The 144,179-nt window shown below is 38.8% G+C and overlaps 1 protein-coding gene across 1 annotated transcript; it reads right to left on the bottom strand.

The window, feature by feature from the left end:
* Positions 1-39,430: 39,430 nt before the first annotated feature.
* On the bottom strand, positions 39,431-138,178 carry LOC124798315 (elongation factor Ts, mitochondrial). The gene is made up of 4 exons (XM_047261653.1): positions 137,869-138,178; positions 109,466-109,714; positions 52,844-53,144; positions 39,431-39,804 (listed from the first exon to the last, which is right to left on the bottom strand). Exons 1-4 carry the CDS (start codon positions 138,043-138,045, stop codon positions 39,572-39,574), a joined length of 960 nt encoding a protein of 319 aa, XP_047117609.1. The 5' UTR covers positions 138,046-138,178; the 3' UTR covers positions 39,431-39,571.
* Positions 138,179-144,179: the final 6,001 nt, after the last annotated feature.

Genomic DNA, 144,179 nt, shown 5'->3' with positions numbered 1-144,179 from the left:
CACCGGTGTGAGTTTTATCAGTTGTGTTCAACCTGTACAGAGTAGGATAGAAAATATGGCTAGGTAGGATTCCTCTAGGCAGCACATTAGCCCTTTCCAGTCCTATTTTACTATTCACTTCATTCTCCCCAACTTTTATTTATTTTACACAGATAAGGATGTGAGAGATTATGGGTTATTAAACTAATCAACAACCTCATTACCTTTTACATTAGTTTTTGATTCTACATAGGGTGTTTGTTTATGGTTGTCTATAATTTTTTTATGGTACTTCTTAAAATATTCTCCCAGGTGAAGTCCAGGTCTCCTTGCATTTGCTGCAAGTCATATAATCCGTCGTTGATTTTTTTTTTTTTTTTCATTTTGCATTATAAAATGCATATCCCCATTTAGTCTCTCCTCGGTGTCAGATGATGGTGGTCTTGATCTCTTCTTTGAATCTGTATTTCTCACCTAGCTGACTAGCTTTCTTGTGCAGGTAAGATAACTCTGCAGTTCTCCTCCACATTCATTTTTGTCTGTTCAGTAAGTAATATAACTATCTAGCATAGCAACTTTAATAAGCCAGAACAATAATTTTTTCCACCACTTGTATGATCATCTTGTGAAGCCATAGTAACCACAGTACTGATCAGTCGTGTGCACTCTTTGTATAAACTTTTATATTCCATAATAAAAGTAGGTTTCAGGAACCACATCCTATAACCAGTGATCATCTGGGTTCAATGACCAAAAAACGCATGTAGTGTAGTCACTAACCTCTTCTTATGGAATGAAAGACACATAATTTTCATCTTGCTTTGATATGCACATAACTTACAACTATACCTGTTAAGTGAAATTTCATTTTGTGCAATTCCTGAGCAAGTTGAGGCCTTGTGTAGAAGCTGTCTATAGACTTGATAGCTGAGGCCACATGCACAAGCTAGAAAGTGCTGTGCCGACTGACCCACTATTGGGACCCACTACTGGGGTTGCAAAAGGTAAGTCAGGACAAATTAAGCTTTCTGTAGTTGTCTTTCCATAATATGTAATGTGAGAAAAATAATAACCATTTTCTGAATCACACAGACAGTTGTCAAGTTGTGCCACAAACTCCTCTTCTCCCCTATTCTATTCAATACCTCCTCATTAGTTACGTGATCTAGCCATCTAATCTTCAGCATTCTTCTGTAGCACCACATTTCGAAAGCTTCTATTCTCTTCTTGTCCAAACTATTTATCGTCCATGTTTCACTTCCATACATGGCTACACTCCAAACAAGTACTTTCAGAAACGACTTCCTGACACTAAAATCTATACTCGATGTTAACAAATTCCTCTTCTTCAGAAACGCTTTCCTTGCCATTGCCAGTCTACATTTTATATCCTCTCTACTTCGACCATCATCAGTTATTTTGCTCCCCAAATAGCAAAACTCCTTTACTACTTTAAGTGTCTCATTTCCTAATCTAATTCCCTCAGCATCACCTGACTTAATCCGACTACATTCCATGATCCTCGTTTTGCTTTTGTTGACGTTCATCTTATGTCCTCCTTTCAAGAAACTGTCCATTCCATTCAACTGCTCTTCCAAGTACTTTGCTGTCTCTGACAGAATTACAATGTTATCGGCGAACCTCCAAGTTTTTACTTCTTCTCCATGGATTTTAATACCTACTCCGAACTTTTCTTTTGTTTCCTTTACTGCTTGCTCAAGATACAGATTGAATAGCATTGGGGAGAGGCTACAACCATGTCTCTCTCCCTTCCCAACCACTGCTTCCCTTTCATGCCCCTCGACTCTTATAACTGCCATCTGGTTTCTGTACAAATTGTAAATAGCCTTTCGCTCCCTGTATTTTAGCCCTGTCACCTTCAGAATTTGAAAGAGAGTATTCCAGTCAACATTGTCAAAAGCTTTCTCTAAGTCTACAAATGCTAGAAACGTAGGTTTGCCTTTCCTTAATCTTTCTTCTAAGATGAGGCGTAAGGTCAGTACTGCCTCACGTGTTCCAACATTTCTACAGAATCCAAACTGATCTTCCCCGAGGTCGACTTCTACCAGTTTTTCCATTCGTCTGTAAAGAATTCACGTTAGTATTTTGCAGCTGTGACTTATTAAACTAATAGTTCGGTAATTTTTACATCTGCCAACACCTGCTTTCTTTGGTATTGTTATTATAATATTCTTCTTGAAGTCTGATGGTATTTCGCCTGCCTCATACATCTTGTTCACCAGATGGTAGAGTTTTGTCATGACTGGCTCTCCCAAGGCTGTCAGTAGTTCTAATGGAATGTTGTCTACTCCCGGGGCCATGTTTCGACTCAGGTCTTTCAGTGCTCTGTCAAACTCTTCATGCAGTATCATATCTCCCATTTCATCTTCATCTACATCCTCTTTCATTTCCATAATATTGTAATATTGTCCTCAAGTACATCGCCCTTGTATAGACCCTCTATATACTCCTTCCACCTTTCTGCTTTCCCTTCTTTGCTTAGAACTGGGTTTCCATCAAAGCTCTTGATATTCATACAAGTGGTTCTCTTTTCTCCAAAGGTCTCTTTAACTTTCCTGTAGGCAGTATCTATCTTACCCCTAGTGAGATAAGCCTCTACATCCTTACATGTGTCCTCTAGCCATCGCTGCTTAGCAGTTTTGCACTTCCTGTAGATCTCATTTTTGAGACGTTTGTATTCCTTTTTGCCTGCTTCATTTACTGCATTTTTATATTTTCTCCTTTCATCAATTAAATTCAATATTTCTTCTGTTACCCTAGGGTTTCTACTAGCCCTCATCTTTTTACCTACTTGATCTTCTGCTGCGTTCACTATTTCATCCCTCAAAGCTACCCATTCTTCTTCTACTGTATTTCTTTCCCCCATTCCTGTCAATTGTTCCCTTATGCTCTCCCTGAAACTCTCTACAACCTCTGGTTCTTTCAGTTTATCCAGGTCCCATCTCCTTAAATTCCCACATTTTTTCAGTTTCTTCAGTTTTAATCTACAGTTTATAACCAATAGTTGTGGTCAGAGTCCACATATGCCCCTGGAAATGTCTTACAATTTAAAACCTGGTTCGTAAATCTCTGTCTTACCATTATATAATCTTATCTGATACCTTTTAGTATCTGCAGGGTTCTTCCATGTATACAACCTTCTTTCATGATTCTTGAACCAAGTGTTAACTATGATTAATTTATGCTCTGTGCAAAATTCTATCAGACGGCTTCCTCTTTCATTTCTTACCCCCAATCCATATTCACCTACTATGTTTGCTTCTTTCCCTTTTTCCTACTCTGGAATTCCAGTCACCCATGACTACTAAATTTTCGTCTCCCTTCACTACCTGAATAATTTCTTTTATCTCATCATACATTTCATCAATTTCTTCATCATCTGCACAGCTAGATGGCATATAAACTTGTACTACTGTAGTAGACATGGGCTTCGTGTCTATCTTGGCCACAGTAATACGTTCACTATGCTGTTTTCAGTAGATTACCCACACTCCTATTTTTTTTATTCATTATTAAACCTACTTCTGCATTACCCTTATTTGATTTTGTATTTATAATCCTGTATTCACCTGACCAAAAGTCTTGTTCCTCTGCCACCAAACTTCACTAATTCCCACTATATCTAACTTTAAACTATCCATTTTCCTTTTTAATTTTCTAAGCTACCTGCCCGATTAAGGGATCTGACGTTCCACACTCCGATCCGTAGAACGCCAGTTTTCTTTCTCCTGATAACGACGTCCTCGTGAGTAGTCACCGCCTGGAGATCCGAATGGGGGACTATTTTACCTCCAGAATATTTTACCCAAGAGGACGCCATCATCATTTAACCATACAGTAAAGCTGAAAGCTGCATGCCCTCGGCAGATACCCCTCTGTTGTGGTTGCACCTACGGTACGGCCATCTGTATCACTGAGGCATGCAAGCCTCCCCACCAACGGCAAGGTCCATGGTTCATGGGGGGGGGGGGGGGGGAGGACTTTAGACCCTACAAATCTATTATAGTTTGGTTGGGGGTTTTGGAAGATTTGTCACGCCACAGAAAACTGCACTTGAAGTAGCACCTTTACCAACTGTACACAAGGCATAAACAAATCTTATGTTGTGTCCCTAGATTTTGCTATCATTTTCTTCATTTGGAGTTACTGCAACACTATTCCAAAAGGTGATCATGTATGAACACTTACCACACTTCAGTTCCATTTCACTGATAAGTCCTATGTAATTTTTTATAGAATGTTTCAGATCGACTTCACTACACTCAATACATCTTACACAGTTTGCAAAAATTCCATTGAGAACTGACATATCAAATATTTTATTCACATCCAATTTGCCCATAAAGTATTCAGACTTTTCATTAACTGAACTAAACTTACTCTGTGAAGCACTTTCTTTCTCACTTTCACTGCAATGGGCACGGTTACCAGCTACGTTAGGTTCACGTGGTTATCGTCTTTATTGTTTATGGTAATAACACCTATCTTTGGCTTCCCAACATTTCTCCTTTTCTTAAATGCCTTGAGAGGATTTCTAGTCACTTTATATTTACCCATGATTATCCTTTACTAGAGCAGAGACTTCAGTGAAGAGAATTCACTAAGAATATTTTCAAGATTACACAAGAGTAAATAAACATGAGAGACACAAAAATCATGCGACCGAAATATATCAAACTATCATAAGTTTGCCGGAACACTTATTTTGTAACATTTATTTTCTCTCACATCACTAAAATGTACATGATGTGTGTGTGTACTCATGAGTAGAACATTTGACAGCAGTGGGTCACATCCATGCAGAACGTATTTCAAAAATATTTTAAAAATAGTTGCAGTCTTCTGAACCGAATATATTATATATCAACTGAATGGGGAAAGTCTGTAGATTTTTAGAATGCAAAGAAGTAAAAATTGAACATTTCACGATTTTGAACCTTCCCAGAGCCCCTTAAGGTTCTTCCAGTTTCAATCGCATTTGAAGTGTGGGAAGAATGACTGCTTAAATGCCTCTGTGCATGCTGTAATTATTCTAATTTTATCTTGTGGGTTTTCTGGCTGTAGTGACTGACTGCGCACAGAAAACTCGAACCAGTTACGATCAGGCACTTTTATTAAGTTCACGTAATTACACAAAACACAAGAAAAACACTACAGAAATTCACAGCACGCACATTGCAACCAAAGTCCACAAGACCCCCAAAGAACCACGAGTCCCCAAAGACTATTTACTCTGTACTTTGTAGGTGGCAGTTACTCGCAGTTGATGGTCACCACAGAGCCCCCCATCCCCACCCCCAGGAGTGCGGAGCACTGGGGAAAGGACATGGGCGACTTCCTGTGTAGTGGTGTTGTGGGATGCTCGCTGGTTGATAGAGGCGTGTGCGAAGAGTCCATGCTGTCTGTGCAGGGTGGGCTAGTGCTGGTATGGTGTGCCATCCAATGGGGGGGACAGACTGGTCGACCTGCACACATGAACTGGACTGGCACGGAAAATGACAGTGTTGCAGTACAGGCGGAGAGGGGGATGCGACTCTTGAGCATCCCGTTGGTGCTGAACGTTGCAGCTATGCCAGCTGTATCCACCCCATTTGGGATGGGGACTGTGCGCAGGATGGTGAGATGTGTCATGGGGGTGGACTAGCGTGAAGTGCCCCCTATGTGGAGGACGAAGATGGATCCCTCGTGGAGCTGCAAAGAAAGCTCGTTGCGTGGGAACTCAGAGGCATTGATTGAGATGCAGATTTCATCAACAGTGGACAGAGGGGGCACTAGAGGAGGTGGTGGGGAAAAATATCGTAGTTCAGGAGAAACTCTGGAACACTCTGTGGAGGCATTGGCTGCCAACACTTGTGATGGGGTAATGTCACATGCAACATGTGGTTGGGCCTGGGGTTGTGGATTGTCACACGCAGTGCCAGACCAGAGTGAAACGAGGGTAGAGTATTGTCACATGCAACAACTGAGCTGCCCACAGGTGTAGGCTCTGTGGACGTATGATCATGGTGGGGCACAGGGGAGTGGGCGGTCTGTGTGAGATCAGAGTTGTCACCTGACGGAGGAACACTTGACTCCAGAGGGTATGGTACAGATTCCTCTATTGCCCAGGCTGGTTTCACACGCTGAAGGGAAACTGTCTGCCAATGGCCACTGACGAGAATTGTCCATGCGAGCCACTACTCGATGTGGGCCAGAGTAAGGTGGCTGTAATGCTGGTTTGGCTGTGTCATCCCGTAACGTAACGAACTCTCAAAACTCCAGTGTCAAATGCAGAAAGACCCGAGGATGGGTGTGTGATCATGGAGGGGGCATGCGGATCACAGCTGTGTGTGTCCGGACATGCTCAACTTGAGCAGTGAGGCTGGACAGGTCGACGATTGCTTCATCGTTGACGAACTGTGCAGGGAGAACTAGGGTCTTGCTATACAGGACCTCCGCAAGTGAAGCCTGGAGGTCTATCTTATAAGCCGTGCGTATTCCTAACATAACCCAGGGAAGGGTGTTGGACCACTCACCACCGTGGCACCTGAGGGCCGCTTTCAGAGTCCTGTGCCACCGCTCAACCAGTCCATTGCCTTGTGGGTGGTAAGCTGTAGTGCGGAATCTATTCACCCCACAGAGTACAGAGAGTTTGTTAAACAGCAGGGATTCAAACTGCCTTCCCTGGTTGGTGGTTACGGATGTATGGCAGCCGAATTGAGATATCCAGGAGGATACAAATGCGCGTACTATGGAGTCTGCTGTGATGTCCTGCATGGGTATTGCCACCACCCAACAAGTAATGCAGTCAATGACAGACAGGATATACCTGAAATTGTCAGACATGGGTAACGGTCCTATGAGGCCCAGATGTACATGTCGGAAGTGGCCTTTCAGGATGTTGAATTTACCTAGATGGGGTTGTGTGTACCTGCCGACTTTGCAGCACTGGCACTGTAAACAAGTACGAGCCCAAGCACGACAATCCCTCTTCACACCTGGCCACACAAAGCATCCTGTAACAAGGCACTTAGTAGCCTTAGCACCAGGATTTGAAAGATTATGTAATGTAGTGAATACTTGGTGATGCAGTGCAGGGGAAGCAATAGGCCAGGCGGTGCCCATGGACGTATTGCACCACAGTGGCCACACAGAACTCGGTAGGTTGCGGGAAACAATCTGGAGGGAAGTATCTGGGTCCTGTCGGAGGTTGTGCAATTCTGTATCATTGTCCTGTAAGTGGGCCAATTCATCAAAATTAATGGGGAACGAAACTGCAGTGATACGTGGTAGGTAATTGGCCACCACATTTTCTGAACCTCAGATGTAATGGATGTCTGTTGTGTATTGGCAAATTAAGTCCATCTGCCAAAACCTACGTGTGAGACAGTCAACAACGGGGTTATGGATAGCCTTTGTGAGGGGGCAATGGTCTGTGAAAATTTTTATGTTCCTTCCTTTGATGTCTGTGCAGAAATATTTTACAGCTTCATAAACCGGAAGCAATTCTCTGTCAAATGCTGACCGTTTACGTTGAGCTGTGGATAGTTTTTTGGAAAGGAAACGGAGTGGTTGTGTCATGTCACTGACATGCTGTTGGAGGACTGCACTGATTGCAAAATCACTTGCATCTGCTGTAATAGATGCAGGCATCTGGTAAAGGGTGGGCGAGAGTGACACCAAATGCTAATGCTGACTTAAGGTCTTCAAAAGCTCTCACCATGTTGCCAGACCACTGTACTTGGTGATTGCCCTAGGTTTGTTTCCTGGCCAATGCGTCAGTCAAAGGGGCTTAAATTGCTGCCGCCATATGCAGGTTACGATTGTAGGAATTGATAGTTCCTAAAAATCTGTGAAAAGACACTGGGAGAGGTAGATTGTGAATGTAGCCAACTCGCTCTTGAGGGGGGCATATACCTTGTGAGGAGACTGTGCCCAAGAAAAGTGACAGTGGTGCAGCAGAGTTGTGACTTGTCATTACTTATCTCGACTCTGTTATGTGTCAATAAGTTCTGTATCGTGGCCAGGTGGAGTTTGTGTTCTCTGTCAGAGGAGGAAAAAATGAGTAAGTTGTCGAGGTATGCATAACAATATGTGCAGTTAAACAAAAGTGAGTCTATAAAACGTTTCCAAGTTTGGGCCGCGATTTTGAGACCATAAGGCATGTAACAAAATTTGTAGAGGCCAAAAGGTGTGATCAAAGCTGTCTTTGGTATGTCACTCAGTTCCATGGGTATCTTTAAATATGCCAAGCGGCAGTCCAAAACACTGAAGATGTGTGCTCCGCTAAGTACTTGCTCAAAGTCTTGTATATGTGGTATCGGATAATTGTCTGATACGGTCCGCGTGTTGAGGTGGCAACAGTCGCCACAGAGGCACACTGTGCCGTCCTTTTTGGGAACTAAATGTATGGGCGAAGACCAGTTACTGTCCGACGGACAAACAATACCTGCCCACAGAAGTTCCTCCACTGTGGCCTTAGCGCAGCATAGTTTATGTGACCACAGTTGATGCGCTTTATGACACACTGGTGGCCTGTCTGTTGTGAAAATTTTGTGTGTCATGCCATTCGTGATATCATTCAGCTGGGCTGGCGAACTCGCTTGGGGACCTTCGCGAACGGGAATTGGTATCACGTGAGAGTCGTTAACCTGATATGCTGGGGAAGCTGTCCGTGTCAGCAGTGACAAAGTTCCATGAGGTGCATTAACGGTGTCGGGGGGCATTGTACGAGGCATTGTGCTTTGGCGAGGGCTTGCGTAGTCAATGACATTGTGCGGTTCAGTTTGGCATTGCGAGTGCAGAGATCATCGACTGCTGAGCGCTCGGACTGTAGCTGGATGATGGAAGTTGCGAGGCTGTCCATCACTGAAGAGCACTCAGTGAGAGCTGTGTCGAAATCGCTGGTAAGCTGAGGGGGAGGGGGCCCGAGGCGGCGACTGAACCCGCAAAATGAGTGGATGAGGTGTGGTGCAATAATGCAGCCGACAGGAGATCTGGAGACAGTCTGAAATGGAAACGGATTTCAGTGCCTAAAACTGGGTCTTCTACATCAGACACATAGAAGGAACAAGTGAACTGTTTGCCAGGTATGTGTTCAATAGGTAACTCGGCCAAACCATCGACATAAAGTGGCGATTTATTTGTTGCTCAAAGGAATAGTTTGGCTGGTGTTGTGTCCTTTATGGTAAATGTGGGAGGTATAACGCTAAAGTCTGCTTCAGCATCGATGAGAAAATACCGCTGCAAACCTTTATCCGGGGTGTACAGATGTCCTCGTGAGATGGGGGATCTGGCAGAATGCAATGTCTTTGGGCGCCCTTGCATGCATCCGCGAGCTGTGGTGCCTACTGCAGCCTGCATGCGGCATTTGGAAATGTGCAGGGCGGGCGGCAGTTTCTAGCAGCATTCCTGTAAGTGGAGTAGAACCAGCATCTGTGTGGGTCAGCTGTACTAGCCCTGCCAGCCGAAGCGTTAGGTGAGGGGAAGGCGGGGCCGGCAGATGCTAGCGTGGTTGCGGTGGGGAGAGGCTGCTGCCGGCCCGCTCGCATTTCCTGATCTTGGCCACTAGATGGCTGCTGCTCCGTGTGCTGTCTACAATACACATGTGCCCAGCCTCTACCACCCGATGGTGTAAGTATACTCACAGGATTACCAACCTCAGCACTATTAGGCACTGTGCTGTGCGGAGGGAGGTGGCGGTGCCGAATAATGGCGTATGCCTGGTCTGCCAGCCTTAGTTTATGCTCGAACGATGCTGCGTATGTGGAAGCAAATGTAATTGTAGTTCTTGTGGCAGTTTCACCAACCACAATGTTGCAGTTCTTGCGGCAGTTTCACCAACCACAATGCCCAGAGTGCTAAGTTTGGCAAGCTCTCAGTACTGACCTGTGCATGCAAGTGTCGCCACAGCTGTGAGGGGGTTCTGTCACCTAAAATCTCGTCATAAGTAATGTTGTGAATCGTGTTGGCTGGAGTATGATGAGTAGTGCACTGGCAGAGGCATATTTGTTGCTCTTGGGTGGATTCAGCAACAAGTCACTGATGACATCAGGGTGGTCATGCAAGTGGTTCACTAAACACACAAAATGAGTGCTGTTGTCCGCAATACTGTGTATGTCCAACATGTTGTCCACCAAGGTAAACCACCTCACTGGGTTGTCCGGTTGTAACGACGGCAGCTTCGGAAAACAACTGGGGGCCAGTGCTTGTGGGGGTGTAGGAAAGGCACGAATCATACGGGGATTCTGCACGGTGTTCACTGATGGGAACAGTGACGGGAGATGTGTTGCACTGAACGTCTGTTAGCTGTGCAGGTGAGACGTGATATCCAGTCCTCGCAGGCAGGAAATCTATATGGCCACACGACGAGAATGGCACGGCAGGCGCGGAAGGATCAACGGCCGATGCAGACGAAATTTCGAGCAGAGGCGTGAAATAGTGATTGAGTGCCGAATGATGGGGCAGAGCTATGGCAGGTGTGTCACCTGAGGTGTGCGTGGGGTAGCAGGATGGGTAGGCGTATACATGGCCTGGTGCAGTTGACGCGAGTGTCCCTTCGACCAGCATGGAGGGGGGGACATTAAGTGGTGGACCACTCTGAGGAGGGGGCGGTCGTACATGTGGACCCCGAAACTGGACAGCCGCATGGCCCATGTTATGCAGTATAAACTCGCGTGAGGGGTTTCTGAGATCTTGTGCTGTAGGAGCATTCTGTCGAGCATAGAATGCCATAGAAGGTGTCCGCACCGGTGAGTACAGCACCTGGAGTGGTGTGCCGGTGGAAGTTAGGGTCGTCTGGCTGGTCGAAGCAAACACCAGAGATATGAAAATTCCCAGTGTATTAGTAGCACATGGGGTAAAGTGTTGCGCTTCACAGTCGAATATCCATTCTCCGGTTGCAGAATCCTGCACTGCCGGAAAAACAGGAGGTTGCGACATTGTCTATAGGCACAAAACTAGTGGTACACAGCAAGTGAATGCAACGTATTTTCGTGACTCAGGGTCACCAATTGGGTTTTATGGCTGTAGCAACTGACCGTGCACAGAAAAATCCAACCAATTATGATCAGGAAATTTTTTTTAAGTTCGTGTAATTACACAAAACACAAGAAAAACACTACAGAAATTCACAGCATGCACATTGCAACCGAAGTCCACAAGACCGACCCAAAGAACAATGAGTCCCCAAAGACCGTTTACTCTGCACTTCATAGGTGGCAGTTACTCGCGGCCGATGGTCGCCACTCTCTTCATGGTCCGTGTGGGAGCAATACATAGGGTGATGAAGGATATCTCTATATTCTTCCATTAATACCAGTTCTTGAAGTTTTCTACATATCTTCAAGAGAGACCCAATTCAGGGTTTTCAACATTTTGATGATGCACTGTGAGTCAAACAAACCTGTGACAATTCATGCCACCCTTCTTTGTTTATGTTTAATATCCCCTCTTAGTCCTATGTAGTATGGGTCACACACTCTTGAAAAGTATCCTACGATAGGATGCACAAGTGATTTGTAAGCGATCTCCTTCATAGACGGAGTGCATTTTCCCAACATCTTGCCAGTGAACCAAAATCTGTCACTCGTCTTACCTACCACTGAGCCAATATGATCATTCCATTTTGTATCCCTATGAATTTTTATGCAGTTATCTGTATGCATTAACTGACTCTTATTGTGAATAATTGATATTGTGGTCATGGGACACTGCGTTTTTTTCGTTTTGTGAAGTGCATAATTTTATGTTTCTGTTCATTTAATGCAAGTTGACATTCTGTGCACCACTTTCACATCTTATCAATATCTGTTGGAATATTTCTGCAGCTTTTTCCGGCAGTACTTCATTGCAGATAACTGAATCATCTGCAAAAGTCTGAAATTACTCTTAATATCATCTGAAAAGTGATTAGTACACAAGATGAGCAACAGGCGTTCAAACACACTTCTGTAGGGTGCACTGTAAATTACTTCTTTTTCTGTCGATGATTCTCTGCCTGAGATAACATGCAGAGTCCTGCTTACCAAGAAATCCTCAACAGAGTCACAAATTTTATTTAATACCCCATATAATTATACTTTGATTAATAAATGCTGGTGTGATACTGTATCAAATGCTTTTTGGGAGTAAAGAAATATTGCATCCATGCGATTTCCTTGATCCATGGCTTTCAGGTGGAAAGTTCAAGCTAGGTTTCACATGATCAGTGTTTTCAGAATCCATGTTGGCTGCCATGGAGCAGGTAATTTTGTTCTAGATACACCATTATGTTTGAACTCAGGATATGTTCTAGGATTCTACAACAGATGGACATCAGTGAGACTGGATAGTTGTTTTGTGGCTCACTTATGTTGCCCTTGTTGCAAACAGGTGTGACCTGCACTTTTTCCCACCACTTTGCACAGTTTTTTGTTCAAGAGGGATATTGAATATTATAGTTAAACTGGGAGCTAACTCAGCTGCAAATTCTGTACACAATCTGACAAGGATCCCATCATGAACTGGAGCTTTGTTTGATTTCAGCAATTTTAGCTGTTTCTCAACACCATTGACTCATCTTTGTAGTGTGGCCACAAGTAAACTAGGGCAGTAAATCTGAAATTTCCTTTGCGAAGCATTTCTGATTTTGCTTTTCCAACATTAATTTCAGCTCGTGTCTCATCCACAAGTGTCTGGACATTGGCTTTGCTACCACTGAGAGCCTTTACATATGAACATAATTTGTTTGGATAAGTTTCTTTCAGTAAGTTTCTGTTAGGGTAGCTGTTGAAGCCTTCATGCATTGACAGCCAAATATGTTCCATTCTATTCAGTATCTCACTGTTATATACCTATTGTGCAAAAATAGCTGTTTCTTCACACTTTCTTTACACTGATTGTTCTCCCATTATGAACTGTTCTACTACTTACATATGTCTTCAGAGTATGATGGCCTGTTCTTTTAAATTTGAGCTACAGTTCTCCTAGATACTTTTTTGCAGATGTAAATACTTTGTGTTTCTCTGGGAGATGAGACACAATGAACTATCTATGTAACTTGTGACTTGTTTTAGCTGTACTTTGTATTTTTGTAATCAACTGCCTCATGTCACTGAAACCAGTTTGAATATGGACATTTTCAAAGAGGTTAGGTCAAACATACTTCCATCATTAGTGGGCTTCTAAACTCTGTGAACTATCTTGCCCGTAGAATTAGTGAAAGAAGGTATCTTATAATCACAGTGCCGTGGCGTGTCTGCTTTATGCGTTTATCTCAACAAACTACATAACATGGTTTTGTATAAATATCTATGACAATGCTTCAGCATTTTTGCAGCTCATTAGATGACTATTGTTTTCATTTGCAGTTGTCTGCATTGCACAGATGAAAGCTGGCAATAATGCTACCACCTGAAATCTTCTTTCACCAATTTTGTTAGAACTAGGTTTTAGAGAAGGCATCTAGTAGCATTTCACAGGATGTCTTGTCACACTCACCACCACAAAAGTGTAATTATCCCAGTTGATTGTTTCTAATGATGTACACATGATTGGGAAACATTCATACTAGTGAACTGAGATTTTCTTTGAGGTTTTTAGTTACATCTGGGTTTGAGTCTGGTGGTTGATAGATATATCCAATTACAAGTTTATAACCACCCTTGATATTGTGTCTTGTCCAAATAATTTCTCATTCAGACTCAGTTTCTGTCTCTATGGCTTTTGAGTTTCTTGTCTACTGTGACAAATACACAGCCCTCATTTCCCATTAGCCAATATTTTGATATACACTTAGACTTTCCCCAAAAATCTCACTGCTGTGAATCACAGGTTTTAGCCAACTTTTTGTACTTGGTGTTATGTGAACTCAACTGCTTTTTAGGTAAGCTCCAAACTAAGGTACTTTATTGTGAAAACTTCAGCAGCTGGTCACTAGAATTTTATTCGTCTCATCTGTGGGGCAATTTCTTTTAATCTTCCCCTAATACTTTGGGGTCTCCTACAGCTATCTACATCTTCATCTTTATTGTCTGGAATGTATGTTGAGTTGCCTAAACTAAAGAAACCCATTTGGCAGGACCTACTATGGTCTAAGTTGAGGAAGTCACATGCTAGCTTTTCACAGAAATTTTTGTCTCTGGTTCAAGCCTTTCACTTTACTCAGAATAAAAGGGCCCCAGTTACTAGGAATATGTTGTAGATTGTGAACTTTGTTGAAAATCCATGGCCAAGGCTGGTCTTCTCAATCCTCTATGACAGTCACTGGATTGATGATTCAATTTTAACCACAGACCCCAGAAGAAAGGCTTTGTTTGTTCCATTGTGCTCCATGATCTGCAGTTAGTTGCACCTCATTCACTCAGTGGTTGCTGGAATAGTCTCTTTACCATGTTGCAAACAACTAACAGATCCCTGCCCTTGTGTGTTTGCCTCTTTTTTGATACACAACACAACAGGTTTCTCAACAGGTAAAGTGTGATTCACTGGCTCAGGTTCTGTTGCAGTGGAAGACGAAGACAGCATGTTTAGTTCTCTTTGGTCCCCACCTCCTCTGCACAGGGCCTCTAGACCTGCCATTGACATGCCATTCACAGTCAAATGGATGAGCAGAGAGAGATCGTGTACTTTCTGTAGAGGAGACAGTATCCACAGGAGATGATAGTACTTGAGGTACCTGTGGTGTCTGTGGTACAAGCATCTCGGCATTTGGCCCAACACAACCATTCAAAGTAGCTTCTAATTGCTTGACAGCAGTCAGAGCAAGTTATGACTGTTTATGAGCAGCAACTACTCATTTTGTGTCTGATAACAACATTTACAGTGGGGTTTTAATCATACAAGTGTAATGTTATCTGAGCACTGAATAGTTAACTTTAAAGACCCTTGCTAATATCGTTTTAATTTCAGGATCTGTTCCTATACATGTATCTTAAGATCTGATGCTACAGTGTGCAAGAAAGTGGCTTGTGTAAATGATGAAAGAAAAGCCTGGGATAAAAGTCCAGAAATTGGCTTCAGTATATAAATAAAAGTCTGAAATGCATGGATGTTTTGCTTAGCTGAATATGTGACACATTCTACATTAGCACGCTAAAAATGGACACTGCAGCATCAGTTTATCACAGTTGAAATTGCAAAAATTGAATAGTACCAATAAAACAAGTATTCCAATTGGAGTGGTTAACAACACAACAGAAATTATACAATAACAGCATCTAGTGTAGGGAGTAAAAATGATTGAGGTATCTCTGTGCCATGAAATTTGTTTTGTGATATTAGGTTTGTGAAGGACAGGGATTGGCAGGTCTGACAAATTTGAGGTCATTGTCATAGGAGAGGTGGCACTTAAAGAATGGATTTTTCATGGTGAAGGGAAGGATGACACAGAACTGTGTTTTAGTTAGGGATAGGGAGCTATTGTGAATTGTTCTTAATGTATATCAATAACTTTCCATGTCAAAATAAAAGATGGCAAAAAATTCTCTTTGCTGATGAAGCAACATTACAGTCTCTGGTACAAAACCAGAACTCCTGGTTGAGAAGGCAAATGAAACCATCACGGATTTTTACTATTGGCTGATATCTACTAAAATAACTCTGAAAATAAAGAAAACTAATAGCATAAATTTCATCTTCAAGATTGACAACAAATCACATTAAACATAAATAATAAAGCTGCAGACTGTTTAGCAAGTGCAAAGTTTTCAAGGAAGAGTAGTGACTGTCAGTCATCAAGGAATAAGCCCATGTAGATACTAGCAGAGAGTATGTCATCAGTGTACTATGCCGTCAGAGTCTTCCCATCAGCGTGTCACAGGCGGCGCCTGTGGTGACATACTGATCCTGTGTGTACACTCAGTTCTTAGCTGTGAGATTCTATTCTGGCATACACTCAATTTTCAAACTGCAGAAAAGGGCCATAAGAATAGTAACTAAAAGGAGTAGTGAGGCTCATTGTAAGGAGATAGTTTAAAAATTGGGTACACTTACTCCATTAAGTGTCATCATCTACCAACAGCTTTAGCACAAAAAGAATTGGCAAGTACATCACAAATAATCATATATATGATCAAGGAAGAAGAGACAGTTTGGACTCACAATTACTAAGGGAAAATAAACAAAGGTCTCAAAACAAAACATCATTTTCTGTTGGGGATTAATGTTGTACAGTAACTTCTGGAAGGAGATGAAAGAGGTAACAAAAATAAGCTTATTTGATTCAAAATATGCCTTTTAAATAACGTGTGGTACATAATTAGAGATAAGTGACAAATAAAACAGTTCTGTTAGAATGTAATGTTTTATACAGGAAAATTAGTCATTTAAGATCTGTAATGCCTAACACTAATGCCTCATCATATACAAAAACACAGCATCTCACTCATCATGAGAGTGTTTTGATCCTTACTTCGGGCTACAATGTGCACTGAACATAAATAGCTTCTGTAACAACATAAATTGTTAGTTTTTCCGTGAACCAAACAGTAATAGTTCTTGGTGAAAAATTAAGCTGATCCACAAATATAAATTATTATAATATTGCTTCATAGTAGAAGAATAAGATTAAAGCACAACCTTGCAGGTATCACGTACCTTGTAATAAAAGTTCTGTTTATGCAAGAGATGGTGGAAACCACGAGTTCATGATTCATGACACTATGCACACCGTAAACAGACGTGGTCTTGCAGAGTCCACATGTAGAAGCAAGTTGGATAGCAGCAAGTGAGGCCAAGACTGCTGCCAGGCAGCTTAATATTTGGCTCACTATGGATGTTCACGTGACCAGCCTGTGATATCAGCCTTTTTGCCACCACAGCTGCCCTCATCAGACTCATATGACATTATACACATTGATAAGTCTGCCTCATCCATCTGCACATCCAGTGGGGTTACTAAGAGGAGGGTATGCTGCCTTAGTTTTTCAAAGAGCAGAAGGGAAGACACAGAGACGTGGCAGACTTGGCAACGTCTTTAGGGTCCTGAAGTTAAATACAAGTGTGTATGGCGTACGCGTAGATTCATTTTGAGAGACGCCAAGAACAGTGCATGATTATTTCCAATCATATCAACCTGAATTGTTTCAAATATGTCAGGGCAAATCAAAGTTTTTACCCCAGTTTTTTTAGCCGAGTTATGGCTGTAAATGCGAAGTCAACATATCCATTTCAAGCAGTGGACCTTTCTCGGACCGGCCCAGCCTTACAGTCTTATATGTTGGTAGCTCCGCGGTGTGATGCTGCTATCAATTGTTGAAGATTGCAGTTGTGCTTCACACATCCACAGTGTACAAGTAACAAAGTGTGATTCGTTTTCTGTGAAGCAAGGAATGAACGTGCATCGAAATCCAGAGAGAAATGCAGCCCACATACAGGTTTGTCACTGGTTGATGACAAAATTTCTCATGTGGATGCAGTGGTGAAAGCAGATCGGCGTGTTCACCTCAACAACACTTCCCGGGAGCATGGCATTTCATATGGGAGTATTTAAAACATCACTGATCCTTAGGGTACTGGCAGATTTCATTTTGGTGGGTGCCTAAGCATTTGGATGACATAATGAAAGGCGAGTGAATCATATAAAATGGTATGCTGAGGAAGATGACAGTTTGGTTCAAATGGCTCTGAGCACTATGCGAGTTAACTTCTGAGGTCATCAGTTGCCTAGAACTTAGAACTAATTAAACCTAACTAACCTAAGGACATCACACACATCCATGTCCGAGGCAGGATTCGAACCTGCGACCGTAGCGGTCACTCGGCTCTAGACTGTAGCGCCTAGAACTGCACGATGACAGTTTCCTGAACCACATTGTTACTAGTGAAGAATGTGGATAACGTATTTCACACAGTAATCAAAGGAGCAGAGCATGGTGTGGAAACATCTGGGTTTGTCTGTGACAAAAAAATTCCATTTGGTATGCTTTGGTGGGAAAGTGATGTTAGCGGTCATCTGGGATTGCTGTGCACTGCTCCTGCCAGATTTCATGTCACTAGGTGCAATCATCAACACTGACAGCTATTGTTTCACACTGTCACTTCTGCATACTGTCATCAGGATGAAGCACCAAGGGATTCTTGATATGGGTAATGTGGTTACCTTTCGCAATAGTGTGAGGCCGCAAGTGGCAATCAGAACCACCAACAAGTTCCGGTCATTCCAATGGGAGAGTATGAATTACTCACCTGGACCTCGCCCCTGGTAATTTCCACTTTTTTCTTTTTTTTGTCCTCTGAAGAAGTTCCTGGTGGAAAATTGATTCATGTGCAATGATTAAGCCAAGACAGCAGTCTGGCAGTTGTTCCATAATTAGCTGGATGAATTCTACCACAGAAGCATGTCAGATTTAGTGTTGCAATGGCACAAAAGTCTGAACCAGTGTAGGGTCCATGTGGAAAAATAGTGTAAGATACGTATATTTGTAATTATCTGTATGCACCACATGTGGAACAGTATGAAATGCATGTAAGTGGAGCAGAAACAAATGGGACAGCATTCGAGCAAAGATACAAGTGGCAACTTTAAAAAAGGGCTATTGTTATGGCCCAGTGGAAGGGCAAAAGTTGTCAACTTTGTGAGTTAACAGGCGAGTAGTGGCGCCTCGAAAAGATTCTAAGTTCAGAGTTCGCGGCCACTGCATGGATCGCTCGGCCAGCTGGGGCCCGGCAGCAAATACATGGTGCCGAACATTAGCCAGACATGAGGGGTAGCACAACGGCCGGTCCAGCCACATGGCTAGGAATTCCATGGTGACGCTGTGTCAGTGAAAGAGACTTGTATCCCGAGAGTTCTAAAGATGGCGGACTTTGTGAAACCATCATGGCAGACATTTCAGAGTCGTATAGAAATTAATAGTAGCCAGATGAATCATGATACCTCAAAAAGAAACATGTACATTACTATTATTTGCATGACGATTCTGATGGTGTAATGAGATTTTCTATACCTTTATTAGTTTAGAGTTAAGTATCTGATGGTAATCTATACAAGTAGCACTCAGCAACGAATTTCCAAAATCTAAACAGTTCTTCCGATTTCATCGATTTACATGTCTTTAGAAAGCTATTAGTGTAAACCTAAATTTGTATGAATTTCAGGCATGTAACTTGAATAGTACCCGAGTTATTGGAGGTCAAAGTGGCCGATTACTATCGATCGCATGAGACCATAAGTACTTCACAGTTACACGAAAAAAACGGTAGCAGCATGCTTATAAATATAGTTATTCATCTATGTCTTTGTTTATATCCGATATATACTATTCATGAAGAAATTGGTTAAATATTTACTGTGTTTTAGAAAGCACAGGGACATTTAGACTGCTATCCTATCTTTTGTTCTATTCCTTTGATATATGTTTATTTAATTTGTTTATGTATCTAATAATGTGTGTTAGAGCATGTTTATGGTCCAGCCATAGGAATATTTATTTAATTTCAAGTATTTAAATGTAAATCCAGTATTTCATATATGTTTCATTATGTTGTGAGTGTGTGTCGTCTTGAAGACAGGGCGGGAGCGCTCTAGCCAATCACAGCAATCGTTGCAAAAAGGACACGTAGAGAGACTGTATGGAAGTGGGGAAGAGCATCGTTCCCAGAGAGGACAAGGCAGTTTGGGGGCGGTATGGGATTACGGCAGAGGACACGGGTCTGCTGGATGTCTCGGCGTGACAGACACTCGGTCATGGCAGAGACTTGGAGAGTGTGGAGCGGTTTGTGCCCGATCGCAGCAGTTAGAAATACTTTGGAGTGCCAACTTGTGCACTTGTGAGATTTCTGTGGCTTCTACAGTGAAACACAGTGTTCATTTAGAAGTGAATATCTTGTGAGCTTTGTTGTTGTTCAGAACTACTTATGTGCTGTAGGAACTTATTGTTTCCCTGTTATTCAACTTATATTTTATTTAACTGCTGGACCATCAACACCAAGAAGTGTTTTGCAGAAATATACCGCATTCTCAAAAGTACTTCTACTATTGTACTCATCATTTAAAGTTGTTAACATAGTACCTGGAGATTTTATTTAATTGCAGTCTTTCATTGATAAATTTATATGTTACTTTCATAGTTTGCAATTGCTGAGTTATAGAAACCATTGAGCATTCGATTCATGTGTGTGTATTCTTATTGTATACTGTAGACTCAGCAGTATTTAGCCTGTAATGCGGCAACTACATATCCCAGCACCTAGACAGCGAAACCAGCCAAAACTTTTAATATTTCAACTCTGAGTCAGAAGGTACGTTGTTGGGGGGCCTCTCCATCATTTCATTTCACATTTAATTATTTGAAAGCCCGCAACTGTGTGCATACTACCGTTGTTAACATTTATAGAAAGTGTTTGAAGGATGGTGACAAGGTGTGGACATCTACACCTTATTACAGATTGTGGATGTCAGAGGCTTGCCCACTCTGTAAAGCAGGAAGACAGTGATCTGTGACAGATCTGATAACAGACTACAATGCTGGTGCACACACAAGTGTTTCCAGGCACATTGCTAACCATGGGATTCCACAGCAGGCTGTCAACCAATGCGAACAACTGATCAAAACACGCAATGCGCTACGGGCACAAGTCATGGTGGCTATATTATGTCATGGCAGACATACACATTCGCATTCATAGGAAACTCTTGGTATCACGAAGTATGGATGGGATGGGAAAAGTGAATCTCTTGTAGACTATTTTGATTGAGAAACAACTGCAAAATAGATTACTGGATATTAAGCTAATGCACAGTGTTTCCATGGAAAATTAGTAGGGATCCAAAACAGTACTTCTGAGGGCAGATACATAAATGGTTGGGGAGGAATGGAAAGACCTGAAAGAAACTCATGTTACCTGGTTTCAGTAGGACAGGCTGTCCAGGGTTGTTGGCCTTTTGAGTATTGGGGAGTGGATGAAACTGGCTCGCCGGGACATGAAAAACTGTATGCTTGCACAATGTGCTGCATGTGTGCGATCTGAGGCTTGACCTGTCTCGACACTACTTGTATATTTTGCCTTTGCTCAGTGCCTCCCAGAGAGATACTACATATTCTCTGTGGAACAACATTACAACACAATGCAGAAAGAATTTAAAGATTTAGTTGACAATGAAAGAGCAGAAAATTACAACAATTGACATATGATTTGTATGAGATTCCAAATGAAATAGCAAGATTACTGTTACCAATCAGTTTATTTATATCTACAGTGCCTTTCAGAGCGACGGGATTCGTTATTACATACATCAAGAAGCACTTTGTGCTAAATTTGCAGGCATGGAGCATGTGACAAAATTGGTGGTACAAACTGTCCACAGTAAGACGTTAATGATGGAGTCCCATACTCCTTGACAGAGCATAGGGGACGATGCCGGAGTCCCGCACTGCTGTACTGGGCAAGGTCCTAGTGGAGGTGGTTTGCCATTGCCTTCCTCTGACCGTAATGGGGATGAATGATTATGATGGAGACTACACCCAGTCATCCCGAGGCAGGTGAAAATCCCTGACCCCGCCGGGAATCGAACATGGGATCCTGTAGTCGGGAAGTGAGAACGCTGCTGCGAGACCATGAGCTGTGCACAAAGACCACGAGCTGCAGACAGTAAGATGTTGGAAGTTGAGATATGACTTATTTCTCTTTTGATGGGGTTGCATTTAAAAATGAATCACTTTGTGGAAGGGCAGATTCTGATTTTTTTTTTTTAAAAAAAAAAAAAAAAACCACTGTCCATTTCCTTAAGCTCACTGGAATTAAAGGAAACATATATTTTGAAGAATTCATTGTGGCATTGAAAGAATTAGAAGAATAGTTTTTCAAACGTTTTGAAGAGATGTTACACATCTGTTTTTGAGCTCTTTTGACACTCTCTGCTGATTCAGTTGAAATCTTCCCTATGTATGTGTACATGGAACTAATTGATCTGCTGTGTAATTGCTGATCGATAGACAAATTCTTTTAGATTAAAACTCTCCAGGAGTTCTATGTCTTTTTTCCCCTCAGGAAGAGTTTCCTCATCTCCATAGTGAGATTGCAAGTATAATACAATATTTCGATCATGTATATGCATGGAAAGCTTTTTTAAATTATGAAACTAAATAAGTCACAATTACATCACAACCTGAGTGATGAAAATTTGTGAAGTTGTCTGCCTCTGTTGTCTACTGACTGTTTGTACCACATAAAAATTTTATTATATCTGCATTGTGTCAGAAACAAATAAACAACACTGAAAATTTGTTTTGTTTGTGATTTATGTTGTTGAGAATTATGAAGCCAAGCTGCATGCAAGCCATTCCTTGTGCAACTGCGTTTCCGTCCAAACACAGCTTGTTCACAGTTTCCCTCTCTTCTCCCTTCTGCTGTTTAGACAGCCCCTTCCACTGTTCAGACAGTGTTGTGTGGTAGTGGGAAACTAGATGACAGGGCTACACGTGCATGCAAGAACTCTGCTTACAAGCAGAATTCTTGACTGTCCCTGATGTAGAGGGTATGTGTGTTGGGTGTTGGGGTGAGGAGGGAGATGGACTCAGGGGAGAGGTTGTGGGATGGGCCTAATTATTTCAGTAGGTTTTGGAGGCTATAGTCTTGACCATGTTTAGAAACACAGCTTAATTAACCCTAACTGTTATGATTAATAAAAACAAACTCAGCTGTGTTATTACACATTTATTGTGTTATGACCAGTTTTGTTCTTAAAACATCTTCAGTTTGCTGACTTATGCACAACTCTGACCATGGAGATGTTCTAGCAAGGGAATGGTCCCTGCTGACATGCTGAAACATACCCTGAAATTTTTCATCCAGGAGGAATACATAGAAAGAATTGCACTTTCAAAATTTTAGCTGCTAAGGCACACTGAAAGTATTAAAAAAACGTTAAATGTTAATCATTTTTGCCACATGAAGAACCGTATAACAGCATTTTGTATAGTGCTTCCTGCCTGGTGCACTAGTGGGTGAATAAGGAGATGCAGCTATAACAAGAGCATGTAGTGCCACCTAGTGTGAAGTCCAAAGTGTACACCCATGAATTTTAAACACCTAAACCATGTCAAAAATGTCTCAAATAATTCATTTTATGAATAACTCGCAGTTCATATCGACAACTAAACTCTTGCATATGTAACTGTTAGACAGGCGACTCACAGAGGATTTGTTGACATTAAATATTTTATAACAACTTCTATAGCACAGTTCGTATAGTAATTTTTGAATAATGTATATTTTGTTAACAATGAAACAGCTCCTCGTTTATTCCCCATAGTTGTCACAAAAATACGAAGTTTCTATTGGAAGACAAAAACAAATGTTTTCCTTCCTTCAGGCACAACTGATAAAAGAAAAAAATAGTGCAGTCAGGCACTTCACAGGAATTACTAATTTTATTTAGACAGAACTGGAATGGAGTAAGAAACAGCCGTGGCCATTGTACTGCACATTTTGCTGTGTACCGGGTATACTTGGTCAAATTCATAAAATGTGGTGATGCAAACTGACAATGCAAAAATGACTGCAGGTTGACAATACTGCTCTGCTGATAAACCTGAACTGACAAAGAGCTATCAGATATTATGTTGTCCAATGATTTCCTGGAGAGAGAAAAAAAGGCTTTACTAAATCACACTATTAGTTTCTGATAGAATCTGCATTACATTAAAAGTCCTTTCTTCACCCTCTTAAAGACAGAGGTGTTGTTATATCCTAGCTAAGAGTTCAACAGAAGCAGTGGGTTATTTTCTGCAAATGGTAAGAAGACGTTTCAGATGTAACAGTGAAAATTTTTCAGATTTTGCTATGTAAATTACACAACTTTTGCAAATAAACTCCTTTTTTTAAATTTTGGTCCTTATTTGCCTTTGATGTTCCTGAAAGCAGAGATAAAGCTGCAAAACAGTAACCCACAGGCATTGTTATATACGAATATGCTATTGCATTCATCGACTGCACAAACGACTGTCTTTTTTCTTTCCCCTCAAAATTATAAAGTGTGGGTTGTACAGAACCTCACTGGATGGCTGTATATGCAACTTTAAGGGGATAACAAGAAGCTTTGTCTTCAAGTCACCTGTGAATTGCTCTATAGTACTACTTATTAATGACATCTCATCTACATGTTTACTTGATGTAAACTTTGTAATTTTGTGACTTTGTTTTATGTATATAATTTCCCGAATCTGTTTAAACAGGGAAGAAGCCTTGAAACCAATAATGCTCAACTCACTTGCAATTGAGTATGTCCAGTCTCATAGGTCTCCCTTGGTAAGGGTGCACTGACTCTCATGAGCAGTTCTAAATCTTTCGAATAGTTTTTCATCCAAATTTTTGATCTTTCGAATGGTTTTTCATCCAAATTTTTGTGACTTTCATTTTGGCACATATTTCGTACTTTGTGTAATTCTTTCTTCTGTTAATACAATTCAGATTTTACAAAATGAATGCACACAGCTTAAGTGATTACTCTTCTCCTTCCTTTAACCAAAAAATTTACAGCCATTTATTTCTCACTGAAAGCTATTACTGTACATGTTTTCTTTGGGCTTGGAATGTACCGGTACTCTGTTTTTGTTGTGGACTTTGATTAGCACAAGAATCATCATTTGAATCACAGTTCATGGAATTGTCTGAGTTGCTTCCAGTTTCTTCTAATTTTGCCATATTTTTCTAATGAAATGTCAATATCATTGGGATGAATGTCCAAGAAATCCATACATACGAGGTGTGTGAGAAAAGTAATGAGATTGATTTTTTATCTATCAAAGTTTTTATAGTGTCTGTTCCCACTCTTGGAAGCAGTGCTGAAAGGCTTCAACTGGAAGGGCCTTTAGCATGTTGTCACATTCTTTTGAATGTTCTCCAGAGTCCCAAAATGACACCCTTTTAAGAATTGTTCCATTTCGGGAAAAGAAAAAAGTCACAAGGTCTCAGATCAGGTGAATAGGGGGATGGTGGAACAACAGGAATGCCTATTGTGATCAAAAATTCCATGATGGAAATGGTCGTGTGACAAGGGGCACTTGATTCATCCTTTTCCTGAAACTTTCACGGACATCTTTGTAAAACACTTTACTGACAATTTGTTCTTGAGGAATAAATTCTTTATGAATGATATATGTACTGTCAAAAAAGTAAATCAGCACTGTTTGCAACTTTTGATTTGCTCATTCAAGCATTTTTCAATCAAGGAGATGGCTCAGTGTGCCACTCTTCACTTTGATGCTTCGTCCCAAGATCATACTAAAAAATTCAGGATTCATCACCTGTGACCATATGAGATTCATGATCATTGGCAATTCTTTCAAGAAGCTCAACACACATTTTTTTTATTGTCCTTCTCCTCAGTTGAGTTGTGAGGTTTTTCAGCACCATTTTGGCACAAACCTTTCGCATGTGCAAGTCTTTGGTCAAAATTTGATGTACGGATCTCCCATCATCCTTACTGCTAGATGTCGATGTGATCTCACAAGAGAGCATGCACACTTTTGATGTTTTTGTTGGTTTTTTGAAGTTGAAAGTCTCCCTGAGTGAGGTTCATCTTCAACAGGGTCTCGGCCTGTGCCATGGATATGTGTTTTTGCCATGCCAGGTTTGAGAGGATGAAGGTCGTTATGAAAAGAGGTGTGGGATCCAGAAAAGGGAATCTGTGTACTTAGGCCATTAGGCAGCATTTAAGGGCCAGCATGTGGAGTTGTGTTTTTTGCTAGGAAAAGGTAGAGGGAGCGGGGCTTCATTTGAGCTGGACTGGTGCTAGGAAAATCTGAAACAATGCAGGAAAGGGATGAATTGAATGACTTAGTAGGTTGTAAAGAGAAGTGGATAACAAAGCATGACTTTGGGAGGAGAAAAGATCAGAAGTTGTGGCGAGAGCAGGAGGACATTTTTGTGATGTGACGATATTTGACCGTGCGTAAGTTATCATCACAAGTGGAAAGGAAAAAGGAAAGAAGGTACAAAAAAATCCATAACCCCCAAAAAATCCAAAACATTTAATTAATCTTACTGCTAAAAATTGTTAAGCTTACTGCCAAACACCTCAATCCTACAAAAGTTTCAGTCCTATTCAAAGGGCTGAAGCAGCCCCACACCCTAGTTTAACCTTGTTGGACTTGTTAAAGACCTGCTCCCCTTCTCATAATCCTTATAGCAGAAAAACTTCTTTGCTACCAATCCCTCCAACCAAAGCCAATTTAATGCCAACATTATACCTTGCCTTTCCCAGTTGATACTACCATCTAACAGATCCTGACCTTATCAACCTCCCTGCAGACAAAGACTCTACCACAATCATGATAAATTGCAGTGACTACCTGTCTGAGTCCTTCACCTACATGCTCTGTCATAATAATCCCAGCCCAGAATTCCAACATAACCTCCAAGAATTTAATGATTAATGAAAACCACCTCAGCTGTATTATTACACCTTTATTATGTACAACTGGTTTTGTTCTTAGCATGGGACTGGTTGTAACGCAATAAATGTGTAATAATGAAGCTGAAGTGGTTTTCATTAATCATTACAATCAGTGTCAATTCACTGAGAGTTCTCAGTGATCAAGATTCTAACCTGCAATCACTGCTAAAATCCTTAGGCCGTCCCCAAACCTCCACTGAGTCCATATGCCTCCTCACCCCAATGACACCCCGCACTCTGTCCTCCTACGTGCCCCATTGTAACTAGTTATTGTGATCATATTTGAAAGAGTTTTCACACTTGCTTACCAACACCTCCAACCAACTGCCTGAAGCCTAGCCTTTCACATCACTTTCTTCAGCGACTCTTCCACCATCCTTACCCCTTTACCACCTGTATCCCTACTCATCACTGTTGATGCCACGTACCTACCCATACATCACTCCTCATGCCAATGCCCTTTGTGCTTCGAAAATTACCTCTTTTAACATCCTTCAGAGTTCAAACTCACTACCTCACTCCACATCCAACTTACCACTACATCTCCACACACCACTATTTCACCATTGAGGGAAGGTATATAAACAAATCTGTGGCACAGGCACCCACATGGCACTTTTCTATGCCAACATTTTTATGAGCCATCCAGAGGAAACCATACTAGCAACCAAAACCCCTTGTATGGTTCAAGTTCATTGATGATATATTCATGGTCTGGACTTGGGGCCTATCCTCACTCCTACAAAATTTCAAAACCTTCTCTCCAATCTGCTTTGCCTGGTCCTCCTGAACACAATGTGCCATCTTTCTGGATGTTGACCTCCACCTCTCTCATGGCTCCATCCAACATATGTCCATACTGAGTCCAGTAACCACCGACAAGACCTGCATTTCGACAGTCATCACTACTTCCGCACCAAAAAAGCACTCCCATACAACCTGCCCACTTGCAGATGGCGTATCTACAGTGACTAATAGTTTGCACAGAAGCTTGTGTATGTCAGAGATAACTTCAGTTAAAATTTTTATGAAGGATTAATGGTGTTCAGAAACAATAGATTAAATACAGTTGATAATGGTGTTTTAGTTACTTTGTGAAAGTAGTTTTTACAAAGTCCTTTTTTCAGATGAAACAATTGCTGAAAGGTTCAAAGAAAACATATAATTTCAAATAGGTACACCAATCATACAAGCAAGGAAAGTCAAATTTGGAATATCAACAATATTATATGCTTATACAACCATACGTATATGCTTATGTAAGCTTATAGTAATAGTATTTTCTTTGTGGCTGTCTGCAACTCAGCATATAATCTTTAAGGTGAGTAATAATGTACCTTTTTATAATATTGTTGATCTCCCATTCAATCTACCCTCAATATGTTGGGGAAAATACGTATTCAGTGCTGGTGGTAGGCATGAAACATCATACAAAATTGTACTAAAAGCTTTCTCCGCAAATTATTTTAAGATATTAGTTCAGGAGCCCACTCAAAGTGTAAAAGGTTGCAAAATGTACTTGATCCCTTAGCAACAGATAATCCTGAGACAGTTGGGAGCGTCTTAATCAATACAGGGATCAGTGATCACAAAGTCATTGTACTAAGACTGAATACCATAACACCCAAACCCACCAATAATAAGTGCAAAATATATCAATTTAAAAAATCAGATAAAAATTTCCTCGACATCTTCCTAAGAGACATTTTCCATTCCTTCTCGACAGATGTGGCTTAAATTCAGAGAAATAGTATTGACAGCAACTGAGACATTTATACTGCATAAATTAATAACAGACATAACTGAGCCCCATGTAATGCAAAATGAGCCAGAACACTGTCGCTGAAGTAATGAAAAAAGCACGCCAAATGTAAAGAATGCAACATCCCAGGATTGGTGAAGTTTTGCAGAAGCTTGAAATTTAGCGTAGATTTCAGTGCAAGATGCATTTAATAGTTTCCACAATGGAACTCTGTGGCAGAAAATCCAGAGAGATTCTGCCTTTGGTAAAGTACATCTAGCAAGGCACAATCAACACCTCCACTGCGTGATAGTGATGGTAATGTCACTGATGATTGTGCCACTTAAGTAGAGTTACTAAATACTATTTTCCAAACTTACTTCCCCAAAGAAGACGAAGTGAATATTCCACAATTCAGATCAATATCTGCTGCCAACAAGAGTAACTTAGAAGTAGATATCCTCACAGGGGAATGGTCCAACAAGAAATGTCAAAACCTACCTCGAAATTTTTTACACAGGAAGAAGACAACAAAAGAAATGTGCTGCCAAAATTTTAGCTGCTAAGAGGCTCTGCAAGTATTTTGTGAAAAAATGTTGAAGTTACAAACTTTTGATGCATGAAGAACAGCTTATAACAGCAGTCTGTACAGCCCATAACAGCAGTCTGTACAGCCCTGCTCGCCTAGCGCATGACTCGGCGAATAACTCACGCAGCGCCGCATAGTGGAATTATCCAGAGTTCACAGACATCAATTCTAAGCACCTAAAACCTGGTTTACAATGGAGGGAATATGTGCAAATGAGCATTTGCAGAACATTCACTACCATTAACTTGTATATGGGTAGAACTGTTTATACTAAAGGCAACAGAAGAGAACACGAGGTAGCGAACATTGCCTATGAACGCTGTGTTATTAGTTTTTGGAGCTAATATTTGGCATACAGAATACAGCTCTATCTTGTTAGAGCCACAGTGTGAAACTTTGCTATTCAGAGAGGATTATTTTGCATGGCGAGCACATTATTCTTGACGGAGTATGCAAAATGGCGCAGGGAAGGAAGAATTGAAGTGTCTCAATTTGTACAGAAGCATGAAATGCGTGGAGATCATGCACTTTACACAGAATTACATCTCCACCTCTCCTTAGCACTGGTCCAAAATTTTCCTTGTATGTCAGCTGCCATTTTTCCCTGGCTTCTCACCACCATTGACGGAAAATTTATAAGCAGAACACTAATTACCGACATCGAGCATCATCTCAAGAGGGGACACAGCTAGCATTTCCACTATGTGTGCAAGGTCTAATGGTCATATTCCTTTTTTTCTGTAAAACAAAAATGGTCTAGTGGCAAAGCATGTGCTTCATGATACAGAGAGCATGGGATCAAATCCCATTCAGACCAAAACTTTTTCACTATGATTTTTAACCGAGCATTAACTTCTCACATTGTTGGAAAAGACATGTGGTTCGGATTCCACGTTAAACTGCAGGTCTCCATTTTCCAATTAGGCAACTGGGGAAGGTTAGGGACATGTAAGTAGCTGCAATGGCGTCCAGTTGAAAGACCTGCAAGAGGAATTCTCTTTTGCTCGTGCTTGTTTGTTCTGGTGAAAACCTGGCTTAAACTATACAAACATTTGTTTTGAATAACTTCATATTGGCAGTTCAAGTTCCTGCACATGTAATTCTAATAAAAGTGGCTAGCAGAGAAAATAAAATCATGGCAGTGTTTGATGTCACAGATGACTTCCATCAATGAGGACTTCTAATTTGTTGAAATAAAATGTGTCTTGCAGTACTACATTTTATGACAATTCCTGCAGGCCATTCCATATAATAATGTTTGAATGTTGCACATTTGACTATCAGTGAAACAATTCTTTGTTTATTCCCTGTAGTCATCACAAAAAATGCTAAGCATCTATTGAATGACAAAAACATTCTTCTTGCACAAGGGAAAGGAAAAATTGATGCAGTCAGGCACTTCACAGTAACCATTAGTTTTATTTAGACTGAACTGTGATGGAGACAGAAATGGTCCCAGCCGTTGGTCTGCATACCAGGTGTACTTGATCAAATTCGTAAAGCATGGTGAAAAAAACTAGTAATGCACAAATGACCAGAGCTTAAGAATACTGTTCTGCTGATAAAACTGAAATGAGAAGTATCAGAAATTTTGTTGTCTGATAATTTCCTGAAAAATGCTTTCCACTGTTGAAAAAGTTCTTTATCAAGAGGTTGAATCACACTAGTAGAATACTTCCAGGTGAAATCCACATTACATCTACAGATTTTTCATCATCCTCCACAAAAACAGAGCAATCATTATGTTCAGACCATGAATCCGACAAAAGCAATGAATTCGTTTCTGCAGCTGGTAGGAATATGTTTCGAACGAATTGTTGAAAATGATTCTTTCCCATTTTTCCAGAGTTTGATATGTCGATTATAAGATTTTTGCAACGAAACGGTACATTTTGTATTTGCATTTTTAGAGACAGATATACTGTTGCGGAAATAGTAAACCACTCATACTTATCACTGGCATTATCATATATGAATGTGTCATTGCATTCATTGATTGGGCAACAGATGCAGTCTCTCTTTTTTTTTTTTTTTTTCCACCCCATATTGAGTGCGGTGTGCACGCAGTTCTTTCACGAAACCTGACTGATCAGCGTTATAAACAGCAGCTGCAGGGATAACAGCAAGTTTCACCTTTACATCAGCTATGAATTTCTCTATAGAATTGTCAATCACTGGCAACTGCTCTACACATTTCCGTGACATAAACTTGGTAATTTTGTGACTTCCTATTCTGTACGATTTCTTGAGCCTATGTAACCAGGTTGACAAAGCCTGGAAAGTATCAATGTTCATGTCAGATGCAATTCAGAGGGCCCAGACACGTAGATCTCCATCGGTAACAGTGAATAGCCCCTCACAAGCAGTTCTAAATCTTTCAAACAATTTTTAATTCAGATGGTTTTGGGTTTCCATTTGGCGCACATTTTTTAATTCACGTAATTCATTCTTCCATTTGTACAGTTCACACTCCGATTTTATGAAATGAAAACGCCTTTGCACACTGCGTAACTGCAAGTGTTTTTCCCTCTCCTTCGTTTAACTAATATTTCACTACCTTTTCTTTGTCACTGAAAGCTATTGCAGTACATGTTTTTTTTTGGAAGGTATTCTTCTTCAGAACTGGTACTGGCACAAATGACATGGTCTGAACCACAATTCATGGAATCGTCACAGTTACTTCTTATTTCTTCTAACGTATCCACAATTCCAAATGAAATGTCAATATCATTCGAATGAATGTCAAGGAAATCAACTGACAAATGACACATATGTATGTTCTCAGGAGAAGTAGGTTATTTCACTGGAAACCACATTCTTCATATGTCATCAGTGCTAAATTGAGAATATAAATTGGATTTCACATTACTGTGAAACTGGAAGAAAGAAAAGGTACTATTACAAGGCATGCCTTACAAAAGTACAATAAATATTAATTCAGCATCATCCGTATTGTCAATACTTACCAATACTTCAAAAAGCAACTGATGATTTGTTATAGATGTTACTTGAGTGGTTAATTTGTGAGAATAACAACTGTGTACTGTTGTGTCAGAGAAACTATCTACGAATGGTAACCCAAAATGTCCTTTACAAATTACAATCAGATTGTGTTGTGTTTCCTGTTTACAAATGTACCGCCGACCTTGGCTGTGTGTGTGCGCTTAGCTGTGCATGTGCAGTTGCTATACTGCCAGTAGGGGTGTATATTTCTACCTATTGCACTATGAATTTGCCAGTTTTCAGCATTTTTTAAAAATACTTGCAGTGCCTTTTAGCAGCTAAAATTTTGACAGTGCATTTCTTTCGCTGTCTTTTTCCTCTGTAAAAAATTTCAGGATAGGTTTCTATACATGTCTTATTGGACCATTCCCTTGTCAGTGTAGCTACGCAACTAAAACATTTGATAAAGGCAAATCTTCTTGACAAGATTTTATACCAATTCAATTCCTATCAGAGTATGCTGATAACTCCATACTTAGCAATCAAATACAACTGCTCACTTGACGAAAGATCTGTACTTCAAGACTTTGAAAGTTGAACAGATCATTCTAATACTCGGAAATGAAATAGGAGTAATCATCTGAATTACAGATTTGGTGTAAGATTTTAAAACATATAATACGTATGAACATTATGAATTACCTTGAGAAAAACGACCTATTGACACATTGTCAGTACAGATTCGGAAAATATTGCTCTTTCCAAAACAACTAGCTTTTTATTCTCATGAAGTAATGAGTGCTATTGACAGGGGATGTCAGATATCCAGAAGATTTTTGGTACTATTCCTCGAAAGCAGCTTCTAATCAAATTGCATACCTGTGGAGTATCGTCTTAGTGTGTGGCATTACTGACCTATAATCCTGTTTGTCCACCTTATCCTCCCACCTCCTATTTCCTCTAGCCCCACTCTATGCCAATATCTTCCTCCCCCTTCCTCTGACAACATCCCATTCAACCTGGTTGCCCATGGATGGCATATCCGCTGTGATAAGAGTTCACATGCATAGCATACTGAAGGGCTCACAAAGGTTTCTGACATGAAAGGCACTGTCCCTAAAAATCTAGTCTACAAACGGATTTCCTTTGCCATATCCTCTTACACTCCTGATCCTCACACAAACTGAAACAATTAGCTGGAGTGCCCCAATCGGCCTAGTTGGAGCAACTGTACCATGTCTTTGACTACCTGTCATCTTGCCTGGAAATGGGGACATCCAACTCATGATCTGTTCCACCACACCTAAAGTGGTATTCTGTTGCCCACCTAATTTACGCAAAATCCTCACCAATCCCTGCGCCATTCCCAGTCTTAACCTCTTGCCTTATGGAAAACCCAGGTGCAAGACCTGCCCGATTCACCCATCCAGCATATCCTGCTATGGGCCAGTCAAAGGATTATCCCACCCCATCAGTGCCCAGGCACTGTGCAAGCAACCATGCCATATACAAACTCTGCTGAAATTTCTGCACACCATTTTATGTGGGCATGACCATCAACCAGCTGTCCACATGAAAGAATGGCCACCACCAACCCCCAACCAAGAACAGAACTGATCACCCAGTGGCACAGCATGCTACTGAGCACAACAAGCTTGACTTTAATGGCTGCTTCACAATCCAAGCCAGCCCTCCCTCTGGCACCAGCTTTCCTCAACTATACAAATGCGAGTTATCCTTGCAACTCATCCTTTGCGCCCGTAATCCTCCTGGCCTCAGTCTCTGCTAACCATTGCACCACAACCTCTATCCAACAGTTGCCCTCCCAATCCACTCTTCCATGTCATAGTCTAGTCACCCTGTGCCTTACACCCTCACTGGCTCCGGTGCCCAGGTGTTGCACTCCTGTCTGCACACTTGTTGCCTGTCTCCGAGCCACCAGCTACCTCCCGTCCCCCCCGCCCTCTCTTCCCACCTCTATTTCTGTCAACCCACCCTGCTGAATCCCAGCATTGTTTGTTCAGCCAGCACAATGTAACTGCACAGATCTTGTGTGTGTGTGTGTGTGTGTGTGTGTGTGTGTGTGTGTGTGTGTGTGTGTGTGTGTGTGTATGCGTGCGCACTCAAGCTCATTGAAGGATTTGCCGGAAACCTAGCAAGTTTTCAATTTTTTTGTATGACTGTTGACAACTCGATACTTTTAATATTCATTGAGTGACTTCCTTTACTCTTAAAGTATTAACATTCTGCCAGAATATTCCTCACAATATTTGTAAAGTTCATTTTGCAGTTCTTGTAACTCTTGATACTCATTTAGCCTATGTTACAGATGAAGAACCATCTGACAAAGGATCTAAAAGTTACATACAACGTAAAAATTATAGTAAGTAAATACTGAACCTTTCAAGCCAAGTGCTCCATATCTAGTGTCATAGGGTGGTAAAGACTTGCAATTCGTATGTACTTTTATATTTTGGCAGGAACTTTTTTCAAGATCTTGTTAATGTGAGATACAAATTTATTCACATATCAGTATTAGTCTTTTAATACTTCACAAGCTTGATGAATAGGATACACAATGCAGGTTACATGATGTAAGGTACACAACACAGCCCTGGGACTGAAAAATGTAAGATACTTGATCTGTAATCACTAGCCATAGTCGATCAGTTTTAACCCATCAGACAACAACACACAACACACATTGTTGAAACTTTTCATTGTGATGGCAATATCCATTTTCTTCAGGAAACGAGTTAACAAAAGCATGGGTTTAACTTCTTCGCCATTTGCGGGTGCCACTACAATATTCAATATGTACCTGTTCTGCCTGTCTGTGGTTTCCTCTAGAATAAAATAACATTCAAAATGTTTACATGCGACATATCTTCCGAAACACAAAAACTGAATTTCAGAAACCATATTTCGTTGTTTTGTTTACATGCTAAGGTCGAAGTGGATTTGCTAGCTCAGTTAAATATGAAGCCTGGAAAACAATTGTTAGAGTTGGTGAACACAATTGCCATTTCTCTTCCATTAGCCAGTGTGTAAACGGCTCCAGTCTAATATTCCTAACTTAAAAAAATTTTTAAAAACAAGACAAAACCACACAGCGTAAGCACATTTCAAAACCGGGTGAAATTACGTGGGAGTGAGAATTCATTGTGGAATTGGAAAACTGGCAACCAAAAGCAGATTTCCTGAAGCAATTATGAAGCGTTTACATGACCACCCAGAAGCAGTATTGGAAAATTGGTTTACAAAATCCAGTTTTGGGAGCACCATGTAAATGGGTTGACTGAATCATTAGCTGTTACTTTTCAAACAATGGAAATCCAGAATGGAATAACAACAATATGAAAAGGATAGAGGAGGTGTTGAGTTGCAGACACAATAAAAAGATGGATTAACTTTTAGGTTGGTTTCAGACAAAAAAAGTCCTTTTTCAGAGGCAGAAAACGCACACACACACACACACACACACACACACACACACAGAGAGAGAGAGAGAGAGAGAGAGAGAGAGAGTGTGCGGGGGAGGGGGGGGGGGGACAGCAGAAGCACATGGTTACTGCCTGTAGCTACTCGGGCCCAAGAAGCTGTAGAAAGTAGCTGGTGTGTGTGTTTTCTGCTTCTGAAGAAGGATCTTTTTTTGTATGAAACCTAAAAGTTTAGCAGCCTTTTCATTGTGTGCGTCTGTGAATAATGACAGTAATAACAAATAAATAAATAATAATTTCTACTTTTTTAACTTTCAGATGCCAGCACCTTGCCAAAAATCTGCAGTCTCGCTTTACTGTACCCACATTGCAGTTCCTTACGCTTTCCACAGGCTGCGGAATGTAGTTTCATTGATTGTGACAGATGTTAAAAATGCTGCATTTTACAACGTATCTGTTACTCGAAATACTGTCAGCACTAAACTGTTTAACAATGTCATAAACCCTTCCAGTACTCATTTTAGATTTCAAGTGGTTATGAGACAATCACCCTTTATTACTGCAGAAGCACCCTTTATTACTGCAGCGACACTGTTAGAACTGACATAGTTAAGCAGTTTGCCTTGTCAGGGATTTTTGTAATTCTCTCAAATAACAGAGACGAGCATATTTTGTTGTTTCATTTCACTTTCTTTTGTGGCTGAAATACAGCCAATTTTATTAGTGTTCCATCAATTTTCTCTTGCATACCATATCCTTTTTTAATTACACTGCCTTACAAGAAAAAAGTGAAGCACCCAGAAGGGGAGGGGGAAAAAGAATGAACCTGAACAGGTTGAAAGGATATGTAATGTTATGTCAGATATCACAAAATCAGTCAAATTTATAAAGAACTTGGCAGTATGAGTTCACTTATCAGTATAACATTGCACCCTCTGTAGCCTGGACACGTGCACTGCTCTCCCGAGTAAGGTGGCAAACAGCAATTCTAACTGACCTCAAATTTTAACTGACCCCCAATATCATGGATACTGGCACTGGGATGGAGTCGATGTCTAAGTGGGTCCCACATGTTTTATTGGCGACAGATCTGGGGATCTAGATGACCATGGGAGTACCTCAACACCACGTAGAAGTTCACAGAGATATGTGCCGTGTGTGATTGAGCACTGTCCTGTAGAAAAAAGGCATTGAGATACTGTCACATGAGAGGTAACAAATGAGGATGCAGGATGTCTGTGACATACTGGCGTGCTGTCAGAGTCCCTTCAGTCACTACCCATCTGACACATGAAGTTATAGATAGGTCTGGTCCGTGCCGTACTCACGACTTATTGTCATCCAGGGTAGTGCACAGTCATAATCCATTGCTGAACACAATGCATTATCATTCATCAGTTTCCTGGTCATAACACTGGGTGATCTGGCTGCTGCTAGTCTCTGAACAGTGGTGCATGATGAGACAGAATGTTGCAGTAAGTCCTTACTTGTTCATGGTGGCAAGCACACATGTGATGGGGTTATGATGTGCTTGGTGCACAGTATGGCACTCCTCCCTTGTGTGTACAGATGTTGTCAACTGGAACCTGAGTATACCTGCCCTTACATGCGTTCCAACATGGGGTCACTGTCAGATTCAAATGCCCCATACATCTTAATACTGCACGATTTGACAAGCCAATCACATGGAGACACACCGCGAGACCCCTCTCAAACTGTGTCAGGTGCTCATAGTGCTGTCTCATACAAGTACACTGCATCTTCATGGCATTCACAGTGATCACTCAATGTCTGATACCGTTCACAATCCTTATAAACCCTACCAGGCATAGTAACAAAACTAAACACAGACAACACTAATGTACTTTGGTGGCCATTCTATCTGTCATAGAGAGCAGTAATTCTAATCAATTACAGACCCACTGATGGTGTGCATGTTCAAAGTTAGATTGACATCCAACCATGCCTTCTGGGTGCTTCAATCTTGTGCGATGCTACACTGCATCTGTATTATACAGGGGTTGGACAAAAATATGGAAACACCAAAAACACAACATATTGCCATGACTAATATGGTGTAGGAAACCTGTTGGCATTCCAAACAACTCAGCCACACCGGCGGCACGAACAGCGTCAGATGTTGAGCGATCAATGTGAAGGACATGGAGATGCCACGTATTTAAACAGTGGAAAGTTCACTCTCCCACAGTGGTATTCCACAGCCCACTGAAACTATGCAATATCCTTGTCCATGTAGAGAGCACTTGCCCGTGAAAGGCGAAGGTCCCGAGTTCGAGTCTCGGTCCGGCACACAGTTTTAATCTGCCATGAAGTTTCATATCGGCGCACACTCCGCTGCAGAGTGAAATTCTCATTCGCGTTTTAAATATACTGCCTGACAAAAAAAGTCTAGGTCCCGGAAGATATGGCCAGAAGTCAGTGTAACTCCATACACGTACGCATTGTTGGTTGGTATGTTAATTATGAGAGATGCAATTCTCTGTGACAGGTAGAATGGACACCAGAGTGTCGGTGCTTAATGTTGTTACAAGGTCTCGTGGGGTGATGAGGAGCATGAACATCTCAAATGGTTCAAATGGCTCTGAGCACTATGGGACTTAACGTCTGAGGTCATCAGTACCCTAGAACTCAGAACTACTTAAACCTAACTAACTGAAGGATATCACACACATCCATGCCCGAGGCAGGATTCGAACCTGCGACCGTATCGGTCACGCCGTTCCAGACTGAAGCGCCCAGAATCGCTCAGCCACACTTTTATTTTAAGAAAAGGTAAATTTAGCAGTTGTAGATTATGTGTATAAGAGTATTACTGCCTGCCTGGAAATGAATGGATGAATGAACTTTTATGAAATCAGCTCCTCAGTTTTAATCACAGTCTTTGGGGATGTTTTAGTATTAATGCTGAAAACTGCCCTAAATTATCATTATCATAATTGTTGTCACCACCACCATTGGTCTTCTACCAAACTGTCTCACCCATAAAACTTTTATTTCTACAATCCTCCTTTCATATTGCTGTTGACAAAAAGCACTGTCAGTACCTATGCCGAGTATGACTACTTTATCATCATCAGTGCGTAATTAATCATATTGTATTTTGCCAAAACAAAATTCACTATTCTTTTCCATTCATCATTTCTTGCATTACAACCCCAACCATCAAGCACTCTCTTCAATAGTCCATTTTCAGCTTTACTGATATGCCCCATTGGGTTATCTTCCGGAACTGCTCTTTCCTCGTCTGGTATACTGAAGAATTCCTGCTGAAGGTTGTTGAGACACACTGTACAAATGTCAAAATTAAACAGATCTACATCTACATCTACATCCATACTCTGCAAGCCACCTGACGGTGTGTGGCGGAGGGTACTTTGAGTACTTCTATACTATAAACATTAACAATTTGTGTTATCTTCTAGAACACAAGCCCTAAGACCTACATAAGTAACACAGTGAGATTTCAGAATAGTAAACTGTGCTCTCTATGGGTTGAAACTAGCATTAATAGTGTTTATACAGTTAGAAAGCATATAAAACATGGTGCCAAGTACTGTATATGAACTTCAGTTGATTTTAGGCAGTCAATTTTAATTTATATGTTTTCCTTTTTACTACAAAATTCTGACTATAACTTTTTTTTTTAATTTCAGCTTTGAATTTCCTGCTTAAAATGAAAATCACGGCATGCAGAATACACATACAACAGGAAAACTGAATGCAAATGACAAGCTGGGATATATAGTTACACGTTCACAGTCTTCTCCAGAAGTGACAACTTTAAATGGATTAAAAAACTTTGTGACTGAAAGACACTCATTCACTGGAGCTCTAGAAGAGCTACGAATAAGTAATACAATGAAAGAACGGCCAGAAAGCAGGGAAATGCCAGCTGTAAGCCCTATTACAACCCAAGTGCGGTGTCCATGTGGCTGCTACCTGAAGCCAGCTGTTGGTGTAAATATACGAACACGAGAGAAGAGCACAATGCAGCTGCATGTTGTGGGATCAGAAATTCTCAACTATCAGGGTCGTATCTACTCACCTGAAGACATAGCACCAATCTGGAAAAAAGATTGTCGTACTTGGCTTTGGAAGTCATCAACGAAAGTTGAGAGATAGCATTCCAAGAGTTGCTTCAGTATGCCTCAGTCTTGAAAGCAAGACTTTTATCCCATATGTAATTAATCAACACCTTTGTACAAAGTGGCTAAAAAATTTAACAGTATATAAGTTTTCATGAGTATTATAAAACAACACATACTTCTTTTCAATGTATACTATATGAAGCAAATATACACTTTCTTAAATAACTTATCTACGTGAAATAAGTACAACAGTTAAACATGTTACATGACTTTCTTCATTTAATGAAAACATCAACAATGCAACACTTTTTAACTTCTTTGAGGCAATTTTATACAGTGCAGAAGAAATGGCTCCATAAAAAGATTATAAACATGGAAATATATCTGTCGATATCAGCCACCAATTTCTACTGCCTCTTCTTTTTCTTGTGGAATGACTCCAGTTGAAGTTTCACCACACTCAAATCGTGTGAAATCTAACAATGATATTCCACTATCTCCAAGGACTTGGTTGACAGTTACTGATGGGTCCAAGAGGTATTCTTGGAATATCATGCAGTGCTCATCATCAGGATTTTCAGCTGGTGTATCCTCACCAACTTCACCAATTTTTTCAGGATTCATGCCTGAAAAGAAGAGATATGTATGTATAGAACTTCTGTTGTTGTGTCTACATTCAGAATACTTTACGGTAAACAGGAAAAGCAACAACCATGTAATTCTGACATGTGACAAAGGAATTTCTGACAGTTCACAGAATTTAACATCTTCATTACTGCAATCTATTTGGCTGCTTCAGACACATCCATCATTATTCATATTTGTGTTTAATGTTACATAGGTACAAAAATAGCAAGCTGCGCCATGATTCAAGAGTTTGTGTTAAATTGTATGCCCACTTATAACTGTCTGGAGAAATTAGTGTAAGTGCTGGAGAAAGGCAAAGGCATTTAAACAACAGTCGGTGAGAACAGGTGGTGAGCTAGCTTTTACCTGACTATATGACAAGAGTAGCAATGTATTTAAATGCATGCACTGCATGTGAAGAAAGCCATAGGAACGATAAACTGCTTCCCACTGTGTGCTGTTGTAATATTAATTTATTGTAGATTACTTCACCTCAAAATATTTTATCTGAAATTACCAACAAAGTGTATTTTTTCTCAAAACTGCTGGAAATATACGAGGGCCGTTCAGAAAGTAACCTCCGGTTGATTTAAAAAAATACACCAAGTTAAATAAAAATATTTTAATATATACATCTTACAACTACATCTTTGCACTATTTTTCTACATAGTCTCCATAGCGATTGAGGCACTTATCGTATCTCTTCACAAGCTTTGAAATTCCTTCTGCATAAAAATCACCCGCTTGTGCCTGGAGACAGCCTGTGACCGCATCTTTGAGCTCTTCGTCGTCATCAAACCGCTGTGACCCGAGCCATTTCTTCAAATGCATGAAGAGGTGATAATCACTTGGCGCCAGGTCTGGGCTGTAAGGTGGATGGTTGATAACGTCCCACTTGAAGGACTCAAGAAGGGCCATTGTTCTGCGAGCAGAGTGAGGACGGGCGTTATCGTGCAAAAAAACGATACCGGAAGTCAGCATACCACGGCGTTTGTTCTGTATAGCCCGTCGTAACTTTTTTATTGTTTCACAGTACACGTCTTGATTAATGGTCGTACCACGTTCCATGAATTCAACCAACAACACCCCTTTGGCATCCCAAAACACCGTTGCCATCAGTTTTCTGGCAGAAAAATCTTGCGAGGCTTTTCTTGGTTTGGTAGGCGAATTTGAATGTGCCCACATCTTTGATTGTTCTTTTGTCTCAGGGTTCACGTACTTAATCCAGGTTTCGTCACCGGTCACGATTCTGTTTAACAATGGTTCTCCTTCACCCTCATAACGTGACAGAAAGTCTAATGCAGAGGCCATTCTTTGAGTTTTGTGGTGGTCGGTAAGAATTTTGGGCACCCATCGTGCACAGAACTTACGGTAACCCAATCTTGCTGTCACTATCTCGTACAAGAGAGTCTTAGAAATCTGTGGAAAACCAGTAGACAACTCCAACATTGAGAAACGTCGATTTTCATGAACTTTTGCATCAACTGTCTGAACGAGTTCGTCAGTCACCAATGATGGTCTACCACTCCTCTCTTCATCATGAACGTTTTCTCGTCCACTTTTAAATAAACGTACCCATTCACGGACAACTCCTTCACTCATAACTCTTGGTCCGTACACGGCACAAAGCTCACGATGAATAGCTGCTGCAGAATATCCTTTGGCTGTAAAAAACCTTATGACAGCACGCACTTCACATTTGGCGGGGTTTTCTATTGCAGCACACATTTCAAACTGCCACAAAAACTAAACTAGCGCAGGTACGACGTTCACTCGACCACGGCTTGATGCCGACTGACCTGTTGAGTGTGTGAACGCACAGATGGGATCGCTACTCCCCCCACAACCCGCACTGTGACCAATCGGAGGTTACTTTCTGAACCGCCCTCGTATCATAAAAATTATATTAACAGAATCTTCCGTTGGTTCTTGCTAGAACAACATTATAATATAAATGAAAAGCACCAGTTTGCTTTTGTTCTACAGTATTATTTTTATTGCTAACCGGTTTCGGCTTACAAGGCCATCTTCAGACATAAATGTCTGAAGATGGCCTTGTAAGCCGAAAACCGGTTAGCAATAAAAATAATACTGTAGAACAAAAGCAAACTGGTGCTTTTCATAAATGTCTGAAGATGGCCTTGTAAGCCGAAAACCGGTTAGCAATAAAAATAATATTGTAGAACAAAAGCAAACTGGTGCTTTTCATTTATTATCATAAAAATTATTTAATTCTCGCATTGGAGATTGAACGAAATTACTAGACTGTAATTCAGCTTTCACTGTCACTTACACACACTCATACATCCACTCCATATCTCCAAGCCTATCTTTGCACTCTTTTTCATACTACACAGTTGTTTTCCACTATTGCTGTTGCTCAACATATACTTTTACTCCAGTTTTTATTATTTTTTCCCACCACTAGATGCATCCCATTTACTCTGCTTACTGCGGTTTATTAGTATTATCCCATTCCATTATTCCAAGTCTATTATCATTATCATCATTAATGAACGTACTATTCTTACTTCCTTCTGAAGGTAGGTGCCTTTTAACCTGAGCTCTGAGTGCATATCCCCCTCCCCCCTTCTTCTAATCTTTCCAGTAATTTCATACTATTATGAGCCATTCCTATTACTAAGAAATCTTATATATACTATAACTGAATTACTATTGCCTATTTAATAACCAATAGTTTGTCCTTTTCTCCGACATACAGGAGTGAACATATTAACTTCAAATCAAACAGCAAAAAACTAAGCAAATGAGAATAAAAAATGAAAAAGAGGAAACATTAAAACATCGTAGTGTTTTCAAAAGCTTACAGAACAGTTATTTAAGTGCTTACTTACTTTCATGAAAGTAAACACATTGCCTTTACCTACCTCAAAACTATAGCAGCCGCTACTGAATACAGAACGGAAACCAAAATGGCCTTGATTCATCTATGTGGAGCACTGGAGCAGGGCTCATGTGCTGGCTTGCAATCACGTTGAAATTTGATACCATACCACCCACAGTCCCTCTTTTTGTTTTTGTCTCTGCAGATCATTTGTCAAGCATCAGCTGAACTGAGGACTCTCCTGAGAAAATGGGGATATCTGGGCACGTTAGATTAATGATTAAAAGTGTAATAGAAGATTTACATTGTTGTGGCATTGTATGTTGGTGGAAGGAAGGAGGATATTGGAGAGACTGAAGTAGTAAAAAAGGGGGGGCATCATTTTCCATATTTCAGTTCTTGTCTCGGGCAGCAAAACAGCTAGCAACGGCTGTGGTTGTATTGTGAGTTTTCTAGTGCAAATAATGTAAAAGGTCAAAATGTCACACTGATGATGAGGTCATTAGACACAGAATACAACTTAGGACTGGCCAAGAACTGGAAGGGAAGTTCAACCTGTCCAGTTTCAGAGAAATCATTCATCAAAGAAAGAAATCATTTGCCTCAAACGAGTTTCAGGATTGATAAAAATATGACATAGGATCGGTGAACAGTTTGAGGGAGAGTGTGGAATAGATTATTTTGAGGAAGATATTTTCATATAAGGGAATTGTGAAACGTATTCTAGCATGAGGTGGTATTTCCTCAGGCACTGCTTGTTTATGGTTGATTACTAGATATGTGAAGGAATATGAGAACCATGAGAATACCTGCATAAGAGATCCATTCACATACTATTTTGGGAGAGACCTATGTGTACACGCAGCAGCTCTCAAAGAAATCTTCTCCATATTGGAAGAATACTAAACAACTAATGAACCCACTGTTGGCAGTGTTCTTGAAGAGAAGAGTACATCTACCTGTCATTTATTCATTCACCTTCTGCAGATGCCATCATGAAGGGCAATGGATGTAAAATTAATCAAAACATGTACTAACAAACTGATTCAGAAGTAGGACAGACTAGTAATTAACTGTTACTAAATTACCCTAAACTATTCATGCTTGCTCAAGCTAGCAACAGTTAAATCAACAGGTACGCCGCTTCCCCTGTTAAAATTGAATAGCTTCTATTGTTAACTTCATATTTACAAGATCAAAAATTATAAGAAAAGGTCTTGTTTACAAGGAATAGCACACTTTTCACACATCTAACATGAATATTCAATTTTTCAATCTTGATAACCAAATAATGCTAATTAAGTAGTTTTTCTTTCTTTTAAATTGAGTTGTAGCTGGAAAAAGGGCACATGAGCTTATGTGCCTTTCTTTCACCTGCTTATTTAAATAATCCACCATACTTGCATCTAAAATCTCTATTTCAATCAATTAACTCTAGAGGAGAGGATAGCATATTGAAGGAATCATTGTACAGATGATTACTGCTGCATAATGATGGTAGGTAACCTATAGTAACTTAAAATTTAATGCTTTGTCATCATAAAAGAAGTGATAAAAGCAGTAAGCCAATAATGGGTTCATTAGCTGTATAGCATCCTTGCAATATGGAGAAGATTTCTCTGAGAGTTGCACAGACACGCAGGCCTCCCCAAAATAGTATGGATCTCTTATGCAGTTATTCCCTTTGTTCTCACATTCCTTCACAAAGCCAACAGTCAACCATCAATGAGCAGTGTCTCACAGAATACCATGCCATGCTAAAATAAATATGATGGCTACCAACACATTTCACAATTCCTTGAAATGAGAATATCTTCTTCAAAATCTTCTATTCCACACTCTCCCCAAACTGCTTGCCAATCCTATGTCATATTTTTATCCATCCTGAAACACATTTGAGGCAAATGATTCCTTTCTCTGGTGACTGATTTCTTTGAAATTTGCCAGGTTGAATTTCCCTTCCTGTTCTTGGCCAATCCTAATGAATGCTCTGTTGCTAATGACCTCATCATCAATGTGACACAGGGACATGATATCCCTATCTTTTGTACATTATTTGCATTAGAAAACTCACAACACAACCAGGGCTGTTGCTAGGTGTTTTGCTGTCCTAGGTGAGATAATCCCACCCCCCACGCCAACCCTTCAGCACCACCAGAATTAACTCATATATGTAACTTTCTGAAATGTTCATGATGAAGTTACAAATGGCCTACAGCACAATAGGTCTGTCCAGCGTGGAGAAAGAAAACTGTTAAGAAGAGAGTCTTGAGTTAAGGAACACAGAAGAGCAGCAAACAATATGCTTCTGCTTCAAATAAAGTAATACCAGCTAAAATATCTGAATGTGTATAGGGCTGTTGCTGGAAGGAGTTACAAGCAGGAACATTTAAATGAAGATACCGAGAAGAATTTTTCCAGAAGATTTGGTTAAGCAGGTCTCAAGAACTCCAACATACAATGCTAGCGAATTGATAACATAATTTCAAAGGATAGATAAAAAATCTACTCACCAAGTGGCAGCAGGGGAACACACATACAAAAAAGTTTAACTTTTACAAGCTTTTGGAGCCAATGACTCCTCCTTCTGGCAGAAGAGTTGAAGGGAAAGAAAGAGAGGTGAAGGAAAAGGACTGGAGAGGTCTAGGGAAAGGGATACAGTTCAGAAAAGTCACCCAGAACCCTAAGTAAGGGGACACTTACCAGAAAGGATGAGATGGAAAGACTGCACCCTTTTGCATACGTGTGTGTGTGTTTTTTTCTTCTGTTGCAGCTTGGTGAGTAGATTTTTTTTATCTATCCATTTACATTATATTATCAATAAATGGTAGCTAATTGTATGATATATAATGAACTAAAATTATAGCTCTAAATTCTGCAAATACTTAATCACATACCTGGGGTGACAGGTTGTGTCCACAAGGGACAGAAGTCAAAGTTTGTCAGATATTTTTATTAACTTTACTTAAGATTAGTGTTAAGAGGGTGTGCTGTATTCAGGACCAAGTTTTTCTAAATAAATATTTTGAACAAGGCACTCAAGCTAACATGCCATTTAAGTTTGATCAACATGTATGGGAAATAATGACAAATCACTTGCTGTCTATACCACACACAAAAAGGTTTTACTGCCAAAGTAAATCTAACTATATATTCGAACATGTGGTTTTACAGCGAGATGTACTGATAAAATTCCCTTGAGCTTCCAGCCCTGTCAAGTGATTTAAAATCCACGAGGAATGCTTTATTAAAAAGGTTCCATCAATGAGTGTTCTGGAATGTTACGTTATGTTGGTTTACATACATTGACTGTAGATTTAAACCAGTACATGCATAGGTTTCAATGTAAAATAAAAAGTGGAATTACAGTTCAAAGCATGGCTCTGTACTTCTCTTACAATGTGAATAAAAGCAGTACGGTTAAGATAGTCATTCATGATGCCTTGTTAATAAAGGTAAAATGAATCTGACTGATTAAATACATTCATTTGCAGCACACAAAAGGCAATTTAATTATACAAATCAGTTATTAGTACTAAGCATATTTTGCAATCAGCCTCTTCTCACAACGTTTTTCATCCAGTTTGCCCAGAAAATTTCCTTAGCATTTGCCAATTATTTATCTAATCAAGAAGAGTAATGCCTAACCTTTATGCCAATGAGAATTAACTTTGCTGTTTTAGTGTGAAGCCACCATCTTCTATCAACTACTTTACTTGCTATTTCTTTCGTGGTGTGAAGTGGTGATCCCATAATCGCACACACAGTAACAAACTGACAAACAGAAACTGTAATATCTTTTTTAAATGGCCAAATGTTGTTCAAAAATTCATTTACTCATTTGCTTTTGGTCATCATTCAACAAAGGGGCAGGAAATCCCTCTTGCACATAGTTAATTCTTTGTGTAAAATGTACTGCATTGTTCAAATAAGTTACAGGAATGCCCTCACACACACACACACACACACACACACACACACACAGACAGAGTAAACACTAGTGCCATCACAAACAAAAAACGATTGACACCAGAAGTTACCGATAGTGAAATTAATAATCAACGGATGAGGTAGCATTAATTCTGTTCCTCCATTTTTTGACAAGGGAGGGAGGGAGAGGGGGAGGGGAGGACACACACACACACACACACACACACACACACACACACACACACACACACAGAGAGAGAGAGAGCGAGAGAGAGAGAGAGAGAGAGAGCAGGATTCCATGCAGAATTTAAACAAAAACCACCATCTCTATTTATAAGGTTACTTTTTAATTTAATTTCAACTGCTTCCTTAATAACAGTATACCAATAGCTAGAAGTGCATGCCACAATATCCTCCGTGTTTTTATCTTCCATACGAAGACCAGTGCAGAGACAAAGAGTTTTTAAAATGACGCTCACACCAACCTACTAAAGGGATCAACAGAGTAGCACGATATGTCAGAGTACCAATGTTATTCACAATCAGACGGAGAGGAACCTCTTCCTTGTGGACTTTTGAAAGTTCATATAACTTAGGAGGAACAGCACAATAAGAATTAAGACTCTTGATAGTCTCCTACAACATAGAGGTTTTTTCTTTCTTTCTTTTTTTTCTTTTTTCTCCCCCGGAGGCTGATTAATCTTTTTCTCAACATTTTTTGGGGGGGTTAGCACCGACACTGTGATATGCTGAATCAGACTAAACAATGCATTTTTTTGAACGCAATCCTGCTTGTCTAAAACAATGGTAGTACTGTCCTTGCCCACAGGTAAAGTAACAATATTCATATCAACTCCAACTCCAGCTGCTGTGATACTACTTTTGGGTGGACGTGCCCCAGTCAACATACAACATGCCTCCCTCCTAGCCTCCTCTACAAGATCAGGAGGTAGTTTAAAAACAGCCTGTTCAACAGAACTAATAAAATCAACTACTGACAAATGCTTTGGCATCAGTACAAAATTTAAACCTTTGCCTAGAATGGGTAAAGCTGTGTTGTGAAATCTTTCTCAGTGAGATTTATTACAGAATATGTGTTGACTTCCACTTACATTTTATTCAGTGACCAGAACTATGAGCACACAGACAGAGTTGCGATGGGAAGCCTGTTATCACCTATTATTGTCAATTTGTTTATGGAAGACTTCGAGTAACATACCTTGGAGTCAGCAGCTTTGAAACCTGCGTGTTTTTTCAGATATGTAGATGATACTTTTGTTGTTTGGCCTCATGGCAGTGAGAATATAAATGATGATTAAGAATACCTGAAATCAATCCACCCGAATATTTGTCTCACGATGGAGTTGGAAAAGGATGGCTGTTTTCCCTTCCTTGATGTGTTGGTGAGGAGGAAGGTTGACAGTATGTTGGGATACACCATTTATAGGTAGCCTGCTCACACTGACTTGCAGCTGCAGGCTGATATTTGTTATCATTCAGCTCAAAGTGAATACGGTATTTTGTATCTTTGTTCACAGGGCTCATGTCATCTTGGACCCTGAGAGCTTGTCACCTAAGTTAGCCCATCTCGAAATCACCTTTCATCAGAATGGTTATGGTGAATGATAGGTCAGACGTGTGTTGCACTACTGACCAACTGTGCACCAGGTGAGTGATGAAATGCCAAGGTGGCACCAAAGTCTATGGCATTTTTGCTTTAGGCATGGAGCATTTCAATCAGGATTAGTTGTATTTTGTAAAAATATGATGGGAAATGTGTTTTTTGACCATCATCTAGTATCAGTGTCCTTTTAGGTTCAGTAAAGGGTGATCTTTGTTTGCACAAGGGTGTTGTCTACCATATTCCTTGCAGTTGTGTCACGTCATATATTTGTGAGACCATCAGGACTGGAGAACTGGTGTACTGAGTATAAACGTCACACACGTTTACAACAGCTGAACAAATCCACCATTGCAGAACACTGTCTTGACACAAGTCATCCTATGGAATATAACAATACAGAGATTCTGGTATGCATCTCTAGCTATTGGGGTAGTGCTGTTATGTAAGCAGTTGAAATTAAATTGGCAAGTAGTTGTCAATGACAATGTCACCCGGCAGCATTCTTGTAAGTTATTACATCAATACACCAGGAGAAACTCACGTCTAACATGTACTGCATTCAAACAATGAAAAATCCAGGATGGAATGTAACAATATTAGAGAAGGAAAGTTGCTACTCACCATATAGTGGAGATGCTGAGTTACGATAGGCACAACAATAGCAAAAAGCTATAACACAACAATAGCCGAAAGCTATAATTGTGTGAATCTTTTTGCTGTGCGTATCACGACTCAGCATCTCCACTATATGTACTGCATTCTTTCTTTTGACATACCTATGGCATCAGTCCCCCCATGAACCATGGACCTTGCCGTTGGTGGGGAGGCTTGCGTGCCTCAGCGATACAGATAGCCGTACCGTAGGTGCAACCACAACGGAGGAGTATCTGTTGAGAGGCCAGACAAACGTGTGGTTCCTGAAGAGGGGCAGCAGCCTTTTCAGTAGTTGCAAGGGCAACAGTCTGGATGATTGACTGATCTGGCCTTGTAACAATAACCAAAACGGCCTTGCTGTGCTGGTACTGCGAACGGCTGAAAGCAAGGGGAAACTACAGCCGTAATTTTTCCCGAGGGCATGCAGCTTTACTGTATGATTACATGTTGATGGCGTCCTCTTGGGTAAAATATTCCGGAGGTAAAATAGTCCCCCATTCGGATCTCCGGGCGGGGACTACTCAAGAGGATGTCGTTATCAGGAGAAAGAAAACTGGCGTTCTACGGATCGGAGCGTGGAATGTCAGATCCCTTAATCGGGCAGGTAGGTTAGAAAATTTAAAAAGGGAAATAGATAGGTTGAAGTTAGATATAGTGGGAATTAGTGAAGTTCGGTGGCAGGAGGAACAAGACTTCTGGTCAGGTGACTACAGGGTTATAAACACAAAATCAAATAGGGGTAATGCAGGAGTAGGTTTAATAATGAATAGGAAAATAGGAATGCGGGTAAGCTACTACAAACAGCATAGTGAACGCATTATTGTGGCCAAGATAGATACGAAGCCCACACCTACTACAGTAGTACAAGTTTATATGCCAACTAGCTCTGCAGATGACGAAGAAATTGAAGAAATGTATGATGAAATAAAAGAAATTATTCAAATTGTGAAGGGAGACGAAAATTTAATAGTCATGGGTGACTGGAATTCGAGTGTAGGAAAAGGGAGAGAAGGAAACATAGTAGGTGAATATGGATTGGGGGACAGAAATGAAAGAGGAAGCCGCCTGGTAGAATTTTGCACAGAGCACAACATAATCATAACTAACACTTGGTTTAAGAATCATGAAAGAAGGTTGTATACATGGAAGAACCCTGGAGATACTAAAAGGTATCAGATAGATTATATAATGGTAAGACAGAGATTTAGGAACCAGGTTTTAAATTGTAAGACATTTCCAGGGGCAGATGTGGACTCTGACCACAATCTATTGGTTATGACCTGTAGATTAAAACTGAAGAAACTGCAAAAAGGTGGGAATTTAAGGAGATGGGACCTGGATAAACTGAAAGAACCAGAGCTTGTACAGAGATTCAGGGAGAGCATAAGGGAGCAATTGACAGGAATGGGGGAAATAAATACAGAAGAAGAAGAATGGGTAGCTTTGAGGGATGAAGTAGTGAGGGCAGCAGAGGATCAAGTAGGTAAAAAGACGAGGGCTAGTAGAAATCCTTGGGTAACAGAAGAAATATTGAATTTAATTGATGAAAGGAGAAAATATAAAAATGCAGTAAGTGAAACAGGCAAAAAGGAATACAAACGTCTCAAAAATGAGATCAACAGGAAGTGCAAAATGGCTAAGCAGGGATGGCTAGAGGACAAATGTAAGGATGTAGAGGCCTATCTCACTAGGGGTAAGATACATACCGCCTACAGGAAAATTAAAGAGACCTTTGGAGATAAGAGAACGACTTGTATGAATATCAAGAGCTCAGATGGAAACCCAGTTCTAAGCAAAGAAGGGAAAGCAGAAAGGTGGAAGGAGTATATAGAGGGTCTATACAAGGGCGATGTACTTGAGGACAATATTATGGAAATGGAAGAGGATGTAGATGAAGATGAAATGGGAGATACGATACTGCGTGAAGAGTTTGACAGAGCACTGAAAGACCTGAGTCGAAACAAGGCCCCCGGAGTAGACAATATTCCATTGGAACTACTGACAGCCGTGGGAGAGCCAGTCCTGACAAAACTCTACCATCTGGTGAGCAAGATGTATGAAACAGGCGAAATACCCTCAGACTTCAAGAAGAATATAATAATTCCAATCCCAAAGAAAGCAGGTGTTGACAGATGTGAAAATTACCAAACTATCAGCTTAATAAGTCACAGCTGCAAAATACTAACACGAATTCTTTACAGACGAATGGAAAAACTAGTAGAAGCCAACCTCGGGGAAGATCAGTTTGGATTCCGTAGAAACACTGGAACACGTGAGGCAATACTGACCTTACGACTTATCTTAGAAGAAAGATTAAGGAAAGGCAAACCTACGTTTCTAGCATTTGTAGACTTAGAGAAAGCTTTTGACAATGTTGACTGGAATACTCTCTTTCAAATTCTAAAGGTGGCAGGGGTAAAATACAGGGAGCGAAAGGCTATTTACAATTTGTACAGAAACCAGATGACAGTTATAAGAGTCGAGGGACATGAAAGGGAAGCAGTGGTTGGGAAGGGAGTAAGACAGGGTTGTAGCCTCTCCCCGATGTTGTTCAATCTGTATATTGAGCAAGCAGTAAAGGAAACAAAAGAAAAATTCGGAGTAGGTATTAAAATTCATGGAGAAGAAATAAAAACTTTGAGGTTCGCCGATGACATTGTAATTCTGTCAGAGACAGCAAAGGACTTGGAAGAGCAGTTGAATGGAATGGACAGTGTCTTGAAAGGAGGATACAAGATGAACACCAACAAAAGCAAAACAAGGATAATGGAATGTAGTCTAATTAAGTCGGGTGATGCTGAGGGAATTAGATTAGGAAATGAGGCACTTAAAGTAGTAAAGGAGTTTTGCTATTTGGGGAGCAAAATAACTGATGATGGTTGAAGTAGAGAGGATATAAAATGTAGGCTGGCAATGGCAAGGAAAGCATTTCTGAAGAAGAGAAATTTGTTAACATCCAGTATTGATTTAAGTGTCAGGAAGTCATTTCTGAAAGTATTCGTATGGAGTGTAGCCATGTATGGAAGTGAAACATGGACGATAAATAGTTTGGACAAGAAGAGAATAGAAGCTTTCGAAATGTGGTGCTACAGAAGAATGCTGAAGATTAGATGGGTAGATCACATAACTAATGAGGAAGTATTGAATAGGATTGGGGAGAAGAGAAGTTTGTGGCACAACTTGACCAGAAGAAGGGATCGGTTGGTAGGACATGTTCTGAGGCATCAAGGGATCACCAATTTAGTATTGGAGGGCAGCGTGGAGGGTAAAAATCGTAGGGGGAGACCAAGAGATGAATACACTAAGCAGATTCAGAAGGATGTAGGTTGCAGTAGGTACTGGGAGATGAAAAAGCTTGCACAGGATAGAGTAGCATGGAGAGCTGCATCAAACCAGTCTCAGGACTGAAGACCACAACAACAACATGGCATCAGTTGTTTTATATACTTCTATAACTGATAATTGTTCAGTACTGTATTATGTTCTTTCTTGAGGTTTTCATCTGTGATTATACTTTTGGGATGTCTTTTATAAGGATTCTGTTCAAGAGAAATATGACCATTATCAATTTACATGAAATGTATTTGCAGCTGCAAATATGTACAACCATCAGCTGAACAACATAGGCACTACAATATGGTATGATGAATTATATGCTCATTTATTAACTACTGAAAATACAGTAGTGGAATCCTTATAAATATTCACCAATTTGGATGAAAGTTAGTGGTAAATTGCTCAAATAAAGAATTTTATGTGACATGGCATTCCAGCTGCTCTATTTGAATAAAATAAACACAACTACTTGAAAAAGTCACGCAAACAAAACTATTCTTCTGTAGTTCAAGTTGACACAGTAAACTATGTTGCTGAACAAAATGTAACAAAACAAAAAATAATTTGCTAATATTAATAGAAACTATATGCCAGGGTAATAAATTCTCTCATTGTTCTCTTATTAAAAATACAAGTTTCTGGTCTTACCAACTATATGCTGACATAATTGCCTCCCAATATGCTCTTTGGGTAGCCCCTCCAATGAAGGTGGTGAATTTTGCTTGAATGCTAAGATAGCACCATATCTGCCTAAGAGAATTCTTGTATCCAGTGGTGGAGCTGGGTGTGCGTATCCTGCCAGTTTCACATCTGTCCCGACATGGAAACAAACAGCTCTACGAAGAGCCAAGTTTTCTCCAACAGTGCCAATCAAAAGAGCTAAGTGATCTGCTAAGGTCTTGCCATCATTTACTGGTAAAGTTTTCAGTCGCTCATTGTCCAGACACATCTAAAAGCCAAAATACAACATGATTAATTATGTACCATTTCTGACTGAAATACAAACTACAAAAAATGTTACACACTGATGATGATAAAGTAGTCATACTCGGCATAGGTACTGAGAGTGCTTTTTGTCAACAGCAATATGAAAGGAGGAGTGTAGAAATAAAAGTTTTATTGGCGAGACAGTTTAGTAGAAGACCAATGGTGGTGGTGACAACAATTATGATAATGATAATTTAGGGCAGTTTTCAGCATTAATACTAAAACATCCCCAAAGACTGTGATTAAAACTGAGGAACTGATTTCATAAAAGTTCATTCATCCATTCATTCCCAGGCAGGCAGTAATACTCTTATACACATAATCTACAACTGCTAATTTTACCTTTTCTTAAAATAAACTATTGAAAATGCCAATGCACTAATTGAAAAAGCTAAACTGAAAAGTCACAATATTGTTGGCAGACTACTTGTATAGAAAATTACTTGTACAAAAAATGGTTGAACGAAACCACCCTGCAAAAACACTAAAATCTTCAACCTAGAAATACAGGTAGAAGGTCTGATGGAACACATGTATCATGAGGGCATGTCAGATCACACGGTATACTGGATTCCTGTCTCTTGTAATAATCTGACATGTACTTAGATAAAATATTACTAACTGCGTTATAATTGTTCCAATTCTGGACTACAATATTATACACCTGGTAAGTAATTTTTACTTACAATGATCATCTTCAAGACCTAAAACATGATGAAGACAGAGGCATCTTTGCACACAACAGAGTGCGCCAAACTTATAAAGTAAGGCCACCAGAAAACAATTCATTCATAAACGACACATTATCATACTTCAGTACAACCAATTTTTCAATTATATCAAACCAATACATGCAAATAGGGTACAGTCAGAAACAGATAAGGATAGAAAGCTTCATCTTTTATATAAACAGTCATTCTGACTCTGTGCAACAGATGTTGTACACTGAGTTGTAGCAATGACTTGACATACCTACATTAAGGTGTTGCAGGTGTTGCTACTGCATACCCAGTTGATGTATATGAATTGTGCAGTTAGAAAACAGATTGTAAAACCATAACATTAAATTATTGCCTCCATAGCGCAGCAGTAGCGTTACCACCTACCACGCAATGGGGCCTGGTTTCGATACCCGGCAGGGGACTGGGTGTTGTGTGTCATTCATCATCATTTTCATCATCATTCACATGCAAGTCGCACCAACTAAAAAGACTTGCAATACAGCGGCCAAACCCCCATGGGGATATACCCGCCAATAAATGCCATGTGATCATTTCATTACATTATTTAAAACAGTTAGTGAAATAAAACCAGGTTGAAGAAACAGTTTTGACACAATATGAAATTAATATCAAAGAAAGATCTGTCTAGTGGCTCTTAGTGGTAAATATGAAAAGTGAAGCTAATGGCACTTCCTTTAGACACATATATACAGATAAAGCTAACACTTGTCATTATAAACCTGTGACATGAATAGTAGGTTAAGTCCCACATTCTGGCCTCCTTACATGGGCCAATCGGGCATCATTGTATTCAGTGTGAAGGGACATGTGGTCATAAACACTGCTCTCTCAGTCTTTGTTGACCTTGGAACCCCAACTAATCAGTTGAATAGCCCCTCAGTTGGCCTCACAAGGCTGTGCATCCCATACCAGTCCTGCCACCACAAAAAAATCTCTGGCAGTATCGGTAATTGAAACTTGGTCTCCTGCGTGGAAGTCAACTGCACTGACCAGTCAGCTGTAGAGGCTGACTGTGACATAAATAATTTTTTTATAATTTTGGGAAAACTTTTTAAATACATTTTCAGTCACAAATACAAAAAGTGTATAATAAAGATGTTAAAGTTATACGAAAAACATTCCTAGACTTGAAACTTCCTGGCAGATTAAAACTGTGTGCCGGACCGAGACTCGAACTCGGGACCTTTGCCTTTCGCGGGCAAGTGCTCTACCATCTGAGCAAAGGTCCCGAGTTTGAGTCTCGGTCCGGCACATAGTTTTAATCTGCCAGGAAGTTTCATATCAGCGCACACTCTGCGGCAGAGTGAAAATCTCATTCTGGAAACATCTCCCACGCTGTGGTTAAGCGATGTCTCCGCAATATCTTTTCTTTCAGGAGTGCTAGTTCTGCAAGGTTCGCAGGAGAGTTTCTGTTAAGTTTGGAAGGTAGGAGACGAGATACTGGCAGAAGTAAGGTTGTGAGGGCAGGGCGTGAGTCGTGCTTGGGTAGCTCAGATGGTAGAGCACTTGCCCGCGAAAGGCAAGGGTCCCGAGTTCGAGTCTTGGTCCGGCACACAGTTATAATCTGCCAGGAAGTTTCAAGTCTAGGAATGTTTTTCGTATAACTTTAATATCTTTATTATACAGTGGAAACCCCCAATCAGTTTTTTTTAATATACCTAGTCTCTTGACTGCACCTGTATCACCTTTATTATCTCTTGATAATTTTTAATTAACTAGACCACTTATTCCAGTGTTTCTTTATCCACATCTAGTTGTGCCTGGAGACCTTTGGTAAGTTCTGACTATTGAAGTTCAGTTTTTAATTTAGTTATAGCTTTGCTTTGTCTATTCAAACTGACAGTTTATTCTTCAACTTCATTGTCTATTAAAGCAATAGCTTATTGTGTGCATTCTTCACAATTAAAACAAAACACCAATCTCAACTTAAAACTTCTGCAATGTACAGAAGAACACTTGAAAGAACAGAGACGGTCCAAGACTAACTATGAATTTAAATTCATTGTTGCCCCAGTCTTAATTTCTAAACAATGATTACAAATTAAACTTTCGTTTCCCACATATTTGGGCAAGTACATGTGGATTAATGGAAATTCTGTGATAATATTTGAATGGGTGGGTGGGGGTCAATGTAATCCATGAGGGAAAAAAGTCAGGGGTCAATGTTATCCTTTTTTAAAGAAATGTGAATTTTTAATTGTTAAAATTGTTTGTACTGTTAACAAGGTCAGACAACTTCATTAAAATGTGTGAGCAACCTGGTGATTATAGCATTAATGACTTCTGTGCCCAAAAAGCTTTTTTTTCCAATTCTATTTATAAGCACATATGTAGGACTTGCTTACAAAAAGTTTTTGAACTATAATATTTTTAAATTTTATTTTAAAGTGTGTGAATTCAAATCAAAAACTTTCATTGTATTATATGATAATTTTTATCTTCACGCATATTTATATAAATGTATCCAGAAATGAAAAGAAAAGGGTGAAACTGCCCCTGGGATCAATGTTGCCCCTGGGTGTCAGAATTATCCCAGTTGACAGTACTATTTTGCACATACACAGTTGGCACTGTTAGATAAAATTATTGCATCAAGCGTTTAAATTTGTGATTATGAAGTATAACTGAATGTGGATTTACTAACGTAAAAGCATTAATGAATGTCTTTCTTTCATCCTGTTTGTTGTGTTCCATGCAATGAAATCTTCCATATTGTGTGAAATGTGGCAGAACAAATCGGCATTTCCAATACATGAACACTCAGTGACTAACGTTTGGTCTTATGTTCTCTACAAAAGTGCTACTGCATTTTTTCAGTTTCCCAATATGTTGTTAATTATTATGGCGGGGTTATTTTTGTGTGATTATTGAATATTATTATCATTCTCATCATTATAATTTAGTGTGCAATAACCAGTCAGTAAGGTGACAATCAGTCCCAATTACAGTTAATTATGAACAGCAGACAAATTATTGGAAGAAATCAGGATTTAATATATGCTGCTCCTCTGGAGTATATTACAATTCTGATGCAGAAGTAGTGACAACACTTTCAAAATTTCTATCTTAGGGCTGTTTATCATGACATTTATAAGGGCACTGTTTTTTATAACATAAACTGCACATGCATATTAAGTAATTTTTAGCAAAGATCAGAATAATTTTATTTTGCAGCTGTAATATGGGCAATAGCTGTTTCACAACAGTCTCTTTGTGGCAGCAAAATATGCACTCAAGTGAAAGTCACACTAGTTTAATATTCTGCCGTTGCGTGTGCAATGTCTGCAATGTTTGTGTGCTAGGTTCTTTGTGTCCAAACTGCAGATATTGTGGAATTGAAAGCAGGGACTCCTATCACAACCTTTACTTGCGCATCTTAATGACTCATCTTGCTTTGGTTCTTACAACTTGCAAGACTGCAAGTTTTCCTGTGATAGTCACCACTTGAATTTTCACAGTGAAGACTGCCTGCCCTTTATTGCAGAATAGAAACTGTCATTTCACCAAGAGAAATACTGACCTCTGAATCAGCCTGAAGACTTTGGCAAGGCTGCCTTTTTGATGTGGTAGATTCTGTTTAAAATTGGTCCAAATAGTCCTGGATCCTACCACTTTATTGAGGCACCTCTAGCTGGTTCTACAGCACCCACTTTGTCCTGATGAGAATCAATTCCTGTGGCAAACATCAGTGAGTGCCTTGTACATTAATCTACACAGTAATGGTCACCAGAGAGAAGATCGGCATCCCCTTCTCACTGAGCAGTATCTACGAATAATGAAGAATTTAATGACATATCAGTACCAGAGAAAACATGAGGCAGAGCTGAAATGAGTCATATGACCAGTATTGAGGATATATTCTAGACTTGAAAAGACTTGTGAAGCTTCCTCCTCTGAAGCAGCTGAAGGTATAGCCCTAAAGTAAATTCTCTGCAGTGATATTCCAAAGGAGGTGTTTTAGGGAGTTGATTAATGAGAGTCTTCAGAGGCTTGCTATTCACAGAATCACTTGGTGGAAGATGAAGTGGGTGTAAAGTTAATACACTGCTCTATAACAGCATCTACACCAATGCCTGTACTCTGCAAGCCACTTAATGGTGTGTAGCAAAGGGTACTTCTGGTTCTGCTCTCATTTTCCCCTGCATTGTTCCATTTGCAAATGATACACAGGGAGAACTACTGCTGATAAACCTCCGCCTGAGGTTTAATTTTTGATAATGGTCATGTTGTGATCTGTATGGGGACAAGGTACAGGAGGCACTATGTTGCCTAACTTCCTAGAATTTCAACAGTAAACTTCTCCATTATAGGCAAGGCCTCTCTTGTAGCATCTGTCACTGGAGTTTGTTGAGCATCTCCATAATGCCCTCACACTTTCTAAACAATCCTGTGATGAAGAAACGTGCCACTATCTGTTGGATCTTCTCTATTTCTTCTATCACTCCAACATGGCCAGGGTTCAAGACTGATGATCAATACTAAAGAATCAGTCTTAAAAGTATCTTGTCAGCCACTTCCTTTGTGGATTAATTACATTTCCCGAAGATATTTCCTATGCACTGCAGCCTAGCACCTGTTTTCCCTCTTATTTGTTTGATGATGTCATTCTCCTTTTGGTCACAGCAGACTAATGAGGGTCAACTGACAGTATCCTCTTCCTGCATTTCACTACCATTTCTGGTGTTGAATCCATCCTACAGACAACAGCATCATCTGGGGACAGCCTCATGAAGCTTCCCATATTATTCACTAGATCATTCACATATACTGTAAACAGTAACAGCCCCATAACACTCCCAAAATTACCTCTACATTGTCAATTTCAGCCTGTCGAAAACAAGGTACTGAGTTCTATCTGTTAGAAGGGCTTGAATCCAGTCACAAATCTTGTCTGATACTCTGTAAGCCCATATTTTGCTTACCCAATGACAGTTCAGAACTGTAACAGTTCGGAACTGTACCAAGTCATTTGGAACTCAGCTAACACAATATCAAACAGGTCGCCTCTGTCTGCGAGATTTCAAGCATAAACAGACGAGCTAATTTTATGGAATCCATGTTGATTTTTATAAAGGAGGTTTGTATTCGGCACACTTTTATCCAACTACTTGGTTCTTGCTTAAGTGGCCTACAATAAACTGCCACTACAAGGGGAGCAAGGTCTTTTGCATAATCTGTACTCTCACTCAGGAGGTTCATCTGGCCAATGTTGAATGATTTTAGTCTATTTTCTACCCTAAAATCCAACCACTTACGTCAATACTTAGACATGTGTGCAAGGATTGAAAGCAGGAACCACACAGAATTCCAGTTTATGGAATCTTCCACATTATGGAAGACCAAATTAAATATTTCTGCCCTCCCAGTGCCATATTCTGTTTCTGTGCCAATAGGATCACTAAGCAGATAATTTAATCTGTCAATAATTTATGAACCAATGGGCCCGCAGAGTCGAAGATATCTCAGAGACATTATGTAATAAAATCCAGATTGCTAGTAGTTTAATGTTTTTATTGTGTTGGAGATCCATTTCAGCTATATTATCTTCTTCAGACTATTACATAATTTTTTTGTTTTATCATAATGTTGGTTAATCAGATTTTATGATCTACAAATTTGGTTCTTACATCCATATATCATCAGTGGTCACCGTCACTTTGTATTGTAATATAAATGTAGATTTAGGAGTTTTATACTACAAGCTGTTTTGTAGTTTGCTGCAGTTGTTGATTGACCATTCTTGTAATTTTTATAATTTTACATGTTATTGTTAGATTTGACAGACTGACAATCCACCAGTTTCTATGGTGTATTGAATTATCATTTCGCACTGTATGTATGATCTTTCATACAAAATTTTATTGATTTCCTTACCAAAGATAATGGATAAACACAAACAACTACTCACAGACACATCAATTACAACTGTTATGGATACAGCCCACAATGGTAATGTCAACACACGGAACCATATAGCGTCTTCGACAACTATAATAACTGTCCATCTGTCAAATCTAGTAATAAAACATAAAATTATACAAATTAGAAGTAAGGATGAACAAAAACAGTATCAAACCACAAACAAGCTTATAGCATAGCTGTCTTCAATTTACAGTATGTTGTAATACAATACAGAGTGACAGTGGCCTCTAATGGTATATGGACATACGTAACAAATTTGTGGAACTGAAAATGTGATTAACCAGCATTATGATAAAATAAAAAAAATTATTCATAGCTTTCACAGATGGTCTGAAGTTGGCAATCTAGCCGAAATGGATCCATCACAATAAAGACATTAAAATACTATAGCAGCAATCCAAGTTCTATTACATAATTTCAATCTGCTTACTGACTTTACATAGGGCCAAAATTTCTTGGGATTCTTAGTCACATTACTGAGAAAAATTTTAGTATCTAATTCTCTGTGCATGTCTCACATTGCTCTCCTTATGATCATTTTGACTTCATGCAGCATGTGTTAGTCAACTAGACTTTGACTTCACTTGATTCCGTGATGAAGTTTGTTTTCTAAATTTCTAATATGACAATAATTGTGAGTCTTTTCCATCCCTCATAGCCTCGCTTAGCACATTTTGGTCTATGGCATATTGTACGCTTAACAGCAGAAAAAAAAAAGAGGCTGAAAATTGGACCATTTGGTAACAGCAGCAGAAAAAAACAGACCATGGCATGACATCAGACTGAGGAAGTGGATCACTGATGCAAGATACTTGATGCACTCTTTTTATTCACATACACCTCTTGCACTAAGGATGGCTTACTTGACTGGCTGGCAGATGGTGTTCCAGATCTTCTGTTGGGTGCAACACAGATTTTGGACCCGATTTAATTTTCAAATCCCAGTGACAGCACCTGGATACCAACATATATGAGGCACAGAGGGTATAAAACTTACAAGGACTCACTATCTACCATTCAAGCTTCATTATTCAGAAATAATGAAAATAAAAGATCAATTTAACCTGCTTCTTTCTTTTGTTCTAAAATCTTGCTGCTTGAAATAACAACCCCCCCCCCTTCCTTTTAATTATTTTCCATTAGTGCATGGACTTGTTGTGAAGGGGACTATTCTTAACATCAGTTTCTCATGGTGTAATGGTTGGAAATGGGGGCTGCTAACCTGAAGGTGCAGAATTCAAATGTAAATGCTTCCACTTATTTTTTATAGTTTCAATGAGCAAATTCACTAGAAAGAAAAGGATGGCAAAATTTCATACATTGTTTACCCAAATTACTGAGTGAGAGTAACAAAGTAAAACTGGCCTCCCTGCATATCGGCTATGCTGTAATTCAAATAGTTTTCCTCAAGTACCTAAATTTGCAAAAGATATGGTGTCTTACATAACAAAACATAACAGGATCACCTACTCACCAGAATATGTTAACTGTAATATATGAAGTCTGTTACGTCTTTCTTGAAGTAAATTATGGCCACAAATCAAAGATTTATAGAGGAGTTGCAACTCAGACGTTTACATCTGGAGTTATGAAGTAAGCACAATTAATGGGATTTTAGTTCACTGTAGTCTGTTAAATACTAACCAAACATCATGGTAAAAGGATAAAAGCAGGAAAAATGGTGATTCGCTGTAACTTCCTGTCACTAGTCTAATTAAGCAAAATGTTGCATTACAATGCACTATTTTACATCTATAAATGTTATTCGTCACATGTGCCCAAATATTTTCCATTCCAATAACTAAAATGCTTCTGCAGAACCCAGTGCAATGTTGACACTGTAAGGTGACAATGATGTTTTGGTTTGTGGGGCGCTCAACTGCACGGTTATCAGCGCCCATACAAATTCCCAACCTTTGCTCAGTCCAAACTCGCCACTTTCATGAATGATGATGAAATGATGAGGACAACACAAACACCCAGTCATCTCGAAACAGGTGAAGATCCCTGACCCCGCTGGGAATACCCACCCACACTGTAAGGTGGAGTTCCACAAAGCCTTCTATGGCAAAAAAGACTTCAATTTCTTCATGGGTTTTACAATACTGTTAAAGTTTTTGCCACACACGGTTTGTGTCTCAGGATGTTTTATGTTGTGCTGATGCACCTGCAATTATTCACAAACAAATTAACATCAGCCTATCAGGCCCTAAAAGGAAAAACAAGAAGGTGAAGATGAGGGTGGAGATGGCAAGATGAGATGTATTATGTGGTGAACCGTTATGGCAACAATTGAAGCATTGAAAGAAATTAGAAGAGGCTTCTGGACTGTAGCAGATCACTAATTGCTTGTAATAAATACAACAAATAAACAGACATCCAAATAAATACTCCAATGGATATCATTAACCGTGTCTGGTTCAACCTGGACTATTGCCCTCAGGTTAACTATAATATGCTCATGATGCTGATAATTTGGAAAATATTTCGAGTAGATTTCCCCACCATGTTATAGTTCTGGGTGGAGATTTTAATTTGCCGGATATAGACTGGGAGAATCAAACATTCATAGCAGGTGGCAGGGACAAAGAATCCTGTGAAATTTTTTTAAGTGCTTTATCTGAAAACTATCTTGAGCAGTTAAACAGAGAACCGACTCGTGGCGATAACATATTAGACCTCCTGGTGACAAACAGACCCGAACTATTTGAAACAGTTAACGCAGAACAGGGAATCAGCGATCATAAAGCGGTTATTGCACTGATGATTTCAGCCGTAAATAGAGATATTAAGAAAGGTAGGAAGATTTTTCTGTTTAGCATAAGTGACAAAAAGCAGATTTCAGAGTACCTGATGGCTCAACACAAAAGTTTTGTCTCAAGTACAGATAGTGTTGAGGATCAGTGGACAAAGTTCAAAACCATCGTACAATATGTGTTAGATGAGAATGTGCCAAGCAAGATCATAAGAGATGGAAAAGAGCCACCATGGTACAACAACCGAGTTAGAAAACTGCTGCGGGAGCAAAGGGAACTTCACAGCAAACATAAACATAGCCAAAGCCTTGCAGACAAACAAAAATTACGTGAAGCGAAATGTAGTGTGAGGAGGGCTATGCGAGAGGCGTTCAATGAATTCGAAAGTAAAGTTCTATGTACTGACTTGGCAGAAAATCCTAAAAAATTTTGGTCTTACGTCAAAGCAGTAGGTGGATCAAAACAAAATGTCCAGACACTCTGTGACCAAAATGGTACTGAAACAGAGGATGACCGACTAAATGCCGAAATACTAAATGTCTCTTTTCCAAAGCTGTTTCACAGAGGAAGACTGCACTGTAGTTCCTTCTCTAGATTGTCGCACAGATGACAAAATGCTAGATATCGAAATAGACGACAGAGGGATAGAGAAACAATTAAAATCGCTCAAAAGAGGAAAGGCCGCTGGACCTGATGGGATACCAGTTCGATTTTACACAGAGTACGTGAAGGAACTTGCCCCCCCTTCTTGCAGCGGTGTACCATAGGTCTCTAGAAGAGCGTAGCATTCCAAAGGATTGGAAAAAGGCACAGGTCATCCCCGTCTTCAAGAAGGGACGTCGAACAGATGTGCAGAACTATAGACCTATATCTCTAACGTCGATCAGTTGTAGAATTTTGGAACACGTATTATGTTCGAGTATAATGACTTTTCTGGAGACTAGAAATCTACTCTGTAGGAATCAGCATGGGTTTCAAAAAAGACGGTCGTGTGAAACCCAGCTCGCGCTATTTGTCCACCAGACTCAAGAGGGCCATAGACACGGGTTCCCAGGTAGATGCCGTGTTTCTTGACTTCCGAGGCATTTGATACAGTTCCCCACAGTCGTTTAATGAACAAAGTAAGAGCATACGGACTATCAGACCAATTGTGTGATTGGATTGAAGAGTTCCTAGATAACAGAACGCAGCATGTCATTCTCAATGGAGAGAAGTCTTCCGAAGTAAGAGTGATTTCAGGTGTGCTGCAGGGGAGTGTCGTAGGACCGTTGCTATTCACAATATACATAAATGACCTTGTGGATGACATCGGAAGTTCACTGAGGCTTTATGCGGATGATGCTGTGGTATATCGAGAGGTTGTAACAATGGAAAATTGTACTGAAATGCAGGAGGATCTGCAGCGAATTGACACATGGTGCAGGGAATGGCAATTGAATCTTAATGTAGACAAGTGTAATGTGCTGCAAATATGTAGAAAGATAGATCCCTTATCATTTAGCTACAAAATAGCAGGTCAGCAACTGGAAGCAGTTAATTCCATAAATTATCTGGGAGTACGCATTAGGAGTGATTTAAAATGGAATGATCATATAAAGTTAATCGTCGGTAAAGCAGATGCTAGACTGAGATTCATTGGAAGAATCCTAAGGAAATGCAATCCGAAAACAAAGGAAGTAGGTTACAGTACGCTTGTTCGCCCACTGCTTGAATACTGCTCAGCAGTGTGGGATCCGTACCAGATAGGGTTGATAGAAGAGAGAGAGAAGATCCAACGGAGAGCAGCGCGCTTCATTACAGGATCATTTAGTAATCGCGAAAGCGTTACGGAGATGATAGATAAACTCCAGTGGAAGACTCTGCAGGAGAGACGCTCAGTAGCTCGGTACGGGCTTTTGTTGAAGTTTCGAGAACATACCTTCATCGAAGAGTCAAGCAGTATATTGCTCCCTCCTACGTGTATCTCGCGAAGAGACCATGAGGATAAAATCAGAGATTAGAGCCCACACAGAAGCATACCAACAATCCTTCTTTCCACGAACAATATGAGACTGGAATAGAAGGGAGAACTGATAGAGGTACTCAAGATACCCTCCGCCAGCCACACACCGTCAGGTGGCTTGCGGAGTATGGATGTAGATGTAGATGTAGGTATTTAAAGCAACTTTAATCAAGCACACAGCCTGCCCTCCAAAGTGAGCCTAGCTGCAGCTGCACGGGATTCAGCAAGCACTTGCAGTATGCAAATAAAGTGATGTGCCATCCACGGCGTATCACATCTCTTGCAGTTTTTAGGTATCCTGCACCTACAAGACAGTGATTAAGTGGCAGTAACATTAATTGTCAAAGGCTATATAAATTCATCTTAAGGGTGACTCTGGGAATGGAAATTTCCTGTATACAGGAAATTGTGGATTAGATGTCATCCTGTGTGATGTGTGGAACCTGTCAAGGGTCTGATCCTGGAATCGAGCTCCCGAGCCGCAATACATACGTGCTATTCAGGGCCAACCAACAACAGAATGACATACACTCATTTCTGCTCTAACTGTCTTCACTACATTATTCTTTTTCCTTTTGTTGAAGAATACAATGTTGGGACACAATTGTACAATGATTCATATTTTCAAAGCTATCATTCGACAATTAGTCCAAACAGCCATTTACTATATTTTATACTCATCAATATCACTCACTACGTATGTAAAAGGACAAAAAAAGTGCTGTATGAGAATCACCGTGCCTTGGATCAAATTTGAACTGGTGACTTCTGTCTTACCGCCTGCAAAAGGAGATAGGCCAGAGAGACTTTTTCAGTTTTGCAAATATCACATCATGGACAGTCAACTGCAATGGCTCACTTGGGGGGGGGGGGGGGGGGGCGGAATTCTGTCAAAGACTGAGTTGCTGCCCTGACTGTGAAGACGGCAGGTTTTAAGAGGCACTGCCAGCAGAGTTACTGCAAGGAAAGACAATCAAAGAGTAGTTTCAGACTGGGAAGGGTAAGACACATGTAGTTATGACATGAAGTGGATTGTTATTGGTTTCCTGCTGGGGTCTGGATTTCTGTGAGAGGAGCAATGGTACTTCACAGAATTGAGGGAACTCGTGATAGTAGGCAGTACGCCTACATACTGAAGAATGTGATGCTGCCAAGTGCAAGTGCTGTACAGTGAAGGAGAGTTCACACAACATGAAGATCATTCTCCTGTGGGTAAATCCACATTTATTCATCAGCAGCTGTCCAACGTGGACATCAATGTCATGGACTGACTACCAAGGGCTGCTGACAGAATCAAATGGAGAATGTGGACTGAGGTAGCAGAAACACTGTCAGATAACTGAATAACTGGCCATGACATCAACTGGTTACAGCTGAAACCCTCAGAGACTGCATTCTTGATGCTTTGAAGAAGGTTGCCTCTTCTAGCAATTACGTTCAACGTCTCTTAGATTCAATGTCAAAATGCAGGACTAAAATTAGAAATAATTGGGGATTTTGGACTTGATAATCAGAGCACTGAAAACATTTTGTTTTCTTGTTCTTTTGCTCAGTTTTCTGTCAGTGAGAGCCAACGGAAGATCACTAAGCGAGGGGAAAGTATCAAATCCGATATGATAAAATATGAGCTTGTTCTCCTTTAACTGCCTTGCCAATTAAAATAATTGTCTATTAAATATTTTTAAATATACATTTCTCTTTAATTTGCCATTTCCCTACATACTTAAAAAATAATAAATTAAGAGAGTTTTTTAAGACTTTTTAAAAAAATCATCTCTCTCTTCCTAATGCCTGCAACCTCCCAGAAAATTTATTCACCTTTCATCCCCCTCCTGTCTCTCGGTCTCTCATCTCACTTGCCTTTCACTACATCTTACCGAAAATTAGAAGTTTTTATTGAAATTACGCTCTTTCTTTTTCAAATCTCCTTCTACCTACTCTTTTTTTACCTTCCTCTTTTATCATTCCTCACAAAACCTTCGAAACATTTTCTTTTAAATCCTCCATTTCACTATACATTTTTGTTTTGAAAATACTCCCTTTTCTCTCACCTAAGATAAAAGGAACTACAGTATGATATACCCTAATGGAAAGTTGCTTTTCAATCTTTTATGCTGCACTCCTGCCCTCAGCTGAGGCCATGCCCCCCCCCCCCCCCTCCCTCTCTCTCTCTCTCTCTCTCTCTCTCTCTCTCTCTCTCTCTCTCTCTCTGTGTGTGTGTGTGTGTGTGTGTGTGTGTGTGTGTGTGTGGGGGGGGGGGGGGGGGGGGGGGGGGGGAGTGCTTATTCAATCTCTATCACACACACACACACACACACACACACACACACACACACACACACACACCCCCCGCACTCACATGGGTGTCAGCATCCAAAGAGCCAGTGGACACAGTGACTAATTTCAGTAGCTTATCCATTCCCACAAACAGCTATTTTGGGATTTATGGAGATTGAGCAAGATAAGTTTCAAGTATGGAATGACTGGAAGAACTCTTAAGTTATGTCCTTGTGCCTGGAGAAGGAGGTTCAATAACAGTAGCTGACATTTGAAGGAATGTTGTGATTAAGTGCAGGGCCGCGACACATTACAGTGAGGGCTTCCAGAAGTGATGGCTGGTTGGCAGTTTTGTAGTTCAAATAAAAAACGTGGAAAGTGGAGATGTAGACGCTGGTGGCACTAATTGAAAGCCACACACAGTTAGCAGTCAGAAGCATCTTAAAAGGGAAATGAACTATATTGTTTCTGTGGGAACTGATGAGCTTGATTTCCTCTGACTATTGGATCTCTCTTGCTTTCAACATTGATCTTGTGAATTTTTCTTTGCTCAAGTTTCGAAAACCATTGCAGGGTTCTAGTTGGGAGTTAAGTGGAGACGAGTAGCAATGTATGTTTCTGGTTCAATGGTAAGAATTTGGAAGTTAAGGTAATGTAATCAGCTTGCTACAAAGCTGATAATAGTAAATAAGTGGTTTTTAGCCTTGTCTTGTTGATAAGTCGAGCGTGGTGACTCTTGTGTAAACTGTTTCAGTAATTTCGTTGGGGGTTATCCGAGTCCACTAATAAATTTTTTGCATAATGGCATAATTGGCTCGTGTAGGTAACTGCACACCTGATTGCTCTGGGACTGCACTGACGCTCGTCACCACGACCATGAGCTGCAAAAGTAAGGAAACGTCTGTAACTTGTATAAGGTGTTTGTTCATCACTTAGGAACAAATAAGGGTACAAAAAGTAAATTGTTTAATGTGTTACTCTTTTCATACCATTTAAAACCACTGCTTTAGCATTTCTGACATCTTATGACTTTGTCACAATCTTCAATGGCTATTCCAACTACGGGGTTGCTAGTCTCAATATCTATTTGTGATTTCTGATGTGATATTTATGCAACTCACAGTTTTTCAGTTAAGCTAGAGCTGAGCAAATAGTTTGAGGAGGCAAGTTGATGTTCCCAGGGCCTATCTGAAAGGCATTATTCTACCTTTACAATACCCTCCAAGAGTTTTGACTGTTTTACGATAGGGAGAACACTATATGTGTTGAAATACAATGACTTCATTTCAGCTACATCTATCCACCAGAAAGTATGGCTGAAACATAGACTGATATTCATATAACCCAATATTAGATTATGTCCAGGAACATAATTTATGTTCCATCCATATGCTGGGGGTTCAAGTTGGGATGATAGTCTGAGATTATTGTTTATTGCTCCCATAAAAAAAGTCTTAGCCTGCAAAAGACAAAATTATGTTGGCTACCTATTTAACCCCCCCCCCCCCCATGAACCATGGACCTTGCCGTTGGTGGGGAGGCTTGCGTGCCTCAGCGATACAGATAGCCGTACCGTAGGTGCAACCACAATGGAGGGGTATCTGTTGAGAGGCCAGACAAACGTGTGGTTCCTGAAGAGGGGCAGCAGCCTTTTCAGTAGTTGCAAGGGCGACAGTCTGGATGATTGACTGATCTGGCCTTGTAACAATAACCAAAACGGCCTTGCTGTGCTGGTACTGCGAACGGCTGAAAGCAAGGGGAAACTACAGCCGTAATTTTTCCCGAGGGCATGCAGCTTTACTGTATGATTACATGATGATGGCGTCCTCTTGGGTAAAATATTCCGGAGGTAAAATAGTCCCCCATTCGGATCTCCGGGCGGGGACTACTCAAGAGGATGTCGTTATCAGGAGAAAGAAAACTGGCGTTCTACGGATCGGAGCGTGGAATGTCAGATCCCTTAATCGGGCAGGTGGGTTAGAAAATTTAAAAAGGGAAATGGATAGGTTGAAGTTAGATATAGTGGGAATTAGTGAAGTTCGGTGGCAGGAGGAACAAGACTTCTGGTCAGGTGACTATAGGGTTATAAACACAAAATCAAATAGGGGTAATGCAGGAGTAGGTTTAATAATGAATAGGAAAATAGGAATGCGGGTAAGCTACTACAAACAGCATAGTGAACGCATTATTGTGGCCAAGATAGACACGAAGCCCACACCTACTACAGTAGTACAAGTTTATATGCCAACTAGCTCTGCAGATGATGAAGAAATTGAAGAAATGTATGATGAAATAAAAGAAATTATTCAGATTGTGAAGGGAGACGAAAATTTAATAGTCATGGGTGACTGGAATTCGAGTGTAGGAAAAGGGAGAGAAGGAAACATAGTAGGTGAATATGGATTGGGGGACAGAAATGAAAGAGGAAGCCGCCTGGTAGAATTTTGCACAGAGCACAACATAATCATAACTAACACTTGGTTTAAGAATCATGAAAGAAGGTTGTATACATGGAAGAACCCTGGAGATACTAAAAGGTATCAGATAGATTATATAATGGTAAGACAGAGATTTAGGAACCAGGTTTTAAATTGTAAGACATTTCCAGGGGCAGATGTGGACTCTGACCACAATCTATTGGTTATGACCTGTAGATTAAAACTGAAGAAACTGCAAAAAGGTGGGAATTTAAGGAGATGGGACCTGGATAAACTAAAAGAACCAGAGGTTGTACAGAGATTCAGGGAGAGCATAAGGGAGCAATTGACAGGAATGGGGGAAATAAATACAGTAGAAGAAGAATGGGTAGCTTTGAGGGATGAAGTAGTGAAGGCAGCGGAGGATCAAGTAGGTAAAAAGACGAGGGCTAGTAGAAATCCTTGGGTAACAGAAGAAATATTGAATTTAATTGATGAAAGGAGAAAATATAAAAATGCAGTAAGTGAAACAGGCAAAAAGGAATACAAACGTCTCAAAAATGAGATCGACAGGAAGTGCAAAATGGCTAAGCAGGGATGGCTAGAGGACAAATGTAAGGATGTAGAGGCTTATCTCACTAGGGGTAAGATAGATACCGCCTACAGGAAAATTAAAGAGACCTTTGGAGATAAGAGAACGACTTGTATGAATATCAAGAGCTCAGATGGAAACCCAGTTCTAAGCAAAGAAGGGAAAGCAGAAAGGTGGAAGGAGTATATAGAGGGTCTATACAAGGGCGATGTACTTGAGGACAATATTATGGAAATGGAAGAGGATGTAGATGAAGATGAAATGGGAGATACGATACTGCGTGAAGAGTTTGACAGAGCACTGAAAGACCTGAGTCGAAACAAGGCCCCCGGAGTAGACAATATTCCATTGGAACTACTGACGGCCGTGGGAGAGCCAGTCATGACAAAACTCTACCATCTGGTGAGCAAGATGTATGAGACAGGCGAAATACCCTCAGACTTCAAGAAGAATATAATAATTCCAATCCCAAAGAAAGCAGGTGTTGACAGATGTGAAAATTACCGAACTATCAGCTTAATAAGTCACAGCTGCAAGATACTAACACGAATTCTTTACAGACGAATGGAAAAACTAGTAGAAGCCAACCTCGGGGAAGATCAGTTTGGATTCCGTAGAAACACTGGAACACGTGAGGCAATACTGACCTTACGACTTATCTTAGAAGAAAGATTAAGGAAAGGCAAACCTACGTTTCTAGCATTTGTAGACTTAGAGAAAGCTTTTGACAATGTTGACTGGAATACTCTCTTTCAAATTCTAAAGGTGGCAGGGGTAAAATACAGGGAGCGAAAGGCTATTTACAATTTGTACAGAAACCCGATGGCAGTTATAAGAGTCGAGGGACATGAAAGGGAAGCAGTGGTTGGGAAGGGAGTGAGACAGGGTTGTAGCCTCTCCCCGATGTTGTTCAATCTGTATATTGAGCAAGCAGTAAAGGAAACAAAAGAAAAATTCGGGGTAGGTATTAAAATTCATGGAGAAGAAATAAAAACTTTGAGGTTCGCCGATGACATTGTAATTCTGTCAGAGACAGCAAAGGACTTGGAAGAGCAGTTGAATGGAATGGACAGTGTCTTGAAAGGAGGATACAAGATGAACACCAACAAAAGCAAAACAAGGATAATGGAATGTAGTCTAATTAAGTCGGGTGATGCTGAGGGAATTTGCTATTTAGGGAGCAAAATAACTGATGATGGTCGAAGTAGAGAGGATATAAAATGTAGGCTGGCAATGGCAAGGAAAGCGTTTCTGAAGAAGAGAAATTTGTTAACATCCAGTATAGATTTAAGTGTCAGGAAGTCATTTCTGAAAGTATTCGTATGGAGTGTAGCCATGTATGGAAGTGAAACATGGACGATAAATAGTTTGGACAAGAAGAGAATAGAAGCTTTCGAAATGTGGTGCTACAGAAGAATGTTGAAGATTAGATGGGTAGATCACATAACTAATGAGGAGGTATTGAATAGGATTGGGGAGGAGAGAAGTTTGTGGCACAACTTGACCAGAAGAAGGGATCGGTTGGTAGGACATGTTCTGAGGCATCAAGGGATCACCAATTTAGTATTGGAGGGCAGCGTGGAGGGTAAAAATCGTAGAGGGAGACCAAGAGATGAATACACTAAGCAGATTCAGAAGGATGTAGGTTGCAGTAGGTACTGGGAGATGAAAAAGCTTGCACAGGATAGAGTAGCATGGAGAGCTGCATCAAACCAGTCTCAGGACTGAATACCACAACAACAACAACAACCTATTTAACAAATTGTTAAACGCGTGCAATATTTAGTTAAATTACATATTCTCAAAAATATTTAAATTTTATTGGCTGAAGCAGAAAAATGCTGGTATTAACAAGTGTATACAGTAATTAGGAGTTTTATAAGTTTTTCACCTTCAGATCTAAAAGGTACTATGTCAAGGCAATGAGAGCACTTATGATGCAGAGGTTGCCTCAGGATTTCCTTGCCCATTTTTAGCCTGGCAATTTCAAGCGGAGCAAAAATACAGACGCAATATAGTAATCCCCCAGTCAGCTTTGAACCCACACTTTATACAATGCTCACATTACCTTTGCGGGTAGGAGCCAAGGCTTTGTACAATGCTCTGTCATTGCCACAGTGATGGCTAATATAGGTAATTTGTGATGTAACAGACTAGGTTAATTACATTTTCTCTGTGGAACGACATTCCTGGATTCAAACTATAAATTTAATAGCCCACTGTCAAAACTTTCTTGAAAATCACAATGTAGGCAGTGTGTGTTCTGCTTCATATTTTAATTTTTCAAGGTTGTCTGTAGTGATGTCACCTGGCAGATTGCTTGTTTTCAAGTCTATTGGTCATTCTGGTTTTGCAATACTTGCCTACCCAATTTCTTTCACTTAATAAGGAGCTAATGAGCAATAATATCTGCAGACAAGTAACTATGCTCATGAGCTGTCTTGAAGGCTATATCAAACATATACAGTAGTCTACTGTCATTACGGCTGTTTTGGGACATGTTGAATGCTTCGAGGGTTGAGATCAAACAATGAGTGCTACAATTTCACAATTTTCCACATAACATAGGAGCCTCTACGCAAACTCCTTGACGATTCTTATACAAATATTGTGGTGGCCTAGAGAAGTCGTTAATATGAAACCATCAAGGGGGCTGGCTTGTGAGGCACTGCTTTGAAAATGTGCCCCACACTCAACTAGGTGATCTCTTATTGCTATTTCCATCTCTCTCTACTATAAGCCTACTGCAAATTGAACAGCTTATTAATATGCAGATTAAAACTGTGTGCCCGACCGAGACTCGAACTCGGGACCTTTGCCTTTCGCGGGCAAGTGCTCTACCATATGAGCTACCGAAGCACGACTCACGCCCGGTACTCACAGCTTTACTTCTGCCAGTATCTCGTCTCCTACCTTCCAAACTTTACAGAAGCTCTTCTGCGAAGAGCTTCTGTAAAGTTTGGAAGGTAGGAGACGAGATACTGGCAGAAGTAAAGCTGTGAGTACCGGGCGTGAGTCGTGCTTCGGTAGCTCATATGGTAGAGCACTTGCCCGCGAAAGGCAAAGGTCCCGAGTTCGAGTCTCGGTCGGGCACACAGTTTTAATCTGCCAGGAAGTTTCATATCAGCGCACACTCCGCTGCAGAGTGAAAATCTCATTCCAGCTTATTAATAGATTGACCAGACATCCTCGTTTTGCTGGGAGTCCCAGTTTTAACATAAACGTCCTGGTGTCCCGAGTAAATCATTTGGGACACACAACTATCAGAGTTTTAAATTGAGAAACAAAATGCTTGCAATAATATTTTCATTTAATTAAATATTTGTGAAAAACAAGTTTCCTCAGAGCCTTATATACATATATATTTTTTCACAGCATATAGGCCTAATGCATTTGGCTTAACTCATCTTATGCCTAAATAAAAAGACATATGTTGAAAAGAGAAGCAGGTATTACCTACTCCTGCCCGGCTTGCCGACCTTCCACTTTACAGCCCTCAAGACAGGTAAAAACATAATCAAACCAAAGGAGGTATGCATCACTTAACTTAAACCATTTCTTGTAACGGAAGTGCAGCCATATGAAAGTTAATTTTGTGAAGAATGTGAGTGATGTGGCATGTTTTAGCAGTGGTTATTGAATATTGTTCGTCACGTAGGCACGCTGCCCCCTAACAGTCTGAAATCTTAAATTCGAATATGAAATGTATAATTTGTATCTGATTACTGATTTGTAATATTACATAGTTTTTAGGATTAACAAATTCAAGGTTGCCACAATTTTCCCCATGTGAAATTCCCTGGTTTCCAGACAAGTTTTAGCATTTTTCCCTGGGGAATTTTGAGATCTCAAGGGTAAGTTAAGATGTAAGTTGACAATCTGTCTTTGCAGCTACAGTACAAGAAATAATAGCGCAAACAAGGAAACATCTAAAAAAAAAAACTTGCAAGCAGATGGTATTTCCTGATGTGAACAAAAATTGAAACAAGTAACATCAACATATTTTGTAATGAACTTTTTCTAGATGGAGAAAGCAAGCCAAATTGTATAGGGGTTTCATTAAGACCACTGGTAGTATTTTATTTCAATAAAAAGAAACACATTTGATAACAAAACTACGCATTTCCTGGAGTCACAAGATGGATTTAAAATACCTTCACTGCACTCTCACAACTAAATTTTCAGCCATAGCTTTTGTCAGAAAACGAGAGCACTCAGACACAGACACAACTCATGCACACATGACCGCCACCTCCGGCTGCTGTGTCTACAGTCTCTGAGAAAAAAATCCAAACAAACCACTCCTCATGCCTACCCGCCCCTCATCGGCAGCTGCTAGGCTAGTGGCAAGGAGTGGTGGCAGCTCTGACCACAAGCTGAGTGGGAAAGGTACGAACAGGAGAAGCATTAGGAATGAGGGAGTAAGTGCACATACGCATCTACACCCAGCCAGCAACAATGTATGGCTCCTCAGTAAACAAGCAAGAGACAAAAATGAGATTTTCCCATGTTTTTCTTTAATCCCCCCCCCCCGACTCCCTGGCGTGTTCAAAATTCCCTGATTTCCGGAACCTGTGGCAACCCTGAAATTGTACCCAAGTATCTAGTAAACATTGCAAAAAATATATCCAGATATTACAATAAAAAGTATGTATCAGCTTTTTTATTTCTAAAGAAAAGAATTTTATTTACATGTAATGGACCTACATTTTCCTTTCCAATTCACAAAATGAAGACAAATACTTGCTATGGGTTTTTCAGCTAATGCATCGTCACAGATTCATTGTCGATTTCAAAATATCACAATAACTGGGAAGAAAGGTAAGTGTAAGTGTAGTAATGAAGTTAGGTATAAAATATAAACACAGGTGTCCCAGTTTTTTCTCTCTGAAAACTGGTTAGCCAACTTATCCATCAGAAGATTTTCAATTTTATGAACAAAGTGCACTGAAGCGCCAAAGAAACTGGTATAGTGTGTATTCAAATACAGAGATATGTAAACAGACAGAACATGGCACTGCGGTCAGCAACACCTATATGAGACAACAAGTATCTGGTGCAGTTGTTAGATTAATTATAGCTGCTTCAGTGGCAGGTTATGAGATGGATACAACGATGACTGAAGAGAATCGTTCAACGTGACAGAAGTGCAACACTTCCACAAATTGCTGCAGGTTTGAGCACTCGTGTACCCTTGATGACTGCATAACACAAAGCTTTACACCTCTCCTGGGCCCGTCAACACCGATATTGGACTGTTGATGACGGGAAACATGTTGTCGGTTGGACGATTCTCATTGCAAATTGTATTGAGCGGATGGACGTGTACGGGCATGGAGACAACCTCATGAATCCATGGACCCAGCATGTCAGCAGGGGACTGTTCAAGCTGGTAGAAGCTCCATAATGGTGTGAGGCGTGTGCAGTTGGAGTAATGTGGGGCCCCTGATATGTCTAGATACGACTCTGACAGGTGACTCGTACGTAAGCATCCTGTCTGATCACCTGCATCCATTCATGTCCATTGTGCATTCCAATTGATTTGGGCAATTCCAGCAGGACAATGCAACACCTCACACATCCAGAATTGCTACAGAGTGGCTCCACAAACACGGATTTATGGACAGCCCTGCAGGATTCATAGTGTCAGTCCCCTCCAGCACTACTTCAGACATTAGTTGAGTCCATGCCATGTCGTGTCGCAGTACTTCTGCATGCTGCAGGGGCCCTACACAATATTAGGCAGGTGTACAGTTTCTTTGGCTCTTCAGTGTGTCAGCAATAATTATTTTAGTACTCATTATGGATGGATGTTACTTTTTCGTTCTTCTGATTATTATAGACTAAATGACAGTTTTACTTTAGAATGACACATCAAAGGCTTCCTGTTTATTACATTCCCTGCTTTCATTTCTTTATGCCTTTGCAGTGCACTTTTTTGGTAATGGTGTATTGTTTCTTTGCATAGTTCATTTCAATAATGTGTGGCTTTATATTACTTGTAGCTTATGGAATTTCCCTGTGGATGTTTGCATTTAGCAGTCAGTGCTCTGTTGTTGTCGTCTTCTCATTTCCATTCATCTGGTTTTGGTTGAAGTGACGATAACAGTTTTCTCCTCAACTGATCCACCACTACTGCTCCTGAGGTATGGGCTCTATAGAAGTGTCCAATGACAATGTTTGATCTACATTTAACACTTGTCTTACACTGCAGGCACCATAGACACTCCAAAAAAGTGAATCACATCTGGTGAATGAGCGTTTCAGTTTGCAGTATCCTTAAGAGAGAAATACAATAATAATTGTGACAGTCATTGATTTATGATTTCAGCTTGCAGTTGGTGCATCTGAGTGTTGTTAGTACACACTACTTCCTAAGTCTAATTACAGAAATGAAAATAAAAGTCACTAGCTTATACTTTTGACATTTTGCTCCTAGGCCAACTTGGGGGGGGGGGGGGGGGGGGGAAATCTTAAGAGATGCAAGCTACCCTCTTAACTTCCAAGCCTGCTCATCGAAACCATCAGCTGTGCAAACATATCATTTCTGTTGCTAGTATAACAATCAACATTGCATAATGTGAATCACAACACCGTGATAGTCAGTTTACTTCCTGGAATGGTATAGAGTTAAGCTGCTAAATTCACTTGATATTTCCTTGTCATTCCCTTTAAATAATTTGAGTGACTTTCACACATAACATGTGATAGTGGGTTATCTAATTTACGGAATTGAGTCCAGGAAGTTCATTCAGTGGAGAAAATACAACTAATCTCATATTTTAAGTCACAGATTCAAATTATCTATATTATCAATCATTGTAGCAATGACAGAGCAGTGGCTCATTAACACAGAGATAACGTGATCGTCGTCTGAAGTGATGGCTGTATTAGCTCACTGGCAGACTACTACGCTGCATCTGTGTTTTCCCTCTTCTCCTGCCTGACAGGACTTATAAGACACATCCACTTTATAGAGCCACAACACAGCAGGAGTTGATTCATGTACTGGTATCCTGTCAGAACACCTGTGTACTTCTGCTGTAGCACAGGAAACACTGTGATGGTTCAGTAGAGGACAGAAAACAATGACAGCCTGTCATATCACTGAACTGTTCATTTCATCACAAGAGTTTATAGGCCCTCCTGACATGAAAGGACATTATTATGAGTACTTTGATGTTTACAATGTGGTTTCATGTTGTTTTAGTTCATGTAAGTTGATACTGTATTACCGATGCAGTAAGTAAAGAGCCCGACCAGATATGGTGAATATCTCCTGATGGGATTCAGACATTCCACTTGTGTTTTGTTCATAAATTGAAACATAGTCCACCAGAAACATGTATACATTCTTTGTCAGTCTCTATCAAGATATCGATATAGTCGTTCAATTTGAGTTACGAGTGTGTTGCATGGTCTTTGGCTCAACAGGTGTTAGTACTTTCATCTCGATATTGAGAAAACAAGGTGGCTGGAGCACGCTTGCCATTCGAACACTGAAAATGTATTGTGAAGTGGCTTTTCAATTTTGATAATGCCATTGAAGTGCAACGTCAGTGGAGGCAGGTCAATGGAGGCAGGAGTTTGAAACAGAACTGCCAACCCGCCTAAAAATTAAACATGAATTGCATGGAATGATTTGTGATCTTCATAAAAAAAGATCAGGAAGACAGCATGCAGCTACAATTACTGCTTCGTTGACTCTCGTGTTGGAAACATTTGTTAATTCTCTACTGAAGTCTGCTACGCAACATGCACGTGAAGTGGGGGTTAGCAGTACAAGTGTACAAAGAATTCTGAAAGCTGCAAAGTGGAAAGTTTACATTCCATGATTACTACACACAATTAATTATGACGATCCTGATCGCCAAATGCAATTTTGCAAATGGTATTACCAAATGGTAACTGATGACGAACAATTTGTGACATAGGTAGTGTGGAGTGACGAGGCACAATTTAAATTTAATGGAACCATGAATCGGCATAACAGTGTGTACTGGGAACTGGAAAATCCGCATATTTATGTGGATAAAGCGGTCGCTAAGTAAGACCCTTTTCCTTTGATGCTATTGTCACTGGAGAAGTGTACCTGGAAATGTTACACACATCAATTTTGCCAGGCATACATGCGCTTCATGGTGCTGATGAAGAGGTCTTCTATCAATAGGACAGGGCGCCACCACACTACCAACTATCAGTACGCGTTTTCCTGGATGACAATTTTCCAGAGCATTGGATTGGACAAGAGCGCCCATTGAGTTCCTCCATGGTCACCAGATCTACTTGTAGGGAACTGTGAAAGATAACGTCTGTCGACATAAACCATGCACACTGGAGGAACTTCGCCAGGAGGTTACAGTGACATGTGCAGAGATCTCCATTGTAACATTGACTGACATTGTGGTGGCGACCGCTCATCATTTTGTTATGTCTATAGCCACCAATGATGCACATTTTGAACATTTAACCTAAAGGTTGTACAACATGTGTGATCAATAATAAAATGTAAAGTAAACACATAAGTAAAATTTTTCGTTCCTTAAAGTGTGTATATATGTCTGGCGGACTTTGTATATGAACTATCATGCTTTAATTGCACTGATAATGTTCTACCCAAATGTTAAATCCTTTGATGCAGTTTTTCATAGTTTGGGCAGGAAACGTGTTAAACTGTCTGAATGAAAATGGGCAAGGAAATCTGAAGAAAACCTCTGCATCATGAGCCTTGTCTTAACCTTGTTCTAGTACCTTCTAGATCTGAAGATGAAAACTTATGAAATTCCTGAATTAAACACTTATTAATAACACTTTTTACTGCTTCAGCCCACGAAATCTAAAAATCTGGTGAATACATACTTTGATTACATATAGAATGACACTGAATTATTTTGTTAAATAGGGGGGCAACTTCATTTTGTTTGCAACAGACTGAGACCTTGTTATGGAAGCGAAAAACTACAGTTTCAGATAATCACTGCAGCTTGTGGATGGAATGTTTCAGCTAAACCTTTTGATGGAAAGCTCCAGTTAAGATGCTTAACAGTAGATAACGAAATTGTCTGATTTCCACCCATAAGGCATCTGGCATGTCTTAAATCAGTTAAAATTCTTTGAAGCTATGGTAATGGATGAATAATGCTGCAAGATATGTCCCAGGAACATCAACCTGGCTCCTCAAACTATTGCTCATCAGTCCTAGCTTAATTGAAAAACTGTGGGTAGCATAAATATCAAATAAGGAATGACATTTCGAGACTGGCAACTCCACAGTTGCAACTGCTGTGAAAGAACTTGACAAAGTCATTAAGATGTAGAAAAATGCTAAACCAATCACTGTAGATAACATGAAAGTGGAACAGATTAAACATTCAGGCATATCTTGTGGTCACAGTGACAAGCGTCAATGCAGTCCCGGTGTGATGAGAAGTGCAATCACACTACATGAGGCAGTTATGTCATTATGGCACGAATTTATCAGTCGGCCTGGATCAGCTCCTAACACTTGAGTATTATTGAAATAATATAGACAATAGTCACAAGATGATTGCAAGACAAGGCTAAAAATGTTACCACCTATACAGGGTGTTACAAAAAGGTACGGCCAAACTTTCAGGAAACATTCCCCACACAGAAATAAAGAAAAGATGTTATGTGGACATGTGTCCGGAAACACTTAATTTCCATGTCAGAGCTCATTTTAGTTTCGTCAGTATGTTCTTCCACCTACGCTCAATGGAGCACGTTATCATGATTTCATACGGGATACTCTACCTGTGCTGCTAGAACATGTGCCTTTACAAGTACGACACAACATGTGGTTCATGCACGATGGAGCTCCTGCACATTTCAGTCCAAGTGTTCATACGCTTCTCAACAAAAGATTTGGTGACCGATGGATTGGCAGAGGCGGACCAATTCCATGGCCTCCACGCTCTCCTGATCTCAACCCTCTTGACTTTCATTTATGGGGGCATTTGAAAGCTCTTGTCTACGCAACCCCGGTACCAAATGTAGAGACTCTTCGTGCTCGTATTGTGGACGGCTGTGGTACAATACGCCATTCTCCAGGGCTGCATCAGCGCATCAGGGATTCCATGCAACGGAGGGTGGATGCATGTATCCTCGCTAACGGAGGACATTCTGAACATTTCCTGTAACAAAGTGTTTGAAGTCACGCTGGTACGTTGTGCTGCTGTGTGTTTCCATTCCATGATTAATGTGATTTGAAGAGAAGTAATAAAATGAGCTCTAACATGGAAAGTAAGCGTTTCCGGACACATGTCCACATAACATCTTTTCTTTCTCTGTGTGTGAGGAATGTTTCCTGAAAGTTTGGCCGTACCTTTTTGTAACACCCTGTATACTGCTATCAACTCTGTAGCAACCTGCAAGCATATTACTAACTTCCATATTCCTACCACTGAAGCACACATCACCAAATCTCCACTTAACTCCCGACTAGAACACTATAATGTCATCACAAACCTGAGCAAAGAAAAATTATCAAGACTGATATTCAAAGCAATAAAGATCCAACAGTTGCAGGAAATCAAGCACATTAATTCTCACAGAAAAAATAAAGTTCATTCTCCTTTTAAGAAGCCTCCAATCACTAGTTATTTTCACAATGTGCTGCCTTTCATTAACAATGCCAGCTTCTTCTACATCTCCACTTTCTACTTATCTATTCTGAACTACAAAAGATGCCGACCAGCCATTATTACTGGGAGCTACCCCCATAATGTGTCACACATCTGCATTTAACTAAGCTGGAGGCATAGAAATGCAAAATAAAAAGGTTGTACAGCATGAACAGCAGACCTTACAGAAAAGTAGGTTTCTTTTACCTTAGGAAAAGGGAGTAATGCAAAAACATTTTCAGAAAGAATAATGGGTTAGGAAAGAGGGGATTTAAAAGGAAAATGTTTCATAAGATCTGGGAGGAATGATGGAGGGGGAAAGGGGAAAGGAAGATGGAGACATTAAAAGAAAAAAATGTAATTTCAACAAAGCAGGTTTGATTTGTTTATTATTTTTGGCTAGATGGAGTAAAAGGCCAGAGAGATGAGTGTTAGAGAGCGATAAGGAGAGATGGAAGGGGATATGAAAGGAAAATAAATATTGTTTAGAGAATGTGAGGGGTAGCAACAGAGGTGAAGAGACATGATTTGTAATAACAAAAAATAGACTTAAAAAAGTTGCTCTTAATTTATTACTTTTTTTAAAGTATGTAGCAGAGTGCAAATGAAACAAACGTATTATCAAAAATATATTTATAAGAAACTTATTTTAACTGAAAAGATAATTAAAGGAGAACCAAATCTTTTTTTTTTTATCATCTTAGGTTCAATACTTTTCCATTGCCAAATGATCTTCCACTGACAGAAAAATGAGCAGAACAACAAGTAAAGAAAACAAAATGTTTCCATTGCTCTTAATATCTTGTCAAGAATCCCCCATTATTTCAACCAGTCCATGACACTGAAGCGCATGATGGATAGCTTCTGCTGAATGAATGAGGACTTGCATACAGGAGAATGATCTTTCTGCTACATGAACTCTCCTTTACTGTATAGGATTCACACTGAATTCAGCATCATGTTCTTCACTATGTGAGGTTACTGTCTGCTATCAATAATCCCCTGAAATATGTGAAGTACTCTACCTCTGCTCCCAGAAATTCAAACTCAGCAGAGAACCAATAGCCATCCACTTCTCGTCATCACTGTGTATTCTTTACAATGTCTTGTCCCTCACAGCATGCAAACCACTTCTGGACTGTCATTGCTCATGGTTTCCATCCTCTCATCAGTGAGGATTATGTTTTTACCATACTGCATTGAAATAGAGCTCCACAAATACCTGCTGGTATAAACATTTTCCTTGCTGAGTTCCTGTTTCACAGCCAGTCAAGCTTCCTTCAGCCTTTGGTGAACTCTGGCACTGGAACTGACGAAGTTGGTCTCACCACAACTGCTTCATGTTTAGGAAGAGCACAGGCCTTCTGTTGCATGCCCTGCATTTTCCTGCCTGAGACATGAACTCTGTTGGCATTGCTTATTTCAATGTAATTCCTCGACTATCTCTCTGCAGTAATAGGTGACATGCCATACCTCTTGCCAGTAACTCCTATTGAAAACCTGCCTTCTTCATTCAGCACAATGAATCTGCTTTGAACAGAATGTCCCCAGTGAATACTATACTGATGTCCGAGGAGAAAGTAAACACATTTCTGTCAAAAGAAGCAGAATTGGTGACAGACTGAAAGAAGACATTCAAAACTGCCCATAAACCTATGTGACTCTGAAGCTCATGGCTGTGAATCCTGCCAATGGTCGATTCTGTTTTAAGTTTGTGTCCGTCTATGTATGTCCCTGAATAAATATTTGTGAATCAGTTTTTAAGAAACTTACTTGAATTTGAACAAATAATTGATAGCTGCACTGCAAAGCTGCTAAATGCCAGTAGTTAGTGGCTACAGCAGGCAAGCGTCTGAGGCCAGTTTCTTTGAAACACTTACATGTAACTAAAAAGTCTGTCTGGCTGACCTGTTGCAGATGGAACTAAGATGGAGGTCGCTGGTTCAAATTTGATCGAAGGCACGTTGATTTTCGAACAATACTTGGTTGTCTTTTGCATAATGTGTGAGTAATAAGGATGACAAATAAGAAAGAATGGCTGAGTAATAAGGATGACAAATAAGAGAGAATGGCTGTTTGGTCTAATTGTCAAGTGCCAATTTCGAGTACATCAACTATTGTAAAATCTGTGTACAATGTTATATTCTTAAACAAAAGGAATGAGACTCATGTGTAGTGGAAACAGTTACAACAGATATGTATGCAGTTTATGTCAGGCTGTTGTTGGTTTGTCCTGAATACTATGCATTATTGGGCCCAGAGTTCAAGTCTAGGCATAGACCCTTGACATTCCACAGTTCTGACCACCGCACAGGGTGACAGTTAATCCAGAGTTCCCAATACGCAGGTAGCTTCCATTCCCATAGTCCTCCTCGAGGTGAACTTGTATAGCCTTTGACAATAAATGTTACTGCCATTTAATCACTGCCATGTAGATGCAGGATATCTAAAAACTCAAAATGTGCAAGATACTTGACATGTGGTTGGAAAGTCATTTTATTTGCATACGTAGGTGTTTGCTGAATCCTGTGGAGCTTCAGCTAGGGTGTGTGATCAACAGAAATTGATTTATACACCTTCAACTTTATACACCTTCAACATCATCAACACGATGAGAGATAAAACATCAGACCAATATGCTATTTTAAGCCCCTTTGACATCACCTCAGTTACAATTATCCATCCACAATCAGCACTATAAGAATATTACAGTTAGCAAGAGGTCAACAATTTGAGCTGAAGCCAGGGCATGAAAAATGGCATCCATTGGAGTATTTATTTGTCTGTTTATTTGTTATGTTTATTATTAACAATCAGTGTTCCGTTATTGTTCAAAGGCCTCTGCCGATATCTTCCAATGCTCTGTGTCCTGTGTTGTTGTAGCCATAATGATTCAGCACATCATTACAGCTCCTCTTGCAGTCTTACCCCTCATCTTCCCCTTCTCATTTTTCCTTTCATGGCCCGTTAGTCTATTGTTAATATGTTTGTAAATAATCACAGGTGTAGCCACATGATATATAGTGCCCCAGAATTCATGTACCAGACATAAACCATATAGGACAAGAATCTTCATAATATTATAAACCCCGAGAAGAAACAGGAGTATTTTTGGCCACAGAGGGGTTTGTGGAACTGCATCTCATGATGTCAACATTGCACTGGATTCTGCACAAGCATTTTAGTTATGGGAATGGAAAATAGTTGGGCACATGTGATGAATGACATTTGTAGATGTAAAACAGTGCATTGTAAAGCAACATTGTGCTTAGTTAAGACTAGTAACAGGAAGATATAGCGAATCATCATATTTTCTGTTTTTATCCTTTTACCATGATGTTTGGCTAGCATTTCATGAACTACAATGAACTAAAATCCCATTAACTGCACGTACTTCATTACTAAAGATGTGAACATCTGAGTTCAAACTATTCTGTAAATCTTTGACTTGTGGCCATAATTTACTTCGAGAAGATTGTAACGGACTTCATATATTACAGTTCTGGTGATTATATGAACCAGTAATGTTGTGCTACATAAGATGCCACATCTTTTGCAAATTTAGCTACTTGAGGAAAAATATTTGAATTACAGCATAGCCAATATGCAGGAAGACCAGTTACTTGGTTACTCTCACTCAGTTTCATAATGCAGGACAACAATGTATGAAATTTTTGCTATCCTTTTCTTTCCAGTGAATTTCTCCACTGAAATTATAAAAAATAAATGGAAGTGTTTAGATTTGAATTCTGCACCTTCAAGTTACAAACCCACACTTCTAATCATTACAACATGAGAAACAGACAGAAGAATAGCCATCTGCAACACAAGTCCTGATGCTAGAAAGTAAATTTGTGGCTTTAAAAAAATACGCGAAGTTATCTTTTCAAGCTGCAAGGTTTTAGAACAAAAAAATTGTAAGTAAAATTGGTCTCATTTTTTGTTATCTCCCAAATGAATAGTAGATAGTGAGCCCTTGTAAGCAAATTCTTGAAAGTTTTACACCCTCTGAGCCTCTTACATGTCGGTATCCATGTGCTGTCACTGTGATCTGAGCATTCATTCGGGTCCAAAATCTATGTTGCAGGCACCAGAAGATCAGGAGCACCCTCTGCCAGCCAATTCAGCAAGCAATCCTTAAGGGGAGATTGCAATGGATTTTAGTCCAAAAAATCAATTTTTCAAAAACATTATTTTCTTGATCTACACAGTTTAATCTATGTTGTGTGTGAATTTTATAGTGATAGCAGCTTGGCTGACATCTATATCTCTGGCTGACATCTATATTTTTGCCTGAAAACTTTCCTGCATGTGGTTTATTTACATTTTGACAATATTAACACATATTAGTAGTTGGAAGGTTGAATTCACGGACCTTTACGTGGAAGTCAAGATTTATGCATAATGGGTGGTGGAAAACCTGTGTTTAGGAAACAGAGGTTTCATGGAAATCGGTTTACCAGGAAAAATGAGGAAGCAGCTCGAAATGAAGAACACAAGCTCTTAGCTTCAGCATCGAAACTTGGGACAGGAGAATTGTACAAGTGTGTGAATGATGTTGAGATGGATTCCATTGGATTCAGACTTATTGATTTAGAGCTTCTCTGCCAGGCTATAAAGTTTTCATGTTCATGTATTACCTGTAAAAATATGGAATGCCTGATTGTTGTTGAAGAAAGAAGAGTGGGAATAGCTTGTGATTTTAAATTAATTTGTAATTTGTGTGGCTATGAATGTTCATTTTCCTCCACCAAAAAATCGACACTAGTACCTATGAATGCAATTTTAGGTTAGCATTTGGATCTGGAATGCCTTGGACAGGGCAGAGAAGGGGGTAATTTAGTTTGTGGTTTTCTGAACATGCCTCCACCTTGTGCAAGGTTTGAAAAAAATAAAGAAATTTCTGATGATGTATGCGATACTGACAAAGTTTCTATGAAGAAAGCAGTGGAGGAACTGGTGGAAATAAACCAAAAAGAAATAGATCCTGGGGTAGATATTCATGACAGTGAATCTCCTACAAATGTTACTGACCTGTGTGTGTCTGTAGATGGGATCTGGATGGAAAGGGGTCACACATATCTGTATGGAGTTGCATCTGTTATTGGTATTGACTCTGGTAAAGTTTTAGATGTAGAAATTATGTCTAAATACTGCCACCAGTGTGCAACAAGGAAAATGTCCAACAATGAAGACAGTGAGAAACTGTGGCAAGAAAAGCATGCAGTAGCATGCTCTAAAAAATTATAGTGGCTCAAGTAGGGGCATGGAGGCTGCTGCAGTTGTGAGGTTGTTCTCCAGATCTGAGGACCAGTTGGAATGTGTTGGCCACATCCAAAAGAGGCTTGGTGTTAGGCTTCATCGCTGGAAAAGGCAGGCTTACTCTGAAAGAAACTGATTCTTTCCAGTTATTTTATGGGAGAGCTATCAGGAAAAACATACACAATTTAGACTCAATGAGGCGTGCTGTGTGGGCAATTTTTTTCCACAAACTATCCATTGACCATACACCAATGCACAATCTGTGTCCGAAAGACAATTGGTGTAAGTTCAACAACAGAAAGGAGATGTATTCACATAAACACTCATTACCAGAACCTGTTATGAATGCAGTTAAGCCCAAATTCAGGTTTCTTGCAAACTCTGATTTATTGAGGAAGACACAAAATGCAAATGAAAGCCTCAATAATTTAATTTGGATTAGATGCTCAAAAAGGACATTATGTGGACTTGAAGTACTCAAAATAGGTGTCTATGATGTAGTTTTATGTTACAAAAATGGAAATAATGGCAGAATTGAAGTGCTGAAGAGAGTTGGTATAGATCCTGGTGTGTTTGCAATGAAAGCATTTTACACCATCGCAAAGAGCAGAGTTAAGAAAGCTAACAGATCAGTGTCTTACCTGCAAATACATGCCAGGCAGATTCGAAGAGGAGAGAAGAGCAACCTGCAGGATGAGTATCAGTATGGAGGATTTTAAAATTGAGGTAAGCTTATTACATGTAGAAGAATGAGAAGAAAATCTTTGAACTTCATTTTCTCTCTTTTACATTTTTTATGTTATTAGTAGCCTTTTCTCAAAAAGTATATGCACCAATGCTATGAAATTTTCAGGAACTATTTGCAGCGTGTTGCTGTCTCCCTGGAACTAAAAAGTACAAGATCCTGCAATTACATTCTGATTTTTTGATGATTGTTTGTAGAAAGGAAGTTAATTTTGTATGTGCAAAACTCTGTTAATGATACAGTTTGTACCATAAATTAATAACTATAGCTCAGTGGTCTTCTAACATTCTCAGGACACTATAATAAAATTTTCACATTAATTGCATAATTAGAATTTGAGTTATGGTTTTTTATAAAAAAGACAATAAAAAAATTAAAAATTCAAATTTCTGGCAAATTATTAATCCTGCATGTTTTATTATATTTTTCCATTAAAACACAACTCTTTTGCTTTACACATGCAAAATTTTAGATTTGTACATTAATAAATATGACTGTAATGATTTTTTAAATAAATGTTTACATTTTCTGTTACATCCCCCCTTAACACAAGGGGCATAGGTGAATACAGAGTGAACGACATGTATCTCTCATTTCTTGAATCAATGATCCGATTCCTCTCTCTGATGTTTTGCCCTAGCCCAGTTTTTCTCCTGTATTGCCAAATGACCTATTTTTATACTTTTTTTCTTTTCTTTTCTGCTGAGTATACAATTCTTGTGAATTTTATCCATTTGTGCTTTATTTCTTCATCCCTGGAGATGCATATTTGATGTTGACTGCTCAGTGCAATTTGCTTCCTGTCACTTTTGTTAAGCAAAAATTTTTTCCTATCTTTAACATTCCTTGTAATGCATGCGGTAATTTGTCCAATAGTAGCTTTATAAACACTGATTCAGCCTTACACATTGACTGATTTGAAAAATTTGGATCTATTAGTTACTAGTAGATCTAAGATTTTGCCCTCATTAGTTGGTTATTTATCTATCTATTGGCTAGAAGTAATTTTCAGACAAAACAAACAGAACAATTTCAGACCATTGTCTCTGCCATCAGTTTTAATTGCCTGACTCTCCCATTGTATAGCTGGCAGATTGAAGTTTTCCCCTATTACTGTAGCATGATCAGAAAACTCACACACAATATTTTTTTCCTGAAGTGTTTTGCCACTTATGCTTCTGAGGCAAGTTTTTTATGAAATCACCAGAGTAACAGATTATTTCACATTCAAATTTTGTAATAACTTCACTAGGTATTGTTAAATTTTTATGGTAATAAATACCTTGCCATAATTAGTGTTTGGCCTATCCTTGCGATATAGCTGCAGTCCAATTTGAATTCACAACTTTGCTGCTGCCGACGACTTCTGGTTTCACAACCAGCACCCCACCATATGCACATTACCTTTAATAAGTGAGAGTAATTCTAGAAATTTATCATGGATACACCTGCAGTTTGCACATACATAATTAATATACTCTTTTTTTCCTTTCTTTCTGATCTGAAAGGATGTAAGTCATCTTCTGAGTAAAGTGGATGATCTTTCGCCAATTAGGATGGCAATTCCACATTGACCTATGCAGGACTTCTAAACCTTTTTTACAAAAACATGTCATGCTACATTTACTGTGCTACCACTTCTTTTGGATAGTGCACCCATGATCTAAAGATGGGTGGCCCTACAATTCTGCACATAACTGAGGTCAAGAAATTCACATCTAAGAGTGATGCAGTATCGTCTTGCTTGGAAAACTGTAACAAGGTTGACTGATGATGTATGATATTTGGCATTAATGAATACTTCAACTCTCTCACCATCGAGTGTGTCCTCTTTTTAGAGGACTTTGTAGGGTCTGCACTGAGTCTCTTGGAGAATAGTTGTAAAGGGAATCTTAACCAGTTTTAAAAGCAGTTTCTTGACAACTGAGGTGAACAGTTACAAGAAAGTTTGTGGCTGCTGTGCCTTACGAAGTTTCTTCACCTGCGTGTATGGTACTCATTTCACTACTTTGATTTCCCATCTGTTCTGCCACTTTACGTATACCGGACAGTTGCACTCCACATTGTATTGTTATGTGAACAGTTTTCACAACAGGCAGAGCAGTTATTACATTCTGTTACAGCTTCATATACAGGTTTACCTCTTCCATAGATGGCTTGTCCGATACATGTCAAAGTGGTATGGCCAAAATGGAAAGACTCTACGAAGAAATCTTGCCTTTACACACTTTGGTAACACTGGCAAACTGAATGGCACTCCATTAAATTTCTTACTGACATTACTCCCATCACTTCCCTACTCCTCTTTAAGCTAATTAACACCAATTGACATTTTATATCATGCCATATGATACCTCTTACCATAATTACATTTAATATTAAAAGCCAGTCATAGGTTGCACAGTGCTCTTTATTGGTTCAGAAACAATGCATTTCGCCTGGCTAGAGCATCATCAAGTCAATTGGAAGAACAATGAAATGTGGAAGTAATAAATAATTGGACATTATCCTATCATGAACTACTATACTCAAAAGTGGAAACCAAAAACATAAATATATAAAACATACAGGATAGGAAAGCATGTATAAAATATTTTGTACTTATTGCCAAAAAAGCATTTGTCAAATACATGATGTTATGGAAACCACCAAGTGTCACCATTGGTTTACCTTGCTTGATGTGGGTCATCAATTGTAGCAATATAAAGTAAGACCACACACGTAAACTGTAAACCCGCCCTAAACAAAAAAGCCGAGCGCCGTGGCACTTTGTACCGAGGTCATGTTTATAGTTTATGAGCATGGTCTTATTCTACGCTAGTAAAAATGTTAACCCACATTGCATGAAGTAAACTGACAGTAACATTTGTTACATATTCTTTGTATGTTTATTCTTGGTGGTTTCCAGATAATCATCTATGGTGTTCTTCACGTACTTTTACTGGGTATTTTATGCATATTTGATGAATGCTTTTTGGCAGTAATTATAAAATATTTTATACTTGCTTTCCTATCCTTTGCATCTTATATACTTACATTTTTGGTTTCCACGTTTGAGTATAGTAGCACAAGGTAGGACCATGCTCAGTTATTTATTATGTCCATTTTCACTGTACTTTCAGATAACTTAATGATGGCCTACCTGGGTGAAATGCATCATCTTTAAACAAACAAAGAGCAATGTGCAACCTAGGACTGTTTATTAACATTGATTACAATACAGGTTGCTGTATCACTGTACACAATTGACTGGAATAAATTTTATAATTACATTTGTTATGTATTTTAAAATTAAATGGGATGCTCTCCACGTCTACTTGGAGTCAGTACCTCTGATATCTGACAAGTTGTTGCCATTTCAATAAGTGGAGTCCTATAACACAGCCTTTAACTGATTCTAATATAACCCTCACCAGATGCTAAGTACGAAGCATACAATGCAAGTTCACTGTTGAAAGCGTCCCACAACTGAAGCAGAGTTTACTTTACCTGTTCCCACAATAGCAAATCAGTTCCTAACATCTATCAACAATGAAATCAGTGTTTGTCAGAAGCATTCTTCTCAACTGTGATATTATTGTAACACACTATGCAAATTGAAGTACTACAACATAAAAAATGACTTCTTACCACAAAATACTGCATTGACAAGTGCTTGTTTAAACATTACTCTGGTGTGTCCAAAACCTTCTTGCATCATTATATCAGAACTTGGGAAAAGCAAATTCTCAAAACAGTCTCTTCCTGACAGTCTTGGCAAGCCCATTCTTCAAGCCAGTAAAAGACTTGGGTGTTATGCAAATAAAAGTGAAGTTGCATGAAGTATTCAACAGAGAGAGAGAGAAAACACTCTGTGGCACTGTCTGTGTGCTCACTGCCTCTGTTCCACACTACATATTCCACCAGAACTACATAATCCACTTGTTATCTAATCTTGCAAATGAAAATGCTGTGGTATGCTCCCCACAAGTACATAATTTATTAAATTATATTTTGACTCTCAGATATTTATGAAGTCAGAATACTGTCAGTATTATTAATCACCATAACACTTGTGATTGCCTTATGACACCCACAATGTGCACAACAATTGCAAAACATTTGTTATTGTACATGAAACATACTATACATGAAACTCAACACTAAATATTTTACATGCACCCTACAGACAGGCAGAATATTGCTATTGGATTGTGTCACAGGGTACACACAGTGTTCCACAGAGTGGGATTTTTGTCAACAACTAACACTGTTTACCAGATCAGGTGACTGGTATGGCATAAGGTTTGTTAGTAAGTACTCTACAGATCTGAGTACATGTTGCCTAGTACAGAAAGATCCCATCCAAAAGTACAGTGGGTTTGTGCTCTCCTTTTACAGGCATATTAACAATTTGCATTTGGTATCTGAGATTAACTTCGAATCAAGCTTTTGAGAGATACACTGATCAGCCAGAACATTATGACCACCTACCTAATGGCAGGTATGTTCATCTTTGGCACAGACAACAGCAGTAATGCATCATGGCATGGAAGAAATGAGGCCTTGATAGGTCACTGGAAAGAGCTGGCATCACAACTGCACTCACAAGTCACCAAATTCGCATATATTCCGGGGAGGGGGAGAGATAAGCTCTGACGTCATATTCAATCACATCCCAGATGTGTTCAATCAGGTTCAGATCTGACGATTTGGGGGCCAGCAGATCAATTGGAACTTGCCACTGTATGCACTGTCTTGTTGAAAAATGCTACTGCCATCAGCAAACATAATCGTCGTGAAGGGGTACATGTGGACTGCAACCCACGTATGATATTCCTTGGCCATCATGGTGTCTTGCACAAGATCAACTGCACCCATGGATGCCCATGTGAATGTTCCCCTGAGTATAATGAAGCTGCTGCCAGCTTGTCTCCACCTTGCAGTACAGGCGTCAAGGAACTGTTCCCCTGCACGATGATGGATTCATACCCTACCACTGGCATGATGAAGATGGTATTGGAATTCATCTGACCATGCAACACTCTTCCACTGTGCCAATGTCCAGTGCCGATGGTCACATGCTTATTTCAGTCATAGCTGTTGATGTAGTGGTGTTAACATTCACACATGCATGGGTCATCAGCTGCGGAGGTCCATCATTAGGAGCGTTCGCTGCACTGTGTGTTCAGACATACTTGTGCTCTGCCCAACTTTAAAGTCCAATGTTAGTTTCACCACACTTAGCTGCCTGTCCTGTTTTACCAGTCCGACATCTGTAATGAGAGGTGGCCACCCAACCCCATGACGTCTGGACAAGGTTTCACCTTGGTTTTGCCACATGTTGAAGACACGCACCACAGCACTCCTCGAACACCCGACAAGTCAGGCAATTTCCGAATTGCTCCTGCTGATACTCTGGGCCATCACACCCTCCCCTCCGTCAAATTCAAGATAGATCATGTGCCTTCCCCATTCTACACACGAACAGCACTGTCACTGATACTACTACAAGCACCGTGCGCGTGTCTGGCTAGCAGTCATTCCTCACCAGGTGACGCTGCTATAGCCTGAACAAGTATATATCAATAGTAGATCAGTGGTCATAATTTTCTGGTCAATCAGTGTAAATGCAAGGGTTATTTAACTTGTTTGCAGCAGGGTGATGCAGTCAGCCAATAGCAAAATCACTGTTAAGGAACAAGAACACACAAATAGGAAACAAAAAATGGCTCTGAGCACTATGGGACTTAACTTCTGAGGTCATCAGTCCCCTAGAACTTAGAACTACTTAAACCTAATTAACCTAAGGACATCACACACACCCATGTCTGAGGCAGGATTCGAACCTGCGACCATAGCAGTCGCGCGGTTCCAGACTGTAGCGCCTAAAACCGCTCGGCCACCCTGGCCAGCCAAATAGGAAACATTCATAGTTTTAATTAATATACTTATAATATAGCTACAAGAAAAGCTAAGCTGTCACATATAACATTGGTCTCTTTTTGCTGTTTAAGATATATCCAAACACAAACGTGTCAGTAAAATTCTACTCAATGACATACATGTATGGTCTTCTGGGCCTGAAATTTTTCTAAGTGGCTGGTCCTTTAAGTGTTAAGTTTTGAATGAGAATCAAACACTCTGCGACTTAAGAAAGTGATTGCACATTCTCAGATGTAACATAAATCATCTTGCATAAAAGGAAATTAACTTTGAAAGTAATGCTTCTCCAAACACCATTTGAAATATTTTACCATGGTCTATTAGAAATAAGTTCGTTCAAGCAGTCACCACAAAGTGCCAGAAGACAGGTATTACTGTGTATGTGCAGCTACAATGACATAGGAAGCCCGTACTTGGTGCCTGCTCTGCTCATACACCTTTCATCACATTTCTATTTGGAATTTCATGTGTAGTGGGGCATCATGTGACCATATGCCGCAGTGCAGCATGTTGTTTGGAGTGGACATACGGAGTTATTGTACTTACTGTATTTGTTTTTTTATATCCCACACCAATAAGGAATGCAAAATTAGAAAGCAGTCCTTGGCACAATATGCATTTCAAAGCTAGAGTCTACAGCTCAAAGTACTCTAATATTTCGCTGTGTGGAGACTAAAATAGATTTTTTTTTTTTTTTTTTTTTGCTGTTATGTAGCGTTTCCAATCAAGTTTACTTCCACACAGCACTGTAAAAAGCTAGTATGAATTTCTTGCAAAAATAAGGAAGAACAGTTGTTAGTATACAACAGAACTGAATACAGTAAGCTTTTCATGACCTTTTCAAACTATATAAGAGTTAACAAGGTTGAAACTTCCAGGCAGATTAAAACTGTGTGCCGGACCGAGACTCGAACTCGGGACCTAGTTAACAAGGTTACTTGTGAAGCCAAGAAACCATATTTGGCAGTTTATGTTCTTTTCCATGAGTAAATAAAAGCCTTGTAACTTCCCACAATGATAAAACATGTCTATAATTTACTGAAGAATGGTGTTCTGTAAATTTGAGCTGTAAACCATTGCAGATTAAGAAATAATGTAAGGCTAGAGGAGGTACCAGACGAGTGTTTAAATATGTCTTGTGATCGAAAAACATTGTGTTTCATGGAAGGCAGATATGTAAAATTTTGCTAAAGCTTTGCAGTGCAGTTTTCGGGAAGTCGATTTCTTGGAGTAGCATTATTGTATTATCTCATGTTTGGTTCTTTATTATGGAATAATGTCGTATGTGCCAGAAGATGAAATTCAGTGAACAGTTGAAACTAGTTAACAGTGTGAAATGAAACATTTTGTTTCAAATAAAATGACTGCCTGTGCAGAAAAGATGAATAAAAGTAAAATTTCTTTAGCAAACCAACAAAATAACTTCATCGTTCTGCAAAGCGATTAATGTTTGATTGCCAATAATGTGGAAATAAAATACAATCAGAAAACTGAAACCAAGAACAGATTTTATTCTTCCATGATTATGTGAATGTATTTTAATTCATTTGATAGCTCCCACCCACAGAAATCCATTTTGTTTTCATTTGATATGAGAGCTGTGAACGGAGAGAGAACAGCAAAATCACAAAATGCACACGAGTCATGTGGAGAATCCTCACAACTCTGACTCCTATGTGCATGTGTGAGCCTGGCAGCTTGGGCACGCCAGCAAAATTTTTTGGGGTAGCACCTGGCTGCTCGCACTACTGCTTACACTTCTAACAGCCATACTTCACATATGGAGAAGGTGCTGCTCATATGTGACTTCAGCTCTGTGCATGTGCATGTGCATGAGCTCACTAGCAACTGCTCAAACAAATCTAATGTAAAGAACTGTGATGCCATGTCATGCTCATGCAGTTTGTTGTTACGAAGTATTGCATAGTCTTCATCCTGAAGCCTCTGAAACATTTTGCTATCAGTGGAAGTTTGTGTGCGTGCACTGTGTTTTGTTGTTGTAAATGGGGCACTTCCTTTGGAGTTTTATATTGGTGCTTTTCTCTTTTATGTTTTATTGCTGCAGTATTATGTAGTATCAGGGCAAAGTAAAATTCTTTGTTAGAGAATCAGTTCTTATCAGTCAAAATTACAAAAATTTTACTCAAAACTAAAACAATGAAAATTTCCAGGTTTTTCCCAGATTTTCTGACTGTTCGGGGCATATACATCCTGTACATACCAATACATTAATCAAATGGTGAAGACAATAATCTACAGGGAGAAGCTACCACAGCTTCTAAAATGATGACACAGTATGTGTGTTGTTCTTGTTCCTGGTCCTTATTTCAGTAATTCTAATTCAGTATGTCCATCACTTATTGACAAACTCTCTCAGAGAGAGAGAGAGAGAGAGAGAGAGAGAGAGAGAGAGAGAGAGAGAGTACCTGTTGCCTCCATGGAGAGCTCATCTTTTAGCCCAATGCCTAAAAACTCCTCCCCATTAAAACACTCTACTGCAGTGTTTTTTGAATATAATACATTTAGGGATAAAAACTTCGATTTTTTAACCTTCATTCTTCCTTAGGAAAATTAAGGTACTGATCACACGTAATCATCCCTCATATTTTAGGTATTAGGTACTAGAAGCACAGTTCCTATTGTGACTACTTTATGAGAAACGCAATTGGAAATCAGTATAAAACAGAAGAAATGTCTCCGACTGTTGTGTATCAATCTTATTTGCACATGAGAACTTTTTGAAATGTGTATACATTTAAAGGATTGTTGACAACATTATCCACACTACTAAATTTATGTCTCTTGTCCTGTAAACATCATATTGACAAACAAGTCTCGTAACCTCTGACTTCCAGAAACAAATTTTCCATGTTTTGCATTTCTATCAAATCCAGTCACGTATCTGCATGTCTTCATTTTTAGAGTCAAGGTGTGTGGGACGAACTTTGTACATACTTCTCTCTTCAAGATATTTTGGAGAATGTTTTCAACACTTGGTTTATAATGTTTTCTAAACTTTATTTAGTCATGCCACTCCATTGTGATTTGTGACATAACAACACTGACACACTATGGCCACAACTTAACTACTTAACACTACCTGCTCGCAAATGACTACTTGAATGTATGTTTATTGTTTACTGTTCACCATATAGTGGAGATGCTGAGTTGCCGATCGGCACAACAGAAAGACTGTCACAAATAAAGCTTTCAGCCATTAAGCCCTTTGTCAACAATAGATGACAGGCAAGCGGGCACGAGCGCACGCGCGCGTCCACACACACAAACACACACACACACACACACACACACACACACACACACACACACACACACACGTTACACTCTTTTTGTTGTGCCAATCTGCAACTCAGCATCTCTGCTACATGTTGAATGACAACTTTCCTTTTCATAATATTGTTACATTCAATCCTGGGTTTTCCATTGTTTGATTCATTGTTTAGTGTTGTTGTTATACCTGCCACGGTAGTCACTGCGTTTATGTCACTTATATGCCAGAAATAAAATCAGTCTCTGAAGTTTTTGGATGGACAATTTCATTGATTGGGAAGAATGATATCATTTATATAATTCACAGAATCTTTGTAACTCATACTTGCTCTCACTGGAATTTTTGTTATTTCTACAGTTCCGATGATGCCACGAATTTGACAAATACCCCATCTGATTCATAATCAATGTGTTGCAGCTTTTATCAAGCTGATCTGCACTTCTTTATATAAAATAACTCCACTATATAAACACAAGCTTAATCAAGTTATTTTGTCTAATCACATAAGCAAACTGAATAGGAAATGCTGGGGATGTATAGTCAGTCTGCAACTGAAAAGTGTGCAGCACTCATGGTGAGGGAAGTTGCCTTCACAAGAAGAATGCTACATGCGCTATATGGTAAGACTATAAATTTTCCCTCTTGCAGTTGTGAGGGTACAGGTAGTTTTTTTTTTTTTTTTTTTTTTTTTTGAATCATCTACAAGCATTTGAATATCATTTGCACCCTCAATGTCTTGTATGACTGAGCAAGTGTGGATATTTCCAACTGTGTTCGACCAAAATATAACTGGTATTTGAAGATATTAGTAAAATGCTGTTTCCATTTGGTGGTAACTTTCATGTGTGAGGTACTCCTGGGGCACTGTGCAGCCACGTGAAGTCTCCTTAAAGCATGCTTCTGTCATTATAAAATGTTTCACCACGGAGCCTTTTATGGAGAAGTTCTTTACCAAGGACTTCTCAGTAATAAAAAAAGGTATTGGAGGTTCAATGTAAAATGATTCAATTAGTTTAAACTTGAAGTTGATTCATCCTTGAAGATGTATCCAACTTGTTAATTGTATGTTCTAATGCTGTAAGAACAAATGCATGGGTAACAAACCAAGTCTTCATCCAGTACCTTGGAAACCACCACAAAAAGATATTTTTGTAACTTTGGGATGTTGTCATCTGACCAGTGCCAGGGCCCAATTGCAAGAAATTGCACTTTGTCAGCACAAATTCTCGTACAGTGTACAACAGCGAACACAGATTTATGTATATTCTGTGTGTTTCTTGTGTTAGTGTTCTATGTAGTGTTAACACAATTTGTGACTTTGTGTCTACCCTCTACCCCTGACCTCTCCACTCTATTACACCCCAGAACATTTATCCATTAATAAGGCTCTATTGCACTTAGATGTGGTACAAACTCCTAATATTTGTTCTTTAACACAGTTCATTAAAATTAGTTTTATGCCATTAAAAAACTATTTCTAATAATCTGTAATATATCTGTCACGTGCAATGTGGAAATTATTAGCCCTAGAGAAAAAAAGAAGATGACATTTTTGTAGGAAATTTTATGTAGTTTAATTTTGTACAGGGAAAAATTTTTGTTAGAAGACTCGCTTTTCAAGTTATTCAAGAAAAACTTAAATAAGTTATCTTTAAACACTCCCCCTTGAAATATGACATCCCGGCTAAGACACAAGTTCAAAATATGGTCACTATTTTTTATTTACTTAAATTTGCCATATTTCGTGACAATACCTTTTCCGTTAGACGTTTGCAAGGCGATATTAGTCTTGGCTTCAGTTGTCTAAGTATGATTCCACAATGCATCTTTGTCGGCTGCAGAAAAGACGTGGTTCAACGTGTTTGCCTCATTTTTGTGTTTCAAATATCATTCCTTCAAATGTAGTTTCTTTTTTTTATGGTTAATACAAAAAAATAGTAACATAATTCAAAATTATTTATGACGGTGACCTTCACATTGTTCTTCCGTCAACACACACCAAGAGTTCACAGCCGACTGACTATAGTCAAAGACGACTCCAACGTCAAAGATATTTTACACAACACACAAGCTTCCACTTGTAATTAGTCTCTTTGCTATTCTTCGATACATTTACTAATAGTAATCAATATGCTTTCACTCTCAAAAACATAAGTAAATTGACACATAATAAGGCAAATTACAATAAATTCTGACAAAAAGTATTAAAAAAAATTTTACAATTTGGTATCGACAAATACAGAAAAAAAAAAAAAAAAACTCCCAGATCCATTACAACTGCTCCCCAGGGCTTTTGTTGTTATGGACATATACAACAAAATCCCGACCACACTCAGTAATGGATCTGTATTACACAATTAGTACATTAATGATGCAGTCTGATAACCTCTTCCAAATTTGGACTCTTTGAATCTGTGGACTTGTTACTGGCTGTTGTAGAATAAGATTTAAATTTTTTTAATATTAATGTTTTTTTTGTATATTTTTTTGGCTTATGATTTTCTTTTTAAATTTTTTTTACTCATGGTTTTTTTTATTTTGTATTTTTTTGCTTATGATTTTCTTCTTTTAGTACAGCTAAAGATACATCAGTATTATCTAAATTTTCTGCAATTATTTATGTACACTTGCCTCTCTACTACAATATTACTACAAGTCACATTCTTGTGAAGAGTACTTTTGCTCCCCACAACATCAGTATAAACAATAATAAATTGCTCATATATCATGAGGCTTTATCTAAAATTGGTTTTGAAACTTATACCTTTGCATGCATGTCCTCACATGCATGCCTTCACCCACAGGGAAGACTTAGCTTCCAAAAATTAGAAAAATTCAGAAATGCTCACTAGGGAGACTTTTTTTTTTTTAAAAAAAAAGTAAAAATAAATCTTTCTCTCATTCTTTGTTACAACAGTGTTTTTTCATCAGTTTCAATTAACACGTGACTTCAAATTATTAATTCATACATGCAAATATACATACTTGGTTGTACAGGTAGTTTTGTTCTAACAAGCATATTCCAGTGGAGGACTTTTGTTTTAGATGATAATAGGTTATTTAAATTTTGAAATTATGATTTCTATTTATATAGTTTTACTCCACCATCTTTTTCTGAAACCGCTACTAGAGGATTATTATATGCACTGATACTCCTTTCTATTATATTACATCCTTCCATCTTTTTCAGCTCTTTCTCAACAGCAGGTCTTTTTGATATTGCAATACTGTATGGTTTTATGAAAAATGGTTCATGAGGTTTTACCTGAAGCTCACACTGGTAGCCCTTTACCCTACCAGGTATGTCACTGAAAACATCACTGTATTCCCACAGCAGATTTTCTAACTGTTGTTTTCGCTCCCCAGATAAATTTTGTGTTTCTGAAATTTTCAAATTTACTAAATTCCCAAATTCAACTTCATCAGTATCAAATCTATGAGTTTCAATATTCTCCAATCTTTTTTCTTTTAGTACATTGATACTGTCAAAATTTCCATTACTCTGGTCACCAAGTGTGTTCACAAAATTTGTCTGAATGTATTCCCTTTCACTAGTTTCTATCAAAAGTTTTCTTCCAACCCAATCAAATGCTGTATTTACTTTTACTATCCAATTCATACCCAAAAGAAAATCCTCATTAAATTCCTGAATTACAAAACATCCATGTGTGAACAACTTGCCTTCAATTAAAAATGTCACTAAAGCCTGGCTTTTTACCAATTTACTGCTCTTCCCAGTAGCACCTTTTATCTTTACCCCAACAACTGGCATTTCAACATAATCTTTCCCCACTTTCAATTTCTTGCTTAACCTTTCAGATATTCCCGAGACCTCACTTCCTGTATCAATTAAACATTTACCAATCCATGACCCAATTTGAACTTTTATATAAGGACTGCAAAATTGATCACTTTTCTCAGAACCTGTATCCTCATGTAATAAATCACTTTCAATTTCCCCGAACCTATACTTATCAGAATCATATGGTATATCATTACATGTATTATTTGTCACAATTATAAAATTTGCACAAGATACAAAATTGTCATTAGTACTCTCTATTATCTCAAATAGCCAAGCATTTTCATCCAAATCACATTGTATACTATTGAAGTACTTATCCTTCAGCTTTTCAAAAATAAAATATCTCATCTTTTTCCACCACTCAGGACATACAGTTTCACATACATTAATAAGCATCTTTCTAAAGTTCTTGTCAAAAGAAATAGTTTCACTGTTCAGCCATATATTCATAAGAAATGTGTGTGTATCATTAGTATCTGTAAAAGTTTCACTTAGGCTAGAAGTTATACATGTGTCATCGTTATTTGTGTAGTCAGATTCTTTACCAACATCATCAAAATTCACACTTTCACATTCATCCACCTTGTGAGCCTTATTCATCCTGGTAACATCCCTGGGAATTTCTATAATATTCTCACTATTTAATCCATTTTCAAGCATGTGTATACCCAACTCCCTATTTAAACTAATGAAATAACTTTCCTCAACATCATCACCAATACCATTACCATCATTATCAACTTTATAATCAACATCATTATCATTACACATATTCAGGTCATACATATTCAAATTATCCCCCAAAATATTATTTCCCCTTTCTAAAGTTACCAGATCCCTTTCACCAATATTTTCATTCTCACAGCATGCATTCTCTCTTTCATTCACACACATCTCTGAACTACTACAAATTACATCATCTGACAAAGTGTTGTTCTTTTCTGCCCAAGTGTAAAACTCTGTTAAATTAAATGACTCACAATTACTTTTATCTACTTTATGTTCTTGTGTACTGAAAATGTTATCTTTATCATCATTATTTTCCTCTTGAAATTTCTTCAATAAGTAACAACTAATGACCTCATGTGATAGCTTAGGTTTGGAATTGTCATGTTTGGGTTTATGATAGTCACATCCATTGGTCCTTTCATCATACTCACCCTCTGCCTCAACCTTGCGGACCTTCAAGGGGGCATCTACTCGTTTTTTGTTTCCTGAATTACAACTTGTTCCTGCTTGAACTGCTGATTGTGGTTCTGCCAATGTCTCTGATCAACATTTCTGTTCCCATTCCTATGCCAAACATTACCTGATTGTTGGTAGTTTCTATTGTACTGATCTCTAACAAAATTTCTGTGATTTTGATCCCTAAAGTGTTCTCTATTTTGTTGATTATTACCGCGAAAATCATGTTCTTGTTTTGGATAAAAATTATGGTCCTTCTTTTGAAAATTGTTATATCCCCCTGAATTTTGACTGACACCATGATAATTGTTTTGTTCCCTTTTTTGAAAGTTGTCATTTCCCCAATTTTGACCATTACCTTTCTGAGTAAACCCACTGTGTGTTCTTGTTGTTACCCTATCCAACTTTTCAATATAATTGAGAAACTGCTCTACATTACTATCAGGACAATGAACTAAACTCAACTGCATTGCTGATGGCAATCTTCTCTTTAAGGTATCAATTTTGATCAAGTCATCCAAAGGTTTTGTTAAATGAATAAGTTTTTGAAGTTCACTTTTGCAAAATTGTTTCATGCTCCCATCTGATTCTCTATAGTTTCTCCCATTCAAAAATTCACTTTTGATTCTAGTTTGTTTAAGATCATCCCAAAAATTTTCCAGAAATTTTGATTCAAATTCTGAAAAGGTCATCCCCAAAGTTACAATCTGTTTTGCCCAAGTCAAAGCTTCCCCTTCCAAGAATTTTTTCACAAATTTCATTTTTATTTCATCTGGTGAGTGAGGTAAAAAACAATCCTTACAATACTGTATAAAATCAACGGGATGTAAGGGTCCATCTACCAAAAAGTGCTTCACTGGAATATTAGATACAAGATTGCATGTGTTGACATTGTGATTTTTGCTTTGAAATTCAATGTCAAAACTTTCAATTTTTTCGCTAAGTTCTTTGACAGATTTTTTGTTTTCTAAATCATTGCACTCTACTTTTTTTTCTAGAGTAACCAAACAATTGTCAGTTTCTTGTTGTACATTTTTTACTAAAACTTTTGTGTTCTCATCCAAATTTTTAATTTCCCCTTTTATCTCATTAAAATCAATTAAATTTCTTTCCCTATCTACCAGTAACTCATTTTTTACAGTATTAATTTCACCGCTCAATTTAGCATCAATTTCGTTTACTTTTGCTTCCACAGATTCAATTTTTTTTCTCAACACTGCCAACTCTGTTCGAAAGATCACCCACTTGGGTATTGACTGCTTGGACTTGCAACAAAATGTTATCAATTTTTTCATCCCAGTAAGTCTTATTGTCGTCAACTGATTGTTTAATTTCTTTCATGAAATTTACAAGAAAACTTTTTAAATCAAATTGATCGGTTCTTTCTGTTTCATTTGACCTGTCCTGATGTTCGAAGTCTATTAAATTACTACTTTCTACTTTAGGCACAATACTCTCGAAAATCTCATAAGTCATTGTGAAGAACAAAAATTTATACACAACAATACAAAACAAGATAAAAATATAGTTTTAACAAAATACGAGGGTTTCGTGACTTATCTGGAACATTCTTCTACTGTTGCAAAACCACGTTTTCCATCCATGTGATTGTTGACCAAAATTCTTGAAATATATTCTTCTTTGGAAAATTATATTTTTTGCCAAAACATTTCATCTCCAAAACTTTTACTTCCCGATGAACATAAATACTGTAACACACATTCTGAAGAAACTGGTATTAACACACAAAAATTTTCTTCCTCGTAGCACTGTTGAAGATCTCGTGAACACAATATCCCGGCTACAGTCCCCAGTTGAAATATGACATCCCGGCTAAGACACAAGTTCAAAATATGGTCACTATTTTTTATTTACTTAAATTTGCCATATTTCGTGACAGTACCTTTTCCGTTAGACATTTGCAAGGCGATATTAGTCTTGGCTTAAGTTGTCTAAGTATGATTCCACAATGCATCTTTGTCGGCTGCAGAAAAGACGTGGTTCAACGTGTTTGCCTCATTTTGGTGTTTCAAATATCATTTCTTCAAATGTAGTTTCTTTTTTTTATGGTTAATACAAAAAAATAGTAACATAATGCAAAATTATTTATGACGCCGACCTTCACATTGTTCTTCCGTCAACACACATCAAGAGTTCACAGCCGACTGACTATAGTCAAAGACGACTCCAACGTCAAAGATATTTTACACAACACACAAGCTTCCACTTGTAACCAGTCTCTTTGCTATTCTTCGATACATTTACTAATAGTAATCAATATGCTTTCACTCTCAAAAACATAAGTAAATTGACACATAATAAGGCAAATTACAATAAATTCTGACAAAAAGCATAAAAAAAACATTTACAATTTGGTATCGACAAATACAGTAAAAAAAAATAACATCTCCCAGATCCATTACACCCTCCCCCCTCCAAACTCATACACTACTGATGTAATATGTTGTTAAATGACACTCACGCCTACTAATGTACAAAAATTTGTGACTATACAATTTTTCCTCCAATTGTCCTTCATTGCCTGGACTATGGTCTCTATGCAGCTACCATGAAATGGTAGAGCCTGCTGAAAGCTATTGAACTTATTGAAGACAGTCAAATTTAAGATAGTAACAGTACTGACTGTAATAAATATTCTTTCTGGCATACTCATTTACAGTTACAAAACCTAAAATTCAAGAAACAGAAAGTAAACGATGAATTTAAGAAAACTATCTGCATGTGTCTCCTATTTTTGCTTGTAATGATACTGCTTTTGGGCCACTCCATGCATTTTGACACATCAGCAGCTTCTTAGGGAATGTCTGGCAGGTCAATAATTAAGAGAACAAGGAAGGCCAGACCTGTGGGGATAGCCAAACCATCAAGCCCCACCAACACCAATAGTGCTTGTTCGAATGCCATCAGAAGTTGAAATCCCTCAACAGCATCCCCTTTCATCACTGAGAAACTAACACTGGTGGAAGAACAGTGCTGTGAATGATGAAGAACAATTAAACAGAGTAACATAATCTGATAATAGAAAATAACAAAAGATGTGTGTTTGGAATGGACAAATAACAACCACTTTCTACATTCATATTTTATTTAACTTCAAATCTTCTTTTTGATTAAAATTATTATGGTGTTTATGAATCTCTACTGCTTCTGTATACATGCATATATGGTAATGCAATGTCCTTGCTAAAGCGCTCGTCTCCCTGAATTTTATTTCATGGTTCCCATCTCAAAAAACGTGTTCTGCTATGGCCGATTTTTCGGTATATCCCAGATGAAGGTCCTTTTGTCTTTGGCTAAGTTGGTGTTTATACTTCTTTTCATAGTTCCAATATACAGTTGTCCACAACTTCACAGTATTTTATATATCTCAGGTGTTGCAATAGTGTGCCATGCATCTTTTCCTATCCTTAAAGTATTCATTACTCTTCTTGGTGGATCTAAAGATAATTTTAAACGAACATACGCTCCACAGTTTTATTAATCAATGGGAGGAAAACTTTTCCAGACAGCAGCTGCTGCGGCTCACTACTTTCCGCTTCTTCTCTTCTCTGATGGAGTGCTCGATCAATCACCTTACTTGCATATCCATTTTTCTTGAAGGCCGAGAGTAAGTGATTTAATACATCCTGCAAATAAACCGGCTTACATATTTTATTGGCTCTGACCACCAAGGTTTTAATGACACACCTCTTTTGTCTAGGATGATGGTTTCATTCCTTATGGAGGTATCAGTCAGTGTGTGTGTCCTTTCTGTATATCTTATGGCCCCGACTCCCGTCCACCAATTCAATGGCAGATACGCCCAGAAAATTAAGTCTCTTCCTACTATCTTTCTGTTAAAACCATTGAGATGCACCAAGAGGACATTCAGATCTTCTTTACCATGAATACATACTACAAAAGTATCGTCCACATAGTGGTACCACTTAACTGGTCTTTTACTGATCATGTGCAGGACCTGCTGTTGGTTGGTTAGTTGTTTTGGGGGAGGCGACCAAACAGCGAGGTCATTGGTCCCATTGGATTAGGAAATGATGGGGAAGGAGGTCGGCCATGCCCTTTCAAAGGAACCATCATGGCATTTGCCAGAAGCGAGGAAACTTAAATCAGGATGGCCAGGCACGGGATTGAACCACTGTCCTCCCGAATGCGAGTTCAGCATGCTAATGACCTCACTCGGTACCCACTGTTCGAAGAACTCCATAATTAAGTTGGAAACAGCTGGACTAAGAGAGTTGTCCATAGATTTGTTTGTATTTGTTGTTGTACTGGGAATAAGTTGTGGGAATGTAGCGTCTAAATAAAGACACTACGTCAAATATTTGCTATGTATGAAATAGCTTTGTTCACAGGAACCCTAGTAAACAGGGACACTACATCAAAGTTAACAAGAATATCACTTGGGCTGATGTCAATCTCCTAAAGTTTTTCAACAAAATGCACAGACTTTTAATGTAACTGTCAATTTTAGCAATACACGGCTGCAGCAGAGAGGAGAGATATCAGGCTACAAGGTAGGAGATCCTACAGCACTCACAATCCGTCTCAGGGGAACATATGACTTATGCACCTTTGGTAGGCTACATAGTCTGGGCTCCAGTTCTGTTGGTTTATATCATCCAAAGAGTTGACTGGCGGTTCTCTAAACTTTTGTTGTAGGATCCTTCTGAAGCTTTTTATAAATAGTGAGACCCGAAAGGTCACTAACCTTCTCATGGTAATCTTCACTCTTCATCAAAACTGTGACATACCTTTACTCTGCATAATATTCTGGCCGTCTCCGTCCTAATTTTATCAGCAGATTGTGATGACAACAGATGGATTCCTGCTGCTACATTTTTATAATGTCCTCCTTGTGAACATTTAGTCACTTCACTGCAAAATTATCTCATTTCAATAGAAGTGAACTTTCATCTTTGGTTAATTATCTTCCAGGCAAGTTAATAACCATTTGAGAATTGTCAGTGACTGATTTTTTATGTATGAATCTCTGTAATCCATCAAACTTCCTCTTCTGCCAATTAGTTGACACTTCTGCACTGAATTCCGTAGTCCTGAATGTTAGCCCAGTCGCAACACTGTATTATATATATATAAAAAAATGAAGATATAACGGCTTATACTGCTATCTAGTTCCCGCCAGTTCTCGCTGCATATGGTGGATTTGCTCCTGTAGCGTCACTACTTCCATGCGGTTGTAAATATGGTTAGCTTGCATCAAGTGAAACATTCTCCTCACCTTCAGAAATTTAAGAATTGTCATAGTATACTGGCAGCGTAACAGGAAAATGAGCGAATACAGTTGTTGAACTTTCTTCTAGTGCAGTCCCTCCAGTCGCTGAACCAAAACTGATATATCATCCCTGTAGAGGTGTTTAATCATAGAATGTAGGATTTCATGGCCGGTGTCTTCTTCACTTAAAACTTCTGGGGTATACAAGATGTGTCCACAAAGTAAGTTCCACTTGGTTATATAAAACAAATGTGTACAGATACAGAAAAAATATTTATTGTACAAAAATCTACAACTGTTAAACTACTTTCCTACATAGCTTCCAAAATTTTGCAGGCACTTGTCACAACATGGCACAAATTTTTGTATGCCTTCTTAATAGAAGGTTGCCGCCTGTGTATTCAACCATGTGGTAACATATTCTTTCAGCTCGTCATCATCGTTGAAGTGTTGACCACCAAGGACAGATTTTAGGTGTAAGAAGAGATTAAAGTTGATAGGAGCAAGGTCCGGGCTGTACGGAGGATGGTCAAACGCATCCCAGTGAAATTCCCATAAGAGTTGTTTGGACACATTCACCGTGTGAGGTCAGGCACTATTGTGGAAAAAAAAAACAACATCGGCACTTGTTCTTTGTTGCGTGGCACAATTTCTTAATGGTCTTGCAGTAACCATGTGCATTGACTGATTGGCCTCATGGTAAGAAATCAATCAGCAAAATGCCTTTCTGTCCCACAAAATGGTGCACATGACTTTTCGAGGTGTCAGGATTTGCTTAAGCTTAACCTTCGTTAAAGATGAAGTGTGCCTCCATTCCATTGATTGCCATTTTGTTTCAGGGGTGTCGTACGATACCCAAGTTTCGCCCCTGTGACTATCCGAGAAAGAAAACCACCGCCTTCTCATTGTAGAGTGCCAGAAACTGAAGTGCACTGCCCATCCATTGTTTTTTTGTGTTGTTCAGTAAGAATTTTGGACACCCAACGTGAGCAAAGTTTTCGAAATTTCAGTTTTTCAGTAACAGCTTCATGAATTAGTGATCGTAAGATTTGCAGAACTTCCATAACAAGGGCACTAAGTGTAAACTTACGGTTGTGCTTAATCTTCTCTTCAATTGTGTGAACCAGTTCATCACTAACCACAGATGGGCGTCCACTTCATTCTTCATCATGCACTTGATCACATCCTTCACTGAACAGTCTGACCCATCTTCTAATCATTGAATCACTCATAACATTTTGTCCGTAAACCTCGCAGATTTGCCGATGAATTTCCTTTGATTTAACTTTCTTTGCATTTAGAAAACGAATCACAGATCTGATTTCACATGTGGTGGCATTTTCAATTACGGCTGACACTATAAAGCAGCTCTACAAAGCACACATCAGCAGCAGCGATCTGAGAATGGCGTACATGTCTTCTCCTTGAGTCAGAGTAACTGCTACGCATGCTCAGAACTGCGACCGTAGGGCACCCGCGGATAGAAATAGAAACAGAACTTTCTTTGTGGACGACCCTTGTATAATACTGCATCCTAATGTATCATCTCCAACTGCAGGAGACATTTTACGGCAAACTTTTAGAATAACTGACAGTTGCCTTCTTGCTAGCAAATAAAACACATTAGTTGACTTGTAGTATGTAGATAGGATTAAATTTCAAGCACTGCATAGTTACTGATAAGTCGTCTTGTCAGGAAAGGTGTGGGGCAAACTATTCTGCATCTTGTGAGGACCACTTCCAGCCATCTCTATGGTTTGGGGAGACATGCACCATGCTAGGCTTTATTGGTGACATACTGTTGTTCAGTACTTGCACCCACTTTTCTTCCCGCTGACTCATAATTTTTATTCCCATTCAGGACAATGGAATAGGATCATCCTGCATGGTACTAGACCTACAGACATCTTTGGTTCCTGTACCCACTGTACCACTGCCCCTAATTCTCACATGGCCGGGACTCAACACACATATACTCTGTTTCCTTGGTTCTGAATCTTCAGGATGGTGCCTTACATGTTCTGAATCATTCTCTCTGTTGAATACATTTCCAGTATAGACTGAAAGGCAGAGGTGGAACTCTTCATCCTGCCTTACACCCTTTTTAATCCAAGAACTTTGTTCTTGGTCTTCCATTCTTATTCTTCCTTCTTGGTTTTTATATATATCACTCACCTTCATTACAGCTCAGATCTGTTCTACTAAGAATTTCAAAGACCTTTCACCATTTTACACTTTTGAATGGTGTTCTAGGTCAACAAATCCTATACAGATTACATCATTTAAGAGGAGACTGCTATAGATCTTAATAAGGGTGTAACTGGATCATGTTTTTCTTGTTGAAAATTAGCAGCCAGTTTCTCAAATAATGCACTGTTAAATAGCAATAGCTACGCTAATGTTAAATAAAAACTACATATTAATACAAATGTATTTAAAATAAAGGTACAATTAAGTAAAGTATTTGTATCTTTACTGAACACTTTTTATTACGGTGTACGTTAGAATACGTCCACAGTGAACAGTGGAGGCCAAAACCGGATTTACATTTAAATGTTAAAAATTGATCATTAACAAGCATAAAATAACAATGATTTTGCAGCATTGTTTAGTGTTTGACATTTAAGGTTCCCTTAACAATTTACTATATTACGAATTCAGAAAACCAACGTACTTCGCACTGTACGCTACGCATACCAGTAAAATAAAATTTATTTTAATGTGATCCTACTGGAATACCACAACAAAATTTGACACATGCATTAACAAATAGTGTTTGCCAAATGTATATGTTTTTTAAACAAAAACTTCTGGTTTCTAACTTTAAAAACAGAAGAAAAGTGGTTTGGGAAAATTTAGTATTTTCATGAATATAGTCAAGTAACACCTTTTCTGCTAAGTCAAACAGTTTTTGATTTACGGATATTTCAAGATTTCCAGATGTGACAAATATCATTCAATTTTCGACACTTCAAACATTAATTACTCAAACATGAAAGATTCATTTTTGGGTTGGGATTTTTCATGCAAACAACCACTACTATTAGTGTACAAAACAAACAAACAAAATTTGAGATGTCAGAAACCACACCACTGGTTGATTTCACTTTGAACGACCAGTTAATTAAATGTGCTAATGTTATACGAATGAAATACCCTTTACACCAGAGACCTAACAAATAATGAGTCTAGTACTGAGGGCAGGAGAGTACTACTGTGGTTCGGAATCGGACAAAAAGTCAAGGTGAGAGAGCAAATAGCATGACATTTGTGACTGTGCCTCAATGACATATAGAAAATGATAAAAATAAATCTTGCTAACCTAAGATGATCTGAAACTCAAAGAATATTCAACCATAAAGAAAAAGGAAACACAGCCATATGGAACATGATTAAAAAGTCAATACCACATTCTCATAAACCTACAAAAAAATCAAATGTCAATAAAATTAATGTAATTTACCTTGGTCACTTGTTGGATAGTAGATTGTTTATTTGTAAAATCTAGACACGTTCTCACAGCTAACTCGGCCAAAGACACAAAATTTTTGTTTCTTGCTACGAAATCTGTCTCACAATTAAGTTCCACCATAGCAGCATTTCTTCCATCAACAGTAAGGGCAACAAGCCCTTGTAAAGTTGGTCTTCCTTCCAGTTTTGTTGCTTTTGACCAACCTAATGCTTGAGCTTGAGCTTTCAGCCACTTTTCTGCCTGAAAAATGCTTCAATATATGAGACTTATGAAGAAAGTTCTTCCATATCTGTCAGTAGACAACTATGTACAAAATATGAAGTGAATGGGATTTATCTGACTGACTGTAATATATTTAAACAAACTCTGTAATGACAGGCATATGAGAAACTCTTCACATGGAATAGGAAAAACTTCAAAGTGTGTATTTCTTTTTGAACCACAGTTCCTAGAATCATCTTTTTAAGCTTTTACTCCTCTCTTTCACTTCCCGACAAAAAAGCTTTTGACTCAAGAAGCACAAAATATGCTTTAGCTGTGTGTTCAAGCTGGACATGTTCGGTAATTACAGTTCCACCAAATAATATGAAGATTCTTTATCTTTGGATATGTAACTGTCCCACTGACACATCTGGAATTGTTTACTGTTTGAAATGTCATAAACTGAAATGTAATAAACACTTAATTGCATGATTCTTGTTGTGAAACAATATTCACAAGATGGAATCATGCAATGAGGCTACAAAATTTGACATATGCAAAAGTAGCTGCAACAAGTGGCGACAGTATATCTCTAAAACAGACAAAGTGCGTAGACTTAATAAGAAAAATAACCCTAATTTGGAAGTTGGATAGTACTTCACCTTCAGGAGCCAGATTTTCAGCACTGCTGATATGCACACATAAAAATACAAGTTGCTAGGAACTAATAGTAGTAGTGGGTGGATACATAGCATATATTTTACAGCAGGAACAGGAACTTGGGAGTAGGGGTACTTGTTTGAGAATGCCATATGTTTTGACTAAGATGTTATGGAGATTAGCAGGGCAATGGAAGGCAACGGTGAGAGTTGTGAGGAGGATATCAAGGAGGGGAGTTCTCATTTCAAGGCTCGACGTGAGAATGTCACAGCCTTGGTGAAGGAATTGGTGCGGATGCATAGGGTGTAGTGAAAGCAGCATTTGATGTGGAAGGGATGCCAGGTATCGAAATGCTGGTTGTTTTTATGTGCACAGAGGTTTAGATGTGGGGCTTCAGTGAGGAATACTAATTTTTTTGTAGGTCTGGCCCTCAAAGATGAAGCAGTTATGGGTCAGAATAACGATGGCTAATGTGGATTGGATTGTTTGGGGGAAAGAGACCAAACAGTGAGGTCATCGGCCTCATTGGATTATAGAAGGACAGGGAAAAAAGTCGGCCGTGCCCTTTCAAAGGAACCATCCCGGCATTTGCCTGGAGCGATTTAGGGAAATCACGGAAAACCTAAATCAGGATGGTCGGATGTGGGATTGAACCGTGGTCCTCCCGAATGCGAGTCCAGTGTGCTAACCACCAATGCGATGGCTAATGTGAAAAGAAACAAAAGTTGTAAGAAGACTTTCAGGTGGCTGTTAGGGGAGACAGTGTTCTGGATCTGTGAGACCTTGCATATGTGAGATATTGGTATAAAGTGAGATTGCATCAATAATGAGGAGGGAGGTTCCATGTGGAAGAGGTGAGAGAATGAATTTGACGTTCCAGGAATTGGTTGGTATATTTTACGTAGAATGGGAGCTTCTGTTTGCTGGGTTAGAGATGCTGGTCAACCGGCACTGAGGAAGTGCCCAAGAAATATAACTTCACCATCCAATCCAAACTCACATTCAACAGAGTGAGCACTGAATCCTGCCTCCTGAAGGTAAATGATGCGCAGCAATTCTCTCTCATTATTTTAGTTTTCCCAATTTTCATATTGAAACAATAATATAGAAGTTAAAAGGCAAATGAAAAATTTACATACTGCGATACCTTTGAACAGTGGGATACAAATGGTCGTTAATCTGTGCTAAGGTATCTACTAATGCACGGGCACATCATCTTTTAAAGTGCAAGTAAGACTCTTCTGTACAGCAGTTAACTCAGAATGCACACTGACTGTTGGAATACAGCAGAAGATTTTATGTGAGGCAATGCAAAGAATGATCATAAAGATGATTGCAGCATGCAATAAACCGTCAACAAGAATTTACCTCCCACTTTGAAAAAAGAACGGTATGATAACAGTACGGAAAGGATAGATTGCTACTCACCAACTAGAGGAGAGCAATATGGAAAGGATAGACTGCTTCTCATCAAACAGAAGAGATGTTGAACTGCAGACGGGCACAATGAAAATGAGTACAGTATAATTTCACTTTCACATTCCCGGAATTAACATTTTCTCACCATATACTTCATTTTTTATCACTCCTGTCAAATTTACTATGTTCACAATCTTAATTTGAACCTATTTTAGTGTTAACACATCTATAATTTTCCCATGATTTACACTTTATGAATCATTGTTCATGGACGAAAAACTGGCATAATTAACATAAAATGATGCACGCACTGCATCAGTCTTGAATTACTTACAATTGTTACAGGTCAACTTTCTTGACACCAGTGTGCACTACTCAGCAGATCTGAATCAGTAAAAGTTGGAACAATTCATGATTTGTCTCCTGGCACTGCTAACCTCAACTCGGCATGGTGGCTGATGGGAGTAGCTGTTTTGATAGAAGTCGGAAGAAGATGAGACTTCAGAGGAACATTCACCTGTTCCATGTCACTACCAACTTCATTTTTTAGTTCTGTGTGCTACACAATAAGTGGTATCCTTATGTCGTTGTAGCCATATTGTTTCAGCATTAACTTTGGCCTGTGATTATGATCATATGCAAGGACATCCATTTTCCAGTATTTGTAATTTGATAATATAGGGTAGTTTCCTTTATGATTTGTATACGAACTGAACATACTGTCATTTGCTAGCCAAGGCTGAAAACATTGGCAGTGTTGACAAAACTGTTCCTATAACTGACGTGAGGCAATCTCAATTGACACAGCTGCTCTCATCAACTACTGCACCAAGAGTTTATTGTGAATAGCGTGTAGCATGTTCATAGCCTTGTGTTGTGTTAGGTTAGTTGTTTCTTTCAATTTTTTTTTTTTTCTGTCACAGTTTTAAAATGAAAAACACAAATGTTACCTAAAGAGATAGAAAAACCCTTTCTATGGAAGACAAGGTAAAAATTCTCAAAAGAGCTGAAGCTCATTGTGGAACACACATTGCATTAGTACAAAGTATAGGAATACCTGTCTCTCTGCTGAGCACCGTCAAATATGTGGAACCAGAAGAAGTTACAAAGAACTGGTTTCAGGCAGCACCTGCTTCAAACATTCCAGTGAATGGTGTGATATTGCACAAAAGATGCTAAAAATCACCAATGTGCTTGGGATCAAGGACTTTTCTGCATCTAACAGGTGGACTGATAAGATTTAAGAAGTAATACATGGTTGTGAACTTAAATGTATGTGTAAAAAAAAGTGTAGATATAAAAACTGTTAGTCAAGAGCAGTGTGGTAGGTTACAGGACCTTATGAAGAAACATAAAACAAAGAATATTTTCAACATTGAGGAAACAGCTCCCTTTTTCAGCATCCTATCAAACAAAATATTTTTCTTCAATGGTGAAAATTGTGAAGGAAGCAAACACAGTAAAGTTCACCTGGCTGTCATTTAGGCACAAATGTAGATAGTTCCGCAAAAATTAAAACGTTCATGACTAGCAAATAGAAAAACCATGTTGCTTTAAAAATATAGAAACGCTGCAAACAATCTACAGTCCCAACAATAAAGTGTGGATGACATCAGAAATATCTGAAAAGCAATTATGTTGCCCTGATGCAAGAATGGGAACCCACAACAGGAATATTCTCTTGTTGGTGGATTATTTCTCTGCACATCCCAAAAATATAAGGTTACGTAATGTGCAATTAGATTTTCTGCCGCCAAACTGCACAAGCAAATTACAGCTCTTGGATTTTGGTATTTTCCATGTCTTCAAAATATACTATAAGAAGGTGATTGTGCAGAAGGCATTAACTCTGATGGAGGTACCCAGCCTGCTTTAAAGTATCAATTTTAGATGTTTTGCATTACATTGCCAAGGCATGGACAGAGATTAAGGAGGCCACAAAATATCCAACTGCTTCCAAAAAGTGGGATTCATTTAAGCCGATGAAGGAAATGGAGCTTACACACCAGACCTTGGTATCAATGATGACACTGAAAACCTAGTTACTTCAACATGGGAATAGCTGCATGGAAAGTGTGTCTGTTGATGATGAGATTGACTTTCATACAGAAGAAAACACTGACAGTGCAGAAAGTGACAGTGATAAAACAACCTACATTTTTGGATTTTTCTATTAAAAAGTAGTAACTACTGTACGCACTTGTTCACATCATATTCATGTAAGACCATCCAAATTAAACTTCAGTATAATAAATAAAAATAGCTTAATAATGTTTCATAAAATGTTTGCTTAAAAATCTGAAGTGTAGTATGGTATCCTCCCTGCCATCTTGGCTGTGGATACAGACAGATCTGCATTGGAGCCCCGACAACTAGGTTGATTGGAAGGTGACAGTTTAGTTGCCAGTTGACCAAGCCAGTGAGTGTGTAATAAACGCTGCAGTAACAGACTGATCTGTAGTGTAATGCCATTTTTAATGCACTTTACAATATTTCACACACTTTTCTTTACAAAATCTAAAACAGCTAGATGTACTGTGGACATCTGCTGACATCACATTTGCAGGAAAGTTACACTAAAAATGATGCAGTTTAGAGAGATCTTTAATGCAGTGTACACTTGAACTGCACTTTTTGTAGCCTGCAAGTATAAATAGAGAACTGCCAAATACGCCACCTTAGCTTTGCAAACATGTAAATCAACATGGAGGCTGCTTTGTTTGCGTTATTTTTAATGCAATTTGCTGTGCTAAATCATCGGTAAATGTCATGTCAACCGCTAAACATAGCACACAATTAAGAAAACCTTTGGTATATAGTAAAAATATGTATGTATATCATACAAAACCATGAAAATGCAAGGGGGTAGTACATGTAATCTCTACAGCTTACAAAGTTATTTCCCACATTTTATACCATTTTTTCCAAGTCTCTTGAAAGGTGTGAAAGCAGAGTTTCACCATACTAGAAATATTTTCAGCTATCCGGACACAGCCTTCTTTCAGAAATAGAAGTCTCACAAAGTCACACAGCAACAACTGACACATACGTAGCCACTGTCTCCAGGTGCTAAGCCCCAACTGCCTTAGCAACTGGAAACATTGGCCATGTGTTTGTGAGTTGTTGTTCTGTGAATGTGGGACAGTTCTACTTCTCATGAATGATTTTGTCTGAAAGTTGATATGTTTCTAGTATTGTTTTTCATTGTGCTTGTCTGTGACCCCACCTCTTTTGTGAGGTGGATAGCAATCTATCCTTTCCACATTATTTTTATTTCATCCCTGGACATTCCACTGTTTGAATTGTATGATAATACTGACAAAGTCACAATGAAACTGAAAAAATGGATACTATAAAATTATTGAACAGAATTGTTGGCCAGTCAGTACTTGCGTGATGTGAACATGCAGCACTGCCGAGAGAGAGACACATAACATTACACACAATATATTCGGGTAGCTCACTCAGACCTTTTCATCCTGGGGTCCGTGTGACCTGCTCTTATTTTTTGACTTCCCAAACTCATCCGTCTCTCCTCCTCGAGGAAGGAACTATTAGTTCCAAAAGATAGGACAGAGTGTATTCTTTTACATGCGACTATCAGCAGATCAGCAGTTCATCTCCTGAAAGTAAGCTCTAGTCAGCAATTTCTTGTCTCATAATTTTATAGTCCCCCCATGAACCATGGACCTTGCCGTTGGTGGGGAGGCTTGCGTGCCTCAGCGATACAGATGGCCGTACCGTAGGTGCAACCACAACGGAGGGGTATCTGTTGAGAGGCCAGACAAACATGTGGTTCCTGAAGAGGGGCAGCAGCCTTTTCAGTAGTTGCAGGGGCAACAGTCTGGATGATTGACTGATCTGGCCTTGTAACATTAACCAAAATGGCCTTGCTGTGCTGGTACTGTGAATGGCTGAAAGCAAGAGGAAACTACAGCCGTAATTTTTCCCGAGGACATGCAGCTTTACTGTATGATTAAATGATGATGGCGTCCTCTTGGGTAAAATATTCCGGAGGTAAAATAGTCCCCCATTCGGATCTCCGGGCGGGGACTACTCAAGAGGACGTTGTTATCAGGAGAAAGAAAACTGGCGTTCTACGATCGGAGCGTGGAATGTCAGATCCTTAATCGGGCAGGTAGGTTAGAAAATTTAAAAAGGGAAATGGATAAGTTAAAGTTAGATATAGTGGGAATTAGTGAAGTTCGGTGGCAGGAGGAACAAGACTTTTGGTCAGGTGATTACAGGGTTATAAATACAAAATCAAATAGGGGTAATGCAGGAGTAGTTTTAATAATGAATAAAAAAATAGGAGTGCGGGTTAGCTACTACAAACAGCATAGTGAACGCATTATTGTGGCCAAGATAGACACAAAGCCCATGCCTACTACAGTAGTACAAGTTTATATGCCAACTAGCTCTGCAGATGATGAAGAAATAGATGAAATGTATGACGAGATAAAAGAAATTATTCAGGTAGTGAAGGAAGACGAAAATTTAATAATCATGGGTGACTGGAATTCGTCAGTGGAAAAGGGAGAGAAGGAAACATAGTAGGTGAATACGGGTTGGGGGAAAGAAATGAAAGAGGAAGCCGCCTTGTAGAATTTTGCACAGAGCATAACTTAATCATAGCTAACACTTGGTTCAAGAATCATAAAAGAAGGTTGTATACCTGGAAGAATCCTGGAGATACTAAAAGGTATCAGATAGATTATATAATGGTAAGACAGAGATTTAGGAACCAGGTTTTAAATTGTAAGACATTTCCAGGGGCAGATGTGGATTCTGACCACAATCTATTGGTTATGAACTGCAGATTGAAACTGAAGAAACCGCAAAAAGGTGGGAATCTAAGGAGATGGGACCTGGATAAACTGAAAGAACCAGAGGTTGTAGAGAGTTTCAGGGAGAGCATAAGGGAACAATTGACAGGAATGGGGGAAAGAAATACAGTAGAAGAAGAATGGGTAGCTCTGACAGATGAAGTAGTGAAGGCAGCAGACGATCAAGTAGGTAAAAAGGCGAGGGCTAATAGAAATCCTTGGGTAACAGACGAAATATTGAATTTAATTGATGAAAGGAGAAAATATAAAAATGCAGTAAATGAAGCAGGCAAAAAGGAATACAAACGTCTCAAAAATGAGATCGACAGTAAGTGCAAAATGGCTAAGCTGGGATGGCTAGAGGACAAATGTAAGGATGTAGAGGCTTGTCTCACTAGGGGTAAGATAGATACTGCCTACAGGAAAATTAAAGAGACCTTTGGAGAGAAGAGAACCACTTGTATGAATATCAAGAGCTCAGATGGCAACCCAGTTCTAAGCAAAGAAGGGAAGGCACAAAGGAAGAAGGAGTATATAGAGGGTTTATACAAGGGCGATGTACTTGAGGACAACATTATGGAAATGGAAGAGGATGTAGATGAAGACGAAATGGGAGATAAGATACTGTGTGAAGAGTTTGACAGAGCACTGAAAGACCTGAGTCGAAACAAGGCCCCGGGAGTAGACAACATTCCATTAGAACTACTGATGGCCTTGGGAGAGCCAGTCATGACAGAACTCTACCATCTGGTGAGCAAGATGTATGAGACAGGCGAAATACCCTCAGACTTCAAGAAGAATATAATAATTCCAATCCCAAAGAAAGCAGGTGTTGACAGATGTGAAAATTACCGAACTATCAGCTTAATAAGTCACAGCTGCAAAATACTAACGCCAATTGTTTACAGACAAATGGAAAAACTGGTAGAAGCGGACCTCGGGGAAGATCAGTTTGGATTCCTTAGAAATGTTGGAACACGTGAGGCAATACTAACCTTACGACTTATCTTAGAAGAAAGATTAAGAAAAGGCAAACCTATGTTTCTAGCATTTGTAGACTTAGAGAAAGCTTTTGACAATGTTAACTGGAATACTCTCTTTCAAATTCTGAAGGTGGCAGGTATAAAATAAAGGGAGCGAAAGGCTATTTACAATTTGTACAGAAATCAGATGGCAGTTATAAGAGTCGAAGGGCATGAAAGGGAAGCAGTGGTTGGGAAGGGAGTGAGACAGGGTTGTAGCCTCTCCCTGATGTTATTCAATCTGTATATTGAGCAAGCAGTAAAGGAAACAAAAGAAAAATTCGGAGTAGGTATTAAAATTCATGGAGAAGAAGTAAAAACTTTGAGGTTCGCCGATGACATTGTAATTCTGTCAGAGACAGCAAAGGACTTGGAAGAGCAGTTGAACGGAATGGACAGTGTCTTGAAAGGAGGATATAAGATGAATATCAACAAAAGCAAAACGAGGATAATGGAATGTAGTCAAATTAAATCGGGTGATGCTGAGGGAATTAGATTAGGAAATGAGACACTTAAAGTAGTAAAGGAGTTTTGCTATTTAGGGAGTAAAAAACTGATGATGGTCGAAGTAGAGAGGATATAAAATGTAGACTGGCAATGGCAAGGAAAGCGTTTCTGAAGAAGAGGAATTTGTTAACATCAAGTATAGATTTAAGTGTCAGGAAGTCGTTTCTGAAAGTATTTGTATGGAGTGTAGCCATGTATGGAAGTGAAACATGGACGATAACTAGTTTGGACAAGAAGAGAATAGAAGCTTTCGAAATGTGGTGCTACAGAAGAATGCTGAAGATAAGGTGGGTAGATCACGTAACTAATGAGGAGGTATTGAATAGGATTGGGGAGAAGAGTAGTTTGTGGCACAACTGGACTAGAAGAAGGGATCGGTTGGTAGGACATGTTCTGAGGCATCAAGGGATCACCAATTTAGTATTGGAGGGCAGCGCGGAGGGTAAAAATCGTAGAGGGAGACCGAGAGATGAATACACTAAACAGATTCAGAAGGATGTAGGTTGCAGTAGGTACTGGGAGATGAAGAAGCTTGCACAGGATAAAGTAGCATGGAGAGCTGCATCAAACCAGTCTCAGGACTGAAGACCACAACAACAACAACAATTTTATAGTTTTCTTGTATGAATTTTCCTTTTGATAAAAACAACCCTAGACACAGGTGTATTATGGGCACTTGAATGGAATGATTTTAAAGAGACAGTTACACAAAAGTACTCATTTATTATGGTAAGAAAAAAATGTAGACAAGGAATAAAAGAACAGTTGTGATTGTCATGTTACTCTTTGATACAGTATGGTAACTTCTCTTAACTGCCTTGACCTCATTGCTTTTACATTACCTCCTTTCCAAGTTTTCCTTGCCCTTTCATGTTTCCTGTGGTTTGAAGGTATCCATAGCGTAATGTTCTTAGGTAACCTGGATTCATCCATCTTTTGGACGTAAAATACCACATTGTTTCTGTTCAATGTCAATTGTTAATTATACTTCTACCACCCTTTGTAACTGAACCTCTGCATTATACATCTTCTCTTTCCAACTGACTATCCATTTCAGAGGCCATCAACTTCCTCTTCTTACTGTCTGAAACTCTCTCATGTCTGCTACTCCAAAGGATTCCATTTAAACAAGAGCTCAATTTTATAGCCTGAGTTATTCATACTATAATTTCTTGGTCATCTTTACCTGTGTTACAAGTTCTACTCATAGTAATGTGTAAGTACAGCAAGCTGCAGTTTTCTCTGTCTTTAGTTTGTAATGGGACACCCTTCTCTTGCATTACTTTTCCTCAACAGTAGTTGTTGATGCCAGTACTATTTTTCTAATTTTGGACAGGTCAATATTATTTCAGCTGCTTTTCTGAAAACTTTCATATAATTTTATGCAGAGTATCTTATACTTCAAGCTAAAGTTTATGAAAAGGAATTACTTTATTTTGGATGTTATAATTGATCGGTACTCGTTCTGAATGTACAGTTAAAATTATTTTTTTTGGAAACACCTGAAATTATGAATTATTTGGCACACTTAAAATTTCTATTATTAATTACACAATCTAGTACTGTTTACTACATTCATTTCTGGGTTCATTTATGAAGTTAATATTCGAAACTAATAGAAATTCATTTGTCAAGAAAACTTGTAAACCCTTTGGAATATTGTTACTTCCGATGAGTAAGTCAGTAGTAAGCACGCCTCTGATGTGATCGGATGTATTTTTTGTATTTTGTGTAAACAATGTAATTTTGGCTTTCTTAATGTGAAAAATCAAGAGACTGTATGATGTACTAAAATGTGACAAAACATATTAACGTAACAACAAAAATTTTGCAACAACGATCTTCAAATTTATTTAGATCAATTCAACCACGAGGACCTAAAACATGCGAATTTCAGCTTCAAGAATCAGACCTCTATACAGGAAGAACTGGAGCCAACTCTACGTGAAAAGATAAGTAAACTAGAAAGTTTACTGTAATCTTTGCTACTCTCAAATCTTCATAAAAGACTAATGTGGACAACAGCTGCAACTAGAAAGGAGGGTGGTAGATTACAAGTTGGATGATGCACCATCTGGAAGATATTTTGTTTTCTGGGTGTTAAGTTCTAAGCCCCATCATTTATACTACTCCTGTAGTTTTTATGCCATATATTCTAAATCACCTTTTGCTTTGGAAATCATGGTTGCCTGCAAATTGCAGTGTATACAACAAGTTTTGCCCATATCTATTCCTATTCCTCTGTACTTCCTTTTCAGCGATTTAGAGCTTTTGCTACCATATTTTCAACATGGTAAGAGATGCACACTAGCCTTGATGCAAACCCCTGTTGACAGGAAACCTTTTATTACCAAGTTTTATTCTCAATCTTGAACCATTATACAAACTTTGGAAAGCCCTTATTAGGGTGTAACTTATATTTGCAATCTGTAGTATTTTCCAGAGCCTTTGTATAGGTACAGTATCACACATCTTATGTAGGTCTACAAACATAAGATGGGTTCTTTTGCTGGTGTTTAATTTTTTCTCTATTACCTGTTTCAAACAAAACACATTGTTGGTGAAGGCCAACCAACTCTGAATCCTGGTTGCTCATCTTCATCCCATCTTTGCATTTTGACTCCACTAGATCTCTGAGAATCCTTCCATATAAATGACTCATCGTACTTGTCACTGAAATGCATTTACATTTGTGTGCAAAACTTTAAAGACAAACATAACTTTTACGTGATGTGTCACTGCCAAATAATACAGTTCGATGAAACTGGGACCATAAATAGAAAAAACAGAAACAGAAATGAAACTTTTATTCAAAGACAAATTACAATGACAATATAGCGGAGACACTGAGTTGCAGATAGACACAACAAAAAGACTCTCATGATTAAAGCTTTGGACCATTGGCCTTTGTCAATAACACACACACACACACACACACACACACACACACACACACACACACACACACGTGTGTGTTGGGGGGGGGGGGGGGCACGTATGCGTATCTATTGTTGACAAAGGTCAATGGCCAAAAGCTTTGATTGTGAGAGTCTTTTTGTTGTGCCTATCTGCGACTCAGAATCTCCACTATATGGCGTGTAGCAACTTTCCTTCTCATAATATTGTTACATTCCACCATGGATTTTTCATTGTTAGACAAATTACATTGAAGTCATTGTGATTTATGATGGTCCCCAGGACATTAAAAAAGGTAGGACACAGTTTTTAATAGGATGTGTGATCACCAAAGATGGCAATGCATGCTCTGCAACATGCTGCCATACTAGCCTCAAGGCAGGAGAGGAGTGCTTGTACTAGAGTGTTCCATTCCTCTACCAATGCAGTTGACAACTGCTCAATGGGCGTAGGTGCATGTGGACATGCTGCAATACGTCTTCCCAACACATCCCATACAGGCTTGATGGCATTTAAGTCAGGGGAATGGGTGGGCCAGTCCATTTACTGAACAACTTCTCATTCCAAGAGCTCTTCCACCTGTGCTGTTTGATGTGGCCACACACTGTAATCCATGAAAATTATGTTAGAGGCAAATGTATCACCGGAAAGGCACACATAGGGAAGGAGTACAATGTTACAATAATGCTGATTGGTAATGTTCAAAGATTTCGAGGTTTGTAAGCCCACGCATTTCTATGCCTCCCTTCTAGAATGATCGAGTTTGCCAATGTTTCTGCCATTTGCCATATGAGGCAGTGCATTTTATATTCCTCATTAGTCTTTTAGCACTTGACTGCTTGTCTTCTCATTCTCTTTGATTCCATATAGTTTCTTTTATCCTCTAGAGCTCTAAAGGTAGGTCTGAAGTCTGATTTGGTTGAAACTCAGTGCACAAATGATATGGACAAAATTAAGTAAAAAGTACAAAAAAAATTATTTTCATTTTCATACACATTTTACAGTGGTATCATATGCGATACCTGCTGTCCATGTTGAAACAAAGTGATACATATAACCTTCACAACAACATTGTTCTTAACATATAAGATAATGCTGTTTTAGTGAAACACAAGTTCAAATTAACTTCTTGTGAAAAAGAGCAAAACAATTTCTCTCAGTTGTGAAGCATAAGAACACTTTACATGTGCTGCACTGCCCCTACAAGTCCCTAATCTGCATTTTGACATATTTTTCTGTTCATTATCTGAGGCAGGTGCTTAGCATTTAACACCCCGAATTCTGCAGATGGTAAGGTCCTTGTTGGACCACCATCTCTGGTGGACCACCACCACCACCACCATCGTCCTCATCACCACCAGTGCTTGAGATTGAGTTTTGCACATATTCTGGAACTCCATAGAAAATTAGACTTTGGTCTACATCAAACTTTAAAAGTTGATACTGCATTATGTTCTGCCGCATTATTAATTTATTATTTTACATTGCTTGCCTTCATTCTAGCCACGTTGCTGCAACAGGAAAGTCTGTGAAATTATGGCTCACTTGAACCGTCCACTAATTGGATATTCCTTTCATTGAGTATTTTTCCACTACCATCAATCTGGGAGATCTACACCACCTATATATGTCAAACAATGGAAAATCCAGGATGGAATGTAACAATATTCTGAGAAGGAAAGTTGCTACTCACCATATAGTGGAGATGCTGAGTCACAGATAGGCACAACAAAAAGATTTTCACACTTAAAGCTTTCGGCCAATGGCCTTTGTCAACAACACACACACACACACACACACACACACTCTCTCTCTCTCTCTCCTGCAAACGCAACTCACACACATGACTGCAGTCTCAGGCAGCTGAAACCACACTGCCATGTGCCTGTAGCACTACAGTGCGGTTTCAGTTGCCTGAGACTGCAGTAGTGTGTGTGAGTTGCGTTTACGTGAGTGTGTGTGTGTGTGTGTGTGTGTGTGTGTGTGTGTGTGTGTGTGTGTATGTGTGTCTATTGCTGACAAAGGCCATTGTCTATTGTTTACAAAGGCCATTGGCCGAAAGCTTTAAGTGTGAGAATCTTTTTGTTGTGCCTATCTGCGACTCAGCGTCTCCACCTATATATGTGTTATATTTTGTAACTGCATTTGATCTAGAAGAACGGTGAATTTGGACACTAGGATGAACAACAAAATCACAAGAAGCAACATAAATAGGTTTATTATCAAAGCATTTGATTACATTTTCATTAGTCCTCACAATATGATCACATGAATCTCGGCCCTCCATTTTCAAATCTAAATCTCTCCTGAAACTCACTGATTTTAAAAGATGACTAGCCACAATATCCCCACTGCTAAGATTGACCCATGAGTTAGAACAGTGTTCCTCAACCACGTCATGACACAACGCTGTGTTGTGCACATATATTAGGTGTGTCGTAAGGTTTTTAATGTCTTCTCATCTTCCACAGATAAAATATTTAGAACATAAGATAAAAAATGTATTGTATGTACTTCATGTGCATGCGTTTTTTGCATCTATGAAAAACATCACATGTAGGGGTTTTGGGGTGTCACGAAAGTTTGAAACATACTTTAGCATGCCTCAAAGGAAAAAATAGTTGAGAACTGCTGAGTTAGGATACTGTCTAGTGTGGGAACATATGTGAAGTACCTGCCAATGTACATAAGTGATCTAGTGGCAAGAAACCTGAAAGTTTCAGAACAGCATGCCCACCAATATCTAGGTTGTGTACATCATAAAGTCAAGAGGTATACTGTTGGATGTAGTTCTTCAAGCCAACTCAGTGAGGTCTGTCCCTGACAAACTACCTTGTTCTTACTGGCTTGTAGAAGATATCATCTTCTCATCTATACATATATGAGTTGGTCAGGGCCGATTCTGACATGCAATTCTTAGTCTGTCAAGGAGTGTCATACCTTTCAATAACTTTCACTTCATTTGGTTTTATCTAACACAATAATGTCATCAACCAATTTCAGGTTATTTCTTTACAGGTACAGCCAATCCCTGCTAACTGCATCTGCGATCAATGGATGTGTTCATCTTTTCCAACAGTCTCAATTTCGGGAATCCCAGTAATGCAATTAACATAATGACCCCCCCCCCCCCCCCCAAAAAAAAAAAAAAAAAAAATTCTTAATTCTGCTCCATTACAATCCATTGATTTCCCTGTTAGCTTAACATGCTTTACATTCATAAAATAAGTCATATCATCAAACAATGTCTGGTCAACATATTGCATGAAAAATATAAATTGTGACTTCACAGATGGAATGTCAGATGATGTAGTTTCTTGTGCTTCAGGATTAAGCCTGGAAAGAAAAGTAAAATATAACAAAGCTTTGTCAATTATATCTTAAATATAAAACAGAAGTCTGCTTCTAGAAACTGCTTACTCTGTCTTGTGTATCTATTTTGCACATCTGTCTTGGATTTCACTCAAAAGCACCTTGCCAGCCTCTGAATCAAGACGATGACTCATTGGCAGCTGTTGTGTATCATCTCATAGCTATATCACCTTCATCTTATTCTTCAAATAACTCAAATTCAGAAACATTTGGGTTCTCCACTACCTATAGTTGCACTATTTCTTCATCAGCTAGGACTACAGCAAAAACGGGAGTTACAGTGTTACTTATTTTTCTATTATTGTAATGAAATAAATGTCTGATGTATGTACTTGTAAGGAAATAACATAATTTAATACAGAAAATGAAAGCTTACATAACAACAAATAGCAAAAAGTGAAAAACAAATAAACCCTACCACTATAACCAATTAAACAATGACAGGATTTGAACTAATACTTTCTTGAGGTACCAGGGATGATAGCTGCAAGTAATAAGAACACTTTGAATCATTAAGGGCAGTCTGTAGGTAAAGATATTTATTTCTGTGACAGATGAAACTTTCGTAAATATTAACATGTTTCTAATTTGTCAATGTGAAAAAGAACGTTTTAAGCGCTGACATGTTGCACACCATGGTAACATTCACTTTCAAGCTGTTGCCACTCGTAGATAGCACTAGGAAATTTTAACAAATGGCAAACAGAATATGCCAAGTGTATACTCTGTGATACTGACAGGTGTTCTCGTTGCATCAGTTGGAAAATGTGTAAAAAAAAAATTGTAGATTGGAGGTATCACATACAATACCTATGGACATTAGAGGTTATCTGCCTCATCTTTAATAGCTACCCATTTTTGATAATACATCCGTAATTCTGCATTCAGGTCGACTGGGCTACAATGGTAAAAGTCAAGCATGAGGGAAGAAATGCCTTTATTGCTCATATGACATGTTTCGGAATTTATCCATCACAAAAAAATAATTATTATAAAAAAGCAATACATGGCTATAGCATTCCACTTTGATTGAAAACACTGGCACATTATATATAGAGTTTCCAGTTGTATGTGAACAAACATTTGGAAACTACTGACACAATTCTGCAGAATGCAGACCAAGAAGACATTTTTGCCACCAGGTGGATATACAAAATGTACAGTGGCGCTAAGGTGCATCAACCACTGTACATTTATTATACCTTGATATCTGATGGCTGTAAACAAACGTTTTTAAAACATATATTTTTTATACTAATGGTAATGATATTACAATGATAAAAGGTTATAAAAAATATTTGTTAAATTTGGGAGCTTTTCGTGGCACCACACACTATCAAAAGCTACTATCACAACAACTGTGTGATATAACAAGTAACATAAAATTAAAATATGCAGTAGCAATACAAACATATGCCATCAATTTAAATACAGGCAGTAAGACAGGGGAAGGAGAATACAATATTTTCATTAAAATTAGGGCAGTCGATCTGTCACACCCAAATCTGGTATCAGAAAGTATGCAATATGGGCTACTGCGCTTACCTGAATTAGAACAACAATTTTCTCCAAACAAGCAAAACCAGTTTTTTTAACGCATCGTAGGAAGTATTTTAATATAAACTAAAACCAGTCACTGGGGATTTCACATCATGTCCATATAACCAAGAAATATTATTTGGTACCATCTACTGTCAAATGTTGAAATCATGGTGTGTTGTGACACTTCACAAAAGTTATAATCTCAACGCAAAAAATACATAGTTTAATTGTACATATAAAACCATACATTAAAACTTTAGGGGGAAGGGGGGGGAATGGGAGTAGGAAACCAATATTTTATAAAACATAGTGAATATTATTTCAGTATACACAAATAGACAAAAATCAGTCTTGAGAAATTACACATAATCCTTAGAACACTAAGACATGTTGCTTGGTGCTACACTCCACCAAGACACCCCCCCCCCCCCCCTCCCCCAATTTCTGCTGTCTATGTCTTACATTATATGGTTTGAGATGTACAATTACATTATGTATTTTATATTTTGAGCTTAAGTTTTGTAAAACAGCACAAGATGCTACGATTTTAATGTTTGACAGTCCATGGAACCAAATAATATTTGATGTAAGTGCAGTAGCGCACACTGGATACTTAATGGTACCAGATTTGAGTCTGACAGACAAACTGTCCTAGTTTTAATGAAATTATCATGTTGTTCTGCCCCTGTCTTGCACCTGTATAGTGGAAATGTTTGTACTACTATCTTACACTATAATTTAATGTTACTTGCACAGTAGTTGTGATTGTAGCTTTTGACGATGTATGGTGCCACAAAAAGCTCCCAAATTTAACAGATATTTTGTGTGACCTTTTATCACTGTAATATCATTACCACTTTTATAAATAAAATATTTCTCTTAAATAATAAAGTTAGCTCACAGCCATCAGACACATGGTATAATAAATGTATGGTTGTTGATGCGCCTTCACGCCACCAAACATTCTGTAATGTCATCTGGTGGCAAAGATGTCTTCTTGGTCTGCACTCTGCAGAATAATTTCAGTAGTCTCTGAATGTTTGTTTCAAACACAACTGGAAATACTGTATCTACGTATAGCAATCATTCCTGGGTAGATGTATTACAATTTGTGCCCAGTGTTTTTAATCAAAGTGCATTGCTATTGCGATGCATTGCTATGTTTTATAAAATATTTTTCTTCTTTTTGTAGATATCTGATGATGGACAAATTCCAACATGCATCATATGAGCAATAAGGTCATTCCTTGCCTGATGTTTGACTTTTAACTTGCCAACCTCCTGCATGACTTTATGTCACATTTATATCTTTTTTTGACAGACTTGTGTTTCCACTGCATTAATCCACCACAGTTTCTTACTGTGACTTCTACTATCTGTGCTAACATCTTCCTCTGCCACCATGTGAATACTACTTGTCATGTTTTGATGCACTGCACATGCAGATTTATCTGTTCCACCGTGCTTCAGATTGTATCTCTGCCGATAGGAGTTGTTGTTGTTGTCGTCTTCAGTCCGGAGGAGTATTCATATGCTTTCAGGCCCCTGACTGTCTACATTGCAATGCTGATTCGTAATTTCTTCAATTTCTTTCTGTGTTTGTATCCCTCCCAGCTTCTGATGTTTGTAAGGAAATGCTATTTTAACTACTGGTAATTATTCAGTTTCATATTCCATGAGTCATTTTGTGTGATAAATCATAATGACACGCAACTAGTCTCTTATATTCACATCACAAATTATCTGTAAATACTGCTAAAAGGTGAGCATTTTTAATAGACCAACAGATGTGAGTTAGTAATTCCAACCCACAGCCTTTTACACATTACTATAATAGAATTCTAATATGGAATAGGAGGAGGTTGAGAGACCAGAAATTTTAGTTGCAGCATTCAGCTGAGGAGGCTTTAAATGGGTAATGGTCTGAGCCACTTGTAACACCTCTATACACTAAAATATCATTAACCTGGATGCTAATGATCTGTTTTGTTATTAGGCGGTTAACGACAGATTTCAGACTTTTTAAATATACCTAAACCAAAAATGATAAACACGTGACAAATGCAGTCAGTCAAGGAAGTACCATTCATGCAAGGTGAGTGCGTCATATTTTCAGCACATACATGTACAGAGGTTACGAGCTTGTCCTTCCATTGATCGATTCCTACCTTGACACAATGATGTATTGCCGATATCTGCCTTATACTGTGATCAGCAGAGCAGCATGTGGCCAGTTTTGTTACATTTAATCAGAGAAAACAAATTAATATTCTAGCAGGATATGTAGGTGAATGATGCCTGCTGACGTGTTCATAAAAAAAAGTTAAAATGTCTAGGTTACTTAAACACTAGCACGAAGCAAACATACACAACTATAAACAAACTGTCATAACTTTTCTTACAATAAACATGAAAGGTTAAGCAATATCAAGAAGATTTATGTGGAAAAAATACTATTGGGGGAAAAAAAAAATCATGTGCATTACTTGATGTCTCGGCAATGATACAACTTGGCTTTGACATCAGACAGCTGCACACACTTTTGAATCAAGAATTTTTGTAATGTGTGAGATACAGACAGATGACTCAGTGCACCTTAGATGCAACCTGTTTTTGTGAGGAATACTGCATGTGTACTTAAGGGTGTCAGAACTATCATCAGTCTTTTCAAATTTCCATATCATTCACACGAACATAAATGTGGTACAAAAACTGAGTAAGATCTGAGTTTCTTTGTGAAATGTTAGGGACGGACCCACTTACACCAAAAGTGCGTTAAAATTTATATGTCTGGTAATATCAGTCAAAGCACTGCTCCTCTGTGGTACATAGGACAGCAATGCATCTCGTTTGCAGAGGCCATGGGAGGACAGCTTTAAGTAAACAATGAGAGGTGAAAAAGAAGCAATATTATTTCCAGCGCCAAAACTGAACCTATGCAATATTCTTTACAGGTTATTCATGGTTATATTGAATCAAGACATAGTTCCCTAAGTTTCTGCACTCACTATCACAGCCGCTTATCTTTTTCTTTTTTGGAATGAAGGTTGTGGCAACACTGCTCTGCCCAAGGTCTGTATTTGGAAGTTGTCAATACTAGTTGTGACTTGGCAAAATTACAGTTATTATTTTGTGTAGTTTAGTTTTTTGCAGGTCCTTTGGATCATATTTGTGACAGCTCACTAATGTGTCAATAGGTTTACAAATAATACATTTTCTTAAAGAAAACATTGATACATGTTTCCATTTACATAACTGGATTTATATTAAAAAAAAAAAAAGTTATCGACAACATTTCATAAATGTAATCCAACCACACGCGTACTATCTACCCAGAAATTCATCAACAGAGTAAGGAGAACTCTCAAACACAATTGACTATAAGTGGTTTTTAAAACTTTCATTATCTGCCATCAAATCTAATTTACAAGGGAGGTGGTGAAATACTTTTATGGTTGCATATTTTCCTCCTTTCTGTGCAAAAGTAAGCAAGCAATGCTGTTTTTCTAAGTCATCGGCCTTCTGACTGGTTTGACGCGACCCACCATGAATTTCTATCCTGTGCCAGCCTTTTCACCTTGGAGTAGCACCTGCAACCTACATCCTCATTTATCTGCTGGATGTATTTCGGTCTCTGTCTTCTCCCACAGTTTTTACTATATACAACCGTTTCTAGTAACAAGGAAGTTATTCCCCGATGTCTTAACACATGTCCTATCAGCCTGTCCCTTCTTCTTGCCCGTGTCTTCCCTGTATTCCTTTCCTCACTATGCAGAGAACCTCTTCATTCCTTAACTAATCAGTACAGCTAATTTTTAACATTCTTCCAGAGCACCACTTCTCAAATGCTTTAATTTTATCCTGTTCCAGTTTTCTAACAGCCCATGTTTCACTGCCATACAATGTTGTGCTCCAAATATACATTCTCAGAGACTTCTTTTTCAAATTAAGACCTATGTTTGATACTAGTAGACTTCTCTTGGTCAGAAATGCCCTTTTTGCCTGTAATGTTTGCTTTTTATGTCATCCTTGCTCTGTCCGTCATGCGATATTTTGCTGCCTAGATAGCAGGATTCGTTGACGTCGTCTTGCAGTTCTCATTTCTGCTACTTCTCATTACTTTCATCTTTCTTCAGTCTCCTCTCAATTCATTTTCTGTATCCATTAGAATGTTCATTGCCTTCAACAGACCGTGTAATTCTTCTTCACTTTCACAGATGATAGCAATGTCATCAGTGAACCTTATCATTGGCATATTTTTCACCCTGAATTTTAATCCTGCACTTGAATTTTCCTTTTATTTCCATCACTGCTTCTTCGATGTATGGACTCAACAATAGGGGTGAAAGATTATTTCCCTGTCTTATACCCTTTTTAATCTGTGCCCTTCATTCTTGGTTACCCACTCTTATTGTTCCCTCTTGCTCCTTGTACATATTATATGTTACCTGTCCTTCCCTATAGCTTACTCCTACTTTACTTAGATTTAAAACATCTTTCACCACTTTACACTGTCGGCCAATTTTCCTGGTTGACAAATGCTATGATCAGGTCATGGTTTTGCATCAGTCTTGCTTCTGTTATAAAGTGCAAAGCCAGAATTGCCAGCCAGATGCCTTTATTTTTCCTAAGTCTAGCTGACTGTCATGTAACTGATCCTCAGTTTTCTTTTCTATTCTGCTGTTTATTATTCTTATCAGCAACTTGGATGCATAAGCTGTTAAGCTGATTGTGCGATAGTTCTTGCACTTGTCAGCTCTTGAAATCTTCAAAAGTGTGTGGATGATATTTTTTTGAAAATCTGATAGGGGTATCACCAGTGTCATACATTCTACACACCAACATGAATATTGTTTTGTTGCCACTTCCCCCAATGATTTTAGAATTCCAATTGAATGTTAACCATCCCTTTTGCCTAGTTTGATCTTAAGCCCTCCAAAGCTCTTTTAAGTTCTGACTCTAATACTGAATCCCCTACCTATTCTCTATGGACTCTTCTTTCTTTGTCTGCCACACCATCAGACAATTCCTCCCCATCATAGAGGCATTCAACGTACTCTTTTCATCTATCCGCTCTCTCCTCTGCATTTAAAAGTTGGATTTCCACTGCACTCTTAATGTTACCACCCTTGCTTTTACTGATTTTGTCTTTCCTCTATGCTGAGTCAGTCCTTCTGACAACGATTTCTTTTTCAATTTCTTCACATTTTTCATGCAGCCATTTTGCCTTAACTTCCCTGAACTTACTAATTATTTCATTGCTCAGCTGAAGTATTTATTCTGTTACCCATGGTTTCCTCACAGTTATCTCCCTTGTACCTATATTTTCATTACCACAGTATCGACAGCCTCAAAGAACTTCCAGCATCTCTCTTCATTCCTTAGTATTTCCATATTCCACTTCTTTGCTCTTTGTTCCTCCCTGAGACTAGTCTCTTACACTGTAACCTACTCTTCATCATTACTAAGTTGTGAGCTAAGTTTACATCTGCTCTTGGGTATGCTTTACAATCCAATATCTGATTTTGGAATCTCTACCTGACCATGATGTATGTAATCTAACTGAAATCTTCAAGTATCTCCACCTTTTCCAAGTATAACTCCTCCTCTTGTGGTTCTTGAACAGAGTAGGCCCTATACACTATTACTAGCTGAAACTTACTGCAGATCTCAATTAGCCTGCCACCTCTCTCATTCCTACTACTAAGCTCATATTCTTCCACAATTCTTTCTTCTACACCTTCCCCTACAACTGCATTCCAATCCCCCCATGACTATTAGGTTTCCATCTCCCCCTGTGTACTAAATTACCCATTCAATAGCCTTGTATACTTTCTCTCTCTTCATCTTCTGCTTGTGATGTCTACACACTACTGCTGACGGTGTAGTGTCTACTGTCGATTCTGATGAGATAACCCTATCACTGAACTATTCACTGCAACTCACTCTCTGATAATACCTTCCTATTCATAACAAATCCTACTCCTGTACACCTGTTTCTGCTGCTGCTGATATTACTCTATACTCATCTGACCAGAAATCCTTGTCCTCTTTCCATTTCACGTCACTGACTTCCACTATATCTAGATTGAGCTCTTCCATTTTCCTTGTCAGATTTTCTAGCTTCCCTACCATATTTAAACTTCAGACATTCCACTCCCTGAGTCACAGAATGTTATCCTTTCATTGGGTTCATTGGTTATTTGATCTTTTTCTCATGATCACCTCTTCCTTGGCAGTCCCCTCCAATAACAGCCGAACAGTTCAAAGAAAACTTGAATCTCATTACAAATAAGTTCCCCACTCATACAGTTTTAATTGGTGGAGACTTCAATCTACTCTCGATTTGTTGGCGAAAATACATGTTCAAAGCCGGTGGTAGACAGAAAACATCTTCCGAAATTGTACTAAATGCTTTCTCTGAGAATTACTTTGAACAATTAGTTCATGAGCCCACACAAACTGTAAATAGTTGCGAAAACACACTTGACCTCTTAGCCACAAATAATCCTGAACTAATAGTGTGTGTCATGATGGATACATGGATTAGTGAACAGAAGGTCATTGCAGTGAGGCTCAAAACCATATCAACCAAAACTATTAAAAATAATTGCAAAATATATCTATTTAAAACAGCAGATAAAAATTCGATTGATGCCTTCCTAAGAGAGAGTCTCCATTCCTTCCAAGATAATTATGTAAGTGTAGACCTGATACGGCTCAAATTCACAGATACAGTATCAACAGCAATAGACAGATTCATACCGTGTAAGTTAATAAGAGACGAGACTGATCCACCATGGTACAGAAAATACGCCAGAACACTGTTGCAGAAGCAATGAAAAAAGCATGCCAAATTCAGAAGAACGCAAAATCCCCAAGACTGGCTAAGTTTTACGGAAGCTCAAAGTTTAGTGCGGACGTCAATGCGAGATGCTTTTAATAGTTTCTACGATGATACATTGCCTCAAAATATGGTAGAAAACCCAAAGAGACTCTGGTCGTATGTAAAGTACACCAGTGGCAAAAAACAGTCAATACCGCCAATGCGCGACTGCGATGGAAATGTTACTGATGATGGTCCCACTAAAGCGGAGTTACTAAATACAGTTTTCTGTAATTCCTTCACGAAAGAAGACGAAGTAAATATTCCAGAATTCGAAACCAGAACAGCTGTTAGAATGAATGACATAAAAGTGGATATATTAGGTGTTGCGAAACAACTCAAATCACTTAAGAAAGGCAAGTCTCCCGGTCCAGATGGTATACCAATCAGGTTCTTTTCAAAGTAGGCAGACACAATAGCGCCTTTCTTAGCAATCATATACAACCGCTCACTTGACGAAAGGTCTGTTCCTAAAGACTGGAAAGTAGTTCCTAAAGACTGGAAAGTAGCACAGGTCACACCAATATTCAAGAAGGAAATAGAAGTAACCCATTGAATTACAGACCCATATCACTGACCTCAATTAGAAGTAGGATTTTGGAGCATATACTGTACTCGAACATTATGAATCACCCTGAAGAAAATGACTTATTGATACATAACCAACACGGAATCAGAAAATCTCGTTCTTGTGCAACAAAGCTAGCTCTTTATTCTTATGAAGTAATGAGTGCTGTCGACAAGGGATCTCAGATCGATTCCATATTCCTTGATTTCCAGAAGGCTTTTGATACCATTCCTGACAAGCGACTATTAATCAAATTGTGTGCATATGGAGTATTGTCTCAGTTGTGTGACTGGATTCGTAATTTCCTCTCAGAGAGGCCACAGTTCGTAGTGATAGATGGTAAATCATCGAGTAGAACAGAAGAGATAGCGGGCATTCCGCAAAGTAGTGTCATAGGCCCTCTGCTGTTCCTGATTTACACAGATGATCTTGGTGATAATCTGAATAGATGATCTCCGTGATAATCTGAGCAGCCCCCTTAGATTGTTTGCAGATGATGCTGTAATTTAGCATCTAGTAAAATCATCAGATGATCAATTCCAATTACAAAATGATCTAGAGAGAATTTCTGTATGGTGCGAAAAGTGGCAATTGGCACTAAACAAAGAAAAGTGCAAGGTCATACACATGAGTACTAAAAGAAATCCGATAAATTTTGGGTATACGATAAACTGCACAAATCTAAGGAATTACAATTACGAGCAACTTAAATTGACCACATAGACAATATTGTGGGGAAAGCGAAACAAAGACTGCGCTTCGTTGGCAGAACACTTAGAAGACGCGACAAACCCACAAAATAGACAGCCTACATTACACTTGTCCGTCCTCTGCTGGAGGATTGCTGCGTGGTGTGGGAGCCTTGCCAGGTAGGATTGACGGAGGACATTGAAAAAGTGCAAAGAAGGGCAGCCTGTTTCGTGTTATCGCACAATTTTTTTTTTTTTTTGCGGCGAGATCTATTTACAAAATTTCAATCACCAACTTTCTCCTCCGAGTGTGAAAATATTTTGTTGACACCCACCTACATATGGAGAAATGATCATCACAATAAAATATGAGAAATCAGAGCTCGAACGGAAAGATTTAGGTGTTGCTTTTTCCCACATGCCATTCAAGGGTGGAATGGTAGAGAAGTAGTATGAAAATGGTTCGACACTTAAGTGTGAACTGCAGAGTAACCATGTAGATGTAGATGGGGGAATAGTCTGGAATCTTTTGCCAATGGAGAGATTGTCATGAAACTTTTTCAATTACAGACAACATATCCTGTGGATACACATTATGTGTCTTTAATGCATTGGTTTCAGTTGCCTTCTGCATCCTTATATCACTGATCACTGCCAATTTTTCTGCCGTTTTAGGGGCAGTTTCCCACCCCAAGGGCTAGAGAGTGCCCTGAACCTCTGTCAGCTCTTCCGCCCTCTTTGACAAGGTCGTTGGCAGAATGAAGTTGACTTGTTACGCCCAAAAGTATTCAGCTGACATCACTAATTTTTATTCAAAATTTATGCAGCTGCGGAGTTCGCACCTGCTACAGAGGACTTTTGATTACTAGTCAAAGATGGGTGCAACCCAAGCAGTGGAAAGTGATGGGTAGTTTTGCTCCTAGTGATATATTTAAGTATGATACTATTGTTTTGATTGTTATTGCAAACATCTTGCAAACTTTTGGACCTGATTTTCCCTCTACATTCTAGATTCCTAGGTCACAATGCAGTGAATCACATAGTCAGTCTGTGGCTCTCTTGTTTTGCACTTACTATTATCTGTTGACATGCCTGCTTGTGTTCCTGCTGTTTTTCAAAAAGAATTGTGCAGTGCATATTTATATTTACATGAGTATTTGGCACAATAACTTCCACTCATTGGTGTGAAAAATGTACTCTACCCATTCCCTGATTTGGTAATTAAATCAGCTGTTGACAAGCTCTTCTGCATTCCCATCATACTTCAAACCAAGTGCTACCAACACTAACTACACAAAGGACATAAGTTCAGCACTGCCTCTATTCTAGACTGTTTTCTAAAAGTATAGGCCTACCTCATAACACATATGTTTGGAGAAGTCAGTATTGAGATGAGAGAAATATCTGTCAATACTGTGGCCACAGGGAAAGATATAATGTTGTCGATTGAGACTCATGGAGAAACTGGCCATGGTTGATATAAAGCTAATGATATTGATTACATCATAAATTTCAGTGCCATACCTGTATTCACTCTAGAGAGGTGCCACAACTCTCGTTTCTTGATTAAATAAACAAGCATAACAATAGCTCAAACAAGATAGAGAAAAGCCTCAGAATGGATGGGGACTTGTTTCCTTCTTGCTTCAATGTTCTGTCACAGGTAGCAAGCCAAAAACCATGGCAGCAAAAGCAAAAAAAAAGGCTGACAGGCAATGCAGATGTGGGCACACACACTACTACTAGAAATCATTCCTGTCCCTATAGTTTTGCTATCTGATTTCCAGGAAAACTGTCACATGCATCTACAAAATGTATATCCTAATTTTATGGTTAAAGAGGACTGTGCATTATAAGTTGTCGGCTGGCAGTCGCATAGGAAATATGCCTCAAATGTCGTAAACAAGGCGACTGTAAAGTGACATCAGTGGTAATTTTTACAAACAGGCTAACTTACAGGTCAGTCTGTCATCACAACCAGGTATGGTTGTTGTCCCCCCCACCTCCCCCCCACATTCATTGGCTTTTCCAACCAACAACAAACCTGTGAATACATGCACTTCAATTACTTATCAGTTCCACAAAACATTTATGATTTATGTTTTTACTCTTTTCATTGTATCCAAGCGACAGGCAGAAGCTGCTAGTGTCATAAGATCACCTGTGAAGTTTCGAAAGATGGCATTTTAATTTAACGCTGTTTTGTCATGAGTATGATCAAAAAGATGTTATTCTGATCAAATTACTTTACAAAGGGTCATAGTTTTGACAGTCTAATATATTGATAGTTACTGGTGATTCTTCTTTCATATACAAGAAATTCTTCTCATGTAGCTACATTTATGTTCAATATTAGTTGGATAAGCTTGCTTGCAAAACAGATAAAAACGTAGAACAGTCAATTACTCAATAACACTTACTACCGCCTATGGATACTTAATCATGAATTAAGTTATCAAAAGAGTCACAGATTGATCAAAGACACAGGTATCTGCTTGTGAAGCAGCTTCATGTCCATTGTTCTTATCTCTTCTTTCACCATTTAATATAAGGGTCTAAGATATGTCAAACACAGCGATATGTACACAAAGCTATAGCAGATTGGTCAAGGATGGAGCAAGACATCAGCCATGGCCTTTACATGCAACCAACAGGACCTCCACTAACCATGAAAAACTCTCGAATACGAACTCAGTGCTTTAAAACTGCTCCACAACACTGATTGGTATTTTCATTGTACACATAACAATTGGTACCACACATAGCCATAGCACACACAGCCTATCCAGGAACTACAAATGGCTGTATGGAACAGGATGATGGCGATAATATGCCTTGAACATTACGTACTGGTATATAAGGCATTTGACTACATACATCATAGCTTCTTAGATCCCCTGTTGAGCTCTGTGGGCTACAGTATAGCATGTGACATATCCGTAGGATACGCAAGTATCACATGTTCCTATCTTACTGATTTTCCACAGCATGTTCATCTTTTAATCATCTTTGAAATTGTTTGCTTTTTAGATACTGTCTTTCTATGTTATGTGTCTAGAGGCTAGTACAATGTTATTTAATTTCTCTGGAAAAAGTAACTCTTGGCTTACTTCAGATATGCTTATGCCACTATAAAGCAAATATTCATTGGAAAAAGAATGAGACAAGTAAGTGCCCTTCTGAACGGGTATCATAAGCTATATCTCAATCTATATTCTACATATGGTTTACAATTTTATTCATCAATGTTAATGACTTGACAGGCAATATAATTGAATATTCAAACGGAATCTAACGGCTTGTATCACCACCTACTAAGTAATAATGAGACGAAACATTTTCCAGCATTCTGCAAGTCAGAAAATCAAGAAGTTCTGTATCCTTTCTGCAAACGACTCCAAGCAATTTGGGAAAAACAGCATGACGACACAGACAGTAAATGGCACAGGGGCAGTCAAATTATTAAACTCAAACGACTTTATTGAAAATGTTAAACCATGTTACCTGATTTTATAACCTGATTGCGACTTAGACAATATATGAAGACGGAATGAAATTCCAACTCAGCATTGATATTTGGATTCACCTATAGCAGATCCTATTATTCATATACTACGTTACAAACCTGCGAAGGAGCTAGAGACGCAACGCCTACGTTAATATTTACAAACTCCGACAATGACCGAATGACGTCAACCCCACAATTACTCTCTATAGAGCTTACATTTTAACCTACGTGTGGGCCGTAATCGTGTGGTGCTGCTCAGTAGTTACTAATATACGTACCTCTTCGATGTTGTTGTTATGGAGTTCCAGAGCCTTTTTACAATTGGTGAACGTATAACCTGTTTTCTTCCTCAATTTAGCTAATAAAGTTTTGTTTGTCGAGCTCCAACATGAGTTGCCGGTACTTAACGATCGAGTCATAATATTAAACATCATTTTTAAATCTTTTATTTGCATTGTTCAACAAACCGTCTCATTAAAATAGGCTGAAGAACAATGAGTGCTTAACACACTGTTTAGACTGCAGACGTAAACATTAAATAAACATAAACATGCTCATTGCTCATGCTGCCCATACATCCAAAGGTATTATTTTTACGAGCGGGTACATGTCATCTTTGAGAAAATATGTACCCGCGACAAATTGAAAATGTACGCGTCACCGACGTAGGGAAGATACGTTATGTAGTTCAAAAAAGAAGAAGACGTCAACGTAGGTACGGTTCTAAGTTTCATTTAGTATATTATGTGTAATTTTTATCTCTTCTTTCCCAGATATTGCTCGATTCTGATGCTAGTTCGGAAAATAATCAGCCTAATAGACCATATTTATAGCGGTCCTTTGAAAATATCTTTTTTTTCCGTTAAACGTGTTAAATACAGACGGAAATATCGTAGATGATCAACGTGTTTTTTAATATACAAGGAACAGCGGAAAATTACTGTAACTGTGGCCAACAATATGCATCATTAGAGAAAATATGTAGAATATTTCAAATATGTTACGGTATTTTAGAATAGAAGTCTTGAACACTTGATTCAAGTATACTCACGTCCTAAAAACATTACAGTAACTATTTAAGAAAATTAATTCAATTGAAGTCCATCTCCAGAAATAATACTATTGCCTTGCAACAGTTTTGGTAACAGTTATATCATGCTCCCATTTTTTTGGTTTTTTCTTGCTGCTAGACAGTTTGTCACTACAACCAAGAATTTTGGCGTGGCCGAGGCACACTCTCACACTTGAACCAAACTATTTGGTATGATGAATGACAGCTTGCTCTAAACATGACGAGAATCCTACGAACCATGGATGAAGGGAAACAAGCAGATTTCATAGTGTAGTGTCACACTACAGACATTTAACGAATGTCTGAGCTTACAGAATAGGATCTCAGATAGATGAGTGGATCGATGACTTTTTAGTTAACAGAACCCAGTTCCTTGATGGCGATTCTTCATTAGAGACAGAAATATCATTGGGAGTGCCTCAGGGAATTGTGAAAGGATCATTGTTGTTCTTTCTATAAATAAATAACCTGTTTGAGAGGGTGAGTAGCAACTTGCAACTATTTGCTGATAATGATGTAGCGTACGGGAAAGTGTCTTGTGACTGTAGAAGGACACTGGACGGCTTCAACAGAATTTCTATTTGGTATGATGAATGACAACTTGCTCTAAATGCGAAAAAATGTACATTAAAGCAGATGAGTATGGAAAACACCCCTTAATATTTGGTTACAGCGTTACCAGTGCACTGCTTGATACATGCTTGTCAGTTAAGTATCTAGGTGTAATGTTGCAAAGTGGCATGAAATGGAACGAACCCATATGGTTGCTTAATGGAATCTAAATGGTTGACTGTGGTTTATGGGAAGAATTCTAGGAAATGTAGCTCATCTATAAAGGACCACAAACAGAAGACTTCTGTGACCCATTTTTGAGTACTGTTCAATTGTTTAGGAAACTCACCAGATTAAATTATGAAGACACTGAAGCAATTCAGAGGCATGATGATAGATTTGATACTGATAGTTTGATCAATGACTTGTTATTACAGAAATAAAATGTGAATTCAAATGAGAATCCCTGGATGGTGGGAGACGATTCTTTCTGTGTAACACTATTGAGAAGGTATAGAAAAATGGGAATTGCAACAGACTGCAGAACAATCCTAATGTCACCAACATGCATCTCAGGACTGCAAAGACAACATGAGAGAAGTCAGTGCATGTACAGAGGCATATAGTTACTCAGTTAGCTGTTAATTAGTTATGTATTCCACTGATCAGTCTCATGGTAACTGTTAAGTGTTATGACGTGGAAAGTGTCAGGTGCATCAGAAATGCACACACGAATCAAGATTTTCATACTATTGTTTAAAATTTTTTTTAAGCTATAATTTTTACTTACCTACCTCATTCCCTTAAGTGGCACAAAATGCATGTATTATACAATGGATTTATGTATTTCTTTTCAAGAATTCATTTATGGCATAGAAGGAGTTGTCAAGGAAATATGATTTCAGTTTATTTGGAAGCTATTACTGCAGTCTGTCAGACATTTTATTTCATCTGGTAATTTATCGAAAAGATTTGCATCAGCATGTTTTACCCCTTGCTTTGCCAAAGATAGGTTAAGTAGGGGATAGTGTAAGTCTTTCTTTCTTCCTGCAAGGCTGTTGAAAGAATTCATAACCTTTTAAACAGACACCTACAAAATGTGCGACTATGAGCCCCACACATTATTCTAACCACTTTGTTTTGAGCAGTGAATGCTTTTTCCCTAAGTGTTGAGTTACCGCAAAATTTTATTCCGTATGACATCAGAGAGCAAACGTATGCAAAGTATGTTACCTTACTAATTTCTGTATCCTCAAAATTGGCAATTATTCTGATTGCAAATGTTGATGAACCTAGTCGCTATAGGAGATCCAAAATATGAATTTTCCAGTTAAGATTCTCATCTATATGTACACCCAAAAACTTAGTATGCTCTACCCTGGCTACTGACTTCTGTTCATGTTTTATATTTATTGAAGGAGCTGTACTCCTTGCAGCGAAAAATGAGGTGTACTATGTTTTTTCAAAGTTCAGAGTAAGCCCATTTGCAGAAAACCAGTTAATATATTTTCCAATGACAGTATTTGTATCATTTTATATTGGGATTTCTTTTGTTGGATTAATAATGATGCTTGTATCATCAGCAAACAGTGTCAGTTTAGCTTCTTGTTTCAGATAAGAAGGGAGGTCATTCACATATATCAAGAACAGAAGGGGACCCATGATTGAACCCTGTGGAACACCTAATGTAATTTCACCCCAATTAGGTGAAGTGGCAAACTTCCTTAAATCACTTAAACCATATAAAGAAACTTTTTGCTTCCTGTTCTGTAGATACGACTTAAATCACTCATATGCTGTTCCATTTATACCATATAGTATTGTAATTTCTGTAACATAATGTCATGGTACACACAATGAAATGCTTTGGACAAGTCACAGAAAATTCCTGTTGGTGACATTTTACTATTTAAAGACTCTATTATGGGGGCAATGAAATGTATATTGCTGTCTCAGTGGAACAGCATTTTTGAAATCCAAACTGTGATTTACTAAGTATCCCATTACTATTGGGTATGGGTAGTATGAGGTGCTCTTGAGTAAATTACTTTCTTGACAATTTTTGAAAATGCTGTAAGCAGGGATAGTGGGCAGTAATTATTGACGTCTGTGTTGTGTCCTTTTTTGTAGAGAGGCTTTACAATAGCACATTTTAACCTGTCTGGGAAAATACTTTGAGTTAGTGAAGCATTGTAGATGTGACTCAGAACATCAGCTGTGACTGCTCCACATTGTTTTAATATCTTCTTAGAGATGTCATCTACTCCAACAGAACATTTATTTTTCGAAGATTTAATAATGGTCCTTATTTCACAAGAGGTTGTTAGGTGAAAATTAATCTGACTAAGATTTGGCCAAACTGACTCCTCCATGTACTGCTGGGCTATTTCTTTTGAATTATTCTCACCAATTTTTTCACCTACACTTATGAAATGGTTGTTAAAAACATTATCTACTTGTGTACTGTTGGTTAATATGGTCTCATTCTCTTTAATAGTAATACTACCTACCCCAGTGGTTACTTTTCCTGTCACCCTTCTAACAACATTCCATAGTGATTTGATTTTATTGCCTGAGTTGTTAATTTCATCTCTAACATACATATTTCTTGATTTTCTGACAACTTTTCTCAGTATGTTACAATAATTTTTATAGTGTAAAATTACTTCTGGATCTTTACTAATTCTTGCTGTCTCATACAGTTTTGTTTTCTTTCTGAAGACACTTTATTGCCTGTAGTAATCCAAGTGCCTTTGAAAACTAGTGTTACATCTAGTAATTTTTTCAGGCAACAATGTTCAAAAGGAGATATTAATTTATCAAAAAATATGTTGCATTTATCATTAGCATTTGGCTCAGTATATACATCTCTCCAATTAACATTCCTTAAACTTTCTCTAAACTGCTCTATAAATACTGAGTGAGCAGCCTTACACTTTTTCTTAGTGGTTTCTGAACTATACACCCTGCTGGGTTTTGTAAGTTGATCAATTGTGCATCACGCTCTGATAATCCATTTAACACATAGGGAAAGCATGTGTTAGTTTTGCACCCTCTTACTGTACAAATACATTATCTATTAGAGTGCTACTGTCTTGACATATATGTGTAGGGAAATTGATCACTTATTATAAGTTATATGTCAGTAATGTTCACTTTTCCTATCAAAAGTGCAGAGAAAGTTTACACTAAAATCATCACAGATTAATAGCTTCTTCTTTTTGTCTGGCAGACAAGCATAACAGGTAATCAAAATTTTTTATGAATAGTACCCAATCTCCTAATGGGAACCTGTACAATGTTGCTAATATCAACACAACATTATCTAGTTGTAGTTCGCAACCATAAATTTCAAAATGCTGATTAACACAAAATTTGCTTACTTCTACAGTTTTGTATTTATACCCTTGTTTTGCATAAATGGCAACTCTTCCTTCCTTCCTTATATCAATCTCATGTTTATTTGTGAGATAATCTAAACACACTAACAGCTCGTCTACTTTATTTTTTATTCCCCTGATATTTTGATGAAGTAATGGAATGGGGAAGTAATGGAATGGGGGTAAGGAATAGAAGGGGAAGCCACCTGGTAGAATTTTGCACAGAGCATAACTTAATCTTAGCTAACGCTTGGTTTAAAAATCATGAAAGAAGGTTGTATACTTGGAAGTCTGGAGACACTGGGTTTCATATAGATTATATAATGGTAAGACAGAGATTTAGGAACAAGGTTTTAAATTGTAAGACATTTCCAGTGGCAAATGTGGACTCTGACCACAATCTATTAGTTATGAAATATATATTGCAACTGAAGAAACTGTGAAAAGGTGGGAATTTAAAGAGATGGAATCTGTATAAACTGAAAGAACCAGAGGTTGTAGAGAGTTTAAGAGGTAGCATTAGGGAATGATTGACAAGAACAGGGGAAAGGAATACAGTAGAAGAAGAATGGGTAGCTTTGAGGGATGAAATAGCAAAGGCAGCAGAGGATCAAGTAGGTAAAAAGCCGGGGGTTAGTAGAAATCCTTGGGTAACAGAAGAGATATTGAACTTAATTGATGAATGGAGAAAATATAAAAATGCAATAAATGAAGTAGGCAAAAAGGAATACAAAAGTTTCAAAAATGAGATCAACAGGAAGTGCAAAATGGGTAAGCAAGAATGGCGAGAGGACAAGTGTAAGGATGTAGACTAGGCATATATCACTAGGGATATGATAGATACTGCCTACAGGTAATTTAAAGAGAACTCTGGAGAAATAAGAACCACTTGTATGAATATCAAGAGCTCAGATGGAAAACCAGTTCTAAACAAAGAAGGGAAAGCAGAAAGGTGGTGTACTTGACACCGATATTATGGAAAAGGAAGAGAACGTAGAGGAAGGTAAAATGGGAGAAATGATACTGCGTGAAGAATTTGACAGAGCACTGAAAGACATAAGTCAAAACAAGGCCCCAAGAGTAGACAACATTCCATTAGATCTACTGATAGCCTTGGGAGAGCCAGCCCTGACAAAACTCTACCATCTGGTGATCAAGATTTATGAGGCAGGAGAAATGTCATCAAACTTCAAGAATAATATAATAATTCTGCTCCCAAAGAAAGCATGTGTTGACAGGTGTGAAAATCACTGAACTATCAGTTTAATAAATCATGGCTGCAAAATACTAACACGAATTCTTTACAGACGAATGGAAAAACTGGTAGAAGCCGACCTCAGAGAGGATCAAATTGGGTTCCATAGAAATGTTGGAACACGTGAGGCAATACTGACCCTACGACTCACCTTAGAAAATAGATTAAAGAAAGGCAAAACACCGTTTCTAGCATTTGTAGATTTAGATAAAGCTTTTGACAATGTCAACTGGAATACGCTCTTTCACATTCTAAAGGTGGCAGGTGTAAAATACAGGGAGCGAAAGGCTATTTATAATTTGTACAAAAACCAAATGGCAGTTACATGAG

Source organism: Schistocerca piceifrons, chromosome 5 (genome assembly GCF_021461385.2).
Source record: "Schistocerca piceifrons isolate TAMUIC-IGC-003096 chromosome 5, iqSchPice1.1, whole genome shotgun sequence".
Classification (NCBI taxonomy): Eukaryota; Metazoa; Arthropoda; class Insecta; order Orthoptera; family Acrididae; genus Schistocerca; species Schistocerca piceifrons.
Note: the sequence above shows the minus strand (reverse complement) of the source record. Positions and strands in the feature narration are given on the sequence as shown.

Bases quoted from the DNA above. Each gene is read 5' to 3' on its own strand.
- LOC124798315 (XM_047261653.1), bottom strand. From the start codon at position 138,045: ATGCAAATAAAAGATTTAAAAATGATGTTTAATATTATGACTCGATCG. The intron at 53,145-109,465 runs GTAAATTACATT...TTTGGCTTTTAG, and splicing joins CTATCCAACAAGTGACCAAG to ATGTGTCTGGACAATGAGCG. The intron at 39,805-52,843 runs GTAAGACCAGAA...TCTTCTTTTCAG, and splicing joins ATTATGTCAGCATATAGTTG to GCATGAATCCTGAAAAAATT.